This window comes from Aegilops tauschii, chromosome 1 (genome assembly GCF_002575655.3).
Source record: "Aegilops tauschii subsp. strangulata cultivar AL8/78 chromosome 1, Aet v6.0, whole genome shotgun sequence".
NCBI lineage: Eukaryota > Viridiplantae > Streptophyta > Magnoliopsida > Poales > Poaceae > Aegilops > Aegilops tauschii.
The window spans coordinates 290533173-290677351 of record NC_053035.3 but is presented as its reverse complement, the minus strand read 5'-3'; the positions used below and the strand labels follow the sequence as shown (position 1 = coordinate 290677351).

At 46.0% G+C, this 144179-nt stretch overlaps 3 protein-coding genes and 1 pseudogene across 3 annotated transcripts; 3 read left to right on the top strand and 1 right to left on the bottom strand.

The window, feature by feature from the left end:
* Nucleotides 1-27541: 27541 nt before the first annotated feature.
* Nucleotides 27542-74903, top strand: LOC141039331 (uncharacterized; annotated as a pseudogene).
* Nucleotides 74904-77405: 2502 nt separating this feature from the next.
* On the top strand, nt 77406-83333 carry LOC109749273 (homeobox-leucine zipper protein ROC3). The gene is made up of 11 exons (XM_020308239.4): nt 77406-77586; nt 77799-78046; nt 78156-78442; nt 78535-78841; nt 78976-79533; nt 79635-79742; nt 79839-80069; nt 80198-80372; nt 80853-81121; nt 81241-81336; nt 82227-83333. The coding sequence occupies exons 2-11, from the start codon at nt 77873-77875 to the stop codon at nt 82671-82673; spliced, it is 2652 nt and encodes an 883-aa protein (XP_020163828.1). The 5' UTR covers nt 77406-77586; nt 77799-77872; the 3' UTR covers nt 82674-83333.
* A 3141-nt stretch (nt 83334-86474) lies between these two features.
* On the top strand, nt 86475-87521 carry LOC141029500 (uncharacterized). The gene is made up of 3 exons (XM_073506147.1): nt 86475-86758; nt 86852-86969; nt 87060-87521. The coding sequence occupies exons 1-3, from the start codon at nt 86475-86477 to the stop codon at nt 87519-87521; spliced, it is 864 nt and encodes a 287-aa protein (XP_073362248.1).
* Nucleotides 87522-90217: 2696 nt separating this feature from the next.
* On the bottom strand, nt 90218-117997 carry LOC120976615 (uncharacterized). Its single transcript, XM_045232151.2, has 3 exons — nt 117923-117997; nt 92189-92819; nt 90218-91205 (listed from the first exon to the last, which is right to left on the bottom strand). Exons 1-3 carry the CDS (start codon nt 117995-117997, stop codon nt 90643-90645), a joined length of 1269 nt encoding a protein of 422 aa, XP_045088086.1. The 3' UTR covers nt 90218-90642.
* Nucleotides 117998-144179: the final 26182 nt, after the last annotated feature.

The window sequence follows — 144179 nt, the reverse complement described above, 5'->3', positions numbered from 1 at the left end:
TTCATTGAGAGTTCCACTGTGCCGTCGACGAAAGGTTCGATGGCCCCTTCGATCGTTGATAGTGACGCTGTCCAAGGTGAAACCTTCCTCCCCGGAAAGATCTTCGTATTCGGCGGCTTCGTACTGTGGGCCAACTCGCTTGGCCATCGGGAGCAGATCGATAGCTATGCCCCTGGCCACCAGGTCAGATTTGGAAGCTTGAACTATGTTGCGGACTTTCGTGGAGACTTGATCTTCAATGGATTTGAGACCGCGGCGATCGCTCCCCTTCGCTTCGATGAACATAACTTAAATCAGTCATCAGACCATATTCAGGAGATGGTCCCTGTAACTGCTACGGCCTTAGATCCGGAGCAGATCGCGCCATCCGAAGCCACAGAATCCGCGGCGTTGGAGCTGCACACAGACTCAACACCTTGCAATATCTGCGTCAACGGAATTCCGGACTCGTTTCCGACTATAAGTTCCAAACCACGCATGCCTGCGGAAGCAGAGCTGGATCGGTTATCGATCTTCGAGTTCAGCGCCGCAGATATCTTCCAACACTCGGCCTTGGGCAATGTGCTAAATTCATTAAAGAGCCTGTCCTTGGCGGGGGACTCACAACCGAACTATGTCCGGTTCGAACTGGAGGCTGATGATGGAGAATTTCGCTTCCCACCCACCACCCACTTCATAGGCACTGTCGAGGACTTAACCGACATGCTTGATTATGGCTCCGAAGACATCGACGGTATAGACAACGATGGTGACAAGGAGCAAGGCCAAGACCCGCCATTCACTGGACGTGGGACGGCCACCTCTTCGTACGACGTGTACATGGTTGATACACCTAAAAAAGCTAGCGATGATGACAAAGAAGATCCAGTTGAGAATAAACCTCCTGAGACACAGTCCAAGTGCCGGCACCCTAAACGCCGCTCTAAGTCACATCGCTCAAAAGGCAGCAACGCTGGCACCGGAGAAAATAGTACTCTGGAAGATGTCAAAGACAATGAAGACCCTGTTGGAGCAAGATCCGAACAAGAGGAACAAGAAAACGGGCAAGCCAACCCCGATGAACAGGCCCTGCCCAGCAACAATTCGGAGGACGACAACTACCTTCCGCTCTTCGAAGATGAGGTAAGCCTCGGCGACGAAGACTTCATCGTACCCGAAGAACCCCTCGAGCAGGAGCGCTTCAAGCGCATGCTAATAGCTACTGCAAGGAGGCTGAAAAAGAAGCAGCAACAGCTTCAAGCTGACCAAGACCTGCTCAACGATAGATGGACTGAAGTCCTGGCCGCCGAAGAATACGGCCTTAGTGGCCCAGCCAAAAGCCACCTGAAGCATAGATTGCTACCTCAGTTCGATGACGAGGCGCTGGAGCCCGTACCATCATCACACAATGCAGCAGGTCATCGACAACTCGGTCCGGATAAAGAGGCAACTCAAGCCGAACCCCAAACCGCCCCACCTTGTTGTAAAGGCAAGACTAACACAGCTCGTGGTTGTACAAACGACCTTTGACGGGACTTGGACAGTAGAGCAGGACACGCAAGATCGATCTACGGACCGCGAGGGCATGCCTCGACACGTGACGATGGCTACCTATTCGGACGTGACAAACCTAGCCACGCCCGGGCCGAAAAATGCAAATGGAATCCTTCGGAGTTACGTCGCAGCATGGCCCAACATAGAGGTGCCGCACACCCTCTTTGCTTCACTTATGAAGTAATGGATCACGAATTCCCCGAAGGAGTCAAACTCGTCAATATTGAATCATACGACGGAACAACCGATCCCGCGGTATGGATAGAAGATTTTATCCTCCACATCCATATGGCCCGTGGAGACGACCTCCATGCCATTAAATACCTCCCACTAAAGCTAAAAGGGCCATCTCGGCACTGGTTAAACAGCCTGCCTGAAAATTCCATAGGCAGCTGGGAGGACTTGGAAGAAGCCTTCCTTGACAACTTCCAAGGGACATATGTCCGGCCACCGGATGCCGATGACCTAAGTCACATTGTCCAGTAGCCCGGAGAGTCAGCCAGGAAGCTCTGGACTCGGTTCTTAGTCAAAAAGAACCAAATCGTCGATTGTCCGGACGCGGAAGCCCTTGCGGCCTTCAGACACAGCATCCGGGATGAATAGCTTGCACGCCACCTCGGTCAAGAAGGACCTAAATCCATGACAGCCCTTACTGCTCTAATGACCCGCTTCTGCGTGGAAGAAGACAGCTGGCTCGCTCGTAGAAGCAATAGCGCCAGCGACCCGGGCACTTCCGAAATCCGAGACGGCAACGGCAAGCCACGACGAAGCAAATACAACAGTCGCAATGATAATGAAAGATCACGCGACACAGCGGTCAAAGCCGGATTCAGCAATCCCAAGCCCGGTCAACGGAAGAAGCCATTCAATACAAACTGAGACGAACCATCCAACCTAGACAGGATATTGGACCGACCCTACCAGATTCACGGCCACCCCGATAAACCAGCTAATCATACCAACAGAAACTGCTGGGTCTTTAAGTAGGCCGGCAAGCTCAACACCGAACATAAGGGAAGGAGGCCGCCAGGCGACAGGGACGACGGAGAGGTTCACCAATGAAATACCGGGGGTCAGAAGCAATTTCCACCAGAGGATCGACTACTCCTAGAGCAGAAATAGCAGTCTGGCTTCCGCCGCCCACCTCGTATACCTTCAAAATTTGTACCACGTATACATCACTACGCACTCAAGATACAATGGGCATTGGCGGAAGCACACTACGGACAAAGTCTCCAAGCATTCCCGTAACATTTTTTATCTATTTTATTTTTATTTTTTTCCTTCACTATCTCTTAAAAACAGGTGACGAACAGGACAAACATCTAAAACTGACTCTATCGGAGTTCGGATTCGTACACTCACGTAAGGGGCTACTTCCATCAAGGATTCCCCTTGCCGAGGACAGGCGGCGCAGACGTGCGATAGGAGGTCCAAAATAACTTTTTGTAGACCGCACTCTTTATTTCGAGCCTGTACTATGCCTCTTCCTCCGCCTCCGACCCCGAGCATGTCAAATATCCGGGGTTGTGGTCTTTTTATATATAAAGTAATCATTGCATATCACTCAGGTCCCAGTAAACAGTATCCGAATTAATCATCTGTGTTGTTTCGCCAATGAATATGGCTCCCATGGTTGTTTCACAGATATACCTTGGCATAACCTGCCAGGGGCTTAGTATGGGAACAAATGAGTTGCCAACAAAAGTCCGAACAGCTCTATAGCGTACTTCGGCGTCGCAAGTTTGGCCTTATATGCATCAGCTCCGAATCATTGTCTTGGGTCAATAGTTGGGTTGCCCGGCTCCTGTGCTTGCTACCCTATGTTCCGCTCCATCGGCTAGGGTAGTAAAGGGAGAACTACTGTGATTGTGCTTCCGGTTCATCTGGTCAAGTACCTCAGTAGAGAAAGCCGAAAACTGACTGTCATGATGCGGCGAGAGCTGGTCAACCACTTGATGACTTATTGGAATCTTTAGTGATTCTCCGTGTCACACGAGGGATCTTTTTCAGATCAAATATGTAAAGCATCGTATTATAATACACCGCGTACATACCAGGGGCTATGTCGTAGTCCCACCATAAAACTCCTATGGCTAAGTGAAAGTGTTAACGCCCTATAGTCCGATTGCCTGGTTCGCCGCATTATCACCTCCTTCATGGACCAAGACGTTTGATAAAGAGTGATTAAATGCTTTTCCGAACACCCCCGTACTTCCTACGAGGGGGCTGAAGCCGACGACTGGAAAACTTTCAGATTATATTACAACGGCCGCACAGGAGGAATAGAAGCTTTAGAGCAAAACATAAAAATAGATTAACTATAAAGTTGTCTTTTACAATTCTCATACACCTCACTCGAACATTATGTCTTTCGAGCACTGACCCTCTATCAAGCGGGATGCCTCTAGGACGTCTTCAAAATAATGCTCCGGTTCAGGACGGTCCTTGCCCTTGGGTGGACTCTTCGCCGCAACATCGATGGCCTTCAACTTCCCCCAGAATGTCTTGACTCGGGCAAAAGCCATCCGTGCACCCTCAATGCACGCCGACTGCTTCACAACGTCGATACACGGCACCGCGTCAACAAGCCTTTGCACCAAACCGAAGTAGCTATCCGGAACAGGCTCAGTTGGCCACAGCCGGATTATGACGTTCTTCATGGCAGCGCCGGATATCCTATGAAGCTCGGCCCATTGGGACATCTGTTCATTCAGCAACATAGGGCGCTTTGCTGCGCCAAACTGTGACCAGAAAAGCTTCTCCGTTGCGTACCCATCTCGCGCTTGGTAATACTGCGCCGCATCGGCAGAACTCTTCGGCAAGTATAAAAACTCATCCGAAGAACTCCACACTCGGTTAAGCTGAGCATAGTTCGGATCGCCGAACTTAGTTTGTAGCAAAAAGGGCTTACCAGCCGCAATCTCCCCAGCTTGCCAGATCTCCTCACGGGCTGCTCTCGATTCCGACCACGCTTCTCTCGCCTCTTGTAAGGCCTTGTCCAGTTCAGCCGTTTTGGCTTCATTCTCCTTCTCCAGAAATTCACAGCGGCTAATAGCATTTTTCAGTTCAAGCGCCATCGTGGATACTTTCTCCTCGTCATAGCGCCGTGCAGCTTGTTCGGCTTTTAACTCAGCCGATGCCTTTTCGGCAGCAGCATTGCTACACCGGGCCTACTCCTTGGCCCGGGCCAGCTCCGCTCGAAGAACTTCAATGGCGGCAGCACCATCTACAGCCATGGATATTCCAGCATATAAATTTCAGCATCATGCTTATACCACAAAAATGTAGGGGGATTGCCCCGAATACATACCTTGCGACTCGTCAAGATGCATATTGATTAACGCAAGATCGTCCCCTACCACATCAAGCTTCCGCTGCAGCTCGGCAATATCCATAGTTTGGGAAGTAGCTAAGGGGGAATCAGCCTGTGTTCAAGTTCATCAGGTTAGTCCTTGAATAATTTCGATCCTCCGTTCGCTTCCCAGTGGAAGCCAACCCGAGTCTCAGGGGCTACTACCTATACATAGGTGCATCTTTGCAAATAAAACATAGCTGAAAACATTATGTCGCAAACCTCGAAGCCTTTTAACAGGCTCATGAAGGCTTCATTTAATCCGCTCTTCGCGGACAAAATCTTCTCAACCACTGTACCCATCAAGGTACGCCGTTCCCCCGAGACAGACGCGTTTCGCGACATGTCCCGCAATATGTCCAGAGCGGCTGGGTCTCTGGAAGCCGCTCTAGGAGCACAGTCGTCCTTTGAAGGAATTCGCTCACTTGTCTCCGGAATCATCGTCGGCTGCAAGCCAGACAGTCCGGGGCCTTTATTGGTGGCCCCAGAATCCCGGACGGTCGGAGGTCCACCTTCGGGTACCGCCTCTTTCATCCCCTGCACAGCTTGTTGAGCAAGAAAAACCCTCTGCGATGACACTTCAGAGTCGTCCACCTTATTGGGCGAGGAGGTCAGGGGAGGCGTCTCGCTTTCCATCATCTTTGGGAGGAGACCTCCCGAAGAAGAGGATTGCCCAGAAAAACTCTATGCTGGCCTGTAAAAATGCACGGACACGTTACGTATTTCTTCGGTAATGGGAAAGGAGCGGGACGCAATCAAAGTACCCCGGATTCACTTACGGTTTGGTCGAGGGCTTGTCCCCATGTTGGAGCTGTTCAACGGCGTCGCTTTCCAAACCCAAGCCGCTCGACGATGGCATCTTGCCCCTCTTGGGAGACCGCCCCTCCCAACCTTTGGAGGCGGCCCTTTTCCTCCTGCTCGAAGAAGGGATACTGGCTCCTCTTTCGCCTCTGTCTTCAGGCGAGGAATGGTCGATTTCTCCGGACTCAGTACCCGACTTACCTCCGGAACAAAGGTCATCTCGGGTCTTTTCACTCTCCTCTTTGCCCTCCCTTGTTGGCGCCTGGTATGGTGTCGAGGCCAGCATCCTTGTTAATACAGGATTAGCTGATTCTTCGGGAAGGGGAGCCGGACACCTAATCCGTTCCACTTTCTTTATCCAGCCCTGAAAAAGGATGATTCGGCCAGTGTCTTACCACTGGGTATCTAATTATGAGGTGTTCAGCGAACGGGTACTTAGCGGGGTGTTCGGATGGTTACAGTCTAGGCCGATATCTTCTGTGGTGTCCGGCCATTGCTTTCGTTTCCCGAAAAATAATCTCCACATTCCTTCGTGCGTAGTGCCGAAGAAGTGCTGAAGAGTCCGTGGCCCTTCTGGATTGAACTCCCACATGCGGAGAGACCGTTGCTGGCACGGCAGGGTCCGGCGGACTAGCATTACTTGAGCAACGTTGACGATAGTGATGTCCCTCTCAATGAGGCTTCGGATGCGACTTTGCAGAGCCTGCACCTCGTTCGTTGGTCCCCAGTCCAACCCCTTATTAATCCACGATGCAAGCTGAATTGGGGGGCTAGATCGGAATGTTGGCGCAGCTGCCCTCTTGGAGCCACGGGCCTCGGTGATGTAGAACCACCCCTGCTGCCATAAATCGGAAGATTTGGCAAAGGATCCTTTCAGCCAAACAGCGCTAGCAAGCTTGCTCACTGTGGCACCACCGCACTCTGCCTGCTCCCCCTCTATCACTTGCGGCTTCACATCGAAGTTCTTGAGCCACAAGCCGAAGTGCGGAGGAGTTCGGAGGAAGGCTTCGCACGTGACGATAAACGCCGAGATAAAAGCCGAAGTGCGGAGGAGTCCGGGGCCAGATCGTGAAAATCTAGCCCATAATAGAACATGAGCCCTCGGACGAAGGGGTTAAGCGCAAACCCTAACCCGCGGAGGAAGTGGGACACAAACACGACCCTCTCGCCGGATCTGGGGGTGGGAATAACCTGCCCCTCGGCAGGAAGCCTATGAAGGATTTCTGCGGTCAGATACCTCGCCTCCTGAAGCATTGCAATATCTCCCTCCGTGACAGAGGAAGCCACCCACCGGCCTTGACGGCTGGATCCGGACATGATCGGAACTTGTGGCGATTGAAACCCGAGTGTTGGAACTCGGGGTAGCAAGGGTTGAGGGAGAAGCAAGCGTGAAAGAAAAAAGACGGGTTTGTGCCCCTATATAAAGACCGCGAATATCGAGCGTCTCCTCCTGGGCCTCAAAACTTGCCTATTCCCAAGGAGTTGTACCCAAGTGACGGTTTGGTTACCCACGTCCAGGTTAATAAGAATCCCTTAAAAGGGGATACACGATCTCCGCTTGGATAAGACGATTCCAATAAAACCACGTCTCAATGACGGGCTCGCCAACGGTTCGAAAATAATGACCGTGCAGGCGTGATGTCATATTACCCAAAAGGTTGTCAGCAGATTGGGTTCATGAAATATTATATCATCTGCAGTTGTGTTTACAAGTCCGGATACAATCATTACATCTAAAGACTATCTTGGAGTTCGGAAAGAAGGGAACCTGCCTTGCAATGCCGAAGACAATCTGCACGCCGGACTCCTCGTCATTGAAGCCAGGTTCAGGGGCTACTAAGGGAGTCCTGGACTGAGGGGTCCTTGGGCTTCCGTCCTATTATCAATGGGCCGGACTAGTGGTCTGTGAATACATGAAGGCCGAAGACTGTACCCGTGTCCGGATTGGACTCTCCTTGGCGTGGAAGGCAAGCTTGGCGACCAACTATGAAGATTCCTTCTTATGTAACCGACTCTATGTAACCCTAGATCCTCCCGGTGTCTATATAAACCGGAGGGTGTAGTCCGGAAAAGATATACTCATTACCATAGTCATACAGGCTAGACTTCTAGGGTTTAGCCATTACGATCTTGAGGTAGATCAACTCTTGTAATACTCATATTCATCAAGATCAATCAAGCAGGAAGTAGGGTATTACCTCCATAGAGAGGGCCCGAACCTGGGTAAACATTGTGTCCCCTATCTCCTGTTACCATCGACCTTAGACGCACAGTTCGGGACCCCCTACCCGAGATCCGCCGGTTTTGACACCGACACCCGCGCCTGGTCCTTCGGTGGCTAGGTCCTTCTCCACCTTAATGGCCACAAATTTCTGCTGCTTGGCCTCCTGCTGAGCTTTCGCCAGCTCGGCCTTGAGCACCTCAAGCTCTGTCACAGCAGCTGGCAAGAGAAACAACTCGGCGTCAACACTACAAATTCATACGCATTTTCAGAGTAAATTTGACAAACACGGCAACCACTTGTGCTCACCTTGAGGCATCTCGATATGCTTCTGCATCAGATCGAGGTCCTCCTCGGACCTCTTGAGCTTCCGGTTCATCTCCGCAATCTCCTCAGAGGCGGAGTTCGGAGCCGAGGTCGATGCCTGCAAACACACACTCCTTACTTAGTCCTCGCCCCCGATGTCAATCCTCTGGACAAATATTTTTTGAAGGCAAACCAGAGTCTTGAGGGCTACTTACTAAACACCACATGATGCTCTGCTTCGACCCCGAAGCTAGTTTATTAAAACTAGCTTTGGGCTCGGGGGCTATTGGCTGGCTATGCTCTATAAATACTACGATGTGACATAAGTAAAAAATGTCTTCGGACAAATGCACGTGTTTACGAATAATTCTAAGCGTGGAGGTTACTCTTAATGCAAATACAAAGAAGTATACCTCGAAGCTCTTCATGAGGCCCTTGAAGACCTCGTGCATCCTGTCCTCTGCGGACCGAAAGCCCTGCAGTGCCGCATCGATCAGCATGTTGTGCTCTCCCTTGATGGAGGAGCCCGCTAAGGCTAACTCCATCTCCTCAGTCCATCCCGCGGCAGCCCGCCCTGGGGTGGGATGTGGGGGCGGTAGAACCTCTGAATCCAACACCGAGGTGCTGGGAACAAAGGCCTCCAGCTGTGGTGTTGACGCCGGAGTCGGCCTCGGCTAGGCCGATGTCGGGCCCAGCCCTTCCTTGGCGACCCCGAGGACCTTGTCCCCTTGGCCCTGCTTGGTCGAGGTTCCAACCTCGGCCATGATTACCGGCACCTCGGCCCCTGTGGTGTTAACCAAGGGGGTCAGACCAGATGTTGCTTACCCCAGCCCCTCGAGAGCTGGAGGGGAAGCGGTAGGCTCGGGCGTCCCGCTGGCCATCGGTAATCCGCTTGAAGTGTCGCCGCTGAGGTGTACCTTTCGGCAGACTGGAGAAAATAACCTGTATCAGTCTTATCTTGATGAACATACTTTTTGAAGACCAAAAATGGTTGCGATGACATGCCTCCGGGGTGCCGGCTGTTGGGGAACGTAGTAATTTCAAAAAAATTCCTACGCACACGCAAGATCATGGTGATGCATAGCAACGAGAGGGGAGAGTGTCATCCACGTACCCTCGTAGACCGTAAGCAGAAGCGTTATGAGAACGCGGTTGATGTAGTCGTACGTCTTCACGATCCAACCGATCCAAGTACCGAATGCACGGCACCTCCGAGTTCAGCACACGTTCAGCTCGGTGACGTCCCACGAACTCCGATCCAGCAGAGCTTCGAGGGAGAGTTCCGTCAGCACGACGGCATAATGACGGTGACGATGATGCTACCGACGCAGGGCTTCGCCTAAGCACTGCTACGATATGACCGAGGTGGATTATGGTGGAGGGGGGCACCGCACACGGCTAAAAGATCAATGATCAATTGTTGTGTCTCCAAGGGGTGCCCCCCTCCCCGTATATAAAGGAGTGGAGGAGGGGGAGGGGGCCGACCTCCTATGGCGCGCCCCATGAGGAGTCCTACTCCCACCGGGAGTAGTACTCCCCCCTTCCAAGTAGGAGTAGGAGAGGGGAAGGAAGGGAGAGAAGGAGAGAAGGAAGGGAGAGAAGGAGAGAAGGAAAGTTCCGGTAACCCCCCAGTACTCTGGTATATGTCTGAAACCTCCCAAAACACTTCCGATGTCCGAACATAGTCGTCCAATATATCGATCTTTACGTCTCGACCATTTTGAGACTCCTCATCATGTCCATGATCATATCCGGGACTCGGAACTACCTTCGGTACATCAAAACACAAAAACTCATAATACCTATTGTCACCGAACGTTAAGCGTGCAGACCCTACGGGTTCGAGAACTATGCAGACATGACCGAGACACGTCTCCGGTCAATAACCAATAGTGGAACCTGGATGTTCATATTGACTCCTATGTATTCTACGAAGATCGGTCAAACCGCATAACAACATACATTGTTCCCTTTGTCATCGGTATGTTACTTGCCCGAGATTTGATCATCGGTATCTCAATACCTAGTTCAATCTCATTACCGGCAAGTCTCTTTACTCGTTCCGTAATGCATCATCCCGCAACTAACTCATTAGTTGCATTGCTTGCAAGGCTTATAGTGATGTGTATTACCGAGAGGGCCCAGAGATACCTCTCCGACAATCGGAGTGACAAATCCTAATCTCGATCTATGCCAACCCAACAAGTACCTTCGGAGACACCTGTAGAGCACCTTTATAATCACCCAGTTACATTGTGACGTTTGGTAGCACACAAAGTGTTCCTCCGGTATTCGGGAGTTGCATAATCTCATAGGCATAGGAACATATATAAGTCATGAGCAATAGCGATATACTAAACGATCAAATGCTAAGCTAACGGAATGGGTCAAGTCAATCACATCATTCTCTAATGATGTGATCCCGTTAATCAAATGAAAACTCATGTCTATGGCTAGGAAACTTAACCATCTTTGATTCAACGAGCTAGTCAAGTAGAGGCATACTAGTGACACTTAGTTTGTCTTTATATTCACACATGTACTAAGTTTCTGGTTAATACAATTCTAGCATGAATAATAAACATTTATCATGATATAAGGAAATATAAATAACAACTTTATTATTGCCTCTAGGTCATATTTCCTTCACCGGCTTCTCCCTCTCCATCTCGAGGAGGTTATCTTCTGGCCTTTCGGTCGCGCTTCTGCCTTGGCAACCTCAGACGCCTCCCTCTTCCCCTTAAGGGATGGGTTTCTTTCCTCCGTGTCCTCCTCCACACCATCCTCGTGGGTGGAGGAGGTGTGGGTCTCCTCGGATCGGCTGACCAAGGTCTCCCGTGCCCGAAGTCCCGCCTTGCCCCTTGGAGGTTTCGACCACTTGGGGATCACCACATGTAGCTCCTCAACTAACAGGGCCGTGAGCAGGGGGTTCTCTCCCCCTCGGGCAGCGGCGCCGGGCACAGCATTCGCTGCGCCTTGGAGATCCACTTTTGCAAATATAAGATCAGTTGATTAGCCGAAGTCCATAAGATTCAAAGAAACACAGAGTGTAAAACTGTGTATTGAGAGACTACCTCGGGGGCATCGTGGCTCGCTTCAAAGCCGATGTCCCGCCCTTCCGAAGGGAAATATTTCTCGGATGGCTTGAACAGCAGCATCCACATCCCAGCCAAGGTGGAGCGGAACAAGTGGTGCACGGGCACCGCATCCTCGGGCTTGTACGCCCACATTGGGGTGGCCCGAGATTGGAGTGGCATGACACGGCGGTGGAGCATGACGTTTACCACGTCCACCAGCTGGAGGTTCTTCTAGTTTGTCCAGAAGTTGATCTTCTCGGACAACGCCTTCACATCCTTTGGGTCCCCCCACTCCATACCCTTCTTCTTCCAGGACACAAGCTTCTCCAGAGGCCCAGCCGAAAACGTTGGGACCTCGGCCTGGCTAGCGGCGAGCGGCTAGATGATGTAAAACCACTCATGTCGCCACTCCTTGATGGTCTCCACGAAGGTGCCTTTGAACCAGCCCGCCTTCCGGTCCTTGCTGATCATCGCGCCCTCGCACTCGGCGAGCTCGGAGCCGCTGGACTTCGGCTTGATGCCAAAGATCTTCAGCCACAATCCGAAGTGCAGCTCGATGCGAACGAAGGCCTGATGCCTACTACACAACCTTCTTCTTGTAGACGTTGTTGGGCCTCCAAGTGCAGAGGTTTGTAGGACAGTAGCAAATTTCCCTCAAGTGGATGACCTAAGGTTTATCAATCCGTGGGAGGTGTAGGTTGAAGATGGTCTCTCCCAAACAACCCTGTAACCAAATAACAAAGAGTCTCTTGTGTCCCCAACACACCCAATACAATGGTAAATTGTATAGGTGCACTAGTTCGGCGAAGAGATGGTGATACAAGTGCAATATGGATGGTAGATATTTTGTAATCTAAAAATATAAAAACAGCAAGGTAACTAATGATAAAAGTGAGCACAAACAGTATTGCAATGCTAGGAAACAAGGCCTAGGGCTCATACTTTCACTAGTGCAAGTTCTCTCAACAATAATAACATAATTGGATCATATAACTATCCCTCAACATGCAACAAAGAGTCACTAATAACGGAGACCAAACGAAGAGATTATTGTAGGGTACGAAACCACCTCAAAGTTATTCTTTCGGATCGATCTATTCAATAGTTTGTAGTAAAATAACACGAAGCTATTCTTTCCGTTCAATCTATCATAGAGTTCATACTAGAATAACACCTTAAGACACAAATCAACCAAAACCCTAATGTCACCTAGATACTCGAATGTCACCTCAAGTATCCGTGGGTATGATTATACGATATGCATCACACAATCTTAGATTCATCTATTCAACCAACACAAAGAACTTCAAAGAGTGCCCCAAAGTTTCTACCGGAGAGTCAAGACGAAAACGTGTGCCAACCCCTATGCATAGGTTCATGGGCGGAACCCGCAAGTTGATCACCAAAACATACATCAAGTGGATCACGTGATATCCCATTGTCACCACAGATAAGCACGACAAGACATACATCAAGTGTTCTCAAATCCTTAAAGACTCAATCCGATAAGATAACTTCAAAGGGAAAACTCAATCCATTACAAGAGAGTAGAGGGGGAGAAACATCATAAGATCCAACTATAATAGCAAAGCTCGCGATACATCAAAATCGTATCACCTCAAGAACACGAGAGAGAGAGAGAGAGAGATATCAAACACATAGCTACTGGTACATACCCTCAGCCCCGAGGGTGAACTACTCCCTCCTCGTCATGGAGAGCGTCGGGATGATGAAGATGGCCACCGGTGAGGGATCCCCCCTCCGGCAGGGTGCCGGGACAGGGTCCCGATTGGTTTTTGGTGGCTACAGAGGCTTGCAGCGGCGGAACTCCCGATCTATTCTGCTTTCTGGAGGTTTTAGTATTTATAGGATTTTTTGGCGTAGGTCTCACGTCAGGGGGGTCTCCGGGTTGTCCACGAGGCAGGGGCCCACGCCCAGGGGGGTGGGCGCGCCCCCCACCCTCGTGGGCAGCCCGGGACTCTTCTGGCCCAACTCTTTTGCTCCGGGGTCTTCTTTTGGTCCATAAAATATCATCAAAAATTGGCACGTCAATTGGACTCCGTTTGGTATTCTTTTCTGTAAAACTCAAAACAAGGAAAAAAACAGAAACTGGCACTGGGCTCTAGGTTAATAGGTTAGTCCCAAAAATCATATAAAAGTGCATAGTAAAACCCATTAAACATCCAAGATGGATAATATAATAGCATGAATACTTCATAAATTATAGATACGTTGGAGACGTATCAGCATCCCCAAGCTTAATTCCTGCTCGTCCTCGAGTAGGTAAATGATAAAAGAAATAATTTATGAAGTGTGAATGTTAGCAGGTGCACAAGTTTGAGCAATGATAATTTCAATCACCTTTTCTAGCATCATCATATGTCATAAAAGTAGCTCAACTCATAGAACTTTTCATGATCAAGTAACAAACTATTCACATGTTAAAGTATAGATCATAAACTTTCTTGAAAACTAACAAACTATGTTCTCAGTCATCAAACAATTGCAATTCATCTTATTTTCAGGAAGGGTCTATGTAAGAGCTTTGTTTTAGCAAACTTCACATAGTCAACTATCATTTAGTCTTCCATGATTGCTACCACTCAAAGCATATTTTTAGAACAAATAGTATTCATCGAACACAGAGAAAGATAGGGGCTTAATGTTTCGCCTCCCAACCTTTTACCTCAAGGGCAATGTCAACAGTAATAATTCATGATCAAATATATTTGAATGGCCATGTATGCTTAGATCTTTCCATCACATGATGCTTGCCAACTAAACAGTAGGTTGGAATGAGAAGGAATACTACTGACTCTTGCATAAAAGTAAAGGATAGACCCTTCACAGAGGGAAGCAGGGATTTGCAGAGGTGCCAGAACTCGAAGCAAAAACAGAGATGAAAGTAATTTTGAGAGGTATGCTTTCATTGTCAACATAACGACCAAGAGTTCCCAATATCTTCCATACTACATACATTATAGGCAGTTCCCAAACAGAAAGGTAAATATTTTACTCCCCCTCCACCAACAATCATCAATCCATGGCTTGCCCGAAACAACAGGTGCCTCCAACTAACATCAATCCTGGGGGAGTTTTGTTTGCAATTATTTTTTATTTGATTTCGATCTTTTGATCATGGGACTGGGCATCCCAGTTAGCAGCCATTTTCTCATGAATGATGAGCGGAGTCCACTCATCGTGAGAATAACCCACCTAGCATGGAAGATACTGACAGCCCCTAGTCGCTACATGAGTGATTCGGGCATACAAAACAGATTTTTTTTGAAGGTTTAGAGTTTGGCACATGCAAATTTACTTGGAACGGCAGGTAAATACCGCATATAGGTAGGTATGGTGGACACTCGTGGAAGAAACTTGGTTCAAAGGATTAGGATGCACAAGCAGTATTCCCGCTTAGTACAGATATTTTGGCTAGCAAAGGATTCTAAAAAGCAAGCACCACATGTTAGAGGATCCATAACAATATAACTTCTATACAAATATACCCAAGCATAACTCATTATGTTGTCTTCCTTGTCCAACTTCAACCAATTTGCTCAGGTTTGAAAATAATTAATGGGGCTCACAATCATAGAAGATGTCCAAGATAGTATATTTATATGTGAAATCTCTCTTCCTTCAATATTCTTTCATGAATTGTTCAAGTGACCAATACAATGTTTGCTAGCCTTCAATAAATTTACCACCTCTACTTCTTATATGTAAAGTCATTACTCCCCATGGGATAAGCATATGGAACATATATAATTTCAGATTTATGATATTCAGTTCATTCAACCATTTACTCATAGGATATAAGTGAAGCACATGAGTAAATGACAAACTACTCTAAAAAGATATAAGTGAAGATCAATGAGTAGTTAAATAATTATGTGGCTATATGAAGACTCTCTCTCATTTAATAATTTCAGATCTTGGTATTTTATTCAAACAGCAAGCAAGGCTAAAGAAAATAAAATGACGCTCCAAGCAAAACACATATCATGTGGTGAATAAAAATATAGCTCCAAGTAAAGTTACCGATGAACGAAGACGAAAGAGGGGATGCCATCCGGGTCATCCCCAAGCTTAGGTGCTTGGTTATCCTTGAATATTACCTTGGGGTGCCTTGGGCACCCCCAAGCTTAGGCTCTTGCCACCCCTTATTCCATAGTCCATCGAATCTTTACCCAAAACTTGAAAACTTCACAACACAAAACTCAACAGAAAACTCGTAAGCTCCGTTAGTATAAGAAAATAAAACCACCACTTAGGTACTGTTGTGAACTTATTATTTATTAATATTGGTGTTAAACCTACTATATTCCAACTTATCTATGGTTCATACACTCCGATACTACTCATAGATTCATCAAAATAAGCAAACAACAGATAGAAAACAGAATCTGTCAAAAACAGAACAGTCTGTAATAATCTGTATCAAACGTATACTTCTGGAACTCCAAAAATTCTACCAAAATAGGAAGACCTAGATAATTTGTTTATTGATCTGCTGCAATTGGAATCAGTATTTTATCACGTTCTGGTAATTTTTAACAATTGTTTTCGTGAACAGAAAGTTTCTGGAATTTTCAGCAAGATCAAATAACTATCATCCAAGAAGACCCTATCGGTCTTACTTGGCACAAACACTAATTAACACATAAAACCACATCTAACCAGAGGATAGATAGATTATTTATTCCTAAACAGAACCAAAAATCAAGAAACTAAAATAAAATTGGGTTGCCTCCCAACAAGCGCTAACGTTTAACGCCCCTAGCTAGGCATGATGATTTCAATGATGCTCACATAAGACATAAGAATTGAAACATAAAGAGAGCATCATGAAGAATATGACTAGCACATTTAAGTCTAACCCACTTCCTATGCATAGGGGTTTTGTGAGCAAACAACTTATGGGAACAATAATCAACTAGCATAGGAAGGCAAAACAAGCATAACTTCAAAAATTTAAGCACATAGAGAGGAAACTTGATATTATTGCAACTCCTACAAGCATATATTCCTCCCTCATAATAATTTTCAGTAGCATCATGAATGAATTCAACAATATAACCAACACCTAAAGCATTCTTTTCATGATCTACATGCATAGAAAATTTACTACTCTCCACATAAGCAAAATTCTTCTCATTCGGGATAGTGGGAGTATCATAAGAGACTTGAATACTATAAATTGTTTCCACATTAAAAAAGTAATGTTCAGAAAAAGTGGAATCATAATCATGACAAGTTTTATAAATATAATCATCACTACTTTTTATAGCATAAGTTTCATCACAATAATCATCATAAGTAGCGACTTTGTTCTCATCATAATCGATTGAAACCTCTTCCAAGATAGTGGACTCATCACTAAATAAAGTCATGACCTCTCCAAATCCACTTTCATAAATATTATAAGATCCAACATCCTCCAAAATAGTGGGATCATTACTTCCTAAAGTTGACACTCTTCCAAACCCACTTTCATCAATATAATCATACATAGGTAGAAGGCATGCTATCGTCATAACAACTTTGCATATCAAAACTTGGGAGGCTAAAAATATCATCTTCATTAAACGTAGCATCCCCAAGCTTGGGACAAACATTAATTTCAGCAAATATATTCTCAAATGTGTCATCCCCATCAAACATAGCATCCCCAAGCTTGGGCCTTTTCATATCATAAGCATAATCACTCTCATTATTAATAGTATGGATAGCACCAATAGTATAGCAATTATCATCATCACAATGAGTAGTAGGAGCAACATCATTTGGGAGGGATACCTTTTTACCTTTGCTTCTCCGTTTTTTTCCTTTTTCTTCTTCACGTCATGTGCGGGTTTATCCCTCCTTTTTGAGATCCTTATTGATGAGATTGGTTGAATAGAAAGCTCCTCCTCGTTACCTGATTCATCATAAGAAATAATAGGAGGATATTGGGAAGTCTCTTCTCTTCATTTTCTATTTCTTTTCTTTTCTTTATGTAATTGGCAATATAAGGATTTTCAATGCAATTCACCGCACAATACATATAAATTTCTTCTAGATCAATATCGAGGAATTTCTCAAGGTTATATTCTGGAATAATCTTAGTTTGACGTTTCATTTCTTCATAACCCAAAAGTAAACTATGTTCATTATAATGTGCAAGGGAAATCAAGTCATAACAATTTTTGGACACAATTTGATCATGAAACAATTTGCATTTGATATTTAAATGACCATGTTCATTGCAAAGTTCACAAGTATGGCTAAGAAATTTTAAATTTTCAGCACTAACATTTAGCCTTTCTTGCAACAATTTAGTTTCTAAATGCTTATGCCTCTTGCAATATCTATCTTCCCTATTTGGTGTGTACTTGCAAACCCAATGCACTCGACAAAAATTGACATGTTTATAGGAGACATTTTCATCATAACTAGTGCAATCATCATTAGTACTATGGATATTCAAAGAGTTCATACTAACAACATTGTAATCATGCTCATCATTCAAAGATTTAGTGCCAAACATTTAATGCATTCTTCTTCTAACACTTTGGCACAATTTTCCTTTCCATCATACTCACGAAAGATATTAAAAAGATGAAGCGTATGAGGCAAACTCAATTCCATTTTTTTTGTAGTTTTATTTTATAGACTAAACTAGTAATAAAACAAGAAACTAAAAGACTCGACTGCAAGATCTAAAGATATACCTTCAAGCACTCACCTTCCCCGGCAACGGCGCCAGAAAAGAGCTTGATGTCTACTACGCAACCTTCTTCTTGTAGACGTTGTTGGGCCTCCAAGTGTCAATCTGTGGGAGGCGTAGGTTGAAGATGGTCTCTCTCAAACAACCCTGCAACCAAATAACAAAGAGTCTCTTGTGTCCCCAACACACCCAATACAATGGTAAATTGTATAGGTGCACTAGTTCGGCGAAGAGATGGTGATACAAGTGCAATATGGATGGTAGATATTTTGTAATCTGAAAATATAAAAATAGCAAGGTAACTAATGATAAAAGTGAGCACAAACGGTATTGCAATGCTAAGAAACAAGGCCTAGGGTTCATACTTTCACTAGTGCAAGTTCTCTCAACAATAATAACATAATTGGATCATATAACTATCCCTCAACATGCAACAAAGAGTCACTCCAAAGTCACTAATAACGGAGAACAAACGAAGAGATTATTGTAGGGTACGAAACCACCTCAAATTTATTATTTCGGATCGATCTATTCAAGAGTCTGTAGTAAAATAACACGAAGCTATTCTTTCCGTTCAATCTATCATAGAGTTCATACTAGAATAACACCTTAAGACACTTATCAACCAAAACCCTAATGTCACCTAGATACTCGAATGTCACCTCAAGTACCCGTGGGTATGATTATACGATATGCATCACACAATCTCAAATTCATCTATTCAACCAACACAAAGAACTTCAAAGAGTGCCCCAAAGTTTCTACCGGAGAGTCAAGACGAAAACGTGTGCCAACCCCTATGCATAGGTTCATGGCCGGAACCCACAAGTTGATCACCAAAACATACATCAAGTGGATCACGTGATATCCCATTGTCACCACAGATAAGCACGGCAAGACATACATCAAGTGTTCTCAAATCCTTAAAGACTCAATCCGATAAGATAACTTCAAAGGGAAAACTCAATCCATTACAAGAGAGTAGAGGGGGAGAAACATCATAAGATCCAACTATAATAGCAAAGCTCACGATACATCAAAATCGTATCACCTCAAGAACACGAGAGAGAGAGAGATCAAACCCATAGCTACTGGTACATACCCTCAACCCCGAGGGTGAACTACTCCCTCCCCGTCATGGAGAGTGCCGGGATGATGAAGATGGCCACCGGTGAGGGATCCCCCCCTCCGGCAGGGTGCCGGGACAGGGTCCCGATTGGTTTTTGGTGGCTACAGAGGCTTGCGGCGGCGGAACTCCCGATCTATTCTGCTTTCTGGAGGTTTTAGTATTTATAGGATTTTTGGCATAGCTCTCACGTCAGGGGGGTCTCTGGGTTGTCCACGAGGTAGGGGCCCATGCCCGGGGGGTGGGCGCGCCCTCACCCTCGTGGTCAGCCCGGGACTCTTCTGGCCCAACTCTTTTGCTCCGGGGTCTTCTTTTGGTCCATAAAAAATCGTCAAAAATTGGCACGTCAATTGGACTCTGTTTGGTATTCATTTTCTGTAAAACTCAAAAACAAGGAAAAAACAGAAACTGGCACTGGCTCTAGGTTAATAGGTTAGTCCCAAAAATATATAAAAGTGCATAGTAAAGACCATTAAACATACAAGATGGATAATATAATAGCATGAATACTTCATAAATTATAGATACGTTGGAGACGTATCAAGGCATCGCAAACCATGATGAAGGAGGCAAGGTGGAGAATGGAGTTTGGGGCTAGATAGTGGAAATCTAGCCCATAGTAAAACATGATCCGACGCACGAAAGGGTGCAGCGGGAAACCTAGACCTCTGATGAGGTGGGGGACGAAGACTACCCTCTCCCCGGGGTTGGGAGCGGGCACTTGCTGCTATGGATCTGGCATGCGGGTGTTGACCTCAGCGGGGATGTACCCTGTGCTGCGCAACTCTAGGATGGTGTCCTCCGTGACGAAGGAGCTAGCCCAGTGACCCTTGAGGTTGGCATCAGCCATGGCTAGGGGTCGAGGTGGAGGAGTGCTGCGGAAGCAAGAGGAATTCGGGAGGAGATCTGGGTGCTGGAGCTCGAGAGGCGGTAGGCAAGGAGGAATGGGAGCGTACCTTTCCCGTCGCTATCCTTTTGCTCTTATATATGCTGGCTAAAGGCCAAGAGCCCCTCCCGCTGCGCCTTTGAAATCACCACTACCTTTAAAAGATGTTGTTATGCGTATAGGGAGAAATTAAATCTTAATGATATCCCTTAAAAAATGGGCACGATCTCCGTTTTGATGGGACATGCCTATAAGAGGAGTGCCTCGGGCCGCGATTCGGGTGAGCAGTAACTGCCCACCCAGTCGTGGGTGGTGCCACTTTGGTAAAGTTGTCAGGATAGATGCACTATTCACACCTACGCGGCAGGTCTTCGAGGCTAAGTAACCTCGTGTCTTCGGATGCTGAGTAGGTTTGGCTAGGTCCTGTTCGGGAGACACCACCCCTCCGAGGGGTGGTCCATGGTGACCTTTAAAAGGAAGGTATCTCGAATCGCGAAAGAAGGGGAACTCGTCTGTCAAGCCAAGGACTTCAGATTCGAAGTTGTTTACGCCAAGGAGATCGTCCTGGGTATAGAAGAGCAGCTCAGGGGCTACTGACGGTGTCCTGGACTAAGGGGTGTTAATTGAGCGAGCCCATAGTCCTCGGGCTAGGCCTGTAGGCCTCTTTCTCCATTGGATGGACTTCGGAGGCTACACGCTTGCACGTGATCAAGACTGCATCTACGAAAGACTTGACGTATACTCCAAGACATCTCCTACCGCCTCCATGCATGCCCCTGGAAAACGACCATGTAACCCTGGATGCCCTACCTGGCGTGTATATAAGCCAAAGGGTTTAGCCCGTAGAGGGGATCCTAACACAATTACATTCGCCTAGCTAGCCCTAGAGTTAGATCTCTTCTTATGATCTCGAGGTAGATCAAGTTTGTACTCGGTACATCATCATCAATATAAACAAGAGCAGGACGTAGGGTTTTACCTCCATAGAGAGGGCCTGGACCTCGGTAAACATCGTCTCCTTTGTTCCTGTTACCATTGATCCGAGATCCACAGCTCTAGACCCCTACCCCGAGGTCTGCCGGTTTTACCACCGACAGAGAGGAATTAACCAAAGTGGATCGACCAACAATATTTAACAACCTCCCCAACCAACATCCCATTCCTTTTTCCATCTTAACCACTGAAGGATCCCAATCACTGTTTTCAATCTTTTCTCATCGATAGGGATACCCAAGTATTTCAAAGGCAGATCTCCTTTTGGTTAAGTAAAATTCTCCTCAAATAATTCAACTCTTTGTTTTTCTATCCCAATCCAATGACCTCACTTTTATGAAAAATAATTTTTACCCAGACATCAATTCGAAAAGACACAGAAGGAATTTCAGATTCCTAGCCTGCTCAAGATCATCTTGTAGTAAGAGTATTGTGTCATCTGCATATTGCAGAATTGCAATATCCCTTTTTTTTCTTGTGTGTTGCGAGACTAGTGATCAGACCCTGATCAACAGCCCTCCCCGCCAAAATTTATAGGGCATCTACTGCTAGGTCAAAGAGAGGGGGAGAAACGGGTCTCCTTGCCTTAATCCTTGGTGAGTCTTTAAGAAAGGCCCCACCTCCCCATTCACTTTAACACCTACACTCCCACTAGATATTATTTTCACGATCCAGTCATTCCATTTATCAGGGATTTTTTTTCATTTTCAAGGTTTGAAGCAGGAAAGGCCATTTGACCTTATCAAAGGATTTCTGAAAATCAATCTTAAAAAGAACCTTGTGTTTTTTCTTTGTGTACAATATTCAAGGTTTCATGTAAAACAAGCACCCTTTTCAAAATGTATCTCCCTTCCAAAAAGGTAGATTAAATGTTTTGAATTGCACCTTTGATCACATAGATTAACCTATTAACAAGAATCTTTGTGATGATTTTGAAGATAACATCCAAAAGACAGATAGGTCTGTACTTTTGAATTTTATCAGCATCACTGCCTTTTAGAATTAAAGTAATTATCCCGAAATTAATTTTGTATAGGTCTAAGACATTTTCATAGAAATCTTCAAGAAGAGCAAACAGATCAAACTTAACTGCATCCTAGAAGTGTTGATAAAATTCTATGTTAAATCTATTTGGGCCAGCCGCCTTATTGGATTCCATTCCAAAGATAATTTCCTTGAGTTCATCCATTGAGAATGGCCTAGTCAGAAAGTTTTGTTCCTCTTAGGGGAGAGTATCAACCCCATCACCATCCATTCTCAAATGACAACCTCAAGTTCCCCAAACAGATTTTCGTAAAATTCAGCGATACAAGTCTTAATGTTTTCCTGTCCTTCAATCACCCCTTCCTCTTGAACTAACCTAACAATTCTATTTCTTCTATGTCTACCATTTGCTTTAGCATGATAGTTTCTTGTGTTCAAGTCTCCATCATGTAACTCAAGCTCATGGGATGTTTGCCTCCATTTAGCTTCTTCCTCCCTTAGAATCTTCCTTAAACCAGCTTGATATTGTTCCTTAAGAGCCTTATCAACATAATCCAACATACCCTCTTCCTCCTTTTTATCTATATTATCCAAGTCTTCAATCAAATTTCTCTTATGCTTTCTGTACACAACCTCAATATTCCAGTTCCACCCCTTCAACACTCTCCTAATCTCTACTAATCTAGCATGCATCTAGTCCATTGTTGTCTCTCTAGTGAATCTCTTGCCCCACACCTTTCTAACTACATCATCTAGGTCTGCCCCTTGAAACCAACAGTTCTCAAATTTGAACATGTAAGGCATTTTGGGCTTCTCCCCAAAAGAAGTGTATAATGGTGTATGGTCAAAAAATTCTCTGGACAGTGTAGAAACCTGAACCAAAGGATATCTATCTTCCCAACATGGAGACAGCAACACCCCATCTAGTAGAGCATAAGTTGGGTCTTCATGATTATTTGACCAAGTATATTTTCTACCAACTAAAGGAAGTTCCATAATCTCCCCATATGCAATGATGGAGTTAAATAAAACACTTCATTGTTGTAGCCACCTGGTTTGTTTTTATCACTAGCTTTCCTGGTGAGATTAAAATATCTAGCTATCAACACAGGATCATGTGTATTGCTCAAGAGATGCACCAACTCTATCAGAAATTTTTGTTTACCTGAAGGTTGTGCATCCCCATATACAATCACCGGATTCCATTCAAAACCATCCAAAATATTTCTCACTTTAAGTTTAACATAATAATCCCCAAAACCCTCCCCTAACTTGGATAGAGAGTTTTTGTTTATACCAATCAAGATACCTCCAGATCTACCTCCGGGAGGCAAGGAAGTCCACCCAGAAAGGACAGTTCAGGGTCTGTAAAACTCTTCTTCATAGTCTCCTAAATGCCAACAAAATCCGAACTATTCTTATTAATTTGATCCCTAATGAATTTTCTTTTCTCCACATCACCCAAACCCCTACTATTATATACAAGACCCCTCAACATTTTGTAAACATAAAAGATACACCACCAAGTCCACTCCTCAAACTACCTTCCTCTTTCTCCTCTTCCTCAAGACTGTTTTCACAGGGTTTTAACTTCAACAACCTCAAAAGTAGGTCTGTTAGCTAGTCTAAAAGCCCCCTAAAATCAGCCCAGTCAACACTTGATGTTTCCTGTGTTTCACCTTCTCCCTCTTCCTCATCACTCTTATTCATTATTTCCATCAGAATAGAGTCCAAATCCTCAGGCTTTAGGATCTCTGGTTCAGACTTTTTGTTCATTTTTTCCTTTTACTAGCTAGAAATAATTCCAACCTAGCTTTCTCACTACTTTTTATCCAACCCATATTATGCTCAATCATGTCTAAAGAGATACCCAAGTCTACACCAAGTAGCCATGTCATCTGAATCAAACTAGCATTGTTAGTGTTAAGAACAGAAAGTGAAGTACTTGTGTTCATACCTTCATGTCCAGGCAGGTTTTTTGTTCTAGCTAAAGCCATAGCCTTGTCCAGCATTGGTATATCATCATTGTGTTTTGATGCAATTCTCCCACTGTATCTCTGGCCATCCACCTCATTTTCTTTGTGCCTTTGAATTCCTGCAACCTGAGTTTCTTGCACATCATCCAGAGAGATCCCCAGTTTCTATCCTAAGCTGATAGATTGGGAGCCATTCTCCTCTTTTTAAATGTCATCATCAGATAAATGTACTCTTTCTGCATCTACCACATTTTATCCAACATTCACCGAGGAAGAATCTGAAATTGTATTTTCCCCTTCTGTCACATCATTTCCTTTTGGCATTGAGCAAGATCCACTTCATTTTGAGCTCTGATTTAAGCCTCTCTCTGCTCCAGAGTCATTTTAGTTCTGGTACTAGCACAAATCTTATTTACCCCTGCATCACCCTCACTTGTCTTAGCTTTTTTTGGGTCTCTTACAAGATCCTCCTCCTCTTGGAAATCCATCCAATCTTCAAAACCTTGAGACAATCCATTCTCATATTTCATCCATCCTTCTTCCACATTACTCTCTAGGTAGTTCAAAGAAAATTATATATACCATCAACATTGGGGTAGTGAGCTTAGTCCACCTTGGTATTTTATTGTGATCTACTACAACTACTTTTATCCTTACCAGGAAGATTCCTTGAAGGTGACCATATCCACTTCTTGAGTCACCCCAGCATTGATCCCACCTCATGTAAACCATGGAAATTCTTGAGTGTCTTGGGAACAACTTTTGCTTTAACCCAAACCACATACATACTTCCCACTACCAGTGAGTCATCATTACAAATTTTGGCATTAACCATAATGGTTCCACCCTTCAAAGGCACCCAGTCATATATAGCAGCTTCATTTATCTTGGCCATAGAAGGATAGTTTACCAAAAAGGTTGTCTCAGTGACCTTCTTAGCTTTCAGTCCCATCTCCATGGGTATGTTTTGGCTAAGCACCTAACCAACTGTTCAACATCGAAGTTAACATCAGAACCTTCCCTACGTCTCACCAAAGCCACTGCATCATTGTTTTCACTTGACCCAAGATCTTTGACATGTCCAGAAATGAAACAGCCAAGCCCTTCACCTCCAAAACCCACCAGAGTGGCAACTAGTTTCTTCTGATGAAGCCAAGCACAGAAGTCTGCAATATGTGAATCCTTTGAGCAGATGACACACTTAAATTTAACCTCACATCCTTTTGAGCAATGACCTTTGACTCCACATTTGTGACAAACAATTTTCTCCAAGGGCGCAACTTTACCAGAAGAAGCACGTGAAATATTTCCATCCCCCGTAACACCCCCACATGCCGAGCTAGATTTAGTCTGATCTGATGCCTTACCAGCACCTACTCCCCCTTGATATCTAGTTTTCTTCGAATATGAGGATGCCACAACCCCTGACTGTTTGGACACCGTAGGATTGGAGCCAGTATTACCCCCTGCATTGGTGGCTAGCGTCGATACTGAGCATTGCCTCCACAGAAACACGCCTCAAAACCTTTGTCCTGATAGCTTTGATCTCTTGGACGATAGCAGTTGTTCTGGAAAATGTTGTTTCAGAAATTTCTGGGAGGGAGACGTGGCTGGAATTGTTGATTGTAGTTGTACTCACGATAAATCCTATCGACCCCTCTCCCTCTTCCCCCACCACCATACATTCTCTCCCCTCCACGATCAAATCCAAAGCGATCTCCCATCAGATTTTCTTCACCCACTGAGTTCGTCGAGACGGCTGGGCGGCGGCACCAGAGATGGGAAAGGTTCGAGCTCAAGGAAGGATTAGGGTTGGTGGTTTGTTTCTCCCCAACTACCCCACCCCCATCACTCATGTGCTCTCCCAGCCTCTCTCTAGCCCAGCCCAACTGCCGGCAAACACAAAACGGTCCACAGTACGAATGAAAATGAAAATTTCCCCTCTCAGCACAATATCATCCCCTGTATCCCCAATCTGCCTTGCCGGAGAACGAGCGGTAAGCGGCACACCGGTGAGCCTATAGGTTACTGGGGTATAAACTTTGCCATTTCTCCCTCTAGGTAGCCAGTTTGGCTCATCAGCATTGCCTACATCTATAGTTTTCCTCCTGAATTCTCCCGCAAAAAAAAAGTTTCCTCCTAAATTTCTGAAACCAATTACTACAACTACAAACTGAATTCTGACAATGAACAATGGGTGATACAGTCCTGCGACTTCCAGGCGAGTGTACGTACCTGAACTCTGGCAGAATTGGTGCATCTCATCTATCTGTGTCTCGATTACGCTTCAGGTTGCTAGCCAACAAGTCCAATTTCGATCTCCCCTGACTACGAGCATCCTTCTTCTTCTTCATCCTCTTAGCTTGCTGCAAAGCGTCCCCAAAAGTAGCAGGTTGAGGAGCAACAACAGCTATATCTTCCTCATCTTCTGAGCCCAACTCTTCTTCTTCCAGATCACACAATCTCCAAAAGCGTCCACCCATTGTGGAAGGCGGAGGATCTTCCGCGCCACCCCTCACGGGCGAGGCAGCCGACAAATCACTACATCTGCCCCCCTGCTCTGGTGCTCTCAGTCCATCGCCAGTTCCGACGAGAGGAAGGGCAGCAGATCCACTCGCTTCGGCGGCGATGGAACTCTGGTGGGCATCAAACCCACCACGCACTCCCACCTTGCACTGCGCTGCGAATCTTCCGATTTCGCCTCCTGCTTCGCCCAGGTTATAAATGCCACCGGCGGCGCGGATGGCAGCGGCTCCTGGCCCGCTCCGACTCCGTGTTGGAATAAGCCACGGCATGTGTGGTCGGGCTCGTCGGGCGCATCGGGTGCGCGCGGGATGGGCGGGACACACTTGTGCCGTCAGGCTCGTCGGGTTCGTCGGGCGTGTCGGTGGCGCGCGGGACGGGCGGGACGCATGGGACGCAGCGGCGACGTGGCGTAGGTGTGCGTGCGTGTGTGACGTGGTGGTGTGAGTTATTAGCTAGCTAGACGGGCATGCATGCATGTATTAGTTGTTGTTTAGTAGTTTGGCTGTTAGCAGCGGCGGCCGCGTCGTGCGTGAAGACCGAGCAGATCGCCTGATGTAGCTGGGCATGTTCGTGGGTGCGTAAGAAGCGTAGGTGTTGCGTTGCTGCTGGGCTACAAAACCAGCCGGTTTGTACATGTTTGAGGTGAGCTGGTATCGTGAGAAGAAAAGAACACACGCCGGGGCGTTGGTCACTAAAAGTGCTCCTTCTTCTACCTCCATCCATCCGTGTGAGAGAGCGGTTCTAACAATTGGTATACAGAGCTTCGGTTCGGGCGATCACCGGCGACCATGGCGCTCGTCCCACACGGCAGCGGTGCGGGCGGATCGGCGACGATGGCGATGCCGATGCTGACCGTGGACAACTACACAGTCTGGGCCATCAAGGCGCAGGCGATCCTCGACGTCTATACCGTATGGGAGGCGGTGGCGCCAGGCGACGCGGCGGTGAACGCCAAGAAGGACAAGATGGCACGCGCATTGCTCCTCGGTGCGTTGCCGGAGGATGTGCTGCTGCAGGTGTCGACAAAGCTCACCGCCAGGGAGGTATGGGACTCCCTGAAGGTGAGGTTCATCGGCGCCGATCGGGTCCGCGCGGCGAGGCTGCGGACGCTACGCGGTGAATTCGACCGGATGAAGATGGCGGACGGCGAGGAGCTCGACGTGTACGGCGGGAGGCTCGCGGCGATGGCGCGAGGTATGTCAACCTCGGGGAGACTGTAACACCCACGATGCGGCTATACCTCCCACGTGTCGAGGCACGACTTAGAGGCATAACCGCATTTTGGTTTTGTCGCAAGAAGGGTCGTCTTCACACAATCCCATGTAATGAACAAGAATGGGATAACGAGAGTTGGCTTACAATCGCCACTTCACACAATACATAAATTAAATCATACATCATCCAAATCCACACATAGACCGACTACGGTCAAATCCAAATGAAAATAAGATAACCCCAAATGCTAGATCCCCGATCGTACCAACTGGGCTCCACTACTGATCATCAGGAAAAGAAACATAGTAACCACCACGTTCCTCGTTGAACTCCCATTTGAGCTCGGTTGCGTCATCTGCACTGGCATCGTCGGCACCTGCAACTGTTTTGGTAGAATCTGTGTGTCACGAGGACTCAGCAATCTCACACCCACGAGATCAAGACTATTTATGCTTATAGGAAAGGATGGTGTAAAGGTGGAGCTGCAGCAGGCACTAAGTATATATGGTGGCTAACATACGCAAATGAGAGCGAGAAGAGAAGCAACGCAACGGTCGCGAAGCTAGAAATGATCAAGAAGTGATCCTGAAACTACTTACGTTCATGCATAAGTCAAACCGTGTTCACTTCCCGGACTCCGCCGAGAAGAGACCATCACGGCTACACACGCGGTTGATGTATTTTAATTAAGTCAAGTGTCAAGTTCTCTACAACCGAACATTAACAAATTCCCATCTGCCTCATAACCGCGGGCACGGCTTTCGAAAGATAATACCCTGCAGGGGTGTCCCAACTTAGTCCATTATAAGCTCTCACGGTCAACGAAGGATAAACCTTCTCCCAGGAAGACCCGATCAGTCTTGGAATCCCGGTTTACAAGACATTTCGACAATGGTAAAACAAGACCAGCAAAGCCGCCCGATGCGATGACAAATCCCGATAGGAGTTGCACATATCTCGTTCTCAGGGCACACCGGATAAGTCAAGCTACTAGTAAAACCAGGCCTCGAGTTTCCCCGAGGTGGCCCCGCAGGCTGCTCGGTTCGGACCAACACTCGAAGGAGCACTGGCCCGGGGGGGTCTAAAATAAAGATGACCCTCGGGCTCGCGAAAACCCAAGGGAAAAGGCTTAGGTGGCAAATGGTAAAACCAAGGTTGGGCCTTGCTGGAGGAGTTTTATTCAAGGCGAACTGTCAAGGGGGTCCAATAAATCACCCAACCGCGTAAGGAACGCAAACTCAAGGAACATAATACCCGGTATGACGGAAACTAGGGCGGCAAGAGTGGAACAAAACACCAGGCATAAGGGCGAGCCTTCCACCCTTTACCAAATATATAGATGCATTAATTAAATACGAGATATTGTGATATTCCAAAATATCCATGTTCCAACATGGAACCAACTTCAACTTCACCTGCAACTAGCAACGCTATAAGAAGGGCTGAGCAAAAGCGGTAACTTAGCCAAACAACGGTTTGCTAGGAAAAGATGGTTACAGGCTTGACATGGCAATATGGGAGGCATGATATAGAAAGTGGTAGGTAGCGCAGCAAAGCAATAGAACGAACAACTAGCAAAGCAAAGATAGAAGTGATTTCGAGGGTATGGTCATCTTGCCTGCAAGGTTCTCAGAGTTGTCGAAAGCTTGATCCTCGTAAGCGTACTCAACAGGTTCCTCGTTCATGAACTCGTCTCCCGGCTCTACCCACAGCAAGAACACAAGCGACGGAACCACAATCAATCACGGGAAATGCACAAGCAACATGATGCAAAACATGCATGATATGCGAGATGTGGTATGCGATGCGTATGCGTGCTCCGGAAGAAAAAGGATGAACAAGGCAGTAACTTGGAAAACCAAGTATGCCACTGGAAAGATGAGATGATTTCGGTCGAAATCGATATAAAGATCACCGGAAACGGATGCACGGTTTGCAAATGGCAAGCAAAACAAGAATGACACGAATCTGCGATTAACAGCATGATATCACTTCGAATACATCAAGTAACTATGCTACAGCACCCCAACATAGCAAAAAAGCATATGGCTGTAATCTACTGGAGATGCTTGACAAAAGATGAACACTGAGCTACGGCTAGATCACAAAATAACAGATTCAAACAACCATGGCAAAAGTGCAAAAAATATCAGGTTCACAGACTTGGTGAAATTACTGGACATGGCAGAAACAGCATCAGGTAGCAATGTTCAGAGCAAGAAAAACACATGCTACAGGAACCTAACATATCAAAACAACGCATGGACTAAATCTACTAAATTCATAGAATAAAAGTCCCTTACTGACCATGATCCAAAAAAGACCAGAAGATATGATGGCACCCATGTAAACATAGCAAGTTACGTTAACAGGTTTCAGACTTGGCAGAAAACAGAGCATGTCAGTAAACAGAATTATGAAGGCATCTTGGTGAACTTGATTCACTCATCACAAGGCAATGCATGACAAAACAAGCATACCTACAGCAATATGGAATGTTTATGAAGCTAACCATGGCAAGAGAAAGTTCATAGCATGAAAGGATCAACTACAACAACCTTTGCAAAAATGAATATCATGTTAACAATCTGCCAGGAATATTTTATAGCAAAAGTAGAGCAAGATTACGACATGCTATGGCACTCCATAATTGCAAACAGGGGAATGTATGGATAGAGAACAATTATATCTACAAAACATCCTTACTGAACATACTCAAAATAAACATGGATCTCACTGTAGCCACAAGGATATATAGCAACAAAATAACAGCAGTAACAGACTTGGTGAAAATCCTGTCCCTGAAAACAGAAACATCACGAAGCCTAGCTTGCATGCTTGTGCTAGTCACCATATAGATCACAAAAATACATGGCATACACCTCTGTAAATATGGCATGGCATATATCAAAACACATCTAGAGCTCATACTCATAAGATGCACACATTAAATGCAACAAAAATAACAAATCACCAAGTTCTGTTAACAGACAGCAGTAAACATCATATAGCACTCTTGCACCAGAGATTTGGGCATCAAGATGAACTCAAATGAGCATGTCACAATGGAACAAAATGAAGAGAATCTCCAGACGAATATTTCGATATATCATGCATGCAAAACGGAGCCGTATGTAAAGAGATATGATGCGATGAACATGAGCACATAATGCAATATATTTTCAGGACTTGGAGAATTTCGGGGGGGGGGGGGGGAGAAGTCAGCCGTTCGGTGGATCTGGATCTGGCGCGGCTCGGGCGCGCGGTCGCCGAGCTCGCCGGAGTTGGAGCCGGGGAAGGGCGGCGATGTACCGGAGAGGGAGGAGGAAGGCGCCGGCGGCGGGCGACGGGGAGGTGGGCGCGGGCATGCTCGGGCGCGGGGACGGAAGACGGCAGAGCGGCGGGGAGCACCGGCGATGGCGGCGGGGGAGCTCGCCGGCGGCGGAGATCCGGGGCGCGGGGGAGCCGTGGGAGGCGCTGGCGGGCGCGGGCGGCCGCGGGTGCGGGGACGCGGGCCGCGGGGGCCAGCAGACGGGCCCGGCGGGCTTCGGCGGCGGCGGCGGCGTACGGGCGCCACGTGGCGCGGCGTCTGTGGGCGAGGGCGGCGGCGCAGTTTGTCCGGCACGGACCGGACGTGTCCGGCGCGCGGAGGGAGCGGGGTTAGGGTTTGATCTGCGTGAAAATATCGGGGGGATCACCTATTTGTAGCTAGAGGGAGCTAGGAGACTCCAAATGGAGTGCGGTTTTCGCCCACACGATCGTGATCGAACGACCGAGAGCATGGAGGGGGCTTAGAAGGGTTATTGGGCTGTTTGGAGGGGGGTTTTGCTGCAACACACAAAAGGACTTTGCGGTTACCCGATTAACCGTTGGAGCACCAAACGACCTCCAAATGGAACGAAACTTGACAGGTGCTCTTCCGGTGTTATCCCAAGGCCACTTGGCAAGCCTCGGTCCATTCCGAGAATGTTTAACACCCGCTCACGAAAACAAACAAGAGGGGTGCGACGGTGCACGTGGGAGTGTCGGATTGCAAAACGGACAACGGGGAAAATGCTCGGACGCATAAGACGAACACGTATGCAAATGCAATGCACATGATGACATGATATGAGATACATGACATGAACAAAATGCAACACGAAAAACAAAAACCGACCACGGAGGGAATATCATAACACATAGCCGAAAATTGCAAGAGTTGGAGTTACAAATATGGAACGTTACATCCGGGGTGTTACAACACTCCACCACTACGAGAGGATCTCGTCCCGAGATCTAGGACTGAAAGAACTCCGGATATTCAGAACGGAGGTGGTCCTCGCGCTCCCAGGTGGCTTCTCGGTCGGAATGGTGTGACCACTTCACTTTCAGGAATTTGATTGACTTGTTGCGAGTCTTGCGCTCGGTTTCTTCAAGAATAGCAATGGGGTGCTCATGATAAGACAGATCTTCTTGGAGATCAATCTCTTTGAAGTTGATGGTGCGCTCAGGAGTCTTGAAGCACTTCCGAAGCTGTGACACGTGGAACACATCGTGCACGTTCGCGAAGTTGGAGGGAAGCTCAAGTTGATAGGCGAGGTCGCCTCTTTTGCCAATGATCTTGAAAGGACCCACGTATCTAGGGGCAAGCATCCCTTTGATACCGAAGCGACGAGTGCCTTTCATTGGAGAGACGCGGAGGTAGACATGGTCTCTGATCTCGAAAGCCAAATCACGGTGCTTGTTATCATAGTAACTCTTCTGGCGCGATTGCGCGGCTTTGAGATTTTCACGGATGACTCTACACATTTCTTCAGCCTCTGTGATTAAGTCATTGCCAAGAAGTTGGTGTTCACCAGTCTCTGACCAATTGAGAGGAGTACGGCACTTTCTGCCATAGAGAATCTCGAATGGAGCCTTGCCCGAACTCGCTTGGAAGCTGTTGTTGTAGGAGAACTCGGCATATGGGAGGCAATTTTCCCACTTCATCCCAAAGGAAATGACACAAGCCCTGAGCATATCTTCAAGAGTTTGATTGACTCGCTCGACTTGGCCACTAGGTTGAGGATGGAAAGCTGTGCTGAAGCGAATGTTGGTGCCCATGGCCTTCTGGAAGGAGTCCCGGAACTTAGAAGTGAAGATGCTTCCACAATCTGAAGATATCAATTGTGGAATGCCGTGCAAGGAGACAATCCTGGAGGTGTATAGCTCTGCCAACTGAGCCGCTGTGATAGATTCTTTGATTGGAAGGAAATGAGCCACTTTTATAAGCTTGTCAATGACAACGGAGATAGCATCATTTCCACGCTTGGACTTGGGAAATCCAGTCACGAAGTCCATTTCATTATGATCAAACTTCCATTCTGGAATAGCAAGAGGTTGGAGGAGACCAGCTGGTCGTTGGTGTTCTGCTTTCACTCTTCGACAGACATCACATTCATTCACGAATTGAGCGATTTCTCACTTCATTCGAGTCCACCAATACGACTGCTTGAGGTCATGGTACATCTTTGTACTTCCAGGATGAATGGAAAGAAGAGAATTGTGTGCCTCGTTCATAATGACTTTCCTTAGATCACCTTTAGGAACCACAATCCGGTCCTCGAAGAATAAAGTGTCTTTGTCATCAATGCGATAGCACTTGTATTTGGAAAGACCCTTGCCAATGCCACGTTTCACCTTCTTCACCATGGTATCCAGGAGTTGTGCCTCACAAATTTGATCTTCCAAAGTAGGAGAGACTATGAGGTTGGCAAGAAAGCCTTGAGGAACAACTTGGAGATTCAGCTTGTGGAAAGCTTCACAAAGGTCCGGTTGAAATGGCTTGAGAATTAGGCTGTTGCAATAAGCCTTCCTGCTCAAAGCATCTGCAATGACATTGGCCTTGCCTGGAGTATATTCAATACTCGGATTGTACTCTTGAATCATCTCGACCCATCGAGTCTGCCTGAGGTTGAAGTTTGGCTGAGTGAAGATGTACTTGAGACTCTTGTGATCGGTGAATATGTCCACTTTTCTTCCCAACAAGAGATGTCTCCATGTTATTAATGCATGGACAACTGCCGCCAACTCAAGATCGTGAGTGGGGTATTTCTTTTTGTTGGGCTTCAACTGACGAGAGGTATAGGCCACAACTTTCTTCTCTAACATTAACACAGCACCGAGACCTTGAAGAGAAGCATCACAGAAAACTTCGAATGGCTTGGATTCGTCAGGAGGAGTCAAGACAGGAGCTGTGACGAGTTTCTCTTTGAGAGTGTTGAAAGCAACGTCACACTCAGGAGACCAGACATACTTCACATGCTTCTGGAGGAGGTTGGAAAGAGGCTTTGCAATCTTAGAGAAACTCTCAACGAATCTTCGGCAATAGCTTGCAAGACCAAGGAAACTGCGGAGCTGCTTGACATTCTGAGGAGGTTCCCAATTCACAATTGCAGACACCTTCTCGGGATTAACAGCGATGCCCTTGGCAGAGATGATATGACCAAGGTATAGAACTTCATCGAGCCAAAACTCACATATTGAAAACTTCGCATAGAATTGATACTCTCTGAGCTTGTCGAGCACCAATCGCAAATGTTTGGCATGATCCTTCTTATTCTTGGAGAAGACCAAGATATCATCGAGATACACCAGGACGAATTCATTGGTATAGGGGTTGAAGATAAAATTCATCATCCGAGAGAATGTTGGAGGAGCATTGACAAGGCCGAAAGACATGACAGTATATTCATAAGAACCAAACCTTGTTCTGAATGCTGTCTTGGGAATATCTTCTTCACGAATGCGAATCTGATGATAACCCATACGAAGGTCAAGCTTGGAGAATACTTTAGCTCCTTTAAGTTGCTCGAATAGCTCATTGATGTTGGTAAGTGGATACTTGTTCTTGATTGTCTTCTTGTTCAATGGACGGTAGTCGACACAAAGTCGGTCCGTGCCATCCTTCTTTTGGACAAAAAGAACACCACAACCCCACAGAGATGAACTCGGTCTGATCAAACCCAGACGCTCTTGTTCATCGAGCTGTTTCTTCAATTCTTTCAGCTCCTTGGGTCCAAGCTTGTAAGGACGCTTGCAAACGGGTTCAGTGCCAGGCTTAAGGTCGATAAAGAACTCAACTAGCCGGAGAGGAGGCATACCCGGAAGCTCTTCTGGAAAGACATCTTGATACTCACAAACGACTGCAATTTGAGAAATAGCATCCAACTCGCCCTTCTCATTGAGAGAAAACAACCGAATGGTTTCATCACAAGCGGCATAGATGATAACATCCTCAAAAGAGTGTGTCAATTGAATTTCCCTGGCAGCACAATCAAGTTGAGCCTTGTGCTTAGAAAGCCAGTCCATCCCGAAAATTAGATCAATATCCGAGTCACCAAGAACAATTGGAGAAGACAGAAATTTATAGTTTCCCATCTTGATGGAAACATCCGGAACCACCAAACTAGAACTCAAACGTTTCCCCGGAGAAACGACATCCATGGGTTTACCCAGATGTGAACAAGTGAATTCATGCTTGGCAAAAAACGGTCTTGACATGAAGCAAAGCGAAGCAGCAGTATCAAATAAGACTTTTGCAGGAATATCATTAACTGAGAGATTACCCATTATCACATCAGTAGATTCCTCCGCTTGAGCTGCATTCATCATGTTCACCTTTGCAGACTTGGGGTTATGCTTGACCACTACATTGCTAGAATATCTCACAGGAGGAGGAGGCGGAAGACGCCTTTGGTTGAAACACTTGTTAGCATAGTGACCTTTTTGCTGACACTTGTTGCAAGTCACCTCTGAGAGTGGACGATGATAAGGAGCATTGGACTTTGGAGCTTGATTCTGAGACTTGTTCTGATAGCCAGGGTTGGATGAGTGGGAAGATCCATGGCCACCTTTGTTCTTCTGCTGGAAAGGCTGACGAAACGGAGGAGGAGGAGGCAACCAGAACTTCTGTTGCTTAGCAGCCACTAGTGAGGAAGAAGAAGACTGAACTGCGTCCCTGACTCTCTTCTTAGAAGCCTCACACTTGAGCTGAGCAGCCTCTTGTTTCAGTGCCATGTTGTACAAATCATCATACTTGGTCGGCTCAAAAAGCACAAGAGGTAATTGCAGATCATCTCTGAGGCCACCTCTGAATTGATAGATCATGCTCTTTTCATCAGGAACGTCTTGCTTAGCGAAGCGAGCGAGTTTCTGAAACTGAGTATTGTATTGATACACGGACATGCTGCCTTGCTTGAGATTGCGGAACTCCTCACGCTTACTCTCAACAACACCTTGTGGAATGTGGTGAGTTTTGAAGTCTCGGCGGAAATCATCCCAGGTAATCACACGACCTCCTCTGGAATCTTTGTATTGTTGATACCACTCGGCAGCTTGATCCTTGAGTTGAAAAGAAGCGAACTTGACAAAGTCCTCAGGCCTAACATTGCTACATTCAAAATGCTTGTTGATGTCCATGAGCCAATCATCGGCGTCTGTGGCCTCGGCACGGTAGCTGAAAGACTTGGGCTGATTTGCGAGGAACTGGTTGAGGGTAGCTGTAACGCCCACGATGCGGCTATATCTCCCACGTGTCGAGGCACGACTTAGAGGCATAACCGCATTGTGGTATTGTCGCAAGAAGGGTTATCTTCACACAATCCCATGTAATGAACAAGAATGGGATAACGAGAGTTGGCTTACAATCGCCACTTCACACGATACATAAATATAATTCATACATCATCCAAAATCCACACATGGACCGACTACGGTCAAATCCAAATGAAAATAAGATAACCCCAAATATTAGATCCCCGATCGTCCCAACAGAGCTCCACTACTGATCATCAGGAAAAGAAACATAGTAACGACCACGTTCCTCGTCGAACTCCCACTTGAGCTCGGTTGCGTCATCTGCACTGGCATCGTCGGCACCTGCAACTGTTTTGGTAGAATCTGTGAGTCACGAGGACTCAGCAATCTCACACCCGCGAGATCAAGACTATTTAAGCTTAATAGGAAAGGATGGTGTAAAGAGGTGGAGCTGCAGCAGGCACTAAGCATATATGGTGGCTAACATACGCAAGTGAGAGCGAGAAGAGAAGCAACGCAACGGTCGTGAAGCTAGAAATGATCAAGAAGTGATCCTGAAACTACTTACGTTCAAGCATAACTCAAACCGTGTTCACTTCCCGGACTGCGCCGAGAAGAGACCATCACGGCTACACACACGGTTGATGTATTTTATTTGGGTCAAGTGACAAGTTCTCTACAACCGGACATTAACAAATTCCCATCTGCCTCATAACCGCGGGCACGGCTTTTGAAAGATAATACCCTGCAGGGGTGTCCCAACTTAGCCCATTATAAGCTCTCACGGTCAACGAAGGATAAACCTTCTCCCAGGAAGACCCGATCAGTCTCGGAATCCCGGTTTACAAGACATTTCGACAATGGTAAATGTCGTGGAATTGTCACGGCAGATGTCCTCATGCAAGGACTTAGTCGTGGAGCCATCGCAGCTAGGAAGCTTAAAGGGGTTAAACGGGACAAAGGACATGAAGGTTATACTTGTTCGGCCCCTTACGGTGAAGGTAAAAGCCTACTCCAGTTGAGGTGGAATTACTTGGGGTTTCGATGACCAGGGAGCTAAACCGCTATGACTGGCTATCGATCTGATGTTCCTTGTCCTTAACCGCCGCCGGGTCGTCCCTTTATATAGAAAGGTTAACGCCCAGCGGTTCTCAGAGTCCCGGCCGGCTCATAAACTATGTCCGGCTTGGACTCTTAACTATTCTTGCCTTACACTACAAGTCATGCCACAACGGCGGTTTACCACTACGGGCCTTAAGTCACCTCTGGGCCTTAGACCTATTACTAAACCGCCATCCTTAACCTGTCCTTGGGCTTCTGAATGAAGAGATGTCGCAACGTAACCCGGCCCATCTTGGGCGGGTTACACCAGTAGCTATATCCTCAACATTAGGCCCCAGATTGATTTGAACCGGTTCATGTCAATCTTCAATACCTTAAGAAAAAATCTTCCGGCTTCTGTTTGCGCAAAGGTTATAACCCGCCATGACGTCATCTTCTGGATTCTTGGTAACCCGCCGTGACGTCATCCGCCATTAACGCACGTTCTGTCCAACGTATCTCAACGGATCCTTATCTTAATAACTATCCCGAAAATCGAGGCGCCTCTGCAGCTGGATAATCGTGTCTTCAGCCTCCTCGTTTCTCGCACCCACTCATCAGCCGTCCCTTATAAATAGGCCCGACCGGGTCCTCTCTCACTCTTCCCTTTCCATCGTCTACCTCCTCTCAACGCCCCAGAATCCGAGCTCCGCCGCCGCCGCGCCTCTCGTCTTCCTCAGCCTCGGCCGCTGCATCAACCTGAGCTGGTCGAGAGAACGGCGGCGACTCTCCGCAGTGAACCTGCAACCGTAAGTCTTCTTCTTCTCGAACGTCAGATCCGCATTAGGGTTCCGTGCTTTCTCCGTGTTCTTCGAAGTTCATCTCAGTTCCTTCATAGTTCTTCCACCGCGATTTCTTTTGATTCGAAAAACAGTACAGACCTCCTGCGGTAGTTGTTTCGCACCCATTTTCAACACTAGTAGACCCCTTTTACTTGCAAAAAGACCTCACTGGAGCTTATGAGCTTCTCTGGACCAGTTTTTAGGTCTAGGAAATTTTCTTTTCTGGACAACCGTTTGATCCAAAATAATCACTGCAATCTGTGAAACTTGTTTGTGCAACACTTAGGCAAAAATTGCATCTGTTAGCTATGGCGGCTCATATCTCCGGCTTTAAAAAAGGCAATGCTTCATGAATATTCCGGCTCATTCATAATAGATTCAAATAACTTAATTGCTCATGATATCCATAGCGGCTTAAATAATCTGACACAATTAGCCATATATCATTAGGCCCCTTCATAAGCCGCCACCTTAAATACTAAACTGAAACTTTCCTCCGGCTTAAATTTGAACCGGAAATTTTATTTTGTCATAGGCTTCCATCCTTCACAATGCCGCCCAAGTCTCCCAAGGTACCCATTACATGCAACTGGGTTAGATCTAACGTCACCGATAGCACCTTAGCTGACTTCGTGAAAACGGGTTACCTGCCCAAGAAAGAGGTCATGTCATATCGTGCTCCTGACCCGTCTGAAGAGAGACCTCAACCCAAGGACGGAGAGGTTGTCATATTTGCTGATCACATGAGCCGGGGCTTTGCTCCTCCCAGCTCAAAATTCTTCAGAGATGTTCTGCACTTTTTCGACATGCGACCTCAAGACATTGGACCCAATTCCGTGTCAAACATTTGTAACTTCCAAGTGTTCTGTGAGGTGTACCTTGGAGAAGAGCCCAGCTTGCTACTCTTTAGAGAGTTATTCTATCTGAACCGCCAAAATGAATGTGCCAATGGGCCCAGCCTGGAGCTCGGTGGAATCTCAATCCAACGACGGATAGATTGTCTCTTTCCTTATGCTGAGCCGCCAAGCCACCCGAAAGACTGGAACCAGACATGGTTCTACTGCCAAGACACTTCTCCGGCTGATGAGAATCCTCTCCCCGGCTTTCGCGCCCTGCGTCTGGAATCAAATCACCCCTTGCCAGATAAACTATCTCAAGCTGAACGTCAGCCACTTACCCCCACCATTAACAAGATCAGAGCTCTTCTGGGGAACTGCCTGAATGGCATTGATCTGGTCCGGGTCTGGATTGCCTGGCGGGTGATTCCTTTAAGCCGCCGCCCCGGCTTAATGTGCGATTATACGGGCCGGAAGGATGATCCTCTTCGGCACGGTCCCAACGACTTACCTAAGGACGTCATTGATGACATGACCAAGTCTCTTCTGAACGAGAGCCTGGCAGATTGCGAGAGAACAGGCTTAAGTCCTTTCTGCAAGGCTAACCCGGCCCCAGCGGTAAACTATTGACCTGAACACCTCACCTTCCATTTTAACGATTTCGTCTTAACTTCAAAAACCTTTGTTGTATTTTACAGGCTAATGATAAATTCTGGAAGGTCAAGTATGACCATGAAGCTGCCAAGAAAGCCAGAAAGGTTAAGAAAGCCGCAAGGAGAGCCGCTCCCCGTAAGAAGGGGAGTAAACCTAGCGCCTCGTGTTGCGGAACGTAGTAATTTCAAAAAAATTCCTACGCACATGCAAGATCATGGTGATGCATAGCAACGAGAGGGGAGAGTGTTGTCCACGTACCCTCGTAGACCGAAAGCGGAAGCGTTAACACAACGCGGTTGATGTAGTCGTACGTCTTCACGATCCGACCGATCAAGTACCGAACGCACGACACCTCCGAGTTCAGCACACGTTCAGCTCGATGACGTCCCTCGAACTCCGATCCAGCCGAGTGTTGAGGGAGAGTTTCGTCAGCACGACGGCGTGGTAACGATGATGATGTTCTACTGACGGAGGGCTTCGCCTAAGCTCCGCAACGATATTATCGAGGTGTAATATGATGGAGGGGGGCACCGTACACGGCTAAAAGATCGTTGATCAATTGTGTGTCTATGGGGTGCCCCCCTGCCCCCATATATAAAGGAGCAAGGGGGAGGCCGCCGGCCAAGGAGGAGGGTGCGCCAAGGGGGGAGTCCTACTCCCACCGGGAGTAGGACTCCTCCTTTCCTTGTTGGAATAGGAGAAGGGAAGGGAGAAGGAGAAAGAAGGAAGGGGGCACCCCCCCTCCCTAGTCCAATTCGGACTAGTCCATGGGGAGGGGTGCGGCCACCCTTTGGGGCCTTTCTCTCCTTTCCCGTCTGGCCCATTAAGGCCCAATACGAATTCCCGTAACTCTCCGGTACTCCGAAAAATACCCGAATCACTCGGAACCTTTCCGAAGTCCGAATATAGTCGTCCAACATATCAATCTTTACGTCTCGGCCATTTCGAGACTCCTCGTCATGTCTCCGATCTCATCCGGTACTCCGAACTCCTTCGGTACATCAAAACACATAAACTCATAATATAACCGCCATCGTAACGTTAAGCGTGCGGACCCTACGGGTTCGAGAACTATGTAGACATGACCGAGACACCTCTCCGGTCAATAACCAATAGCGGAACCTGGATGCTCATATTGGCTCCCACATATTCTACGAAGATCTTTATCGGTCAGACCGCATAACAACATACGTTGTTCCCTTTGTCATCGGTATGTTACTTGCCCGAGATTCGATCGTCGGTATCTCGATACCTAGTTCAATCTCGTTACCGGCAAGTCTCTTTACTCGTTCCGTAATACATCATCCCGCAACTAACTCATTAGTTACAATGCTTGCAAGGCTTATAGTGATGTGTATTACTGAGTGGGCCCAGAGATACCTCTCCGACAATCGAAGTGACAAATCCTAATCTCGAAATACGCCAACCCAACAAGTACCTTTGGAGACACCTATAGAGCACCTTTATAATCACCCAGTTACGTTGTGACGTTTGGTAGCACACAAAGTGTTCCTTCGGTAAACGGGAGTTGCATAATCTCATAGTCATAGGAACATGTATAAGTCATGAAGAAAGCAATAGCAACATACTAAACGATCGAGTGCTAAGCTAACGGAATGGGTCAAGTCAATCACAACATTCTCCTAATGATGTGATCCCGTTAATCAAATGACAACTCATGTCTATGGCTAGGAAACATAACCATCTTTGATCAACGAGCTAGTCAAGTAGAGGCATACTAGTGACACTGTGTTTGTCTATGTATTCACACATGTATCAAGTTTCCAGTTAATACAATTCTAGCATGAATAATAAACATTTATCATGATATAAGGAAATAAATAATAACTTTATTATTGCCTCTAGGGCATATTTCCTTCAGTCTCCCACTTGCACTAGAGTCAATAATCTAGTTCACATCGCCATGTGATTTAACAGCAATAGTTCGCATCACCATGTGATTAACACCCATAGTTCACATCGTCATGTGACCAACACCCAAAGGGTTTACTAGAGTCAGTAATCTAGTTCACATCGCTTATGTGACTTAACACCCAAAGAGTACTAAGGTGTGATCATGTTTTGCTTATGAGATAATTTTAGTCAACAGGTCTGTCACATTCAGATCCGTAAGTATTTTGCAAAAAATTTATGTCTACAATGCTCTGCACGGAGCTACTCTAGCTAATTGCTCCCACTTTCAATATGTATCTAGATCAAGACTTAGAGTCATCCAGATCTATGTCAAAACTTGCATCGACGTAACCCTTTACGACGAACCTTTTGTCACTTCCATAATCGAGAAACATATCCTTATTCCACTAAGGATAATTTTGACCGTTGTCCAGTGATCTACTCCTAGATCACTATTGTACTCCCTTGCCAAAATTAGTGTAGGGTATACAATAGATCTGGTACACAGCATGGCATACTTTATAGAACCTATGGCCGAGGCATAGGGAATGACTTTCATTCTCTTTCTGTCTTCTGTCGTGGTCGGGCTTTGAGTCTTACTCAATTTCACACCTTGTAACACAGGCAAGAAACTCTTTCTTTGACTGTTCCATTTTGAACTACTTCAAAATCTTATTAAGGTATGTACTCATTGAAAAAACTTATCAAGCGTCTTGATCTATCTCTATAGATCTTGACGCTCAATATGTAAGCAGCTTTACCGAGATCTTTCTTTGAAAAACTCCTTTCAAACACTCCTTTATGCTTTGCAGAATAATTCTACATTATTTCCGATCAACAATATGTCATTCACATATACTTATCAGAAATGTTGTAGTGCTCCCATTCACTTTCTTGTAAATACAGGCTTCACCGCAAGTCTGTATAAAACTATATGCTTTGATCAACTTATCAAAGCGTATATTCCAACTCCGAGATGCTTGCACTAGTCCATAGATGGATCGCTGGAGTTTGCATATTTTGTTAGCACCTTTAGGATTGACAAAACCTTCTGGTTGCATCATATACAACTCTTCTTTAATAAATCCATTAAGGAATGCAGTTTTGTTTATCCATTTGCCAGATTTCATAAAATGCGGCAATTGCTAACATGATTCGGACAGACTTAAGCATAGATACGAGTGAGAAACTCTCATCGTAGTCAACACCTTAAACTTGTCGAAAACCTTTTGCGACCATTCTAGCTTTGTAGATAGTAACACTACTATCAGCGTCTGTCTTCCTCTTGAAGATCCATTTAATCTCAATGGCTCGCCGATCATTGGGCAAGTCAATCAAAGTCCATACTTTGTTCTCATACATGGATCTCATCTCAGATTTCATGGCCTCAAGCCATTTTGCGGAATCTGGGCTCACCATCGCTTCTTCATAGTTCGTAGGTTCGTCATGGTCTAGTAACATAACCTCCGGAACAGGATTACCGTACCACTCTGGTGCGGATCTTACTCTGGTTGACCTACGAGGTTCAGTGATAACTTGATCTGAAGTTCCATGATCATCATCATTAACTTCCTCACTAATTGGTATAGGCGTCACAGAAACTGGTTTCTGCAATGAACTAATTTCCAATAAGGGAGCAGGTACAATTACCTCATCAAGTTCTACTTTCCTCCCACTCACTTCTTTCGAGAGAAACTCCTTCTCTAGAAAGGATCCATACTTAGCAAAGAATGTCTTGCCTTCGGATATATGATAGAAGGTGTACCCAACTGTCTCCTTTGGGTATCCTATGAAGACACATTTCTCCGATTTGGGTTTGAGCTTATCAGGATGAAACTTTTTCACATAAGCATCGCAACCCCAAACTTTAAGAAATGACAACTTTGGTTTCTTGCCAAACCACAGTTCATAAGATGTCGTCTCAACGGATTTAGATAGTACCCTATTTAACGTGAATGCAGCGGTCTCTAATGCATAACCCTAAAACGATAGTGGTAGATCGGTAAGAGACATCATATATCGCACCATATCTAATAAAGTACGGTTACGATGTTCGGACACACCATTACACCGTGGTGTTCCAGGTGGCGTGAGTAGTGAAACTATTTCACATTGTTTTAACTGAAGGCCAAACTCATAACTCAAATATTCTCCTCCACGATCAGATCGTAGAAATTTTATTTTCTTGTTACGATGATTTTCAACTTCACTCTGAAATTCTTTGAACTTTTTCAAATGTTTAAGACTTATGTTTCATTAAGTAGATATACCCATATCTGCTCAAATCATCTGTGAAGGTGAGAAAATAACGATATCCGCCACGAGCCTCAATATTCATCGGACCACATACATCTGTATGTATTATTTCCAACAAATCTGTTGCTCTCTCCATAGTTCCGGAGAACGGCGTTTTAGTCATCTTGCCCATGAGGCACGGTTCGCAAGCATCAAGTGATTCATAATCAAGTGATTCCAAAATCCCATCAGTATGGAGTTTCTGCATGTGCTTTACACCAATATGACCTAAACGGCAGTGCCACAAATAAGTTGCACTATCATTATTAACTTTGCATTTTTTTGGCTTCATTATTATGAATATGTGTATCACTACGATCGAGATCCAACAAACCATTTTATTGGGTGTATGACCATAGAAGGTTTTATTCATGTAAACAGAACAACAATTATTCTCTAAAATGAATAAATGTATTGCAACAAACATGATCAAATCATATTCATGCTCAACGCAAACACCAAATAACACTTATTTAGTTTCAACACTAATCCCGAAAGTATAGGGAGTGTGCGATGATGATCATATCAATCTTGGAACTACTTCCAACACACATCGTCACCTCGCCTTTTACTAGTCTCTGTTTATTCTGCAACTCCCGTTTCGAGTTACTACTCTTAGCAACTAAACCAGTATCAAATACCGAGGGGTTGCTATAAACAATAGTAAAGTACACATCAATAACATGTATATCCAATATACCTTTGTTCACTTTGCCATCCTTCTTATCCACCAAATAGTTGGGGTAGTTCCAGTGACCAGTCCCTTTGCAGTAGAAGCACTTAGTCTCAGGCTTAGGACCAGACTCAGGCTTCTTCACTTGAGCAGCAACTGGCTTGCCGTTCTTCTTGATGTTCCCCTTCTTCCCTTTGCCCTTTTCTTGAAACTAGTGGTCTCGTCAACCATCAACACTTGATGTTTTTCTTGATTTCTACCTTCGTCGATTTCAGCATCACGAAGAGCTCGGGAATTACTTTCGTCATCCCTTGCATACTATAGTTTATCACGAAGTTCTGCTAACTTCGTGATGGTGACTAGAGAATTCTGTCAATCACTATTTTATCTGGAAGATCAACTCCCACTTGATTCAAGCGATTGTAGTACCCAGACAATCTGACCACATGCTCACTGCTTGAGCTATTCTCCTCCATCTTTTAGCTATAGAACTTGTTGGAGACTTCATATCTCTCAACTCGGGTATTTGCTTGAAATATTAACTTCAACTCCTGAACATCTCATATGGTCCATGACGTTCAAAACGTCTTTGAAGTCCCGATTCTAAGCCGTTAAGCATGGTGCACTAAACTATCAAGTAGTCATCATATTGAGCTAGCCAAACGTTCATAACGTCTGCATCTGCTCCTGCAATAGGTCTGTCACCTAGCGGTGCATCAAGGACATAATTCTTCCGTGCAGCAATGAGGATAATCCTTAGATCACGGATCCAATCCGCATCTTTGCTACTAACATCTTTCAACATAATTTTTCTCTAGGAACATATCAAAAATAAACACAGGGAAGCAACAACGCGAGCTATTGATCTACAACATAATTTGCAAAATACTATCAGGACTAAGTTCATGATAAATTCAAGTTCAATTAATCATATTACTTAAGAACTCCCACTTAGATAGACATCCCTCTAATCCTCTAAGTGATCACGTGATCCATATCAACTATACCATGTCCGATCATCACGTGAGATGGAGTAGTTTCAATGGTGAACATCACTATGTTGATCATATCTACTATATGATTCACGCTCGACCTTTCGGTCTCCGTGTTCCGAGGCCATATCTGCATATGCTAGGCTCGTCAAGTTTAACCTGAGTATTCTGCGTGTGCAACTGTTTTGCACCCGTTGTATTTGAACGTAGAGCCTATCACACCCGATCATCACGTGGTGTCTCAGCACGAAGAACTTTCGCAACGGTGCATACTCAGGGAGAACACTTTATCTTGAAATTTTAGTGAGAGATCATCTTATAATGCTACCGTCAATCAAAGCAAGATAAGATGCATAAAAGATAAACATCACATGCAATCAATATAAGTGATATGATATGGCCATCATCATCTTGTGCTTGTGATCTCCATCTCCGAAGCACCGTCAAGATCACCATCGTCACCGGCGCGACACCTTGATCTCCATCGTAGCATCGTTGTCGTCTTGCCAACTATTGCTTTTACGACTATCGCTACCGCTTATTGATAAAGTAAAACAATTACATGGCGATTGCATTTCATACAATAAAGCGACAACCATATGGCTCCTGCCAATTGCCGATAACTCGGTTACAAAACATGACCATCTCATACAATAAAATATAGCATCATGTCTTGACCATATCACATCACAACATGCCCTGCAAAAACAAGTTAGACGTCCTCTACTTTGTTGTTGCAAGTTTTACGTGGCTGCTACGGGCTTAGCAAGAACCGTTCTTACCTACGCATCAAAACCACAACGATAGTTTGTCAAGTTGGTGCTGTTTTAACCTTCGCAAGGACCGGGCGTAGCCACACTCGGTTCAACTAAAGTGAGAGAGACAGAAACCCGCCAGTCACCTTTAAGCAACGAGTGCTCGCAACGGTGAAACTAGTCTCGCGTAAGTGTACGCGTAATGTCGGTCCGGGCCGCTTCATCTCACAATACCGCTAAACCAAAGTATGACATGCTGGTAAGCAGTATGACTTATATCGCCCACAACTCACTTGTGTTCTACTCGTGCATATAACATCAACGCATAAAACCAGGCTCGGATGCCACTGTTGGGGAACGTAGTAATTTCAAAAAAATTCCTACGCACACGCAAGATCATGGTGATGCATAGCAACGAGAGGGGAGAGTGTTGTCCACGTACCCTCGTAGACCGAAAGCGGAAGCGTTAACACAACGCGATTGATGTAGTCGTACGTCTTCACGATCCGACAGATCAAGTACCGAACGCACGGCACCTCCGAGTTCAGCACACGTTTAGCTCGATGACGTCCCTCGAACTCCGATCCAGCCGAGTGTTGAGGGAGAGTTTCGTCAGCACGACGGCGTGGTGACGATGATGATGTTCTACTGACGCAGGGCTTCGCCTAAGCTCCGCAACGATATTATCGAGGTGTAATATGGTGGAGGGGGGCATCGCACACGGCTAAAAGATCGTTGATCAATTGTGTGTCTATGCGGTGCCCCCCTGCCCCCGTATATAAAGGAGCAAGGGGGAGGCCGCCGGCCAAGGAGGAGGGCGCGCCAAGGGGGAAGTCCTACTCCCACCGGGAGTAGGACTCCTCCTTTCCTTGTTGGAATAGGAGAAGGGAAGGGAGAAGGAGAAAGAAGGAAGGGGGCGCCCCCCCTCCCTAGTCCAATTCGGACTAGTCCATGGGGAGGGGTGCGGCCACCCTTTGGGGCCTTTCTCTCCTTTCCCGTATGGCCCATTAAGGCCCAATACGAATTCCCGTAACTCTCTGGTACTCCGAAAAATACCCGAATCACTCGGAACCTTTCCGAAGTCCGAATATAGTCGTCCAATATATCGATCTTTACGTCTCGGCCATTTCAAGACTCCTCGTCATGTCCCCGATCTCATCCGGGACTCCAAACTCCTTCGGTACATCAAAACACATAAACTCATAATATAACCGTCATCATAATGTTAAGCGTGCGGACCTTACGGGTTCGAGAACTATGTAGACATGACCGAGACACCTCTCCGGTCAATAACCAATAGCGGAACCTGGATGCTCATATTGGCTCCCACATATTCTACGAAGATCTTTATCGGTCAGACCGCATAACAACATACGTTGTTCCGTTTGTCATCGGTATGTTACTTGCCCGAGATTCGATCGTCGGTATCTCGATACCTAGTTCAATCTCGTTACCGGCAAGTCTCTTTACTCGTTCCGTAATACATCATCCCGCAACTAACTCATTAGTTACAATGTTTGCAAGGCTTATAGTGATGTGTATTACTGAGTGGGCCCAGAGATACCTCTCCGACAATCGGAGTGACAAATCCTAATCTCGAAATACGCCAACCCAACAAGTACCTTTGGAGACACCTGTAGAGCACCTTTATAATCACCCAGTTACGTTGTGACGTTTGGTAGCACACAAAGTGTTCCTCCGGTAAACGGGAGTTGCATAATCTCATAGTCATAGGAACATGTATAAGTCATGAAGAAAGCAATAGCAACATACTAAACGATCGAGTGCTAAGCTAACGGAATGGGTCAAGTCAATCACAACATTCTCCTAATGATGTGATCCCGTTAATCAAATGACAACTCATGTCTATGGCTAGGAAACATAACCATCTTTGATTAACGAGCTAGTCAAGTAGAGGCATACTAGTGACACTGTGTTTGTCTATGTATTCACACATGTATCATGTTTCCAGTTAATACAATTCTAGCATGAATAATAAACATTTATCATGATATAAGGAAATAAATAATAACTTTATTATTGCCTCTAGGGCATATTTCCTTCACCTCGGACCTGCTTCACCTGGAAGACACCTCCGAGTCAGAGCTAGCCCTTGACTATTTAAGCTCCTTTCTTAACTATCTTATTGACATGCATTATCAGCAGGAGGACACCGGAGCGAGTCATGAAGCGATTGAAGAGGTAACTATAATTTCCTCCGACTCCGAGCCTTTGCCAAGACAGAAAGTCCGAAGAGTAACCCGGAAAGTAAGATTTTCACATCCTTTAGCTTATCAAGATCCTCAATTTCTTTTGAAGCGACAGATTTATGAGAGTCGGAGGCAGACCCGGACCAGCAAGGATGCAGTCCTCTCCTCCGGCTTACCCGAAGCATCAAGGAAGAGCCGGACTGAGGTTATCTCCGACTTATATCCTTTTCATCCTTTGGCGGGCGTCACTCGTCAACCACTCAATTCTTCTAATTCAAACTACCAGGGAACTTCACCTTCCTCCGGCGACTCAATGCAGTCTAGCTTGCCGGCTTTCAAAACCGCACCCGGGTAATGATGATCAGCTTATTTTGTGCTTATCTTACTCATGTTTTTGCACTAACCCTTTGACTTTCAGTGTACAAGTAAAGCCCAGCAAGAGGGCGAAGAAAAATAAGTCAGCCGAAGAGCCGGTCCTGACTGAACCTGATGCTTCTGCTCATGAGCCGCCGTCTGCACCAGCTCCTGAAACCGCCACTGCTCCATCTGATGAACAAGTTATGGAAGGTTCTGATAACCCGGAGATCCCCAGCCCGGCTCATCCAGATGATCCGGATGTTGTAATCACCCGGACCGAGTTTGTCGAACCGGGAAGACCCACCGTGTTGGCTAGATGCTCTGCCAAGGAAGAACTTCTAGAACGCCGCAGGGCCAGGCTGGACATCACTGATTATGCTAATCTGAGCATTGGAGATATTGTCTCTGGCTATATTAATCAAGTGCACAACAGCCGGGACCTGGAAATTGATATGGTGAAGCAAATACAGCAAAAGTCTGAGGTATGACTCTCTTGCTTACTCCATAGTTATCCTTACCATGCCAGCCCCCAAGTCTATTACTTATGATGAAATATGTTGTAGACTTAATACCGGCTTAGTAATCACTGCAAGAAAACCGGCTTATCTGGTAACACTCGAGGGCCGGTTTAAACAACATAGTTGAACCGGTCCTTACCTTGTTTTAATCAAGTAGTTGAGCAGCTTTACGCATTAGCTCCCAAGTGCCAAGTACCTTAGCCTGCAAAGTGCTTGGGACTTATTTTTATGAACCGACACTGTAAATAGAGCTCTTCAGCATACATTAGCCCCCAAGTGCCAAGTGTCTTTGCTTGCAAAGTGCTTGGGACTTAATGTTGCATTATAATCACCCTAACTGTAACCCGGAATTTGTACAGGCCGTCTGTAAGAAATTTGAATCGGAAATCTCTGATCTAAAGAACCGCCTGAAGACTCAGGAAAGTGAAACCCAAAAGGCCAACTCCAAATTTGAATTCAGTGTATCTGCACAAGAGAAACTGAAGAAAAAGTTTGAAGCCAAAAGAAAAGCCTGGGCGGATGAAAAAACTGCTTTGATCAGCCGGGCCGAACAAGCGGAGGCCACTCTTACTGAAAGAACCGCCGAGCTATCCGGCTTAAAACGCCATGTATCTCAGATGGTCTCCGCAATCTTTGGTAAGTTACTCTGTAAGTTTCTAGCTAGTTTACATCGTTCATTTCCCATAAGTATCTCAATTGCCATCAGCTCACCTGACTTTGTAATGCAGGTCCGAGGAGTTCCAATCTCAACCAGAACATGCTGACCAAACTGAAGGCGGTTTATACCTTGGTAGAGCAACTTTACACCGGGTCACAACGTGCCTTAGCCGTTGTGGCTCTGTCAAACGAAGTTCCCACTCATCTGGCGGATGTACTTAGGCGGCTTGCCGTGCTTCCTCAACGCTTCCAAGAGTTAAGACGTACTTCTGCAAGAGTCGGAGCCATAGCCGCTCTAAGCCGGGCCAAGGCGTTTCTACCGGAGCTAGACCCGGCCGACATCGCCCTTGGGTATCCTAGCTTGAAGGAAGATGGCAGTCCCTTTGACCAGAAGGACTTCGCCGCTTGCGTGAAGAGCGTACGCCCTGTGGCCACTTTGATTGGTAATGACACAGACCTTACCAAATATCAACCAGGCTATGACGCGGAGAATCAAAGGATCCCAACACCTCGTTATGAAGCAGTCAGCCTGATTCCTCCGACTCGTAAGCATACCTTCGCCCCTGAAGTTGACCCGGCCGGGTTAATTGATGATGAAGCTCAATTTGAAGCCTTGAATGGCATTGACTGGAAATCATCAACCTTCCAGGACATGGAAACAGCCAGAGGAGCGGAGAGGGATGAACCGGAAGCTTCAGCCCAACAGCACCTTTGATCTCTTAGGCGGCTCATGGTTATGTCTTCAAAAACAATGCCTCACCTTTTGGACTCGGGGAGTCATGTAATAGAGTAGGATAAGCACTTAATTTTGCCGTGCCATCGTGCACGTGTGTAGCGCTCAATACCGTTTAAGCCGCTCTTTTATATTCTTCCGGGTTATGTTTGATCCTCTGCTTTCCTTAAGTTTTTAAAGAGCTGTCTTTAATTGCCCTGCATAGAAAACAAATCACAAGTCCCTAGGCGGCTCACCGCATGGAGAATCATATATCGTACATATAACCCGGAATATGAATCAAAGTCATAATAAACCGGTTCTCAATTATATCTTTGAGATAACAATAACAGCATACCTGCGAGCCTTCAAGTATACTTCCGGTTTATGTAACCCGAATAATGAGATTAAGAACTCAACTCCGGTTCACCAGCACATATAATGCTTATTATGTGCTATCAACGTTATTAATCAAGGTTAAGCCGGTGGAATAAGAACCACCCTTGAACACCTTTGATATGATCAAAAGAACTTGTTTGCAACAAAGAGATCTCAAAATTTTAGAGGCCTCTGATTCGAATACGACCAGAGAACCGTCCCAAAGGGGTCAAGCTAAGATTCGAATGCGATCATATAGCCCCCAGTGGCTTTGGCGTTGCCGATCAAGAGGGTACCGACAGCTATGTTCTCTTTGGTTCGAATACGACCTATGTTTGAACAGGAAGCCCCCAAATGACCTTAAGAGTTGTTTAACGATGCTGATTCGAATACGATCCACGTCAGTTCCCGAAGGGGGTTGAGCTATGATTCAAATATGATCAAGAAACTCCCCAATGAGCTCGACAATATGCCAATCAAGTGGGTATCGACAGCTATGTTCTCTTTGGTTCGAATACGACCTATGTTTGAACAGGAAGCCCCCAAATGATCATATTTTTAACGGCTATATTCGAATACGATCATAAGCCGGATCAACCTCCAAGTGACCATGTGATATTACAATGAAAATAACAATGACACATTTACCTTTGGAGGGGAAAAAGGACAGAGGTCCTGCTTTATTATTTATCATAATATAAACATGGCTATAGAAATATGTACATTATGAGAGCTGGTGGCTCAAGTGTAATAAGGCCGAAGCTGAGCTATATTCCACGGCCGGCGGGTCTCCTCCTCCGACTTACGTGAATCTTTGTGCTCTCGGCCATCGATAAGGTAGTATGACCCGTTGTGCAAGTTCTTGCTGACCACAAAGGGCCCTTCCCAAGGTGGGGATAGCTTATGTGCATCTATTTGATCTTGGATGAGCCGGAGCACCAAGTCACCCTCCTGAAAGGTCCTGGACTTAACCCGGTGGCTGTGATAGCGGCGCAGGTCTTGTTGGTAAATCGCCGAGCGAGCTGCTGCTACGTCACGTTGTTCGTCCAACAAGTCAAGAGCATCTTGACGCGCCTGCTCATTATCCGCCTCGACATAAGCCGCCACTCGAGGCGAGTCATGACGGATGTCACTAGGGAGGACCGCCTCAGCACCGTAAACCATGAAGAAAGGCGTGTAACCCGTAGACCTGTTAGGAGTAGTATTGATGCTCCATAATACAGAAGGTAACTCCTCCACCCAACAACCCGGCGTCCGTTGCAAAGGGACCAAAAGCCAGGGCTTGATGCCCTTCAAGATTTCCTGATTGGCTCTCTCAGCTTGACCATTGGATTAAGGGTGAGCCACTGATGAAACATCAAGCCGAATATGCTCTCGTTGACAAAAATCCGCCATGGCGCCTTTAGATAGATTGGTACCATTGTCAGTTATAATGCTGTGTGGAAAACCAAAGCGAAATATCACCTTTTTCATGAACTGAACCGCCATGGCTGCGTCACACTTACTAACTGGCTCTGCCTCAACCCACTTTGTGAACTTGTCAACCGCCACCAAGAGGTGGGTCTTCTTATCTTTGGACCTTTTGAAAGGCCCAACCATATCAAGCCCCCAGACTGCAAACGGCCAAGTCATTGGAATCATCCTCAACTCTTGAGCCGGCACGTGAGCCCGTCTTGAGAACTTCTGACAACCGTCACATTTACTGACCAAGTCCTCTGCATCAGCATGAGCCGTCAGCCGATAAAAACCATGACGAAAAGCCTTGGCCACAAGGGATTTTGAGTCGGCATGATGGCCACAATCCCCCTCGTGAATCTCACGTAAAATTTCGTGACCTTCCTCAGAGGAAACACAACGCTGAAAAGCTCCAGTGACACTGCGATGATGCAGCTCGCCATTGACAATTATCATTGACTTAGACCGCCGGGTTATTTGTCTGGCCAAAGTTTCATCCTCAGGCAATTCTCCCCGGGTCATGTAAGCCAAGTATGGCACTGTCCAATCTGGGATAACGTGGAGAGCCGCCACCAACTGTGCTTCTGAGTCAGGAACAGCCAAGTCTTCCTCTGTAGGTAACTTGACAGAAGGGTTATGCAGAGTATCCAAGAAAGTATTAGGCGGCACCGACTTTCGCTGAGAGCCTAGCCGGCTTAATGCATCAGCCGCCTCGTTCTTTCTGCGATCAATGTGCTCTACTTGGTAACCCTGAAAATGTCCAGCAATGGCATCAACTTCGCGGCGATAAGCCGCCATGAGGGGGTCCTTGGAATCCCACTTGCCTGATACTTGTTGGGCCACCAAATCTGAGTCGCCAAAGCACCTTACCCGGCTTAAGCTCATCTCCTTAGCCATCCGAAGACCATGGAGCAAGGCCTCATACTCAGCTGCATTGTTAGTACGGGGAAACATCAACCGTAGTACATAACAAAACGTGTCACCTCGAGGGGAAGCTAACACAACTCCAGCCCCCGAGCCCTCCAATTGCCTGGACCCGTCGAAGTGAATAGTCCTGTATGTATTATCCGGCTTCTCTTCAGGCACCTGCAGCTCCGTCCAATCGTTGATGAAATCCACCAATGCTTGAGATTTGATAGCAGTGTGTGGCACATACTTTAGACCATGAGGCCCAAATTCTAAGGCCCACTTAGCAACTCTTCCTGTGGCTTCTCTGTTTTGAATGATATCTCCTAGGGGAGCAGAACTAACCACAGTGATAGGGTGGCCCTGGAAATAATGCTTAAGATTCCGGCTCGCCATGACACCCCATAAACGAGCTTCTGCCAATGTGGATTCCGTTGCTTGGACTCAATGAGTACTTCGCTGACGTAGTAAACCGGCCGCTGAACCGGATGTTCCTTACCCGCCTCCTTACGCTCCACCACCACAGCCACACTGACGGCTCGTGTGTTAGCGGCTACATACAATAGTAAGGGCTCCTTATCGACAGGAGGAGCAAGGACTGGCGGCTCAGCTAGCTGTCTTTTCAAATCCTCAAAAGCAGCATTAGCAGCATCATTCCATACAAAGTCATCTGTTTTCTTCATCATCTGATATAGTGGCATGGCCTTTTCGCCCAACCGGCTTATAAACCGACTCAAAGCAGCGATGCGACCCGCCAGACGCTGGACGTCATTTATGCACGCCGGCTTAGCCAGAGAGATGATTGCCTTGATCTTCTCCGGGTTAGGTTCAATGCCTATGTGAGAAACCAGAAAACCCAAGAGCTTGCCTGCAGGAACACCAAAAACACACTTGGCCGGATTAAGCATCATCTTGTAGACCCGGAGATTATCAAAGGTCTCTTTCAGATCATCTATCAAGGTTTCCTTCTCTCTAGATTTTACCACAATATCATCCACATAAGCATGAACGTTGCGCCCAATCTGATTATGGAGACAATTCTGCACGCACCGCTGGTAAGTCGCCTGTGCACTCTTGAGCCCAAAAGGCATGGACACATAACAGAAGGCTCCAAAGGGAGCGATGAACGCTGTCTTCTCTTGGTCCTTAACTGCCATTTTGATCTGATGGTATTCAGAGTAAGCATCCAAAAAACTTAAACGCTCACAACCCGCCGTAGCATCAATAATTTGATCAATACGGGGGAGAGCAAAAGGATCAGCCGGACAAGCCTTGTTTAAATCCGTATAATCCACACACATACGCCAGGTGCCGTTCTTCTTGAGCACGAGCACCGGGTTAGCTAACCATTCTGGATGAAAGACTTCAACGATGAACCCGGCCGCCAAGAGCCGGGCTACTTCCTCACCAATGGCTTTCCGCCTCTCCTCATTAAACCGCCGGAGGAATTGCCTGACTGGCTTAAATTTCGGATCAATATTGAGAGTGTGCTCAGCGAGTTCTCTTGGTACACCCGGCATGTCAGAAGGTTTCCATGCAAAGATGTCCCGGTTCTCACGGATGAACTCGATGAGCGCGCCTTCCTATTTAGGATCCAGATTGGCACTGATGCTGAACTGCTTAGATGAGTCACCTGGAACAAAGTCAACAAGTTTAGTCTCATTGGCCGACTTAAATTTCATTACCGGCTCATGCACCGTGGTTGGCTTTTTCAAAGACGTCATATCTGCCGGGTCAACATTATCCTTGTAAAACTTCAACTCCTCTGTCGCACAAACAGATTCAGCGTAAGCAGCGTCACCTTCCTCACACTCCAAGGCTATCTTTCGGCTGCCATGAACCGTAATGGCCCCATTGTGACCCGGCATCTTGAGCTGCAAATACACGTAACACGGTCGTGCCATGAACTTGGCGTAAGCCGGCCGCCCAAATAAAGCATGGTACGGGCTTCTTATTTTAATCACCTCAAAAGTCAGTTTTTCCGCCCTATAGTTGTACTCATCTCCAAAGGCTACTTCCAGCTCGATCTTACCGACTGGATACGCCGACTTACCGGGCACCACACCATGGAAAACAGTGTTGGACTGGCTGAGGTTTTTATCCGTCAACCCCATACGACGGAAGGTCTCATAATAGAGGATGTTGATGCTACTGCCTCCGTCCATGAGCACTTTAGTGAATTTATACCCCCCGACCTGAGGAGCCACCACCAAGGCCAGGTGACCCGGATTATCAACCCGGGGAGGGTGATCTTCCCTACTCCATACAATAGGCTTCTCAGACCATCTTAAATAGCATGGAACCGCCGGCTCAACAGCATTCACGGCCCTCTTATGAAGCTTCTGGTCTCGCTTGCACAGACTGGTAGTAAACACATGATACTGTCCACTATTGAGCTGCTTTGGATTGGTCTGGTATCCCCCCTGCTGCTGCTGCAGATTACCCTGGCCAGATTGTTGATTAAAACCTCCTTGATTACCTTGAAAATTCTGAGAATTGGAATTTGAGCCGCCGCCCGGGCCATGAAAGCCGCCGCCGCCTGAGCCGCCGCCCTGCCCATTGTTGCCATTAAAAGCGTTGGAATTTTTGAAGGCTTTCATGATTGCGCAGTCTTTCCATAGATGAGTGGCCGGCTTCTCCCTAGAGCCATGCCTTGGACAGGGCTCATTCAAAAATTGCTCAAGCGTCGGGCCTGACCCGCCGGATCGGGGAGGTGGTCTCCCCTTACGTAGGTGGTTGTTACCCTGCGCATTGGTGTTGGCCACAAACTCCATACTGCCATCAGCCTTACGTTTGTTACCTCCCTGGTTCGTCGAGTTATGCTGAGGGCCCTTGCCGTTGCCATTCTTCTTTCCCTTCCCTGTCCTTTCATCATCGGACACGGGATCCTTGGTACTATCAGAGTCGGCGTACTTGACCAGAGCCGCCATCAGCGTACCCATATCATTGCAATCGCGCTTGAGCCGCCCGAGCTTCATCTTCAGGGGCGCAAAACAACAATTTTGCTCCAACATTAAGACTACAGAGCCGGCATCCATCTTATCAGACGAATGTATTATCTCTTTGACCTGGCGTACCCAATGGGTTGTAGACTCGCCCTCTTGCTGCTTGCAGTTAGTCAAATCCACAATTGACATAGACTGCCTACATGTATCTTTGAAGTTTTGGATGAACCGGGCTTTTAGCTCTGCCCATGACCCGATAGAATTAGGCGGCAGTCCTTTCAACCAAGTGCGGGCAGTCCCATCCAACATCATGGTGAAGTATTTGGCCATTGCCGCTTCGCTGACCTCCAGCAACTCCATAGCCATCTCGTAGCTCTCGATCCATGCTCCGGGTTGTAAATCAGCCATGTAATTAGGTACCCTCCTAGGTCCTTTGAAATCCTTGGGCAGACGTTCATTACGGAGAGCCGGCACCAGACAAGGGACACCTCCGGTCCTCGTAGGTATGCCCGCCTCGATAGAAGCCATCGGATAAACCGGGAGGGGCTGGTAAGCTGTCAGCTGAGCCGCCTGCTCCGCCTCTTGTTGTGCTCTGTCTTGGTCTACCGCGTTAAAGGCTCCATTATGTGCCGGGCCGTGGCCAGCTGGCAAGTCACGGCGCCGGACGTTGCTTGAGCCGGTCGCTGAAACCATGTGTCTGCTATAACTTGGGCTTCGGCTTGGACGAGGGGTTGAATGAATCCTGTCCCGGCTATATGAATATGCCTCCTGTTGCACCAGAGCTGTCTGAAGAAGTTCTCTGACCCGGCGGGTTTTGACCGCCGTCGGAGAGTCGCCCTCGACTGGGAGAGCCGCCAGTCGCACCGCTGCAGCGATCATGTTTTCCAACGAGTTGGCATAATGACCCGGTGGTATCGGCACGTATTGAGGCGGGGTAGTTTTCACACGGGGAGGCCCCATCACTTGCGGCTGAACCGGTGTTCCAGCCCCAGGTGCCGTGATTTCTGGCGGGTTACTGGGCCCTGCACCAGGCGTGTTGAAGAGGTTTCGAGGATCGTAAACTGGAGGGAGTCGGGATTGAGCCTTCTGATGCCTCCTTCTCATGATCTCATTGGATGTGTTCTGATCCATCGTGAGCCGGAAAGACTGCGCCTGAATCAGCTGCGTCTGGGTGTCGAGAGCCGCCCGTTCTGCAGCCGTCCTGATCCCTTCCGCTGCTAGATCTTCCTTGGCTCGTGCTATATCCAGCTTTAACTGTGCCGCCTCCGCATCATGTTGAGCTTGATCCGCCGGGACGACCGTGGCGGTTAGCAGGGCAGTCATCTTATCCGTAAGATCCATCAGCACTTGAGCCGGCGAGTGCGCAGGGCCTCCTGCCCCAGCGGCGGAGTTTTGCACAGGTTGCGTGCCGGCCATGAAGATTCCAACCCGGCTTGGCGGCTCAAAAGGGTCCGGAATACTGTCGCCCTCGGAACACCCCCCGAGCCTGCCGTCTTGAAGTTGATACAATGAGTCCGTCTCACCCGTGGATGATTCATCAGAGCAGATGGCCGTCTCATCGCTAGATCCAGATCCTTCAGAGAGTCCTCCGTGGATGCATCCCATGAAAGCACGTTTCAAGGTGGGCGGAGTCCGGGCGGGTCTCGCACACTGAGCCGTCTCGATGAGGTCGGTGCTGATGTCCGGCTCAGGGCCCGGCTCACCGATCTTGCCAATGAACACGTGGATTCCGCCAAAGGGGCCCGGTACCCGTACTCGATTGAGCCGGCGTCGGGGCCCCAGCCTACGTCGTTGATGTAGAGCTTGCCGCGATGACTCTTGGTCATCCGGCCCACAGCGTATCCCTTGAGCCCTTCGAAGCTGCCCTTCAAGAACTCAAATCCACCGTGCGCTGGCCCCACGGTGGGCGCCAACTGTCGTGGAATTATCACGGAAGATGTCCTCATGCAAGGACTTAGTCGTGGAGCCATCGCAGCTAGGAAGCTTAAAGGGGTTAAACGGGACAAAGGACACGAAGGTTATACTGGTTCGGCCCCTTACGGTGAAGGTAAAAGCCTACTCCAGTTGAGGTGGAATTACATGGGGTTTCGATGACCAGGGAGCTAAACCGCTATGCCTGGCTATCGATCTGATGTTCCTTGTCCTGAACCGCCGCCGGGTCGTCCCTTTATATAGAAAGGTTAACGCCCAGCGGTTCTCAGAGTCCCGGCCGGCTCATAAACTGTGTCCGACTTGGACTCTTAACTATTCTTGCCTTACACTACAAGTCATGCCACAACAGCGGTTTACCACTACGGGCCTTAAGTCACCTCTGGGCCTTAGACCTATTACTAAACTGCCATCCTTAACTTGTCCTTGGGCTTCTGAATGAAGAGTTGTCGCAACGTAACCCGGCCCATCTTGGGCGGGTTACACCAGTAGCTATATCCTCAACAGTAAAACAAGACCAGCTAAGCCGCCCGAATGTGCCGACAAATCCCGATAGGAGCTGCACATATCTCGTTCTCAGGGCACACCGGATTGTCCAAGCTTCCGATAGGCGAGCCCAAGGTTGCCCCTGGTGGCCACCGGCGACTGACAGGTTGGACCAATACTCAGAGGAGCACTGGCCCGGGGGTTTAAATAAAGATGACCCTCGGGCTCGCGAAAACCCAAGGGAAAAAGGCTTAGGTGGCAAATGGTAAAACCAAAGTTGGGCCTTGCTGGAGGAGTTTTATTCAAGGCGAACTGTCAAGGGGGTCCCATAAATCACCCAACCACGTAAGGAACGCAAACTCAAGGAACATAATACCGGTATGACGGAAACTAGGGAGGCAAGAGTGGAACAAAACACCAGGCATAAGGCCGAGCCTTCCACCCTTTACCAAAATATATAGATGCATTAATTAAATAAGAGATATTGTGATATTCCAAAATATCCATGTTCCAACATGGAACCAACTTCAACTTCACCTGCAACTAGCAACGCTATAAGAAGGGCTGAGCAAAAGCGGTAACTTAGCCAAACAACGGTTTGCTAGGAAAGGATGGTTAGAGGCTTGACATGGAAAATATGGGAGGCATGATATAGCAAGTGGTAGGTAGCGCAGCATGGCAATAGAACGAACAACTAGCAAAGCAAAGATAGAAGTGATTTCGAGGGTATGGTCATCTTGCCTGCAAGGTTCCCAGAGTTGTCGAAAGCTTGATCCTCGTAAGCGTACTCAACAGGTTCCTCGTTCACGAACTCGTCTCCCGGCTCTACCCACAGCAAGAACACAAGCAATGGAACCACAATCAATCACGGAAAATGCACAAGTAACATGATGCAAAACATGTATGATATGCGAGATGTGGTATGCGATGCATATGCGTGCTCCGGAAGAAAAAAGGGTGAACAAGGCAGTAACTTGGCAAACCAAGTATGCCACTGGAAAGATGAGATGATTTCAGTCGAAATCGATATAAAGATCACCGGAAACGGATGCACGGTTTGCAAATGGCAAGCAAAACAAGAATGACACGATTCTGCGATTAACAGCATGATAGCACTTAGAATGCAACAAGTAAGTATGCTACAGCACCCCAACATAGCAACAAAGAATATGTCAGTAATCTACAGGAGATGCTTGACAAAAGATGAACACTGAGCTACGGCTAGATCACAAAATAACAGGTTCAAACAAGCATGGCAAAAGTGCAAAAGATATCAGGTTCACAGACACAGTGAAATTACTGGACATGGCATAAACAGCATCAGGTAGCAATGTTCAGAGCAAGAAAAACACATGCTACAGGAACTTAACATAGCAAAACAAGGCATGGCATAAATCTACTAAATGCATAGAACAAAAGTCCCTTACTGACCATAAGCCAAAAAGGATCAGAAGATATGATGGCAACCATGTAAACATAGCAAGTTTCGTTAACAGGTTTCAGACTTAGCAGAAAACAGAGCATGGCAGAAACAGTATTATGAAGGCATCTTTGTGAGCTTGATTCACTCAACACAACGCAATGCATGAAAAAACAAAATGCAAAACAAAAAACAAAAGCCGACCACGAAGGGAATATCATAACACATAGCCGAAAATGGCAAGAGTTGGAGTTACAAATATGGAAAGTTATATCCGGGGTGTTACAACACTCCACCACTACGAGAGGATCTCGTCCCGATATCTAGGACTGAAAGAACTCCGGATATTCGGAACGGAGGTGGTCCTCGCGTTCCCAGGTGGCTTCTCGGTCGGAATGGTGCGACCACTTCACTTTCAGGAATTTGATTGGCTTGTTGCGAGTCTTGCGCTCGGTTTCTTCGAGAATAGCAACGCGGTGCTCATGATAAGACAGATCTTCTTGGAGATCAATCTCTTCGAAGTTAATGGTGCGCTCAGGAGTCTTGAAGCACTTGCGAAGCTGTGACACGTGGAACACATCGTGCACGTTCGCGAAGTTGGAGGGAAGCTCAAGTTGATAGGCGAGGTCGCCTCTTTTGCCAATGATCTTGAAAGGACCCATGTATCTAGGGGCAAGCTTCTCTTTGATACCGAAGCGACGAGTGTCTTTCATTGGAGAGACGCGGAGGTAGACATGGTCTCCGATCTCGAAAGCCACATCACGGTGCTTACTATCATAGTAACTCTTCTGGCGCGATTGCGCGGCTTTGAGATTTTCACGGAGGACTTTACACATTTCTTCAGCCTTTGTGATTAAGTCATTGCCAAGAAGTTGGCGTTCACAAGTCTCTGACCAATTGAGAGGAGTATGGCACTTTCTGCCATAGAGAATCTCGAATGGGGCCTTGCCCGAACTCGCTTGGAAGCTGTTGTTGTAGGAGAATTTGGCATATGGAAGACAATCTTCCCATTTCATGCCAAAGGAAATGACACAAGCCCTGAGCATATCTTCAAGAATTTGATTGACTCGCTCGACTTGGCCACTAGTTTGAGGATGGAAAGCTGTGCTGAAGCGAATGATGGTGCCCATGGCCTTCTGGAAGGAGTGCCAGAACTTCGAAGTGAAGATGCTTCCATGATCTGAAGATATCAATTGTGGAATGCCGTGCAAGGAGACAATCCTGGAGGTGTATAGCTCTGCCAACTGAGCTGCTGTGATAGATTCTTTGATTGGAAGGAAATGAGCCACTTTAGTAAGCTTGTCGATGACAACGAAGATAGCATCATTTCCAAGCTTGGACTTTGGAAATCCAGTCACGAAGTCCATTTTGATATGATCAAACTTCCATTCTGGGATAGCAAGAGGTTGGAGGAGACCATCTGGTCGTTGGTGTTCTTCTTTCACCCTTCGACAGACATCACATTCGTTCACGAATTGAGCGATTTCTCGCTTCATTCGAGTCCACCAATACGACTGCTTGAGGTCATGGTACATCTTCGTACTTCTAGGGTGAATGGAAAGAAGAGAATTGTGCGCCTCGTTCATTATGACTTTCCTTAGATCACCTTTAGGAACCACAATCCGGTCCTCAAAGAACAAAGTGTCTCTGTCATCAATGCCATAGCACTTGTATTTGGAAAGACCCTTGTCGATACCATGTTTCAACTTCTTCACCATGGTATCCAGGAGTTGTGCCTCAAGAATTTGATCTTCCAAAGTAGGAGAGACTATGAGGTTGGCAAGAAAGCCTTGAGGAACAACTTGGAGATTCAGCTGGCGGAAAGCTTCACAAAGATCCGGTTGGAATGGCTTGAGAATTAAGCTGTTGCAATAAGCCTTCCTGATCAAAGCATCTGCAATGACATTGGCCTTGCCTGGAGTATATTCAATACTCGGATTGTACTCTTGAATCATTTCGACCCATCGAGTTTGCCTGAGGTTGAGGTTGGGCTGAGTGAAGATGTACTTGAGACTCTTGTGATCGGTGAATATGTCCACTTTTCTTCCCAACAAGAGATGTCTCCATGTTATTAATGCATGGACAACTGCCGCCAACTCAAGATCATGAGTGGGGTAGTTCTTTTCGTTGGGCTTCAATTGACGAGAGGTATAGGCCACAACTTTCTTCTCTTGCATTAACACAACACCGAGACCTTGAAGAGAAGCATCACAGAAAACTTCGAATGGTTTGGATTCGTCAGGAGGAGTTAAGACAGGAGCTGTGACGAGTTTCTCTTTGAGAGTGTTGAAAGCAACGTCACACTCAGGAGACCAGACATACTTCACATGCTTCTGGAGAAAGTTGGAAAGAGGCTTTGCAATCTTAGAAAAATTCTCAACGAATCTTCGGCAATAGCTTGCAAGACCAAGAAAACTGCGGAGCTGCTTGACATTCTGAGGAGGTTCCCAATTCACAATTGCAGACACCTTCTCGGGATTAACAGTGATGCCCTTGGCAGAGATGATATGACCCAGGTAAAGAACTTCATCGAGCCAAAACTCACATTTGGAAAACTTCGCATAAAATTGATACTCTCTGAGCTTGTCGAGCACCAATCGCAAATGTTTGGCATGATCCTTCTTATTCTTGGAGAAGACCAAGATATCATCGAGATACACCAGGACGAATTCATTGGTATAGGGGTTGAAGATGAAATTCATCATTCGAGAGAATGTTGGAGGAGCATTGACAAGGCCGAAAGACATGACAGTATATTCATAAGAACCAAAGCTTGTTCTGAATGCTGTCTTGGGAATATCCTCTTCACGAATGCGAATCTGATGATAACCCATACGAAGGTCAAGCTTGGAGAATACTTTAGCACCTTTAAGTTGCTCGAATAGCTCATTGATGTTGGGAAGTGGATACTTGTTCTTGATTGTCTTCTTGTTCAATGGATGGTAATCGACACAAAGTCGGTCCGTGCCATCCTTCTTCTGTACAAAAATAACACCACAACCCCATGGAGATGAACTCGGTCTGATCAAACCCAGACGCTCTTGTTCATCGAGTTGTTTCTTCAATTCCTTCAGCTCCTTGGGTCCAAGCTTGTATGGACGCTTGCAAACGGGTTCCGTGCCAGGCTCTAGATCGATAACGAACTCAACTGGCCGGTGAGGAGGCATACCCGGAAGCTCTTCTGGAAAGACATCTTGGTACTCACAAACGACTGGAATTTGAGAAATGGCATTCAACTCGCCCTTCTCATTGGGAGAAAACAACCGAATGGTTTCATCACGAGCGGCATAAATAATCACATCCTCACAAGAGTGTGTCAATTGAATTTCCATGGCAGCACAATCAAGTTGAGCCTTGTGCTTAGAAAGCCAGTCCATCCCGAGAATTAGATCAATATCCGAGTCACCAAGAACAATTGGAGAAGACAGAAATTTATAGTTTCCCATCTTGATGGAAACATCCGGAACCATGTAGCTTGCGTTCATGCATTTGCCCGGAGAGACAACTGCTAACGTTCTAGGCAATTCTTGGAAATGCAATTCATGCTTGGATGCAAATGGTCTTGAGATGAAACTAAGCGATGCACCAGTGTCAAAAAGAACTTTTGCAGGAAAATCATTAACTGAGAGATTACCCATTATCACATCAGTAGATTCCTCCGCTTGAGCTGCGTTCATCATGTTGACCTTTGCAAACTTGGGATTATGTTTGACCACTGCATTGCTGGAAGATATCACAGGAGGAGGAGGCGGAAGGCGCCTTTGGTTGAAGCACTTGTTAGCATAGTGACCTTTCTGCTGACACTTGTTGCAAGTCACCTCTGAGAGTGGACGTTGGTAAGGAGAATTCGACTTTGGAGCTTGATTCTGAGACTTGTTCTGATAGCCAGGGTTGGATGGGTGGGAAGATCCATGGCCACCTTTGATCTTCTACTGGAAAGGCTGACGAAACGGTGGAGGAGGAGGCAACCAGAACTTCTGTTGCTTAGCAGCCACTAGTGAGGAAGAAGAAGACCGAACTGCGTCCCTGACTCTCTTCTTAGAAGCCTCACACTTGAGCTGAGCAGCCTCTTGCTTCAGTGCCATATTGTAGAAATCATCATACTTGGTCGGCTCAAAAAGCACTAGAGGTAATTGCAGATCTTCTCTGAGGCCACCTCTGAATTGATAGATCATGCTCTTTTCATCAGGAACGTCTTGCTTAGCGAAGCGAGCGAGTTTCTGAAACTGAGTATTGTATTGATACACGGACATGCTGCCTTGCTTGAGATTGCGGAACTCCTCACGCTTGCTCTCAACAACACTTTGTGGAATGTGGTGAGCTTTGAAATCTCGACGGAAATCATCCCAGGTAATCACACGACCTCCTCTGGAATCTTTGTATTGTTGATACCACTCGGCAGCTTGATCCTTGAGTTGAAAAGAAGCGAACTTGACAAAATCCTCAGGCCTGACATTGCTACATTCAAAATGCTTGTGGATGTCCACAAGCCAATCATCGGCGTCTGTGGCCTCGGCACAGTAGCTGAAAGACTTGGGCTGATTTGCGAGGAACAGGTTGAGGGTAGCGAAGTGAGGCTGATTGTTGCCTTGGCCTTGATTTCCTTGATTGCCTTGCCCTTGGGTGCATTCTTGCAAGAGTTGCAAATCATCTAAGCATTGGCGTTGGTGGCTGCCATGATAGCTTGCCATGCCTCCGGAGGCGGAGGTGGTGGCGGAGGGTTCGCCTGACTCCCTTCATTGCGTTCCGGATTCTGACGCGTTGGCGGAGCCATCCTGAAGAGGGTGACATCCGTTAGCATCTTGATAGACAGATAGGCAAATTAAATCAACGGATAGAAATTGCAACATATAGTCTTCACAATAAACATTCGAACGAGGATGAACGAATGAATTCCATAGTAAATCATCACACTTCCATTAAGGTGAGAAGCCACTTGATAAGAGATTGATGAATAAAATAAAAAGTACGAGTGGAACAAATAAGTGGTAAGGATTACCCAATCACAAACCAAATATCTGCGGGAAGAAATGCTAAGAGCTACTTGAATCCCACCTATAAACTCCCAAAACTTTCTGGTTATGCAATCTGGTGTTGGGGATACAGGGGACACAAAATATATCACCCAAACTAGCAATCCCTAGATCCAGCTGTATCCATCCGTCAACACATAACCAAGAAACCTTCGGAAATCGTGTACCTCAACCTTCGAAAAGCATCCGTTATACGAGTTATGGCAATACTCCCGAACTCCCGCCCCAGTACTGGGTGGCGTCGAGGTGATCTGACCAACAACTGCATAAAATAGATTTTCGATGTCGGCGAAACTCAGGTATTCCAGAACTGCAACGATAAAATTGTGACGACAACACCTCGGAGCTCAACTCCCCGGGACACTGCCACAACCCCTAAATGTCAGGAGGCACCAAGAACAATGTTCTCGTCACAAAACCATCAGAACGATTCTAAGATACCCGCGTGATCCTAAAAAAAATTAGTGAAATTTGAGGAGAGAAGAGTCAAAACTTCTACGTCAGGAGGCCTCACCAGAGCGACGAAGGGGCTGAGGAGTAAAAAGAATCCTACTCTCCGATATATATAATCCTAAGACTCAAAACATTTTTGTTCTAGACTCAACAACGCCAGCAATTCGATCAAGTAGGGGGCTCCTAAGTCGGGGATGGCTCTGATTACCAACTTCTCACGCCCACGATGCGGCTATATCTCCCACGTGTCGAGGCACGACTTAGAGGCATAACCGCATTGTGGTTTTGTCGCAAGAAGGGTTATCTTCACACAATCCCATGTAATGAACAAGAATGGGATAACGAGAGTTGGCTTACAATCGCCACTTCACACAATACATAAATATAATTCATACATCATCCAAAATCCACACATAGACCGACTACGGTCAAATCCAAAAGAAAATAAGATAACCCCAAATGCTAGATCCCCGATCGTCCCAACTGGGCTCCACTACTGATCATCAGGAAAAGAAACATAGTAACGACCACGTTCCTCGTCGAACTCCCACTTGAGCTCGGTTGCGTCATCTGCACTGGCATCGTCGGCACCTGCAACTGTTTTGGTAGAATCTGTGAGTCACGAGGACTCAGCAATCTCACACCCGCGAGATCAAGCCTATTTAAGCTTAATAGGAAAGGATGGTGTAAAGAGGTGGAGCTGTAGCAGGCACTAAGCATATATGGTGGCTAACATACGCAAGTGAGAGCGAGAAGAGAAGCAACGCAACGGTCGCGAAGCTAGAAATGATCAAGAAGTGATCCTGAAACTACTTACATTCAAGCATAACTCAAACCGTGTTCACTTCCCGGACTCCGCCGAGAAGAGACCATCACGGCTACACACACGGTTGATGTATTTTATTTGGGTCAAGTGACAAGTTCTCTACAACCGGACATTAACAAATTCCCATCTGCCTCATAGCTGCGGGCACGGCTTTCGAAAGATAATACCCTGCAGGGGTGTCCCAACTTAGCCCATTATAAGCTCTCATGGTCAACGAAGGATAAACCTTCTCCCAGGAAGACCCGATCAGTCTCGGAATCCAGGTTTACAAGACATTTCGACAATGGTAAAACAAGACCAGCAAAGCCGCCCGAATGTGCCGACAAATCCTGATAGGAGCTGCACATATCTCGTTCTCAGGGCACATCGGATTGTCCAAGCTTCCGATAGGCGAGCCCAGGGTTGCCCCTGGTGGCCACCGGCGACTGACAGGTTGGACCAATACTCAGAGGAGCACTGGCCCGGGGGGTCTAAAATAAAGATGACCCTCGGGCTCGCGAAAACCCAAGGGAAAAAGGCTTAGGTGGCAAATGGTAAAACCAAAGTTGGGCCTTGCTGGAGGAGTTTTATTCAAGGCGAACTGTCAAGGGGGTCCCATAAATCACCCAACCGCGTAAGGAACGCAAACTCAAGGAACATAATACCGGTATGATGGAAACTAGGGAGGCAAGAGTGGAACAAAACACCAGGCATAAGGCCGAGCCTTCCACCCTTTACCAAAATATATAGATGCATTAATTAAATAAGAGATATTGTGATATTCCAAAATATCCATGTTCCAACATGGAACCAACTTCAACTTCACCTGCAACTAGCAACGCTATAAGAAGGGCTGAGCAAAAGCGGTAACTTAGCCAAACAACGGTTTGCTAGGAAAGGATGGTTAGAGGCTTGACATGGCAAATATGGGAGGCATGATATAGCAAGTGGTAGGTAGCGCAGCATGGCAATAGAACGAACAACTAGCAAAGCAAAGATAGAAGTGATTTCGAGGGTATGGTCATCTTGCCTGCAAGGTTCCCAGAGTTGTCGAAAGCTTGATCCTCGTAAGCGTACTCAACAGGTTCCTCGTTCACGAACTCGTCTCCCGGCTCTACCCACAGCAAGAACACAAGCAATGGAACCACAATCAATCACGGAAAATGCACAAGCAACATGATGCAAAACATGTATGATATGCGAGATGTGGTATGCGATGCATATGCGTGCTCCGGAAGAAAAAAGGGTGAACAAGGCAGTAACTTGGCAAACTAAGTATGCCACCGGAAAGATGAGATGATTTTGGTCGAAATCGATATAAAGATCACCGGAAACGGATGCACGGTTTGCAAATGGCAAGCAAAACAAGAATGACACGATTCTGCGATTAACAGCATGATAGCACTTAGAATGCAACAAGTAAGTATGCTACAGCACCCCAACATAGCAACAAATCAATGGCAGTAATCTACAGGAGATGTTTGACAAAATATGAACACTGAGCTACGGCTAGATCACACAATAACAGGTTCAAACAAGCATGGCAAAAGTGCAAAAGATATCAGGTTCACAGACTTGGTGAAATTACTGGACATGGCATAAACAGCATCAGGTAGCAATGTTCAGAGCAAGAAAAACACATGCTACAGGAACTTAACATAGCAAAACAAGGCATGGCATAAATCTACTAAATTCATAGAACAAAAGTCCCTTACTGACCATAAGCCAAAAAGGATCAGAAGATATAATGGCAACCATGTAAACATAGCAAGTTTCGTTAACAGGTTACAGACTTAGCAGAAAACAGAGCATGGCAGAAACAGTATTATGAAGGCATCTTTGTGAGCTTGATTCACTCAACACAATGCAATGCATGACAAAACAAAATGAAAAACGAAAAACAAAACCCGACCACGAAGGGAATATCATAACACATAGCCGAAAATGGCAAGAGTTGGAGTTACAAATATGGAAAGTTATATCCGGGGTGTTACAGTAGCGAAGTGAGGCTGATTGTTGCCTTGGCCTTGATTTTCTTGATTGCCTTGCCCTTGGCTGCGTTCTTGCAAGAGTTGCAAAATCAACTGAGCATTGGCGTTGGTGGCTGCCATGATAGCTTGCCATGCCTCCGGAGGCGGCGGTGGTGGCGGAGGGTTCGCCTGACTCCCTTCATTGCGTTCCGGATTCTGACGCGTTGGCAGAGCCATCCTGAAAAGGGTGACATCTGTTAGCATCTTGATAGACAAATAGACAAGTTGAATCAACGGATAGAAATTGCAACATATAGTCTTCACAATAAACATTCGAACGAGGATGAACGAATGAATTCCATAGTAAATCATCACACTTCCATTAAGGTGAGAAACCACTTGATAAGAGATTGATGAATAAAATAAAGAGGTACAACTGGAACAAATAAGTGATAAGGATTACCCAATCACAAACCAAATATCTGCGGGAAGAAATGCTAAGAGCTACTTGAATCCCACCTGTCGTGGAATTGTCACGGCAGATGTCCTCGTGCAAGGACTTAGTCGTGGAGCCATCACTGCTAGGAAGCTTAACGGGGTTAAACGGGACAAAGGACATGGAGATTATACTGGTTCGGCCCCTTACGTTGAAGGTAAAAACCTACGTCCAGTTGAGGTGGTATTACTTAGGGTTTCGATGACCAGGAGCTAAACTGCTCTGCTTGGCTATCGATCTGATCTTACTTGTCCTGAACCGCCGCCGGGTCGTCCCTTTATATAGAAAGGTTAACGCCCAGCGGCTCTCAGAATCCCGGCCGGCTCATAAAGTGTGTCCGGCTCGGATTCTTAACTATTCTTGCCTTACACTACAAGTCACGCCACAACGGCGGTTTACCACTACGGGCCTTAAGCCGGCTCTGGGCCTTAAACCTATTACTAAACCGCCATCCTTAACTTGTCCTTGGGCTTCTGGAACGAAGAGCTGTCGCAACATAACCCGGCCTATCTACGGCGGGTTACACCAGTAGCTATATCCTCAACACACCTATGAACTCCCGAAACTTTCTGGTTATGCAATCTGGTGTTGGGGATACAGGGGACATAAAATATATCACCCAAACTAGCAATCCCTAGATCCAGCTGTATCCATCCGTCAACACATAACCAAGAAACCTTCAGAAATCGTGTACCTCAACCTTCGAAAAGCATCTGTTATACGAGTTATGGCAATACTCTCGAAATCCCGCCCCAGTACTGGGTGGCGTCGAGGTGATCTCACCAACAACTGCATAAAAGAGATTTTCGATGTCGGCGAAACTCAGGTATTCCAGAACTGCAACGATAAAATTGTGACGACAACACCTCGGAGCTCAACTCCCCGGGACACTGCCACAACCCCTAAATGTCAGGAGGCACCAAGAACAATGTTCTCGTCACAAAACCATCGGAACGATTCCAAGATACCCGCGTGATCCTAAAAAAAATTTTAGTGAAATTTGAGGAGAGGAGAGTCAAAACTTCTACGTCGGGAAGGCCTCACCAGAGCGACGAAGGGACTGAGAAGTAAAAAGAATCCTACTCTCCGATATATATAATCCTAAGACTCAAAACATTTTTGTTCTAGACTCAACAACGCCAGCGATTCGATCAAGCAGGGGGCTCCTAAGTCGGGGATGGCTCTGATTACCAACTTGTAACGCCCACGATGCGGCTATATCTCCCACGTGTCGAGGCATGACTTAGAGGCATAACCGCATTGTGGTTTTGTCGCAAGAAGGGTCATCTTCACACAATCCCATGTAATGAACAAGAATGGGATAACGAGAGTTGGCTTACAATCGCCACTTCACACAATACATAAATTAAATCATACATCATCCAAATCCACACATAGACCGACTACGGTCAAATCCAAATGAAAATAAGATAACCCCAAATGCTAGATCCCCGATCGTCCCAACTGGGCTCCACTACTGATCATCAGGAAAAGAAACATAGTAACGACCACGTTCCTCGTCGAACTCCCACTTGAGCTCGGTTGCGTCATCTGCACTGGCATTGTCGGCACCTGCAACTGTTTTGATAGAATCTGTGAGTCACGAGGACTCAGCAATCTCACACCCGCGAGATCAAGACTATTTAAGCTTATAGGAAAGGATGGTGTAAAGGTGGAGCTGCAGCAGGCACTAAGTATATATGGTGGCTAACATACGCAAATGAGAGCGAGAAGAGAAGCAACGCAACGGTCGCGAAGCTAGAAATGATCAAGAAGTGATCCTGAAACTACTTACGTTCATGCATAAGTCAAACCGTGTTCACTTCCCGGACTCCGCCGAGAAGAGACCATCACGGCTACACACACGGTTGATGTATTTTAATTAACTCAAGTGTCAAGTTCTCTACAACCGGACATTAACAAATTCCCATCTTCCTCATAACCGCGGGCACGGCTTTCAAGTTCTCTACAACAGGACATTAACAAGCTCCTGCAGGGGTGTCCCAACTTAGCCCATTATAAGCTCTCACGGTCAACGAAGGATAAACCATCTCCCGGGAAGACCCGATCAGTCTCGGAATCCCGGTTTACAAGACGTTTCGACAATGGTAAAACAAGACCAGCAAAGCCGCCCGATGCACCGACAAATCCCGATAGGAGCTGCACATATCTCGTTCTCAGGGCACACCGGATAAGTCAAGCTACGAGTAAAACCAGGCCTCGAGTATCCCCGAGGTGGCCCCGCAGGCTGCTCGGTTCGGACCAACACTCGAAGGAGCACTGGCCCGGGGGGGTCTAAAATAAAGATGACCCTCGGGCTCGCGAAAACCCAAGGGAAAAGGCTTAGGTGGCAAATGGTAAAACCAAGGTTGGGCCTTGCTGGAGGAGTTTTATTCAAGGCGAACTGTCAAGGGGGTCCCATAAATTACCCAACCGCGTAAGGAACGCAAACTCAAGGAACATAATACCCGGTATGACGGAAACTAGGGCGGCAAGAGTGGAACAAAACACCAGGCATAAGGCCGAGCCTTCCACCCTTTACCAAATATATAGATGCATTAATTAAATACGAGATATTGTGATATTCCAAAATATCCATGTTCCAACATGGAACCAACTTCAACTTCACCTGCAACTAGCAACGCTATAAGAAGGGCTGAGCAAAAGCGGTAACTTAGCCAAACAACGGTTTGCTAGGAAAAGATGGTTAGAGGCTTGACATAGCAATATGGGAGGTATGATATAGCAAGTGGTAGGTAGCGCAGCAAAGCAATAGAACGAACAACTAGCAAAGCAAAGATAGAAGTGATTTCGAGGGTATGGTCATCTTGCCTGCAAGGTTCCCAGAGTTGTCGAAAGCTTGATCCTCGTGAGCGTACTCAACAGGTTCCTCGTTCACGAACTCGTCTCCCGACTCTACCCACAGCAAGAACACAAGCAATGGAACCACAATCAATCACGGGAAATGCACAAGCAACATGATGCAAAACATGCATGATATGCGAGATGTGGTATGCGATGCGTATGCGTGCTCCGGAAGAAAAAGGATGAACAAGGCAGTAACTTGGCAAACCAAGTATGCCACTGGAAAGATGAGATGATTTCGGTCGAAATCGATATAAAGATCACCGGAAACGGATGCACGGTTTGCAAATGGCAAGCAAAACAAGAATGACATGAATCTGTGATTAACAGCATGATAGCACTTCGAATACATCAAGTAACTATGCTACAGCACCCCAACATAGAAACAAAGCATATGGCAGTAATCTACAGGAGATGCTTGACAAAAGATGAACACTGAGCTACGGCTAGATCACAAAATAACAGATTCAAACAAGCATGGCAAAAGTGCAAAAGATATCAGGTTCACAGACTTAGTGAAATTACTGGACATGGCATAAACAGCATCAGGTAGCAATGTTCAGAGCAAGACAAACACATGCTATAGGAACCTAACATAGCAAAACAAGGCATGGTATGAATCTCCTAAATGCATAGAATAAAAGTCCCTTACTGACCATGATCCAAAAAGGACCAGAAGATATGATGGCACCCATGTAAACATAGCAAGTTTCGTTAACAGGTTTCAGACTTAGCAGAAAACAGAGCATGGCAGTAAACAGAATTATGAAGGCATCTTGGTGAGCTTGATTCACTCATCACAAGGCAATGCATGACAAAACAAGCATACCTACAGCAATATGGAATGTTTATGAAGCTAACCATGGCAAGAGAAAGTTCATATCATGAAAGGATCAACTACAACAACCTTTGCAAAAATGAATATCATGTTAACAATCTGCCAGGAATATTTTATAGCAAAAGTAGAGCAAGATTACGACATGCTATGGCACTCCATAATTGCAAACAGGGGCATGGATGGATAGAGCACAACTATATCTACAAAACATCCTTACTGAACATACTCAAAATAAGCATGGATCTCACTGTAGCCACAAGGATATATAGAAACAAAATAATAGCAGTAACAGACATGGTGAAAATCCTAAGTCCCTGAAAACAGAAACATCACGAAGCCTAGCTTGCATGCTTGTGCTAGTCACTACATAGATCACAAAAATACATGGCATACACCTATGTAAATATGGCATGGCATAGATCAAAACACATGTAGAGCTCATACTCATAAGATGCACACATTAAATGCAACAAAAATAACAAATCACCAAGTTCTGTTAACAGTCAGCAGTAAACATCATATAACACTCTTGCACCAGAGATTTGGGCATCAATATGAACTCAAATGAGCATGGCACAATGGAACAAAATGAAGAGCATCTCGAGACAAACATTTTGATATATCATGCATGCAAAACGGGGCAGTATGTAATAAGATATGATGCGATGAATATGAGCATATAATGCAATATATTTTCAGGACTTGGAGAATTTCGGGGGGGGGGGGGGAGAAGTCAACCGTTCGGTGGATCTGGATCTGGCGCGGCTCGGGCGCGCGGTCGCCGAGCTCGCCGGAGTTGGAGCCGGGGAAGGGCGGCGAGGTACCGGAGAGGGGGGAGGAAGGCGTCGGCGGCAGGCGGCGACCCGGGCGACGGGGAGGTGGGCGCGGGCGCGGGCGTGCTCGGGCGCGGGGGCGGAGGACGGCGGAGCGGCGGGGAGCGCTGGCGATGGCGGCGCGGGAGCTCGCTGGCGGCGGAGATCCGGGGCGTGGGGGAGCCGCGGGAGGCGCTGGCGGGCGCGGGCGGCCGCGGGTGCGGGGACGCGGGCCGAGGGGGCCGGCGGACGGGCCCGGCGGGCTTCGGCGGCGGCGTACGGGCGCCACGTGGCGCGGCGTGAGTGGGCGAGGGCGGCAGCTTAGTTTGTCCGGCGCGGACCGGACGTGTCCGGCGCGCGGAGGGAGGCGGGGTTAGGGTTTGATCTGCGCGAAAATATCGGGGGATCACCTATTTGTAGCTAGAGGGAGCTAGGAGACTCCAAATGGAGTGCGATTTTCGCCCACACGATCGTGATCGAATGACCGAGAGCATGGAGGGGGCTTAGAAGGGTTATTGGGCTGTTTGGAGGAGGGTTTTGCTGCAACACATAAAAGGACTTTGCGGTTACCCGATTAACCGTTGGAGCACCAAACGACCTCCAAATGGAACGAAACTTGATAGGTGGTCTACCGGTGTTATCCCAAGGCCACTTGGCAAGCCTCGGTCCATTCCGAAAACGTTTAACACCCGCTCATGAAAAGAAACAAGAGGGGTGCGCCGGTGCACGTGGGAGTGCCGGATTGCAAAACGGACAACGGGGAAAATGCTCGGACGCATAAGACGAACACGTATGCAAATGCAATGCACATGATGACATGATATGAGATACATGACATGAACAAAATACAAAACGAAAAACAAAACCCGACCACGAAGGGAATATCATAACACATAGCCGAAAATGGCAAGAGTTGGAGTTACAAATATGGAAAGTTACATCCAGGGTGTTACAGAGACGCTGGGCGACGCGGCGCTCGTCAAGAAGCTGCTAGATACGGTGCCAGATCGGCTCTCCCCCGTCGTCGCCGGCATCGAGCAGTTCCACGACGTGACAACGATGGCGTTCGACGAAGCGCTCAGGCGGCTGCGTGCGTTCGACGAGCGGGTTCGGCGCCGTGGACAAGACGGCGGCGAGCGCGGGGGTGAGCAGCTGCTCATGATGGCGGCGCAGTGGGCAGCACAGGAGCGTCGACACGGTGGTGCTCGGGACGACGATGACGGGCGCAGCGTGGCGTCGGGGAGCGGCGGCAACAGGCGCAGGCGCTGCTACAAGTGCGGGGAGCACGGGCACTTCCGACGCGAGTGCCCGCAGCTGCGGAAAGGACCGGCGGCGGAGCAGGCTCTCTTGGCTGGTGCCAACATCGACGACGACGGACTCCTCTAGGCCGTGGCTTAGGGGGTGTGTGTTGGAATAAGCCACGGCATGTGTGGTCGGGCTCGTCGGGCGCGTCGGGTGCGCGCGGGACACACTTGTGCCGTCAGGCTCGTCGGGTTCGTCGGGCGTGTCGGTGGCGCACGGGACGCAGCGGCGACGTGGCGTAGGTGTGCGTGCGTGTGTGACGTGGTGGTGTGAGTTATTAGCTAGCTAGACGGGCATGCATGCATGTATTAGTTGCTGTTTAGTAGTTTGGCTGTTAGCAGCGGCAGCCGCGTCGTGCGCGAAGACCGAGTGGATCCTTGCATGTAGCTGGGCATGTTCGTGGGTGCGTAAAAAGCGTAGGCGTTGCTGCTGGGCTACAAAGCCAGCCGGTTTGTACGTGTTTGAGGTGAGCTGGTATCGTGAGAAGAAAAGAACACACGCCGGGGCGTTAGTCACTAAAAGTCCTCCTTCTTCTACCTCCATCCATCCGTGTGAGAGAGCGGTTCTAACACTCCGTGCCCTCGAAGTAAATCCTCCGAGCAAAATTCCTCAGCTCTCGATCCGCCTAATTCCTGCAAACTTCGACATACCTTTCCCATCTGGACCGCGAGATCGGATCCACCTCCATGTCTTTCTTTGCATCCTTCCACTCCCTCATGCACTGCGTCCATGACATGGCGTGTCACGGATCCTCTCCGCCCTATGTCTACATCTCCTCGCCCTTGTGGCCTCCAACATCTCCGGCGATGCGGATCCAAACGGGCGCAGCATATGGGGAAACACGTGATATATAAGGAAGGGGCATCCGAGGCAGCTCCACATCTTGCCGTGGTTGCGTCGGCTGCGGCGCTCCCGTAGATCCACGCCGGTGAGGCATGGCGGTGGTTAGGTGGGTCGTGGGTGGGGGCGGTTGCTGCTGCGGCGGCTATGGAGTGTAGGCGGAGGTGAGTCGCGGGAGCAGAAGCGAACATGAGGTGTAAATTATTTAATGGCGTGCTTGTACATACATATATTACATCGGAGATGCCCTTATAATGCAGCTCAATGAAGGAAACTGCATCCGCGTGTGTGTATTATGTCCGAAGCTAATTAGCCAGGTTACCGGAGAAAGTAAGAAGGGAAAGTTGAGCTGTGCGTGGTAGTTAAGTTGGATGAACCGGAGGCAGCGGCAGTTGATGTCCAAGCTAGGCAAGCTAGGGCAGAATCACATGGTGGTAGTAAATGTGTTTTGCAGTTCAATAATGGGTGAATGTGTGTACGTACTCCACAACAGGGCAACAGAGGCCAAGGTCTAGCTATTTCCAGTGTCACTGTGTGCCAACATTGCCGGCATTCATTGGAGATCAGCTTGTCCTGCACTCCCACGATACTCCCAGCCATACATCTCCCCCGCTGCGCCACTCCTCGCAGTCTCCCATGCATGATATATCGATCGATCGATCGATGGAATTCCTTCTCAATCTTCATCTTGCACGCTTGCTTGCTCTCCTCTCGTGGGCATGCAGCATTGGAAGATCGAACCAGTTCGCCGCATTTTATACACGCCAAAAGAAAATGTGTTATCTATAGCTAGTCTATATATAGACTATATTAGAGAACTAAAGAAACGAGACCAAACCGTCTCTCGGCGATACGCGTGCATGAGGAAGAAGAAGAACTGTGTAAGCATACGGCGATCCGGACAGATCGCACGGTCGAGAGAAGATCGCGGCGATCGCCGAGCAGCAGCAGCGCCCGGGCGGTACGCCGGCCAGCATTAACTGCGACGAGAACGCATGCAAAAACCTTTTTTGCTCGCCACCCGCGCGTACGCGTACGTTACCGCGCGCAGCAGTAACGTACGACGACCACGGCGGGCCGGGCATGCACGCAGCACAGCAGGAGTACGCGAACACGACACATGGGCGCCATGCCCGAGGCCCGCCGTAACGCGGCAGTCGCCCATGGACGGATCCGCCGTCATCGGACGGACCGGAGGGCGGCCCTAGAAGCGGGGAGGAGACGTGTTGACCTCTCTCTCCGTCAGAAAGACGACGAGGAGAGCGCGGCGGGTCGGCCCGTCCGTTACCGTGCTCAGGCGAGGCGGTGGGACGGAAAGATGGGCGGGTTCACGGCGCCGGCCCGGCCCGCGCGCGCGCTCGCCCGTCCGTTACTGTGCGCAGTTAAGGCGGGCATTTACTCCTCGCCCCCCGCTGTAATCCCGCCCGTAATTACCCGCATTAATTCCCCTATATTCGGCTTTCCTTTTTCCATTTTTTCACGCCTCCGGCTCTGCTGGCCCGCGGGGCCCGCACCGGCGTGGGAATCGTTTCGCTGGTCACTCACGTCACGGGCGTCTCCCCGAGGCACGCCCTGGCGCAGGGCCGCCGCCACGTGGGGCCCGGTGCACGCGGTTTCAACGGTGGGGCTGAGCTGTCAGTGACACTGCCAGCTGGCCCGCCCCCGTCACTGCGTTTGTTCTTTGCTATTAGGTCAAAGCGAGAGGGGGCGTGGAGTCGTAGCGGACAGTGTGCCCTCCCCTCCCACCTCCGCTCCGCTCACTCCTCTCCTCTCCTGCTGCGTCGCGAGAATAAAGGCGAGCGAGGGAGGAGGGATCGAGCCGAGTTCGTCTTCCCCGTCTCCGTCGACCTCCGAGCTCGAGGGACTGCCGGGGCCGGGCTGGGGAGGGGAGACAGGCGCTCAGGCGAGGCACAGAACAACCGACAGGGTATTTACTCCCGCCATTTACTTCTCCTTGTCCCTCGCCCCTCCGCTTTCACCCACCCATCTCCTCCTCCTCTTCCTCCTCCAAATCTTTCCCTTTACTACTCCCCCCGCTAAATCTTCTTCCCCCTCCGCCCTGTACCACCGCCCTCTCCCTCTCTACCATGCTTCGTCCTCACCTTGGTTTTTACTCCATCTTACGGTGAACCACTGCAGGTCGCTGCAGCCAGGTGCTCCTCCTTCCTTCTCCTTGGTCGGTCGGTCGGTCGAGGAGTTAAGGAAGAAGAACCATGTTTGGGGACTGCCAGGTTCTCTCGTCCATGGCGGCCATGGCCGCGGGCAGCTCCTCCGCCGATGCGCTCTTCGCCTCGCCGCTCATGCCCAACCCGGGCGCGCTCGCCGGCTTCATGTCTAACTCTTCCGCCATGCCCTTTCATCACCACTTCTCCACCAACTTGATACCCGTAAGTGCTTCGCCTTCGTCTTCATCTTGTCTGTTGCATATTAGCATATACATGCATATGAGGAAAATTAATAAATGTGTTTCTTTTTGCTGCTGGGTTGTTTTTTCAGAAAGAGGAGGGCGTTATGGGTGGGCTTCACATGGCCAAGGACGAGGAGTTGGACCTAGACATGGAGATGGAGCTCAGCGGCGGCTCCGGCAGCGGCCACCTGGACGGTCTGCTCAGCTTCGCCGACGTCGACGACGACAGAGACCAGAAGCCACAGCACAGCGAGCCGGACGGTGCCGGCGCCGGCCACCACCCCTCCTCTTCGGCGGCCGCGGCGGCGTCCAACGGCAACGGCAAGAAGAAGCGCTACCATCGCCACACCGCGCACCAGATCCAGCAGATGGAGGCGTAAGAAATAAGAACCAAACCCGATCTTAATGACGAAAATCTTCCTGAATTAGTAATCTGACCGATGCGCGCGTATGGATGCTTTCATGCAGGCTGTTCAAGGAGTGCCCGCACCCGGACGACAAGCAGCGGCTGAAGCTGAGTCAGGAGCTGGGGCTGAAGCCCCGGCAGGTCAAGTTCTGGTTCCAGAACCGGCGCACGCAGATGAAGGCGCAGCAGGACCGCGCCGACAACGTCATCCTCCGCGCCGAGAACGAGTCCCTCAAGACAGACAACTACCGCCTCCAGGCCGCCATCCGCAACGTCGTCTGCCCTAGCTGCGGCCACGCCGCCGTCATTGGTGACATGTCCTACGAGGAGCAGAACCTCCGCATCGAGAACGCACGCCTCAAAGACGAGGTGCGTACGTTCTTGCCACTTGCTTAAACCCTAGCTAATTAATGCCTGCTAGTGTTACTGTAATGTACTGCATCAAGTTGTTCTTCACACGGGCTAATGGTGTACGTCTTTTGCGCGTCGGATGGTTGCTGCAGCTAGACCGCTTGGCGTGCATCGCCAGCAGGTACGGTGGCGGGCGCCAGCCTGGCATGTCGTCGGCTTCAGCGTTGAGCTGCATGTCGGCGCCGCCGCCGGTGCTCATGCCGCCCCTGGACCTCGACATGAACGTATACTCCCGGCACTTCGCCGAGCAGCAGCACGGCGCCATGGACCTCATGGCCTTGCCGCAGCAGATGGCCGCCGGCGGGCACGGCGTCGCGGCGACGGCGTCATACTTGCAGGGCCCAATGACGCCCGTCGTCGTCCAGGAGCAGGACAAACAGCTGGTGATGGAGCTCGCATCAACGGCCGCCGACCACCTCAGCAAGATGTGCCGCACCAGCGAGCCGCTCTGGGCGCGCCGCCGCGGCGCCGGTCCCTCGTCCGGCGAGGTCATGGACGCCGAGGAGCATGTGCGGATGCTCAGCTGGCCCATCGACTCCGGGAAGCAGCAACAGGCTGACGTCGCCCACGCGGCGAAGACTGAAGGGACGCGCGACAGTGCCGTCGTCATCATGAACAGCATCACATTGGTCGATGCCTTCCTCGACGCGGTGAGTACAGTTCATCAACTTCCATCTTGATCAAATTACTTCATTTTCTTCCATTGCCCACGTACGTCAGATAACTTGAGATCACCCGCTCATGCGTGCAGAACAAGTGGATGGAGCTGTTCCCTTCGATCGTGTGCAAGGCAAGGACCATTCAGGTCATACACCATGGCGCTGCTTCTGGCCATCTCAGCAGTGGATCTCTCATCTTGGTAACCACCCCATTTACTACCACATCGGTTAATCCTAGATGCATGCATCGATCGATGTCGTAGTTGATTTGTTTGCTGATGAACGTGCGCATGCAGATGCAAGCGGAGATGCAGTTCCTGTCTCCTCTAGTGCCGGCGCGGGAGGTGGTCTTCTTCCGGTACTGCGTGCACAACGCCGACGAAGGCACCTGGTCCATCGTCGACTTCCCAGCCGACGGCTTCCAGGAGGAGCTTCTGCAGCAGCAGCAGCAGACCAGCTCGCTGGTCCGGTGCCGCCGCCGGCCCTCCGGCTGCATCATCCAGGACGCCCCCAATGGCTATTCCAGGGTACGCACCGCCACCCCCAAGGCCCAATGCATGCATCATGCATGTGTGACGTGGCATGCCACATCGCGATGCATGTGTGACGTGGCATGGCATGCATGGACTGAGCTCTGACACGTGGATTGACGCAGGTGGTGTGGGTGGAGCACATGGAGGTGGTGGGGGAGGAGAAGCCCCTGCAGCCGGTTTTCAAGGACCACGTCGCCGGCGGCGCCGCGTTCGGGGCCACCAGGTGGGTCTCCGTCCTCCAGCGCCAGTGCGAGCGCCTTGCCAGCGAGCTCGCCCGCAGCATCGCCGACCAAGGAGGTAAGGACCGCCCTGCACCGCGTCGATCGCATCGCACGGCATGCCTTCTTCTCTTTGCTGCTTACATTTCATCTGAATGATGCTCATCCTGCTTGTGAATTCCGATGCTGAATCTAGATTATTACCTAAACCGATCGATCTCGCCATTTATCTCTATGCTTGTTCTGTACCGTAGTTGTTCTTGCCTGCTCGCCTGTCAATTGTTCGACATTATGCCTCAGAGGGCCAATGCTTAGTTGCTTCTTTAAAACATGTCCTTTTGTCAGTCATCATCGTATTATTGGGAAGGAAGATCGTACCAATATATGTGTACATGCTCGTTTACTTGTTTATACTCGAGTGCTGCAATTTCAATCATTCTCTTGGGATCTTCTACACTGGTTGTACTTACCACTTTTATCATTTCTGTGCTGGGTTTTATCGATATTTATCCATCTTCACAAGAGCTTAGTCGTATTGATTTCTATATCCCAATCCCAGTTATCCGCACCCCTGAGGCGAGGACAAATATGATGAAGCTGTCTCAGAGGATGATCACCGCCTTCTGTGCTAACATAAGTGCATCTGGGAGCCAGTCTTGGACGGCACTATCTGATTCTACAGACGACACTGTCAGGATTACAACAAGGAAGAATACTGAGCCGGGGCAGCCCAGCGGTGTCATCCTCACTGCGGTCTCCACAAGCTGGCTTCCTTTCAGCCATCAACAGGTGTTTGAACTTCTTGCAGACGAGCAACAGCGCTGTCAGGTACCAACGATCTATATTATCTTCTCAAATATTGTTATCATTGTTAGTTTTTGTTACCTTCTTTCTTCTAAAATTTTCTTTACTTTATCAGTTTTGTGATGCGTGTCATGCTTTTGCAGCTTGAGATTTTGTCAAACGGGGGCTCACTTCATGAGGTGGCACATATTGCAAATGGATCACACCCAAGGAATTGCATTTCTCTTCTTCGCATAAATGTAAGTACTCTTTCCGGTCGTCACAAGTTCTGAATGCTGGAGTTCCTTTGTACTTGAATAAAAAGCTGTGTACACCAAGAGGCCACAAAAGCTCTTTCGGGCACACTCAATAATATAACTCTTTCTTTGGTAACTAGAACTTCACGTGTACTTAGTATCTATGCCGAACATGTATAATCACAATTTGTCACTTCCTAAATCTTACTGACCATGTAGAGGAAAATATATAATGTTTTAATGAGCAAAATTGCCAAAAATTTAGCAAGAGTTTTTCAATAGCTCATTGCTACTGAATTACTGCAGTAACAGCTATTTATTTTGATAGTGCTTCTAGTAACTTACTGTTTACTACCAATACCAACATTTTGATAGTGGTTCAAATAACTTACTGTTTCCTACCAATACCAAGGACAATAAATTAACACTGGCTGCTTAAGGTACCACATTAAATGATATGTGTGTGGTGTAGGCTCAGGCTGGTCACATGCACCACTGTAATTTGCTACAAAAGCTTTTAGATTCGTTTATGTGCTGCCATTACGTTCACAATTCGTCTAATTTGCTATAAGAGCTTTTAGATGCAAAGAAAATACTCAATTTTAGAAATACATGTTGCGTCTTGTACACATTATATGTCTAGTGAGTTCTAAATCAGTCTCGATGTACTGCCTTTCCATGTTTACAATCTGATTGAGATATCTTAGTGACATCTCTGTGGTCGGTAGATATGGAACTATGGAAGCACATGCATGCTAGAGAAGTAGAGAATTACTTCCTTCTTTGTACTCCTTGTAAGATCAACTAAGTTTAGATTACCAGTTTACAGTTAATAACATGCTGACATCTCGGTAAATGTTGAGAGCTGACATTTCTGCAACTTTCTATCACAGTCTGCAAGCAACTCATCACAGAATGTGGAGCTCCTGCTGCAGGAGAGCAGCATCCACCCTGATGGTGGAAGCCTGGTGGTGTTTGCAACCGTGGATGTGGATGCCATCCAGGTCACAATGAGCGGGGAAGATCCTTCCTACATCCCTCTACTCCCCATGGGCTTCGCCATCTTCCCAGCCACCAGCCCTTCACCTGGAGCCACTAGCTCAGACACCACCAGCAACGGCGAAACTAGTCCTGGCAATGCAGATGAGCCCGCCACCGGCTGCCTCCTCACCGTCGGCATGCAGGTGCTGGCCAGCGCCGTGCCTTCAGCCAAGCTCAACCTCTCAAGCGTCACCGCAATCAACAGCCACATCTGCAACACCATTCACCAGATTACAACAGCACTCAAGGGTGCCGGAGGTGGCCGGACTGAGCCGGCGCCTGCAGGTTCCGACCAGTAGCAAGAGATGCTGGGTGGGAGTGGAGGGGAGCACACGCCGCAGACCGAAGTACAATTATTTTGCCACCTGCTGACACCTCAAGTATCCCTATTAGCAGCTCAGGTGCAAGGAAGGATTTGACAAGAGCCCAAGACTAACAACAAAACCCCTCTCTTCCCGCCATGCTCCTCTCAAAATGGCAAAAATACCCTCGAGTAAACCACTGGGGGCATTTTGATCATTTTGGGAAGGAAGGCAACGTGATCCATCTCCAGCCAGAAAGGGTCTTGTCAAGCTCTCACTTGCACCAACCAACACCAACAGAATCAGCCCAGGGCATTTTGGTCATGCGGTTCTTGCTGCTACTCTCCCTCTCCCCCCTGCTCAGAAAGTCAAAGACTGTGAAGGTATCTTCTTTTGATTTTGTAATAATGAGAGTACTTAATTAGTTTGAGCGTGCGATCCGTCGTAGACTTTGTTCCAAGACTTGTTAAAGCAGACTGTAATGCGAAAGGGAAGATGAAGGTGAGAGAGGAGGAGTCAAGAGCGAACCATTCGTGATCCTTCCCACTAGCAACGGAAGGGTCTCTTGGTTCGGGAATTGACTTGTTTCCTCTCTCTGCCTTGTCTGTAAAACATTTGGATCATGTTTTGTTATTACTGTGTTATTGGTACTTCTTACATTGCAATCTGCGGATCTCTTATCTCTCCTCTGGTTGTTGAATGGTAGTGAATGCGGATGCTGGCTTTTGTTTTTTGCGTGAGCCTAATCTGCGCCAGGCTTTGAATGCCTGCCCTTCTGTTGCATTGGATCCATTGTCTTCATTGGTGGCCTCAGCCTCGGCCTCCTCCTTGGCTCGAATTTGTTCTGACAACCTACAACTGTGGTGGAGGACCAATTTCATTTTTGAGCTGTGAGGCAGTGCTGTGCCGAGATGCTTGGCTTTTCAAGCTTCTGCCTATTTATCCCTTCCCCTGTGCTGTACTACCGCTACACAGGGAGATGCTGTGTGTGGTTGTTGGGTGGGGAGATGCCTCACATAAATACCACCATGCTGTTGCTATGAAGAGGAAAGGCTCTTCTTCCTTACCTGCATAGTGCATGCTACCATAGATCTCCAAGTCTAGTATCTATCTATACCACCCCTGCCTGTAGTGGATTTGTTTGATGCTTTGACTTGTGTGTGTGTGTGTGTGTATGCAAATGTAGCTGCATGCATGCTTGCTCCTCTAGCTGGATCAGGCGGGGGGCCCTCTATCTTCAGATGGTTTTGGCGTACTGACAGTGACCGCACCAAAGGTTGGAGGTGTCCTTGCATGCATGTTTTAATCATCTTGTCTTTAATTAAAGGCATTCTACTGAGGGCAACTCCAACGTGGATCACCAAACCGCCCCCAAAAATCCCGACTAAACGGTCTTTGTCATTCATCGGCGGTCACCAAAAATGTCCGGACCTGTCCGAATGCCTGAAATCCAAAAAAAGGAACTATTTGAGATTTGTGGGCGTTCAGACCTTTGTACGTTGGACTCAGACACTCCCGCACATCCATAAAGCCCACTCGGAGTCCTCCTCCCTCCCACTTTGTCCCTCCCTATGTATCCTCCCTCGACGACCGACACCCCCGCTGTACCACCCCGGCCACCACCTTGGCCTTTCTGGAACTCCACTGCTCAACCTAGGCACCTTCCTTCCTTCGACTACGTCGTTGTTCCACCCCAGACCTGGCCGCAACCCAGGTATTCTTTGCTACCTACCGACACCTTCCATGGTAGACACCACACCCGAAAAGTGTCCAGTCAAATGCCATTCCCAAATTCTTTGACGTTCTCATTGTTTCTTTAAAGCAAACACGATGGATTCATACGAGTAGTACTTCTATAACAATTTCACTGAGTCATCTTAATCGGATGAGGAGGTGGAATATGAGGATGAAACGGCGATGATGAGGGCGGTTCTTGCAGACGCGATGTCTGTGGAAGAGCATGTTCTCAACACCTCAACCACACGGTTCAACAAAGGGTCGTCGAGTGTTGAATCGGAATAGGGCACGTGGGCATTTGATGTTAGTCGGTGACTACTTTCGCCTCCGATGCACTATTCAAGCCCTATGTCCGCCATCGATTTCGGATATGGCGACAAGTATTTGTTGCATCTACCATGGTGTCCGGGCCAATCATGATTACTTCATCCAGAAGAAGGGTCCCATTAGAACCATTGAGTTCTTTGGTTACCAGAAGTGCACGACTACAATGAAGATGCTTGCCTGTGGCACGACCGCTGATTCGTGGGATGAGTATCTGTCAATGTCTGAAAGCACATGTCTCGAAGCGATGGTCAAATTTGCTACTGCAGTGGTGAAGGCGTTTGGACCGGAGTACTTGAGAGAACCCACTCACGCATATGCAACAAGGCTCATGGCAACTGGAGAAGCAAGAGAGTTTACAAGTATGCTCGGATCCCTGAATTGCATGCACTGGAAATCAAAGAACTGCCCTTATGCTCAACAAGGGCAATAGCAAGGTCATCGCAAAAAGCCCACCATCATTCTTGAAGCAGTTGCATCACATGACCTCTAGTTTTGACACTTTTATTTGGCATGCTGAAGTGGTCTCCGTTGTTTGCAAGGTTGTGTGCGGGCCAAGCTCCTAAGTGCAACTATACCATCATTGGTCATAACTACAATGTGGTATACTATCTTTGATGGTAACTATCCTTCAAAATATGTCATTTTGCCCCAAAACAAGAATTGGCTAGAAACAGTGTGGAGAGAGCATTTGGAGTGCTCCAAGCCTGTTTTGCAGCTCTTCGCGGGCTTGTTAAACTATGGGATGCAGAAACATTGTGGGAGGTGATAACAACGTGTGTAATCATGCACAACATGATTGTGGAGGATGAGGATGATGGAGTTTGCCATGGTCTAGATGTTTAAAATATGGGTGATCCTATCCAGCTTCAAGAGCAAAATCGACATTGACAAACTCATGAGCAGCTGCAAAATGATGTGGTTTAGCATCTTTGGAAGTTTCTGGAAAACTAGAACATGTGTGTGACTAAGATGAATTCAAACTTGAAATATTTTATTTCCATACTTTTGTTTGTATTGTAATATTTTTATCTGAATTATAGTTGCATTATAATATTTATCTTTCAATTGCATAAGAATTGTGCTATTTATCTTTGATTGTTTTGAATAGTCCGGGTATAGAAAAAACTGGGAGCGGACATTTGGGGTGTGTTTGGTTGCTCGCATCGAGCTCAACCAGGCCCGCGCGGGAAGGGAGAGGCCTGTTTGGTTGCCTGGTTTTCCTGTTGGGCCTGCATCGCACGCTTCTCAAAGCAGCCCAGAGCCTGGCTCGCTGGAAACGCTCGGATCGGCAGTTTCTCGCGAGCCAGGCTGAGTGCGGCGCGAGGTCGCACGGGCGGGAGCGAGGCGAGGGCGAGGGGGATGGCGGGAGATGGAAATCTGGCGCGCCGTCCCGACACCAAATTAGCCTCACCCCCCCCCCCTTTCACTCGCTCACCCATAGCCACTGCCCCCTTTCTTCCCTACTGCCTCACCATCGGCGGCGGCTGCGATTTCAGATCTGTGCTATAGGCGGCGGCGGCGTTTGCGGCGGATCTGATGCTCCCCTTGCTGTTGGCCACCGTCTGGTCGACCTAGTCTGTGCCATGGCTCCCCCTACGCCGTCCTCGTCTCCGATGCCGGTAAGCAGCACCCCCTCCCCCCTTTGTTAGCTCAGTGGTTAGGCCGTTAAGCTAGGTGTAGAATCGATTTCCCACTGAACGAACCGTCGATGTCGACTAGGTTATGGACGCACGGATGAGGCTGATAATCCAGGCAGCAGCACTGATTAGTGTGATTCAGGCATGGGGCATGTTCATGCACCAGAGAGTTGTTCGTCGTGCTGGGAGACCTTTGATCCGCTATGGTCCATTGTTTCCCCGGGAACAGGAGAGGATCCAAAATTTGAACTACATCTACAACTGCAATGACGTCGAGGCTCTGTGGATGCTTAGAATGAAAAGAGCGGCATTTGCCGGGCTTGTCGAGACCTTCAGGAGCAGGGGGCTGTTACAAGATAGCATCAACACCAGTGTCGAAGAGTAAGTGGCCATGTTCCTCTATGTTGTTGGCCATAACCAGAGGTTCATGGTCATTCACAACACGTTCAGGAGATCAATGGAGACCATTTCTAGGTACTTCAAGCAAGTGCTTTTTGCTATTGGGGAGCTTAGAGGAGAGGTGATCAGGATACCATCTGGTCAGACTCCACCCAAGATTCGCGGAAGCCCAAGATGGTATCCATACTTCAAGGTGAGCATTGACAATATACACTTTTCATGGCTTGATATGCTTGTATTGTTCAAGTTGAGCACTAACACAGGCTTGTGATGCCATTTTCAGGATTGCATTGGGGCAATAGATGGTACTCATGTCACTGCCAGAGTTTCTAGGTCACAGTCTGCAGCATACAGGGGAAGGAAGCACTACACAAGCCAGAATGTGCTTGCTGCTGTTGACTTTGATCTGAAGTTCACATATGTGCTGGCTGGCTGGGAGGGGTCAGCGCATGATACTAACATTCTCACTGACAGCATGAGTCGACCTGATGGGATCAACATCCCCGACGGCAAGTTCTACCTTGGAGATGCTGGCTATGCATGTCGGCCGGGTATTCTTCCACCCTTCAGGAAAACAAGGTACCATCTCAACGAGTTCTCTGGTAGGAACTATCCTAGGACTGCACAGGAGCTGTTTAATCTCAGACACTCCAGCCTTAGAGTAACTGTTGAGAGGGCATTTGGAGCTCTGAAGAATAGGTTTAAGATCCTGGATCAGAAGCCATTCCACCCATACTCCACTTAGGTTAAGCTAGTTCTTGCTTGTTGCATTCTGCATAACTGGATCCTCCAGTGGGGCTTTGATGAACACGTGCCTGGGGAGGAAGATGTCGAGCCTGACGATGTTGTTAGCTCTGGGCATGGTGTGGAGGCATTTGACAATGACGCTTGGAAGAACAAAAGGTTGGAGTGGGGCAGAGGCGATGTGGCTTAACAGAGGTCAATGCAGGATTTGAAGATGGAAGAAGAACAAGAAGCAGCAGCAGCAGCAGAAGCAGAAGCAGAAGAAGAGGAGAGGAAGAGGAAGATCTGGTAGCAGCAACACCGATGAACTATCCCTTATTTAGCCAATGGCTCTTAATAATTTGAATTGTCATTTGATACTAGTTAGGATGAACTGTCATTTGTTTAAGTAGATGGCGCTACATGTTCAGATTCGGTGTGGTAAGCTCACCACTAGTTTGAAGTGGTGACAACACCTTATGCAGGTTACAACCAAACACCATGTTATATGTGCACCTAATGCAATGCGGGCAATCAAACGCCGGGTCGAAAATGGTTGTCTCATGCAACTAGGGGCATGCAGGCAACCAAACTATATGCATCGGGTGTTTTTTAGCCTGCATCCTCTCAAACCGGCTCAATAGAGTCAGGCTCGCCGGGCCAGGCTGGATCGGCAATGTAACCAAACACGCCTTTGGTGCCTGCCCTTGGATGGCCTATGCTCCTATTCGTGCCACATTTGGTGATGTACTTTTTCCGGTAATCCGCGTTGGAGTTGCCCTAAGCCTACGTGTGTTGCTATGTGACGTGCCGCTGAGGGATATATCTTGTGGTGGTGTGTTGTGTGTCAGCAGTGTCAAGCTTGAGAAGCAGCAGCCCTTACGACGGGGGTGTTGATCTATCGCCTCGTGTGCCCTACATATGTATGTTGGCTAGTGACCTGTCTCTGTTGACTCAATGGAGGTCCTGTGCCTGGGGCAGTGTGGTGATATACATGGACCATGATGCGTCAGGTCAGGCTTTGCATTGCATGTCACTCATGCCATTGCAACTTGCCATCGCTCTGCTCTGCTCCCTGGCATTGGCTCTGATTCCTGCTTAGTGCTTACCATACAGGCAGCTTGCCCGGAGAAATGTGAGACCAGCAATCATATAGTATGAAAAGAGAGAAGAAGCTACTAATATTGATTCCTGAAAGAAACAAGCCAGTAATCTTGAGTGGGAGAATAGAAAAAAGACCCCCGCATCGCTCGTACCGGCGACTCGGGGGAACCTAGTCCCGCAGGCCACCGGGCCTCCCGTCCAGCACCTCTCCCTCGCCGTTGTTGAGGGTCTTTGCCGAGCGAAGCCCAGGCAGTGCCGGCGGCAGCGGGGCCTTCCATGGGCGCGGCTCCTCTCCCTCTCTGGCGGTGGCGCGACTCTGATCTAGCGGCGGCGTGGCTCCAATCTGGTGGCGGCGAACCTCCGATTTGATGGTGGCGGCGCTGCTCATTGACGGGTGTGGTGAGGTGCCTCGTTCGGTGGTGTGCCCCGGCTTGCAGCGATGGCTTGGGTTGTCGATCCCTCCGATCTGATCTGGGTGGGTTGGTCGAAGTCGGCCAAAGTTGTGGTCGGTCGTGCGCCTCGCCGGTTGATGCGGCATGGGGTTCTGGTCGGCAGGCTTCAGTCCACGGATGCTTGCAGGCACGCGGCGGCGGGCTGGATCTGGGCGGCGTGTGGGCCTGCTGCCATGAAAATAATGGTGGATGTCCTCGTGCTCTTTTCGCATCATCGCGAAGTCCTACATGATCTGTCCTCCTTGATTTGGTCATCGACGTGTTCCGGAACTTCTGCCGGAGATCCTGCCCAAAATATCTGGATCAGATAGTATTCGGTCGTGCACGCCATATCAGCCTATGAGGTTCCATGACGACGTGGCGCGAAGCTCTATTGTTTGTTGACACCATAGGACATGTCAGCTTCTCGATTTCTATGCCGTAGGCAGCTGTGGAGAAGGTCATGGTGGCTGAGATCGAAGGGTCAGTTAGATGGACGGAGCCTTCGAGGCGATGGAGTCAGCCGGGTGTTTGATAACTCTTAGGAGCAGCAGTGTCAAGTGGGGGCGGCAGCATTGGAGGAATTCATTTTTGGTGGTACTCCTCGAGTACCGAGCCGTGACTTTCAAGGTGAAAACGTAAGGCCTGGCCTTCATTGGTTGTGCTGGCAATTGCCTTGCTTAAGGAATTGTTTTGAGAGCTCGGACTTCTTCAGGGTGAAAACCTAAGATTTTGGATCGAGCAACGATGGTGCTTGTGCACTGTTTCCTTCTTGGGGGCGTTGTTTTTGAAGACCTTTTATGTTTTTCGAGTGTTGCATTTGGATGTGGTTTGTGTGCGGCTACTGAGATAAGTCGATCGCTGTGGCGGGACCTTTGTTTTTTCCTTTCTTTTTTATTTTTTTCTTTAGCTGTGTGCATCCTGGATGTCATTACGACATTTTGTAAGTGCAGAGGCTGAGTGTAATTGGCATCTGCGTGATATTAATATATTACCCTTTAAAAAAAAGTAATCTTGAGTGTTGATATGCCATGTTTTGTTATGACATGATAAAGAAAGAAGCCAGGTACTCAAGTTCAGAGCTGCCTCTTTCATTCTCTCATCTTCTGAAGTAAGTGATATAGCACCAGGAGATCGAAGACTATCAATCAAATTACAAACCAGCTGGTATACTGCGTACAAATCCAGTCAAGAACAGTTGTTCAGAAGAGCCATGGAATTCTGGGGAGCTTTACATGGGTGTTTCTTTCTAACAGTTTTACAGATTTTCTTTCTGACAGTTTGGAACCAAAACTTGTTGATGCTAACCTACTGTATCCCTATCAGCAAACTGATGCCAGACGCATCAGCCTCTCAAGTCTCAACCTACGAATCAACAGACGCCATCGTCCCGTCGACGACATTCTGCGTCTCCTGGTTTAGCTCCCCTGTTGCCAATCGAACTCCTCCATTGTTCTGCTCTGCCAAGACCCCGTACCCAAAATCTTCAGATATGGGGATTATGTCGTCAGATCGTCGTCCGGTTTGTAGGTTACCCCTCGATCTCTTTCTTTCTCAGTGTGCTGCGGACAAGGGGGGATATGGTCATGGTGTGGCTCGCTCCTGCTCCTAGTATGCCCAACGACCTTGCGGTGACATGCAATGGTCAAGCAGGAACGGGTTGGACTCTGCGCATCCCCGACGCCACGGCGCGTAGCGTCCGAGGGGCGTGTCGTCGTCGAACTCTACCGGCAGCATGCTCCGGCCGCTTGGGGAGCCTTCGCCGGCCTCGAGCTGCAGCGTGCTCTGGCTCGGGAAGCCGTCGCTCGCCTCCGGCTGCGGCGAGCTCTGGCTTATTAGGAAGCCCTCGGCGGCCTCCAGCTCCAGCGTGCTCTTACTCGGGAAACCCTGGCCGTGGACGGACTCCAGCTGCAGCGTGCTCTGACACAGGAAGCACTGGCCGGCCTCCAGCTGCAGCGTGCTCTGACACAGGCAGCACTGGCCGGCCTCTAGCTCCAGCGTCCTCTGGATCGTGAAGCCGCCCTCGCTCGCCTCTAGCTGCGGCGAGCTCTGGCTTGGGAAGCCTTCGCCGGCCTCTAGCTGCAGTGTGCTCCGGCTCAGGAAGCTCTCTGTCACCTTGGAGTCCGCCTCGAATGTCGCCCTCGGATCGCTGTCCCTCATCTCCAGATTGGCTGGATTTTGACCAATCTTGTCAGAAATGTAGATTGTGTTGCAACCGCAATGCTCAAATAAAAGATTAGTGAAGTGTTAAACAGATTGAGATTGAACTGAAAAGGAAAGAAACCAAGTCTAATTAACCAATTTTCCATCTAGATTCAGCGAACCACTTGAACTTTCACCATGTCCAACGAGACAAACTTAAACAGCTACTGTACTTCCATTTGCTGATAGTACAATGTAGTACTATTCAGTTTCTTAGTTGGATTGTGGACATGTTTCACTTCATTGTCAGAAATTTGAAATTTGCTTTTATCTAAAAAAGAAATTTGAAATTTGTGTTTCTACAGCATTCTTACTGATCAAACAGGAGATTACTGAAGAATCAAACATAACCATTGTGGCATTGTGCCAACATAAGCAAATATGTGTACCAACATAACCCAATTTTCCGTCTAGATTTCGTTGAACCATTTCGAAATTTTTGCCACGCCCAATCCTGTAAAACAGCTACTGCATCTGCATTTGCATTTGCGGACACAAGGAATCCAATTTCTTGTCAGGGACAGCTAACTAAACGTGCCTAGATATGAACAGTTAGCTATCAGAGATGGGCGTTTCTACATCGTTCCCATTAAAGTTTACAGATACAGAAACCTTCCAGGCTCTGAAACCAAACAAGATGGGGGATTAACCAACCCCACTTTCCGTCCAGATTCAGTCACCAACTGTCGACTCAACTAGAGGTATCTAGTCCCACGAAAATTTACAGATACAGCAACCTTCCATGCTGTGAACATAACAGGATAGGTGGGATTAACGAAGCCAACTTTCCCGTCCAGATTCAGTAACCAACGGTCAACTCAACTAGAGGCATCTACTAGTCCTGAATCCAAAGAAAGGCGGTGGAGGGATTAACCTAGCCTAAATGCCTGTCCAGATTCAGTAGTGAGCAATCAGTTGGCGCACTCGATCGCACCGGGAGGAAGATGCTTACCGTCGAGACGGTCGTGCGGCCATGCGAAGTAGCCCCAGTCCCACCTCTCGAAGTCGTACTTGGGGCGCTGCAGCCTCACCAGCGGCTCTCGCACGGCGGCGGCGAACCCAAGCTCCGGGCCCCTGCATTTCGAGTCGCGAACCAAACACCAAGAATCAATTAACCCGGTCCGAAACAGAGACACGTCGAGCAAGAAAGCGAGCAATCCTTGAATGAACAGAGCAGGGCAGGGAGGTGCAACAATGGCGGGCGGCGATCGGGAGAACGGAGGCGAGCTCAGCAAGCATCGGCGCGCGGAAGAAACAGAGCAAGATGGAGAGAAACGTTGGAGGACGGAACCAAGAAGGAGGAAAGAATCGAGAGAAGGCTGACTGGCCTGGGAAGGGCGACGCCCGTGTCCATCTCGATCTCCGCCCTGAAGCGGCCGCCGCCGTTCCTGTGCTCCCCCCTCCTGGATGACGGTGACCACGCCATCGCCGGGGACATGCTGCCACCGCTGGACCTCGCCAGCGCCGGCGACATGATGCCACCGCTGCTCATCTCTCCGGATGGCGCTCTCCCTCTCTCTCTCTCTCTCTCGTGCGTGGTGGGCTCTCTCCTGGAGTCGTGCGTGGGCGCTGGGGCAGATATACTATAGGAGCAGTTAGAGGAAGAGAGGGGAGGTGTTCGAGGATAGAAGAAGAAGAAAGGGCAGAGGAAGGCAGGGGCGGGAGTTTGTTAGTTGCGGCCGGCCGTTACGCTTGGACCCCCTCCCTTCGCCTCTACGGGCCCCTCCTTGTGGCCCACCCTGCGCCCGTCCCGTCTCGTATGCATCATATGTAAGCCAAATTTAGCTAAAAAAATGTAAGCCAGTTTTGCGTCATTTCTTTATCTTTATCTTTATCTTTATCTTTACCTAATAATAATAAAGCAAATTGGGCTTCTTTCGTCCGTCATGGCATTTTTTAAAAAAGTCCCTCTATTTCAGAGAATTCAACCCGCAGTCCTGTTTTAAGTTAAAACGAAACGTTATTTTCGTGTTTTATACAAAAGTCCCTGTCTTTTCTTGAAATCAACCCGCCGTCTGGATTTAAGTCACACCCGAATCGTTATTTTACATTTTTCGAAACCCCCCGATATTTTAGGTAATTCATCCGCGGTTTATATTTAAGTCAAATAAATGTTTTTTTAAAATCATCCATATCTTTTAAACCGTAACTCCGATTTGAACATGTTATATATGAAATTTGATTAGAAAAATATGTAGAATATGAATGTGAGATTATTTTTACCTGTTAAGTATTTTTAAATATTATTTGGAATATATTTGAGTCAAACAAATGATTTTCTAAATTATCTGTATCTTTTAAACCATAACTTCGATTTTAACATATTATATATGAAATTTTATTAGAAAAATGTGTGGAATCTAAATATGATGTTAATTTTACCTGTTAAATATTTTAAATATATTGTTATGGAAGCAAACTTATAATTTATAGCGCAAGATTCTTTTTTTCATACCGGCGACGATCCCGATTGCAAATAAACACCCCACTATAACCATATACGGAAAAGAAAACATCGATAACTACACATGGATACCTCTGAAAAATGTCGCGGGGGAAAACAACATATTTCTCATCACGAGAGTGAGAGAAAGCGAGTGAGAGAGAGGGAGAGAGAGAGGGAGAGGGAGGAGAGAGGGAGAGAGAGACGCCTTAGGATTAACCATATTCAACACACGTTTTTTGTTGTTTTGTGTGAACACCGAGGCCATCGCCAGCGAGAGTGAGAAGGAGGATAAGCGGCAACACAAATATGATACCTCGCAAAAATAAAGGAGATGGACCTATTGTGCTCTTGAGTGATGGTTGTTGAGTTAAGAGCGTGTGTTATGTTTTCTCTCCCGTTGCAACGCACGGGCTATTTTGCTAGTTTTAATAAAAAAGGTAGGACATTCTCTACCTTATGCACTCAAAACGGGTAAAATGCCTGAATGACCCAGGTCATTTACATGAAGGTGATGTTAGCGCTGCACAGCGTATGCAGCAGGCCACCACCAAACCTACATATCAAGTTCAACAGAGGGAGGAAAGAAAGGGATCTATGAAACTATGTGGAGGTTATTACATTAGCCCATGATCGAAGTGTTACTCTGCTCGTTTCTTCTGGAGCGCGCGTACTCCATAGTGTAAGCAGTGCAGCGATCTCACCGAAGACACGTCCATGCCGCCAGGATTATCCCTTGAAAACTTGCGTGTTCCGAACGTTCCAGAGAATGACGACACATGCCGCAAAGAGAAGATGCCAGAACTTTCCACATAGCTCTCGGCTGCTCTAAGCTGAAGAAATCCTGTACTGCTGTCGAGGAGATAGCCAGCTCCTTCAGCCCAACCTTGGTCCACACCGTTTCTGCTAGCTTGCGTCGGAGTAGAGCATGGTTCATGGTTTCTACTGTTGGGCATAGGTCACAGCCATTGTGCGTTACAACTTTTACCCAATGTTTTCGTAGCATGTTATCCCTTGTGTTCTGTCTGTCTCGAATGCAAACCACAGACATACACGGTGTTTTTCGGTATGATCGTGTCCCATATAAATGGTGCCAAAGGACAAGTTCTTCCCCTGAAGCTGAGAAGCTTGTAGAAGTATGTTGTCGATAGTTTCCTGTCCTCAGTAATAGGTAGCCTGGTATCTGACTTGCTCACTTGTAGTTGTACATTCCCTAAAAAACCATTGAGTTCTTCCAGTTCTTGAGATGCCAGAAGAGATAGATTCCGGTATAGCTATAGTATGTAGTTACCATCGCTGTATTGGGAGGCGATTGTGCAGAATTTGGATGTGGAGAAGGTGAACAGCGTTGGGAAGGCGAATATAAGTCGACCACAATCCAGCCACAAGTCAAACCAGAAGGATATAGCACATCGGTCTCCTAGCTTGCACTTAGTGGCCTCCAAAATCAATTGTAGGGAGGATTGGAGGCACCGCCAAGTAGCCGTATCCCCACTGTGCACCATCCATGAGATCTTCCTCTGACTGTAGCTGAATGCAAACCAAATGTAACACAGACTGTTATTATGCCCTAAAAATTTACGTGCAGTGTGTGTGCCCTTGCTGCTCAAGTTCTACTGGCAGTTTTGTGCCCCGAAGTACTTCTCCCGCAGTAACAAAAGTCTCGGCAGATCTTTTGCCCTTGTTCATGTATTTCTCCCGGCAGTTAATTGTCCCCAATTAAGGGTTGGTGTAGTGTACAAATAAGAAGTATGAGATTAAGCCAAACCAACTAAATGATAACCAATTTTGAGACTTTGCTTCAGAGGACGCAAGTATGCATTTGGACACTTTTACCGAGTTTTGTGACATGACTCGTGTAACAGCCCAGGAGTAGCCCACCTTAACCCTCCTAAATATTTTTTGACTATTATATTGATTGTGCATCATACGCATCTTATAATTATCATCTTGCATAATTAATTAATTAACTTGACTATCCCATTTCGCCATATCTTTAAATGGGGAATGATTAAACCCCCTCCCCCTTTCGATCTTCTAGTCAAAACCCGCCCTCAAACCTTGGACACACTATTTTTGTGACATTTGGGAGGTACCCTCGTAATTTTAGCACAAGCCTAGCCAACAATCATAGATCAAACCCCATTTATTCTGTATATGGAGATATTTTCTAAATAAATATCAAACAAAGTCCGAACAGGTTGAAATATTTTATGTGGGTTTCTAGAAAGTTCAAGTCAATCGGACTTTGTTTGATGCTCCAATGGTTAAATATGGAGGCACTATAGTCGATATTTGATTAAATCATTTTACTAATAAAATTTGTCTAATGGTTGCTCACTTCCCTCTTTTCTCTAAGCCCAACCCACCTAAACCCCTTAAATTCTAGCTCACCTAGCCCAAACAACCCCTGCCTATGTAATGTAGGTCAATCTACTTAGACATGTACTTGCACTTACAATTATAATCAAGCCATTTAAATGCAACCTCTTGGCATGATTAGTTTTGTGCATATGCCTAGTTCTTGCTTGCTTCATGTTATTCGGTTCGAATTGTCAATAATTATTTGTTCTTCCTTGTTCTAACTGAATTCATGTTCTGTTACTTAGTGCACTTGCACTTACAAATCTTCTCTAGATCATGGCAATGCAACTTTTTTGCACACTTGCATATGCCTGGTTCATGCTAAAACTATGTCATCATTGGTTCATGTTCCTGCCGTCGACTGAACATCTCCTTTGCTTTGTTCTCTCGTCTAGCCTTGGGCCAACCTTTTCTTCTTTTGCATCTCATACAATCCTAGCTAAAGATGAAGGGGAATCTTCTGTTTTAGTCGTTGTAAGGATTTTTGTGTAGAAATGTTTTGCTAATTTGTAGGCAGACCTCATCCCGGATTAATCATACTCATGTACTCCCAAACAAGGAAAAAAGTACAAAAATATTTCCCTCGTCTAATACCTTCACTATTTCTATCAGAGCATCCCAGCAGGTCCCTTATTGAAGGAAATATGCCCTAGAGGCAATAATAAAGTTGTTATTTATATTTCCTTATATCATGATAAATGTTTATTATTCATGCTAGAATTGTATTAACCGGAAACTTAGTACATGTGTGAATACATAGACAAACAGAGTGTCCCTAGTATGCCTCTACTTGACTAGCTCGTTAATCAAAGATGGTTAAGTTTCCTAGCCATAGACATGTGTTGTCATTTGATGAACGGGATCACATCATTGGAGAATGATGTGATGGACAAGACCCATCCGTTAGCTTAGGACTATGATTGCTTTCTTCATGACTTATACATGTTCCTATGACTATGAGATTATGCAACTCCCAAATACCGGAGGAACACTTAGTGTGCTATCAAACGTCACAACGTAACTGAGTGATTATAAAGATGCTCTACAGGTGTCTCCGATGGTGTTTGTTGAGTTGGCATAGATCGATATTAGGATTTGTCACTCCGTGTTTCGGAGAGGTATCTCTGGGCCCTCTCGGTAATGCACATCACTATAAGTCTTGCGAGCAATGTAACTAATGAGTTAGTTGCGGGATGATGCATTACGGAACGAGTAAAGAGACTTGCTGGTAACGATATTGAACTAGGTTTGATGATACCGGCGATCGAATCTCGGGCGAGTAACATATCGATGACAAAGGGAACAACGTATGTTTTTATGCGGTTTGACCGATAAAGATCTTCGTAGAATATGTAGGAGCCAATATGAGCATCCAGGTTCTGCTATTGGTTATTGACCGGAGATGTGTCTCGGTCATGTCTACATAGTTCTCGAACCCGTAGTGTCTGCACGCTTAACGTTCGATGATGATTTGTATTATGAGTTATGTGATTTGATGTACCAAAGTTTGTTCGGAGTCACGGATGATATCACGGACATGACGAGGAGTCTCAAAATGGTGGAGACATAAATATTAATATATTGGAAGGCTACATTCGGACACCGGAATGGTTCGGGTCGTTTCGGATAAGTTTCAGAGTACCGGGGGTTACCGGAACCCCCTCCGGGAAGTTATTGGGCCTCATGGGCCTTAGTGGAGAAGAGAGAGGGCCGGCCAGGAGGTGGCGCACGCCCCCCTTGCCCCAATCCGAATTGGACAAGGGGAGGGGGCGGCGCCCCCCTCCTTCCTTCTCTCCTCCTCCTCCTTCCCCCCTTCTCCCACTTGGAATAGGAAAGGGGGGGGGCGAATCCTACTAGGTTTGGAGTACTAGTAGGACTCCCCCATGGCGCGCCTCCCCCCTTGGCCGGCCTCCTCCTCCCCCTCCTTTATATACGTGGGGAGGGAGGCACCCTAGGACACACAAGTTGATCTTTTAGCCGTGTGTGATGCCCCCCTCCACAGTTACACACCTCGGTCATATCGTCGTAGTGCTTAGGCGAAGCCCTATGCCGGTAACTTCATCATCACCGTTGCCACGCCATCGTGCTGACAAAACTCTCCTTCGGGCTCAACTGGATCAAGAGTACGAGGGACGTCATCGAGCTGAACGTGTGCTGAACATGGAGGTGACGTACGTTCGGTGCTAGGATCAGTCGGATCGTGAAGACGTACGACTACATCAATCTCGTTGATATAACACTTCCGCTTTTGGTCTACGAGGGTATGTGGACACACTCTCCCCGCTCGTTGCTATGCTTCTCCTAGATAGATCTTGCGTGATTGTAGGATTTTTTTTTGAAATTACTGCATTCCCCAACAGTGGCATCCGAGCTAGGTCTATGCGTAGATGTTATATGCATGAGTAGAACACAAAGAGTGGGGGCGACAATAGTCATACTGCTTACCAGCATGTCATACTTTGATTCGGCGGTATTGTTGGATGAAGCGGCCCAGACCGACATTACATGACCGTGTTCATGAGACTGGTTCTACCGACGTGCTTCGCACATAGGTGGCTAGTGGGTGTCTCTTTCTCCAACTTTAGTTGAATCGAGCTTGACTACGCCCGGTCCTTGTTGAAGGTTAAAACAGCCCACTTGACGAAAAATTGTTGTGGTTTTGATGCGTAGGTAAGAACAGTTCTTGCTAGAAGCCCGTAGCAGCCACGTAAAACTTCCAACAACAAAGTAGAGGACGTCTAACTTGTTTTTGCAGGGCTTGCTGTGATGTGATATGGTCAAGACGTGATGATATATAGATTGTTTTATGAGATGATCATATTTTGTAAAAGTTATCGGCAACTGGCAGGAGCCATATGGTTGTCGCTTTATTGTATGAAATGCAATCGCCATGTAATTGCTTTACTTTATCACTAAGCGGTAGCGATAATCGTAGAAGCAATAGTTGGCGAGACGACAACGATGCTACGTTGGAGATCAAGGTGTCAAGCTGGTGACGATGGTGATCATGACGGTGCTTTGGAGATGGAGATCAAAGGCACAAGATGATGATGGCCATATCATATCACTTATATTGATTGCATGTGATGTTTATCCTTTATGCATCTTATTTTGCTTAGTACGGCGGTAGCATTATAAGATGATCTCTCACTAAATTTCAAGGTACAAGTGTTCTCCCTGAGTATGCACCGTTGCTACAGTTCGCCGTGCCGAGACACCACGTGATGATCGGGTGTGATAAGCTCTACGTTCACATACAACGGGTGCAAGCCAGTTTTGCACACGCAGAATACTTGGGTTAAACTTGACGAGCCTAACATATGCAGATATGGCCTCGGAACACTGAGACCGAAAGGTCGAGCGTGAATCATATAGTAGATATGATCAACATAGTTATGTTCACCATTGAAAGCTACTCCATCTCACGTGATGATCGGACATGGTTTAGTTGATATGGATCATGTGATCATTTAGATGACTAGAGAGATGTCTATCTAAGTGGGAGTTCTTAAGTAATATGATTAATTGAACTTTAATTTATCATGAACTTAGTACCTGATAGTATTTTGCATGTCTATGTTGTTGTAGATCAATGGCCCGTGCTACTGTTCCTTTGAATTTTAATGCGTTCCTAGAGAAAGCTAAGTTGAAAGATGATGGTAGCAACTACACGGACTGGGTCCGTAACTTGAGGGTTATCCTCATTGCTGCACAGAAGAATTACGTCCTGGAAGCACCGCTAGGTGCAAGACCCGCTGCAGGAGCAACTCCGGACGTTATGAACGTCTGGCAGAGCAAAGCTGATGACTAATCGACAGTTCAGTGTGCCAGGCTTTACGGCCTAGAACCGGGACTTCAACGACGTTTTGAATGTCATGGAGCATATGAGATGTTCCAGGAATTGAAGTTAATATTTCAAGCAAATGCCCGGATTGAGAGATATGACGTCTCCAATAAGTTCTACAACTGCAAGATGGAGGAGAATAGTTCTGTCAGTGAGCATATACTCAGAATGTCTGGGTACCACAACCACTTGAATCAACTGGGAGTTAATCTTCCTGATGATAGTGTCATTGACAGAGTTCTTCAATCACTGCCACCAAGCTACAAAAGCTTCGTGACGAACTATAATATGCAAGGGCTGGAAAAGACTATTCCCGAGCTCTTCGCGATGCTAAAGGATGCGGAGGTAGAAATCAAGAAAGAGCATCAAGTGTTGATGGTCAACAAGACCACTAGTTTCAAGAAAAAAGGTAAAGGGAAGAGGGGAACTTCAAGAAGAACGGCAAGCAATTGCTGCTCAACTGAAGAAGCCCAAGTCCGGACCTAAGCCTGAGACTGAGTGCTTCTACTGCAAAGGGACTGGTCACTGGAAGCGGAACTGCCCCAAGTATTTGGCGGATAAGAAGGATGGCAAAGTGAAAGGTATATTTGATATACATGTTATTGATGTGTACCTTACTAATGCTCGTAGTAGCGCCCGGGTATTTGATACTGGTTCTGTTGCTCATATTTGCAACTCGAAATAGGGGCTACGGATTAAGTGAAGATTGGCTAAGGACGAGGTGACGATGCGCGTGGGAAATGGTTCCAAAGTCGATGTGATCGCCGTCGGCATGCTACCTCTACATCTACCTTCGGGATTAGTTTTAGACCTAAATAATTGTTATTTGGTGCCAGCATTAAGCATGAACGTTATATTGTAGGAGATATGCCCTAGAGGCAATAATAAATGATATTATTTATCTCCGAGTTCATAATTATGTTTATGTTCCATGCTATAACTGCTATGGTTCTCGAGTCTGTAATAACCACGAGGCTCGGAGGAAGACTCATATGCACGTGTGGAATAATAAACGGTAAAATATATTCCTAGTCTGGCCTCTAAGACTAGCTCAAGTGTTGCATGATGGTTATGTTTTCCTGATCATGGGCATGTCTATGTCAGCAACCTTGAGGTCACAATGTTAAGAGAACATTTGTGTTGAATCGACCCGGCATGATGTTATGCTAAGAGATTCATTCGTCACAAGTTAATGGTACATAACACAGAGATGGTTAACGTTTGCATGATTCCTTAGACCATGAGAGTATCGAGTTTCTTCATGCTTGCTTCATGAAATTTGGGGTTTGTTAAACGTCATCCGTAAATGGGTGGCTATTACGGCGGCTTACGAGTTCATGGAAAAGTGTGTCAAGTAACTTGATAGATCAAGATTGGGATTTGCTCCTCCGACAATGGAGAGATATTCTCGGGCCCTCTCGGTATTACGGTATCCATCATCGTCTGGCCTGACACAGTGTGATTTGATCACTGGGATGCCGGAACACGGAAACGAGAAAAGAGAACAATACCGGTAATGAGGTAACTAGCATAGTGGACAAGTTGTTGATCCACGGGAATGCCAACATGTCTCACCTCGGGTATTTGTAACATATTGCGAAGCAACAGGAATAGCACACGGCAACTGGAGGTTCACTCGAATATTTATTCGTGTGGGTATAGGGGTCAATATGGGTGTCCACGGCTCCGATGTTGATCATTGATCGGAAAGGGTTCCGGGTCATGTCTATACTTCACCGAACCTATAGGGTCACACGCTTAAGGGTCATCTATCTGCTGAATACTAGACAGGGAGTCTGAGAGAAAATCACCAAAAAAGTTTCGGACACCGAAAAGTTTCGGACAGCGGAATCGTACCGCAGAGAGAGGTCATCGGATAAGTTTCGATGATACCGAAAAGTTGTTTCGGGATACACCATTAAGTCAAATTGGTTTCTGATATATTCTTGGAGGATGCCAGAATCATTCTGGAAGCTTTTTGGAATTTTCTGAGATAAAAACCGGAAATGTTCCGGAGCTGCCGGAGCCAATTCAGATGCGTTTCGCAGATGAAAATCACTAAAACCGGAATTGTTTCGGAACGCGTTGAAAATCATTTTAGTGGGTACTGGAAATATTCTTAGCCCACATAAATATTTTCAGTTCGATCAGACGCTGAAAAATGTCGTCGTGAATAGTGAAAATCAGCTTTATGGTTACTTTATGGAAAGCCACCTTTTGGGGCTTTGCTCCAAAAGATCTTGGGGATGACATGGATGGATAGGAGCCATTTTTTGGGCCCCTCATGGGGGTGTGGCCGACCACATGGGGTATCCCCCCTTGGGGACCCTCTTGTTCCTTGGTTTCACTCCTAGGTCCTTGTGGAAGGACTTCATTCATGTGCATTTTGGGTTTTTTGTGAAACTACCCTACCCCCTTGGGATTTCCTATAAATAGAGGTGGAGGGGCAGCCCTCCACACTCATCCCTTGCTCTCATACACATGCCATGCATTATCTGGCTTCTTCTCTCCCTCCCACGAAAAGAGTTTCGTAGAGCCGTAAGGCTGTCTGGGTTCCGGCAGGAACTAGTTCTGGACGGCGAAGCCCTGCCGGATAGATGACACCGTATGTGTGAAACTCTGTAGAGAGATCATAGTTTCGGTCTTAGTTCGTGAGTGCCTCCCGAAGGGCTGTCCGTGTGACCGTCTGAGTTTCGAAGGTCCTCCCAAAGGGCTGTCCGAGTGACCGTTCGAGTTTCGAAGGTCCTCACGAAGGGCTGTCCGCGACACCGTCCGGGGGGCTGTTCGACCGCCTCCCGGAGGGCTGTCTGAGGAGCAGATGAGGGTATACATCCTCGCGGTTGGGAGGTTGTAAATCCTAGCTGCGGGGATCTGCACCGCCAATCGTCATCGACTCTACTTCCCGCTGCGCTACGAGTCGGTAACGAAAAAGATCAAACCATGTATGCAGTCTCCATAGTGGTCCTGGGCTGGTGCGTAGGTTGGAAATTTTTTGTTTTCTGCCGCGTTCCCCTACAGTGGCATCAAGAGCCGTGCTATGCGTAGATGCAGGTTTCGATCTAGAATACATGGAGATGTATGGGTATTGCATAATATAATTAGGTAGTAGATGAGATCTATTGCTGAAAATTATTTATGCGGGTGACAGATGAAATCTGTTACCCGAGGTTCTTGTTGCTTCCCTAGAATTTGCGTTTGCTCAATCTCGAGACAGCATGGTGGAATTTGACAAAGTTCTGGCAATCCGTGATCCTGATTGATCATGGAAGTGCTATCAGTTCTTTGGGTTCTGCCGTAGTCAAAAGAAAGATGAAATTCGCAGATGAAAGGGCATTGCAGATATGATCTGCACGGGGGTCATACGTATGACGAAGTTTAGTATGGGGCTCGAGATTTAATTATCTCGTGTTTCATACACCCCGAGATGTTAATCTAGCAACTTGAATAATCATACTTGATGATAAAATGTTGGTAGCTGCGGTTTAAGTCAAAACCTTAGAAGCCACGTAAAATAAATTTTGCATAAACCGATTAGAGGCGTCTAACTTGGTTTTGCAGGATGTGCATGTGATGTGGTATAGCAGTGCTCATACTAATTCGATTATGTATGAGATGACTATATGATGTAATTTGATTAGCATGACCTGCGTGTCATGATTCGGCATGATGGCTGGAGCCATATGATTGCACTTTAATGACCTGCGTGTCAACCTTGTTGTAATGCATTATTTTGTTAGCTATAGAGATAGCAATATTATCTGGTGCATCGACAAGGTGGTGGCAATCTTCGCGAAGGTGAACACTGACGCGAATGCCGAAGACGAAGAAATGAAAGACTTCTCCGTCAGAAAGGGCTATACCATATCATGCTATTATGAATTGACTGAGATGTTTATCCCTTATGATGCACCCTTCTTGATTGCACGGTAGTCGCTTTTTATTAGGGTGATCTCTCACTTAAAATATCAAAGTAGTTAGTGTTCACCCAAGTGTAGCACCGTCTGAAATTCATATCTTTTCGGGGTGCGCCATGTACACATGAGCACGAACGAATCGAGAGGAATGAGGCGGGTGAGGTCAGACCTCGCAGCAAGATCACTTGGTTGTCTTTGACGTTCAGGCAGGAGAGTCCTGAGCTCGGAACACGCCCATCAAAAGATGAACAAGAATCACATAGAGATGTGATCGGCAAGTTGGCCTACCGATTGAAATTCGTGTCATCAGTGATGAACCCGTCAATGGCATCGAATAGAAATATGGATCTTGAATCACTCTAAATCAATTATGAGAGATATTGATTTGAGTGGGAGCGCACTGTTGAATTAACATGTTTAATTCTCAGTGCAATTAATTATGAACACTGTTTAAGTGTTTCTTGCATAATAGTTGTAGAATAATGGCTTGCATTTCCACCTTCCCTATTAAAAATTGAATAGCTGTTAAATATCTGGTTAAAACTTTACGATTGGTAACGTAATATGAGGATTGTCCTCAAAAGTGCCGAGAAGGACTTTGTCCTATCGCATGCTTTCCGTATCCTCCCGCTAATGCTATGGATCATGTGACTCTCGTCCTTCGATCCAAAAGCTAGAATTCTGTTACGGTCAAGTGGAATATGTTTGCTTCCATGAAACCCAAACTTCGAAAGTTGGGATAGTTATATGATATTCATGGAACTGAAAATTATTTTCAGATACAAACAAAGCAATGTTTGTTTGCAAGTGTTAGTAAAAGTGTTTACTATGCATTTGACTGTTGGGAAAGGGATCCAGAAGAACGCCTGTCATATAATGAAAGGTGAATAAAACAACAACTTAAAGAGAAAGGAAGTGTCCAAAGGGTGTTAGTATGACTTACACGCCTAGGAAGTCCGGGGCTAATGCCACTCTTAAGTTGGGTGCTTCTTCTGAGAGTAGGAGAAATACTAAAAGTTAAACTGCTAGAAGTATAAAGGCAAAAGGAAAGAAGACTGGAATATCCAGCTCATGTATGAATGTCATACAAGTTTTTGATGTATAGAAGGCTGGTCAAAGATATAGTTCTTGCGAATTATGGTTAAACATGTTAATCACTAATTCTTGGGTATTGTGAGTTCATCACAAAAATGCCCGCTCGATTGCATTCTGTTGAAACTCGATGTAAGAACTACTATGGCCTGAAAGACTAGCTAGAAATGAGGTTAAGGTATACACAGGGAACATGGTAAATGTTACTATACCTTCCATCGGTGTATTGCCGTCTGTATTTATTTTCATAATTCATTTAGAGTTTTACAAACTCTATCCCATTGCATAAGGTATCTTGCAAGAAGGTTGTTCATAAGAGAACTTTTTATGTTCGATGTTATGAATAACACAAGGGCCATACTTTCATTATGAATGAGATGTATGTTATGAATATTGATAATAATACAATACCTCTGGGTTACTTTCATAATCCATTTTAGAGTTTCATACACTCTAGCCCATTGCACAATGTTTGTTGCAAAAGAGTTGTTCATAAAAACAACAATTGTTGTTAAGTATTATGAATAACATAAGGGCCATACTTCCATCATCGATGGGACGTATGCTATGAATATTGAGGGTAATATGATACATCCATAACACTGACGCTAAATGTCGCAAGACTAAAATAATACCACACAAGTGTGGCACTACATTTGGTCACATTGGAGAAACCCGCATGGAAAATTCCATTATGATGGATTTTGAAGTCTTTTTGATTTTGAATCATCTGACACTTGCAACTTTCCTCCAAAAAGTGAAGTGACTAAAATACCGTTCACAGGCCATAAGGAACGAACAACAAACTTATTAGTGATCATACATTTGATGTGTGTAGTCCGATAAGTGTTGTTAGTGGTGGATTTATTTATCTTCAGAAATGACTCAAGTAGATATATGGATATTTACTTGATGAGACGTAAGTCTGGATCTTTTGAAATCATTCGAAAGGTTCTCAAAAATGAAGTAGAAGTTATTGTAACAAGAAAATTATGTTTCTGCAATTTGATTGCACAAAGGAATATTTGAGTTACATGTTTAGCGAATGTCTGATGAGTTGTGAAAGGGGTTTCATAAACTTGCACCTCCCGGAACACCACTGCAAGTGGAAAGTCCGTGGAGATGTAATCAAACCATTTATGACATGGTAAGGTCAAAGATGACATAAATAAATTTGCCATTATCCTTTTAAAGTGATGCTTTAGAGACTGCGGCTTTTACCCTGAAAAGAGCTACATCGGGTCTGTTGAAATGAAGCCATGGTATGGTACGCCCAACCATGTTATATCTTTTCTTAACATTTGGAATATGGGGCTTGTGTAAAAGGTTACAAACCTATTCCAAATCAGACAAGTGCTACTTTGTAGGTTATACCAAAATGTTGGGTATTCCTCCCTCACTATACCGAGGCAAATAGTTTTGCCGCGAAACGGTGTGCTTTTAAAGAGAATGGTTCTTTCAAAAAGGTGAGTGGGAGAATAGTGCAACTCGACGAGATAAACAGTATCTACGTCATCAGATCAAAGGAAAGAGACCTTGGAAGTGATTCCAGAGTTTCCTACTGCGACTGATACGGAAGTCTCTACAATAAAATGTATGAACTTCGGTCGAACTTGCAGCTGGACCACGTAGGCAAGGCTCGTGCAAACCTCTCAGGTGCGCAAACGAGATATTGTTGTTAGACAACATTATACCTATGATACACAAGGAAGCGTTGATGGGCCCTGACTCCGGAATTGGCTAAATGCCAATACAACCCGAGTTAGTTTCCATATAAGTGATTCAAGATTAAAACCTTGATACACCTTTCGGAAGACTTAGAGTCTAACGAATATTTATGGAACTTAAAACTGATACGGATAAAATGTTTTATCCATAAAGCTCGACTTGTTGAAATAACAAGTTCAAGAGTTGACTACGATGAGGTTGTTTTCATCGTAGCGATGCTTAAAGTCGGTTCGGGTTGAACTAGCAATTAATACATATTTCAATCATGAGATATGAAACATGGATGATAAAAGGATTTCCATCTGATGGAAATGAAAGCTAGGACTTGTATATGATACAGTCCAAAGTAATTTGTCGATCCAGAGGATGCTAGTAGGTATGCAAACTTCAGAGTTCCAGCAATGGACAGAAGAGAGAAAAATGGAGTTGGAATCTTTGTGTTTTGATGAAATGGTCAAGGGGGTTTTGACTTCATCAATGGGTAACGAAGATACTTGTAATCGAAGAAAGTAAGTGGGAGCGTAATAATATTTCTAAAAACCTTATGTGCTTGGCACATTGGTAATTGGAAATAAATTTCTTGACACGAATTAGGACTTCATTTGAAAATAGTTTTTCCATGAAGTGCTTAGGCTAAATAGCCTCAATATTAGGCATGATGATCTATGGAGATAGATTTACCTTATGGGGCTAAGCAATGAATACATATTGACAAGATGCTAAAACCTTTTAGCATTTAAAACGCCAAGGAGTGATTCTTGCCAAAGTCACATGGAAAGAGTTTTTGCAAGACTCGGTGTCCCAAAACACTGATGAGTAAAATACATGATGTAGATTCCACACACTTTTGTGTTTGGATTAATCATGTATTCCATGGTATGTAAAACAACCAGATATGTCCGATACTCCCAAGGTGTTGCGAGTATGGATACCAAAGTGATCAAATTACTGATCATGGGACAACAGTGAAAGATGTCACAGAGTACTAGAGTAAGTACTGATGACATGGTTTTCTCGCAAGCAGAGATCATGAAGAGTTCGTTGTAAAATGTTACATCGATAGAGTCTTCATCTTTTCTCCATGCGATTTTCGATTTAAATTAAGGGTTTTGTGTAACACACAATGTGGTGGCACAGTTAGTTGGAATTTGTTCAAACTAGTTACTGTGGCGAATTCTATAACAAGGGCTAAGTATGTTGACGCTTTAGAAGCGACAAAGAAGATGTTGAATCATATAGTTCATTCATGAACTTAGTATAGTTCCAAGATGGCTTTTGACAATGGGACACTACTGCAGGTAGTTGCTCCATAACTCAGTCCGAGGAATCCAGGTTCGACCTGTGATTCACATACATACAAAGCCAAGTCCACACAAAATATGAATTTTGTGAAAACGTGAAAACGCGAGGACATGCAAAGATACACACGGAACTGAAGTCGTCAGATCCGTTGGACATCAGGCTATACCACAAGCGAAGCATATTTACACCGGTGTGCCACAGGTGTGAAGTGCATTAGCATAAGCTAGATTATTGACTCTAGTGCAAGTGGGAGTCTGTAGGAGATATGACCTAGAGGCAATAATAAATGATATTATTTATCTCCGAGTTCATAATTATGTTTATGTTCCATGCTATAACTGCTATGGTTCTCGAGTCTGTAATAACCACGAGGCTCGGAGGAAGACTCATATGCACGTGTGGAATAATAAACAGTAAAATGTATTTCTATTCTGGCCTCTAAGACTAGCTCAAGTGTTGCATGATGGTTATGTTTTCCTGATCATGGGCATGTCTATGTCAGCAACCTTGAGGGCACAATGTTAAGAGAACATTTGTGTTGAATCGACCCGGCATGATGTTATGCTAAGAGATTCATTCGTCACAAGTTAATGGTACATAACACAGAGATGGTTAACGTTTGCATGATTCCTTAGACCATGAGAGTATCGAGTTTCTTCATGCTTGCTTCATGAACTTTGGGGTTTGTTAAACGTCATCCGTAAATGGGTGGCTATTACGGCGGCTTACGGGTTCATGGAAAAGTGTGTCAAGTAACTTGATAGCTCAAGATTGGGATTTGCTCCTCCGACGATGGAGAGATATTCTCGGGCCCTCTCGGTATTACGGTATCCATCATCGTCTGGCCAGACACAGTGTGATTTGATCACTGGGATGCCGGAACACGGAAACGAGAAAAGAGAACAATACCGGTAACGAGGTAACTAGCATAGTGGACAAGTTGTTGATCCACGGGAATGCCAACATGTCTCACCTCGGGTATTTGTAACATATCGCGAAGCAACAGGAATAGCACACGGAAACTGGAGGTTCACTCGAATATTTATTCGTGTGGGTATAGGGGTCAATATGGGTGTCCACGGCTCCGATGTTGATCATTGATCGGAAGGGGTTCCGGGTCATGTCTATACTTCACCGAACCTATAGGGTCACACGCTTAAGGGTCATCTATCTGCTGAATACTAGACAGGGAGTCTGAGAGAAAATCACCAAAAAAGTTTCGGACACCGAAAAGTTTCGGACAGCGGAATCGTACCGCAGAGAGAGGTCATCGGATAAGTTTCGATGATACCGAAAAGTTGTTTCGGGATACACCATTAAGTCAAATTGGTTTCGGCACATGCCTGATAATTCTTGGAGGATGCCAGAATCATTCTGGAAGCTTTTTGGAATTTTCTGAGATAAAAACCGGAAATGTTCCGGAGCTGCCGGAGCCACTTCAGATGCGTTTCGCAGATGAAAATCACTAAAACCGGAATTGTTTCGGAACGCGTTGAAAATCATTTTAGTGGGTACTAGAAATGTTCTTCGCCCACATAAATATTTTCAGTTCGATCAGACGCTGAAAAATGTCGTCGTGAATAGTGAAAATCAGCTTTATGGTTACTTTATGGAAAGCCACCTTTTGGGGCTTTGCTCCAAAAGATCTTGGGGATGACATGGATGGATAGGAGCCATTTTTTGGGCCCCTCATGGGGGTGTGGCCGGCCACATGGGGTATCCCCCCTTGGGGACCCTCTTGTTCCTTGGTTTCACTCCTAGGTCCTTGTGGAAGGACTTCATTCATGTGCATTTTGGGTTTTTTGTGAAACTACCCTACCCCCTTGGGATTTCCTATAAATAGAGGTGGAGGGGCAGCCCTCCACACTCATCCCTTGCTCTCATACACATGCCATGCATTATCTGGCTTCTTCTCTCCCTCCCACGAAAAGAGTTTCGTAGAGCCGTAAGGCTGTCTGGGTTCCGGCAGGAACTAGTTCTGGACGGCGAAGCCCTGCCGGATAGATGACACCGTATGTGTGCAATTCTGTAGAGAGATCGTAGTTTCGGTCTTAGTTTGTGAGTGCCTCCCGAAGGGCTGTCCGTGTGACCGTCCGAGTTTCGAAGGTCCTCCCGAAGGGCTGTCCGAGTGACCGTTCGAGTTTCGAAGGTCCTCACGAAGGGCTGTCCGCGACACCGTCCGGGGGGGCTGTTCGACCGCCTCCCGGAGGGCTGTCTGAGGAGCAGATGAGGGTATACATCCTCGCGGTTGGGAGGTTGTAAATCCTAGCTGCGGGGATCTGCACCGCCGATCGTCATCGACTCTACTTCCCGCTGCGCTACGAGTCGGTAACGAAAAAGATCAAACCATGTATGCAGTCTCCATAGTGGTCCTGGGCTGGTGCGTAGGTCGGAAATTTTTTGTTTTCTGCTGCGTTCCCCTACATATATCTGGATCTTGTTTGATGCGAGACGGTTATTCATTTAAATCAGGGAATAATGGTTGTTCTATTTATATGAGTAATATCTTTTATGCTCATGCACCCTTGATGAGTGGTCTATTTTTACTAAATCTCTATAGAAGTGAAACACATATTCATAGTATTGAAGCCAAAAGATATAAGTTTAATAATGCTAGTGCAACTTATTTGTGGCACTGCCGTTTAGGTCATATTGGTGTAAAGCGCATGAAGAAACTCCATGCTGATGGGCTTTTGGAATCACTTGATGCTTGCGAACCATGCCTCATGGGCAAGATGACTAAGACTCCGTTCTCCGGAACAATGGAGCGAGCAACATACTTGTTGGAAATAATACATACCGATGTATGCGGTCCGACGAGTGTTGAGGCTCGCGGGGGGTATCGTTATTTTCTGACCTTCACAGATGATTTAAGCAGATATGGGTATATCTACTTGATGAAACATAAGTCTGAAACATTTGAAAAGTTCAAAGAATTTCAGAGTGAAGTGGAAAATCATCGTAACAAGAAAATAAAGTTTCTACGATCTGATCGTGGAGGTGAATATTTGAGTTACGAGTTTGGCCTTCATTTGAAACAATGTGGAATAGTTTCGCAACTCACGCCATCTGGAACACCACAGCGTAATGGTGGGTCTGAACATCATAACCGCACTTTATTAGATATGGTGCGATATATGATGTCTCTTACTGATTTACCGCTATCATTTTGGGGTTATGCTTTAGAGACGGGTGCATTCACGTTAAATAGGGCACCATCTAAATCCATTGAGACAACACCTTATGAACTATGGTTTGGCAAGAAACCCAAGTTGTCTTTTCTTAAAGTTTGGGGCTGCGATGCTTATGTGAAATAGCTTCAACCTGATAAGCTCGAACCCAAATCGGAGAAATGTGTGTTCATAGGATACCCAAAGGAGACTGTTGGGTACACCTTCTATCACAGATCCGAAGGCAAAATATTCGTTGCTAAGAATGGATCCTTTCTAGAGAAGGAGTTTCTCTCGAAAGAAGTGAGTGGGAGGAAAGTAGAACTTGATGAGGTAATTTTACCTGCTCCCGAATTGGAACGTAGTTCATCACAGAAATCAGTTCCAGTGATTCCTACACCAATTAGTGAGGAAGCTAATGATAGTGATCATGAAACTTCAGATCAAGTTACTACCGAACCTCGTAGGTCAACCAGAGTAAGTTCCGCACCAGAGTGGTACGGTAATCCTGTTCTGGAGGTCATGTTACTTGACCATGACGAACCTACGAACTATGAGGAAGCGATGATGAGCCCAGATTCCGTGAAATGGCTTGAAGCCATGAAGTCTGAGATGGGATCCATGTATGAGAACAAAGTATGGACTTTGGTTGACTTGCCCGATGATTGGCAAGCCATAGAGATTAAATGGATCTTCAAGAAGAAGACTGACGCTGACGGTAATGTTACCGTCTACAAAGCTCGACTTGTTGCGAAAGGTTTTTGACAAGTTCAAGGAGTTGACTACGATGAGACTTTCTCACCCGTAGCGATGCTTAAGTCTGTCCAAATCATGTTAGCAATTGCCGCATTTTATGATTATGAAATTTGGCAAATGGATGTCAAAACTACATTCCTGAATGGATTTCTGGAAGAAGAGTTGTATATGACGCAACCAGAAGGTTTTATCGATCCAAAGGATGCTAACAAAGTGTGCAAGCTCCAACGATCCATCTATGGACTGGTGCAAGCCTCTCAGAGTTGGAATAAACGTTTTGATAGTGTGATCAAAACATATGGTTTTATACAGACTTTTGGAGGAGCCTGTGATCCGTCTCCAACGTATCTACTTTTTCTCACACTTTTCCTCTTGTTTTGGACTCTATTTTGCATGATTTGAATGAAACTAACCCCGGACTGATGCTGTTTTCAGCAGAACTACCATGGTGTTGTTTTTGTGCAGAAATAAAAGTTCTCAGAATAAAGTGAAACTTTGCAAGGATTTTTTATGGAATAAATGAAGATTTTTCGAGCCAACAACCACTGGAGAGGGCCCCCTGGGTGGGCACAACCCACCAGGGCGCGCCCCCCTCTCCTAGCGCGCTCAGGTGGGTTGTACCCACCTGGTGACCCCGCTGACGACCCCCCCTGATACTATAAATCTACATTATTCCAGAAAAATCAGGGAGAAATTATTATCGCGTTTCACAAGATGGAGCCGCCGCCAAGCCCTGTTCTTCCTCGGGAGGGCGGATCTGGAGTCCATTCGGGGCTCCGGAGAGGGGGATCCTTGTTCTTCGTCATCACCAACCAATCTCCATCGCCAATTCCATGATGCTCCCCACCGGGAGTGAGTAATTCCTTCGTTGGCTCGCTGGTCGGTGAGGAGTTGGATGAGATTCATCATGTAATCGAGTTAGTTTGTTAGGCTCTGATCCCTAGTATCCACTATGTTCTTAGATTGATGTTGCTATGACTTTGCTATGCTTAATGCTTATCACTTTGGGCCCGGGTGCCATGATTTCAGATTTGAACCGTTTATGAATTCATCATTATATCCATGTGTTAGATCCTATCGTGCAAGTTATAGTCACCTACTACGTGTTATGATCCGACAACCCTGGAGTGACAACAACCGGGCCCACTCTCGGTGATGACCGTAGTTTGAGGAGTTCATGTATTCACTATGTGTTAATGCTTTGTTCCAGTTCTCTACTAAAAGGAGGCCTTAATATCCCTTAGTTTCCAATATGGACCCCGCTGCCACGGGAGGGTAGGACAGAAGATGTCATGCAAGTTCTTTTAATAAAGCACGTATGACTATTTACGGAATACATGCCTACATTATATCGATGAACTGGAGCTAGTGCCGTATCGCCCTAGGTTATAACTGTCACATGATGAATATCATCCAACAAGTCACCGATCCAATGCCTACGAATTTATTTATATTGATCTTGCTAAGTTACTACTGCTATTGTCACTATTACACTTGCTACGAATTACTGCTATCATTGTTACTGTTACCGTTGCTGCTGCTACTACTATCAAAACTATCAAACTACTGTGCTACTGATCAGTTTGCTACAGATAATTAATCTCCAGGTGTGGTTGAATTGACAACTCAGCTGCTAATACCTTCAAATATCCTTTGGCTCCCCTTGAGTCGAATCTACAAATTTGGGTTGAATACTTTACCCTCGAAAACTGTTGCGATCCCCTATACTTGTGGGTTATCAAGACCTTTTTTGGCGCCGTTGGCGGGGAGCATAGCTATATTTGTTGAGTCACTTGGGATTATTATAAATTTATCACTATGAAGAATCTGAAAGATCCAAAGACTAAGATTTATCCCTCTAAGACGAGGGGAGGTATGGAACCGCCATCCAGTTCTGCTTTAGATTCACCTTCTGTTATGAGTAAACTTGCAACACCACCACATGCTATCAATTCTAAGATGTCACAAGTTATTGATGGTTCTACTTCTACTATGAATGAAGCTTATGATGATGCTAGTACCTTGCTTGATAATGATGATGTGCCACTTGGTGAATTTCTTGATGATAAAATTGCTAGAGTAATACAACATGATGTTGTTGAATCTGATGATGAGCTTGAAACTGAAACTCTTGAAACACCTGCTAGAACTAGCCTTGCTAGATATGAATTTCCTAAGGTACCGGAAGGTTATGTTATGAGCGAAGAAACAACTAGAGAAATTCTTGCTTGCAATGATAGAGATGATCTAGAAAAATTATTATGCAAGTATAAGGAAAAATCTCTGAATGCTAGAATTAAATGTGAACCTAAGTTTGCTACTTCACCTATATTTATTGATGATAAGATTATGAATTCTTTGTCGACCCAGAGTTAATTACTTTGGTTGAATCTGATCCTTTCCATGGTTATGAAACTGAAACTGTTGTGGCACATCTTACTAAGTTGAATGATATAGCCACCCTTTTTACTCATGATGAGAAAACTAGCTACTACTTTATTCTCAGATTATTCCCTTTCTCATTAAAGGGTGATGCTAAAGCTTGGTACAATACTCTTACTCCTGGTTGTGTGCGTAGTCCCCATGATATGATTTATTACTTCTCTGAAAAATATTTTCCTGCTCATAAGAAACAAGCTGCCTAACAGGAAATATTTAACTTTGTGCAAACTAAAGAAGAGAGTCTCCCACAAGCTTGGGGGAGGCTTTGCCAGCTACTTAATGCTTTGATTGATCATCCTCTTAAGATAAATGAAATACTTGATATCTTCTATAATGGACTAACCGATGCTTCTAGGGACTTCCTAGATAGTTGTGCTGGTTGTGTTTTCAGGGAACGAACTATTGCTCAAGCTGAAGAATTGTTGAATAAGATATTGAAAAATTATGATGATTGGACTCTTCCTGAACCACCGCCTAAACCCACTCCAAAGAAGAGGGGCATATTATATCTCAGTCCTGAAGATATGCAAGAGGCAAAGAAATCTATGAAGGAAAAAGGTATTAAAGCCGAGGATGTTAAAATTTTACCTCCTGTTGAAGAATACATGGGCTTAATACACCACCACTGCCTAAGGTGGTAGAGGTAAATTCTCTTATGAAATTTAATGAAAATGATAATCCTCACAATATGCATCCTAGTCAATGCCTTTATGAGTTTGAAAACTACATTAGAAAACAAGATCACTTCAATGCAAATGTTATGAAACAATTGAAATATAATTCTGATATGATTGCTGCTTGAGTGACTTGTTATTTAGAATCTCAAATGATGTTAGGGGTGTTGGAAAACTTGTTTCGATGGTTCAAACTCAGTTAGAACAAGTTGCTAAATCTCAAAGAGAATTGCTTGATGAAATGAATCATAATATGGATTACTTTGCTGTTAGAGTTGCAACTAGAGGAGGTAAAATGACTCAGGAACCTCTTTATCCTGAGGGACACCCAAAAAGAATTGAACCAGATTCACAAAGAGCTAATGCTAATGCACCTAGTCCTTCTAGAAAGAAAAAGAAAAAGAAAAATGATAGGACTTTGCATGCTTCTAGTGAACCTGAAATAGAAAAACCTCCTGATAATGAAAATGAAACTTCTATCTCTGATGTTGAAACTCAATCTGGTAATGAACATCCCCCTAGTGATAATGAAAAAGATAAAGATGATGTTCATGAGGATGCTCAACCAAATGATAAAGAACCAGATAATGATGTTGAAATAGAACCACCTGTTGATCTTGATAACCCACAACCCAAAAATAAAAGATATGATAAAAGAGACTTCATTGCTAGAAAACACGGTAAAGAAAGAGAACCGTGGGTTCAAAAACCTACGCCTTTTCCACCCAAGTCAACTAAAAAGAATGATGATGAAGAATTCGAACGCTTTGCTGAAATGGTGAGGCCAGTCTTTTTGCGTACTCGCTTGACTGATATCTTGAAAATGCCTCCTTATGCAAAGTATATGAAAGACATCATCACTAACAAGAGAAAAATACCGGAAGCTGAAATGTCCACTATGCTTGCTAATTATACTTTCAAAGATGGAGTACCTAAAAAACTTGGAGATCCGGGTATACCAACTATACCTTGCTCTATCAAAAAGATTTATGTGAAAACTGCTTTGTGTGATTTAGGAGCTGGTGTTAGTGTTATTATGCCTTTGTCTTTATATAAAAGACTTGACTTGAATAAACTCACACCTACTGAAATATCTTTGCAAATGGCTGATAAATCAACTTCCATACCTATCGGTATTTGTGAGGATGTGCCCGTTGTTGTTGCTAATGTTACTATTTTGACTGACTTTGTTATACTTCAGATGCCCGAGGACGACAACATGTCGATTATCCTTGGTAGACCCTTCTTGAATACTGCAGGGGCTGTTATTGATTGCAATAAAAGCAAGGTCATTTTTCATATTAATGGTAATGAGCATACGGTGCACTTTCCGAAGAAACAATTCCAAGTGAATGGTATTAATGTTATTGAAAAATCTCCGACAATCACTATTGGAAGTTTTCAAATACCTCTACCTACTGTCAAAAGAAATATGAAATGCTTATAGTTGGGGAGATGCATATCCCCATTGAGGTAACTTAGTGATTTACGAAAGTTCTTCGGTTTCATGCTAATCGAAAGTGGTTGTTAATAAGACTTGATCAACCTTATTAATGAATCATTTTTGAGCGGTATGAAGTTGATGAATTTAGTAAGCACTACCTTCTGTCCTACCCTTTTGTTTTCTGTTTTTATTAGTTAAATAAAGTAAAATGTCATGTTTAGTCTGTTTTCTGAATTTCCCGTGCAATAAAAAAAGACCCAAAAATAAAAGTTCTCAGAATGCTCTGAAAATTTATACGATTTTTTTCTGATTATTTAAGAATTTTTGGTGCAAATATGTAACGCCCGGGTAACTAAGCTACAGTAATCCCACGCTAATGGTGCCATGTTACCTCCGTTACTGTTGCTAATCTACCGTTAGATCAAAACCGGTCCAAGATTCAAATTCAAAGTTTGGTAAATAATAAAAGTTTTCAAACACTAAAATAAAAATGTTCGGTTTGCACTAAATATTGCATGTGTAAATATGGTGTAGTAAACACATTTTTATAAAATGCCTAAATAATTTAAATTGAAATAAAACAGAAAAGAAAATAAATAAAAGAAAAAAATACAAAAGAGAAAACCAAAAGACCAAAAAAAAAGAAAGAAGAGAAACCCCCTGGGCTTCGGCCCAGCTGACCACAGGCCCAACTGGGCCAAGCCACCAGCCCACACGGCCCACCCCGCACCCCATAACCTCCCCCACTTCCCCCCACTCACCCACCGACACTCCCCCCTCGAAAATATCTCCCCCCTCTCCCCCGATTGGATCGGGATCGAGAGGAGGAGGCCGCCGGTCGTCGCCGTCGCCCGAGGACCGCCCCGCCGTCGTCGAATGGCCTCACTGGAGCGCTCCCCCGCCGGCCTGCTTCTCCTCTCCGCCGACGTCCCCGTCATCCACCTCACGCCCCGCCGCCCCATTCCCTACCGGCCCCGTGAGCAAGCGCCGATCCTCCTCTCTTCCTCCCCCGCACCTCGTGCCCCCCTGCTGTCGTCCTACCGCGCGCCCGCCCACGCGGGGCCGCGCCTGCTGCCGCTCGCGGCTCCGGCCGGCCCGTGCTGGCCTCACCCCGCCTCGTCTGCGAGCGCGCCCGCTGTGGCCGCAGCCGGCCATCGCCGACCCCGCGCTGCACTGTCATGGCCTTGCGCACCCCGGTCCTACCCTCTCCCTCGCCCCTGGTCGCGCCAGCGACCGCGCTCACCGCACCCCCGACCTCCTCTCCCTCCTACGACGCGTCCGGGCCGCGCCCCGCGACCACCGCCTGCGCCCGCCAGGCTCATCGCGCCTGCTGCAGGCCGAGCCCCGATGCTGCTTCGCTCGACGCAGCCGCCTCTGTAGCCCGCCTCAGGCCACACCTTTGCCGCCCCTGGACTCGCTGCGGTGCGAGCTCCCCAGCATGCCCGCCTGCGCCTCTCGACGCCTCGCCTCACCTCCCCTCCCTATGGGCCGCTCCGGCCAGCCCCGCCACTACCTCCACCACCGCGCCGCCCGCGGCCCTCCGCCGTCCCTCCTGGCCGGCATCGTGGGCGCCGGCGGCCTCGTCCATGGCCTCGCCCGAGCAGCCTCCGGGTTCGCCTCGCGCCAGGCGCCCCTGCGCCTGTTAGCCCGCACGCCCGCAAGCCCGTGCACCCCGCTTAGGCCCCTGGGGCCTATGACATATGGGCCCCGCCCAGAGAACGTAAAAAAACTAGAATTAAAAGAATTAGAAAAAATATTAATAATAAAAATAAATTTAATTAATTAATTAATTAAGTTAATTAATCCTATTTAATTAATCTAATTAACCTGTTAGTTTAAATAAACAGTAATTAGTTTAACCTAAACCCTAATTAACCTAACAATGTATGACAGGTGGGTCCCACTGGGCCCACACGTCAGTTTGACCGGTCAACACCTCTGTTGACTGCTGACGTCATGCTGACGTCAGCAAACACTGTTCTGGATAATGTTGTATTAAATTAAATAAATGCTAAAATTAATTTAAATCTTTTAAAATTCATATAAATAAACCATAGCTCGGATGAAAATACTTTATACATGAAAGTTGCTCAGAACGACGAGACGAATCCAGATACGCAGCCCGTTCGTCCGCCACACATCCCTAACATATCGAACTCGCAACTTTCCCCCTCCGTTTCATCTGTCCAAAAATGCGAAACATCGGGACTACTTTCCCGGATGTTCCCCCCTTTGCCGGTATCACCTACTGCCGCGTTAGGGCACACCTAACACCGCTCATTGTCATGTCACGCATCGTCATGCTTATGTTTGCATTGTATTTACTGTTTCTTCCCCCTCTTCTCTCCGGTAGACTACGAGACCGACGCTGCTGCTGCCCAGTTCAACTACGGAGTTGACGACCCCTCCTACTTGCCAGAGCAACCAGGCAAGCCCCCCTTGATCACCAGATATCGCCTATTCTTCTCTATACTGCTTGCATTAGAGTAGTGTAGCATGTTACTGCTTTCCGGTAATCCTATCCTGATGCATAGCCTGTCCTTGCTACTACTGTTGTTACCTTTACCTGCAATCCTACATGCTTAGTATAGGATGCTAGTTTTCCATCAGTGGCCCTACATTCCTGTCCGTCTGCTGTGCTATACTATCGGGCCGTGATCACTTGGGCGGTGATCACGGGTATATGCTTATATCTCTAAACATGACACCTGTGGTGACTAAAGTCGGGTCGGCTCGTAGGAGTACCCGCAAGTGGATCTTTGTGGCTGAGCGACAGGGTAGGTTGAGACCACCTAGGCGAGAGGTGGGCCTGGCCCTGGACGGCGACCGCGGTTACTTCAAAATAACACGCTTAACGAGTTCTTGGTATTTGATCAGAGTCTGGCCATTTGGTCTATACGCACTAACCAACTACGCGGGAACAGTTATGGGCACTCGACGTCGTGGTATCAGCCGAAGCCTTCGTGACGTCAGCGACCGAGCGGCGCACGCCGGATTGGACCGGAACGCCACTAGGCTAGGTCTGCTTCCGGCCGCGTACGCAACGTGTAGGTGTGCAATGGGCGATGGGCCCAGACCCCTGCGCACATAGGATTTAGACCGGCGTGCTGACCTCTCTGTTGTGCCTAGGTGGGGCTGCGACGTGTTGATCTTACGAGGCCGGGCATGACCCAGGAAAGTGTGTCCGGCCAAATGGGATCGAGCGTGTTGGGTTATGTGGTGCACCCCTGCAGGGAAGTTTATCTATTCGAATAGCCGTGTCCGTCGGTAAAAGGACGACCCGGAGTTGTACCTTGACCTTATGACAACTAGAACCGGATACTTAATAAAACACACCCTTCCAAGTGCCAGATATAACCCGGTGATCGCTCTCTAACAGGGCGGCGAGCAGGGGATCGCCGGATAGGATTATGCTATGCGATGCTACTTGGTGAACTTACCATCTACTCTCTTCTACATGCTGCAAGGTGGAGGTGGCCAGAAGCGTAGTCTTCGACAGGATTAGCTATCCCCCTCTTATTCTGGCATTCTGCAGTTCAGTCCACCGATATGACCCTTTACACATATACCCATGCATATGTAGTGTAGCTCCTTGCTTGCGAGTACTTTGGATGAGTACTCACGGTTGCTTTTCTCCCTCTTTTCCACTTTCTATACCTGGTTGTCGCAACCAGATGCTGGAGTCCATGAGCTAGAGACCCCGAGGATGATTCTACGTGGAGTTCGGCTTCGAGGAGTAGTTAGGAGGTCCCAGGCAGGAGGCCTTGCCTTTTCGATCGTTGCTACTTTTGTGCTAGCCTTCTTAAGGCAAACTTGTTTAACTTATGTCTGTACTCAGATATTGTTGCTTCCGCTGACTCGTTTATGATCGAGCACTTGTATTCGAGCCCTCGAGGCCCCTGGCTTGTATTATGATGCTTGTATGACTTATTTATGTTGTAGAGTTGTGTTGTGATATCTTCCCGTGAGTCCCTGATCTTGATCGTACACATTTGCGTGCATGATTAGTGTACGGTCGAATTGGGGGCGTCACAAAATAATACCAGAGGGAGGTGCACCAGGTGGGCACAACCCAGCTGGGCGCGCCAGGACCCCCAGGCGCGCCCTGGTGGGTTGTGGTCCCCATGTGGGCCCCCTCACTTATCTCTTTAGCCCACATCATCACTTACCTCCAGAAAAAAATCCCCATTGCTCTCTCTCCCGTGTTCTTGAGCTCAAACCCGCGGATTTCGATCTCTTTGCTCGAAGCTCCGTTTCCGAAACTGTTTCGGGGGATCGTTGCTTGGTATGTGACTCCACCGTTTGTCCAATTATTTTTGTTTTAGTGGTTTATACTTTGAATAAATAGCTACTCTTGGTGCTGCCGTAGATGAGCTTGCATGTTGAATTCTTAGTGTTCTAAGTAATTTGAATGCTTGCTATGGCCTCTATGTATCCCTATGAGTAGTTGCTATCAGTTTTGTGAAGTTTTGTTGAGAAACTTTTGTGAACTAAAAATTCAGATTTTTTGCTCATAGGAAAAATTGTACGCGGACATTATGAGCTTGTTTGGAAGGAGTTCTTCGAGGAGAAGATCCTCGGGGGCATCTTCCAGTGACAATTCCGCCCGCCGGTCTTATGTTGAACCAAGTAAAAGTTCCACGCGAAGTGCCACTACCAAAAGATGCTTCTGGCCTTGCGATGAGTATATGATGCGAGTGGGCATTAAGGAGGAATTTGAGCAATATGTTCACAATGCCGGTCTCGGTTCCTACCTCTCAGATAAGTGTGAACAACACCATCTTCTCACTAAATCATTTGTCAAAGGATTTACATATTTTCCATGTGAGTCTAGGGCGTCGTTTATGCTTTATGATAATCCCTACACTATATCACTAGAGAACTTTGCTTACCACTGCAAGATCCCGTTTTGGGGTTCGCTCGATGAGCCACCAAAGGCTGAGTATGAGTCTTTCTTGGCTAGCCTTTGTTAGGGTGAAAATAGGGGAGTGAGACAAGGAAGAATAAAGAGCATTCACTTTCCCGCAATTCAGTATTTTGCATTATTTAACGGGAAATGCATAGTAGGCAAGCAAGACTGTAGCATACTTTGTGCGCCAGACTTGAGCCTCATTCACACCGCTCTCACTGGTGAAAGGAATTATAACCTTGGAGCGATTGTTGCACGTAGACTTCAGCATAACGCTAACAGTGGCTGGTTCTATGGTGGAATTTACGCCACGCGTTTAGCGCGAGGGCTGGGTGTTTCACCTTTACCCTTTGATCCCATCCTACCCACGCAGTATTTAGACTTCGACACCTTAAAAGAGCATAAGATTCTCAAGGGAAGGGTTGATAACTTTACTTATAATCTGTTGTTTAACCAATCACATGTTGTGGACACATATTTGCCTGCGCCAGCTCTTTTTGACTATAACAGCAAGAGAAGACATTTTGTTCTTGAGAGTGAGGCCCGAGCTCACAACGCAGCGGTGTTGGCGGCATGGCGTGATGAGGCCTCCGCACCGAGAGCCTCCATGAGCTACCACGCCGACTACTACCCTCCAGGCTACTGATTGACTGCCAAGCTAGGCCAAACGCCTAAGCTTGGGGGAGTACGTGTTTCTCACCGACATTATATTCATGTTCACTCATATCATTCTGTTTGTCGGTGTTCACACTTTTTCGTTGTATCATCCATGCTTAGATTTATTTTCTTGCTTTCTTCTTGTGTGTTTGAAAAACTTTAGAAAAAACCAAAAAAATAGTTGTAGTAATTTGTTTTCCATGCATGCTTAGTAGTAGTATTAAAAAGAAAACCCCAAAAAGATTTCCTTGTTCTTCTTTTGCTTGTTGGGAGCTTTCCCGTGTAAATAGTTTTTCTCGTTTTTTGCTTTTCCCTTTTATTTGCTTGATCAAGAAAACAAAAACTCCAAAAATATTTCAGTGTGTTTCTCTGAATTTATTTTCTTTTTATTAGAGTCTTACCGAGGAGAAGACCACTATGAAAATGTTGAGTGACTCTCATATGAATAACTGTTGAACTAATAAGAGCACATTTTACCTTGTCTTCTCCTATTAAATAAAATGCTTTGCAGATTCCAGCTTAGTCCATGGCACTCTTGCACTATTATTATTTTCATATCATTCGGTCGTGCAAGTGAAAGGCAATAATGACGACATTCGATGAACTGGCCGTGGCAAAGAGAAACTGGTATGAACTCGACTTGTTCTGTTTGTGTAAATATGTTTAACCTAGTATCCATGCTTCAGCCCATTATGATTAAACATGTTTGCAATAACAAGTAGAGATTATAGTTTCTCATGCCATGCATAAGTAGCTGGGAGCGAATAATGATTTATCTTGGATATCAACATAGAGCTAAAATGATTGTGATGTAGTATGCTGATATGGTATCCTCCTCTGAATGTTCGAGTGGCTTGACTTGGTACATCTTCATGCATGTAGTTGAATCAAAACCAACATAGCCTCTATAATATTTATGTTCATGGTGTTCATATCCTACTCATGCTAGTGTCCAATGTTACTTATGCATAATGCCTAGTTATGATCGTTGTTGCTCTCTAGCTGGCCGCTTCTCAATCTTAATTTCTAGCCTTCGCCTGTACTAAGTGGGAACTCTGCTTGTACATCAAAAACCTTAAACCAAAAGTTATCCCAGATGAGTCCACCATACCTACCTACATATAGTATTACCCTGCCGTCCTAAGTAAATTTCCATGTGCCACCTCTAAAAACTTCTAAAAATTATCCTTTTTGTGTGCCTGGATCGTTTATGGAACGACAGGAGGTGGTCGATATCTTCCATGCTAAGCGGGTTATTCTCAGGTCGAGTGTTTATTCACTCGCCATCGCACGAGAAAATGGGCGGTAATAGGGATTCCCAGTCCCGAACTCAAAAATGCAAATAATTAAACAAAACTCCCAAGGGACTGATGTTGGTATGGACGGCACCCGTTGTTTCGGATAAGTGCTACCTCTTGAGCACTGCATTGGTTTTCCCTTGAAGAGGAAAGGGTGATGCAGCAAAGTAGCGTAAGTATTTCCCTCAGTTTTTGAGAACCAAGGTATCAATCCAGTAGGAGGCTACGCGCGAGTCCCTCGCACCTACACAAACAAATAAATCCCCGCAACCAACGCGATAAGGGGTTGTCAATCCCTACACGGTCACTTACGAGAGTGAGATCTGATAGATATGATAGGATAATATTTTTAATATTTTTTATGATAAAGATGCAAAGTAAAAGAAAGTAAAATAAAAGGCAACGGAAATAGCTTGTTGATGGGAGATTAATATGGTGGAAAATAGACCCGGGGGCCATAGGTTTCACTAGTGGCTTCTCTCAAGAGCATAAGTATTTTACGGTGGGTGAACAAATTACTGTTGAGCAATTGACAGAATTGAGCATAGTTATGAGAATATCTAGGTATGATCATGTATATAGGCATCACGTCCGAGACAAGTAGACCGACTCCTGCCTGCATCTACTACTATTACTCCACACATCGACCGCTATCCAGCATGCATCTAGAGTATTAAGTTCATAAGAACAGAGTAACGCTTTAAGCAAGATGACATGATGTAGAGGGATAAATTCATGCAATATGATAAAAACCCCATCTTGTTATCCTCGATGGCAACAATACAATGCGTGCCTTGCTGCCCCTACTGTCACTGGGAAAGGACACCGCAAGATTGAACCCAAAGCTAAGCACTTCTCCCATTGCAAGAAAGATCAATCTAGTAGGCCAAACCAAACTGATAATTCGAAGAGACTTACAAAGATAACCAATCATACATAAAAGAATTCAGAAGATTCAAATATTGTTCATAGATAAACTTGATCATAAACCCACAATTCATCGGTCTCAACAAACACACCGCAAAAGAAGATTACATCGAATAGATCTCCACAAGAGAGGGGGAGAACATTGTATTGAGATCCAAAAAGAGAAAAGAAGCCATCTAGCTAATAACTATGGACCCGAAGGTCTGAGGTAAACTACTCACACTTCATCGGAGAGGCTATGGTGTTGAGTACAAGCCTTGCGTGATCGATGCCCCCTCCGGCGGAGCTCCGGAACAGGCCCCAAGATGGGATCTCATGGGTACAGAAGGTTGCGGCGGTGGAATTAGGTTTTTGGCTCCGTGTCTGATCGTTTGGGGGTACATAGGTATATATAGGAGTAAGGAGTACGTCGATGGAGCAACATGGGGCCCACGAGGGTGGAGGGCGTGCCTGGGGGGGGGGGGGTAGGCGCGCCCCCTACCTCGTGGCTTCTGGTGGCTTTCTTGACGTAGGGTCCAAGTCCTCTGGATCATGTTCGTTCCGAAAATCACGTTCCCGAAGGTTTCATTCCGTTTGGACTCCGTTTGATATTCTTTTTCTGCGAAACTCTGAAATAGGCAAAAAAACAGCAATTCTGGGCTGGGCCTCCGGTTAATAGGTTAGTCCCAAAAATAATATAAAAGTGATTATAAAGCCCAATAATGTCCAAAATAGAAGATAATATAGCATGGAGCAATCAAAAATTATAGATACGTTGGAGACGTATCAAGCATCCCCAAGCTTAATTCCTGCTCGTCCTCGAGTAGGTAAATGATAAAAACAGAATTTTTGATGTGGAATGCTACTTGGCATAATTTCAATGTAATTATTCTTAATTCTGGTATGAATATTCAGATCCGAAAGATTCAAGATAAAAGTTCAATATCGACATAAAAGTAATAATACTTCAAGCATACTAACTAAGCAATTATGTCCTCTCAAAATAACATGGCCAAAGAAAGTTCATCCCTACAAAATCATATAGTTTAGTCATGCTCCATTTTCGTCACACAAGAATGCTCTCATCATGCACAACCCCGATGACAAGCCAAGCAATTGTTTCATACTTTAGTAATCTCAAACTTTTTCAACCTTCACGCAATACATGAGCGTGAGCCATGGATATAGCACTATGGGTGGAATAGAATATGATGATGGGGGTTATGTGGAGAAGATAAAAAGGGGAAAGTCTCACATCAACGAGGCTAATCAATGAGCTATGGAGATGCCCATCGATTGATGTTAATGCGAGGAGTAGGGATTGCCATGCAACGGATGCACTAGAGCTATAAATATATGAAAGCTCAACAAAAGAAACTAAGTGGGTGTGCATCCAACTTGCTTGCTCACGAAGACCTAGGGCACTTGAGGAGGCCCTTTGTTGGAATATACAAGCCAAGTTCTATAATGAAAAATTCCCACTAGTATATGAAAGTGACAAAACAAGAGACTCTCTATCATGAAGATTATGGTGCTACTTTGAAGCACAAGTGTGGTAAAAGGATAGTAACATTGTCCCTTCTCTCTTTTTCTCTCATTTTTTTGGGCCTTCTCTTTTTTATGGCCTTTATCTCTTTTTTTTATATTCCTCACTTGGGACAATGCTCTAGAAAATGATGATCATCACACTTCTATTTATTTACAACTCAATGATTACAACTCGATAGTAGAACAAAGTATGACTCTATATGAATGCCTCCGGCGGTGTACCGGGATATGCAATGAACCAAGAGTGAAATGTATGAAAGAATTATGAACGGTGGCTTTGCCACAAATACTATGTCAACTACATGATCATGCAAAGCAATATGACAATGATGAACGTGTCATGATAAACGGAACGGTGGAAAGTTGCATGGCAATATATCTCGGAATGGCTATGGAAATGCCATAATAGGTAGGTATGGTGGCTGTTTTGAGGAAGATATAAGGAGGTTTATGTGTGAAAGAGCGTATCATATCACGGGGTTTGGATGCACCGGCGAAGTTTGCACCAACTCTCAATGTGAGAAAGGGCAATGCACGGTACCGAAGAGGCTAGCAATGATGGAAAGGTGAGAGTGCGTATAATCCATGGACTCAACATTAGTCATAAAGAACTCACATACTTATTGAAAAAATCTACAAGTCATCAAAAACCAAGCACTACGCGCATGCTCCTAGGGGGATAGATTGGTAGGAAAAGACCATCGCTCGTCCCCGACCGCCACTCATAAGGAGGACAATCAAAGAACACCTCATGTTTCAAATTTGTTACATAACGTTTACCATACGTGCATGCTACGGGACTTGCAAACTTCAACACAAGTATTTCTCAAATTCACAACTACTCAACTAGCACGACTTTAATATCACTACCTCCATGTCTCAAAACAATCATCAAGCATCAAACTTCTCTTAGTATTCAACACACTCATAAGAAAGTTTTTACTAATCTTGAATACCTAGCATATTAGGGTTATTTAAGAAAATTAACATGCTATTTAAGACTCTCAAAATAATCTAAGTGAAGCATGAGAGATCAATAGTTTCTATAAAACAAATCCACCACCGTGCTCTAAAAGATATAAGTGAAGTACTAGAGCAAAAACTATATAACTCAAAAGATATAAGTGAAGCACATAGAGTATTCTAATAATTTCCGAATCATGTGTGTGTGTAACAAAAGTTGTGTGCAGCAAGGATGATTGTGGTAAACTAAAAAGCAAAGACTCAAATCATACAAGACGGTCCAAGCAAAACACATATCATGTGGCGAATAAAAATATAGCTCCAAGTAAAGTTACCGATGGAAGTAGACGAAACAGGGGATGCCTTCCGGGGCATCCCCAAGCTTTGGATTTTAGGTGTCCTTATATTATCTTGGGTGTGCCATGGGCATCCCAAAGCTTAGGCTCTTGCCACTCCTTGTTCCATAATCCATCAATCTTTCACCCAAAACATGAAAACTTCACAACACAAAACTCAGCAGAAAATCTCGTGAGCTCCGTTAGCGAAAGAAAACAAAAGACCACTTCAAGGTACTGTAATGAACTCATTCTTTATTTATATTGGTGTTAAACCTACTGTATTCCAACTTCTCTATGGTTTATAAACTATTTTACTAACCATAGATTCATCAAAATAAGCAACAACACACGAAAAACAGAATCTGTCAAAAACAGAACAGTCTGTAGTAATCTGTAACTAACGCAAACTTCTGGAACTCCAAAAAATCAGCCAAAATAGGACTACCTAGAAAATTTGTTTATTGATCAGCAGCAATTGGAATCAATATTTTATCACGTTCTGGTGATTTTTAACAATTATTTTCATGAACAGAAAGTTTCTGGAAATTTCTGCAAGATCAAATAACTATCATCCAAGAAGATCCTATAGGTTTAACTTGGCACAAACACTAATTAAAACACAAAAACACATCTAACCAGAGGCTAGAACAAATATTTATTCCTAAACAGAAGAAAAAAGCAATAACAATAAAAAAATTAAAATTGGGTTGCCTCTCAACAAGCGCTATCGTTTAACGCCCCTAGCTAGGCATACAAGCAAGGATAGATCTAGGTATTGCCATCTTTGGTAGGCAATCCATAAGTGGATCTCATAATAGATTCATAAGGTAATTTAACTTTCTTTCTAGGGAAGTGTTCCATGCCTTTCTTTAATGGAAATTGGAATCTAATATTCCCTTCCTTCATATCAATAATTGCACCAATCGTTCTAAGGAAAGGTCTACCAAGAATAATAGGACATGAAGGATTGCAATCTATATCAAGAACAATAAAATCTACGGGCACATAGTTCCTATTTGCAACAATAAGAACATCATTAATTCTTCCCATAGGTTTCTTAATAGTGGAATCCGCAAGGTGCAAGTTTAAAGAGCAATCATCAAAATCACGGAAACCTAGCAAATCGCACAAAGTTTTTGGAATCGTGGAAACACTAGCACCCAAATCACACAAAGCATAGCATTCATGATCTTTAATCTTAATTTTAATAGTAGGTTCCCACTCATCATAGAGTTTTCTAGGAATAGAAACTTCCAACTCAAGTTTTTCTTCATAAGATTGCATCAAAGCGTCAACGATATGTTTGTTAAAGGCTTTATTTTGCCTATAAGCATGAGGAGAATTTAGCACGGATTGCAACAAGGAAATACAATCTATCAAAGAGCAATTATCATAATTAAATTCCTTGAAATCCAAAATAGTGGGTTCATTAATATCTAATGTTTTGATTTCTTCAATCCCACTTTTGTCAATTTTAGCATCAAGATCTAAAAACTCCGAATTTTTGGAACGCCTTCTAGGTAAAGGTGGATCAAATTCAGTCCCATCATTATCAAGATTCATATTGCAAAACAAAGATTTAATAGGGGACACGTCAATAACTTTTAGATCTTCATCTTTATTTTCATAGAAATTTGAAGAACACGCTTTCATAAAGCAATCTTTCTTAGCACGCATCCTAGCGGTTCTTTCTTTGCACTCATCAATGGAAATTCTCATGGCTTTGAGAGACTCATTGATATCATGCTTAGGAGGAATAGATCTAAGTTTTAAAGAATCAACATCAAGAGAAATTCTATCAACGTTCCTAGCCAATTCATCAACTTTAAGCAATTTTGCTTCAAGCAAAGCATTGAAATTCTTTTGCGAATTCATAAATTCTTTAACACTAGTATCAAATTCATAGGGAATATTATTAAAATTTCCATAAGAATTGTTGTAGGAATTACCATAATTATTAGAGGAATTACTAGGATAAGGCCTAGGATTAAAGTTTCCTCTATACGCGTTGTTACCAAAATTATTCCTACCAACAAAATTCACATCCATAGATTCATTATTATTTTCAATCAAAGTGGACAAAGGCATATCATTAGGATCAGAAGAAACACTCTTAGTGGCAAATAATTTCATCAGTTCATCCATCTTTCCACTCAAAACATTAATTTCTTCTATCGCATGCACTTTTTTATTAGTAGATCTTTCAGTGTGCCATTGAGAATAATTAACCATAATATTATCTAGGAGTTTAGTAGCTTCTCCTAAAGTGATTTCCATAAAAGTGCCTCCCACGGCCGAATCTAAAAGATTTCTAGAAGCAAAATTCAATCCGGCATAAAAATTTTGTATAATCATCCACAAATTCAAACCATGCGTGGGGCAATTACGTATCATTAATTTCATCCTCTCCCAAGCTTGTGCAACATGTTCATGATCAAGTTGCTTAAAATTCATAATATCGTTTCTAAGATAGATGATCTTAGCGGGAGGAAAGTACTTAGAGATAAAGGCATCTTTGCACTTATTCCAAGAATCAATACTATTTTTAGGCAAAGACAAAAACCAAGCTTTAGCACGATCTCTAAGCGAAAAAGGAAATAGCTTCAATTTAACAATATCATTATCAAAATCTTTCTTCTTTTGCATATCACACAAATCAACGAAGCTATTTAGATGAGTAGCGGCATCTTCACTAGGAAGGCCGGCGAATTGATCTTTCATGACAAGATTCAACAAAGCAGCATTGATTTCACAAGATTCAGTATCGGTAAGAGGAGCAATCGGAGTGCTAAGGAAATCATTATTGTTGGTATTGGTAAAGTCACATAATTTGGTATTATCTTGAGCCATCGTGACAAACAAGCAATCCAACACACGAGCAAACAAGAAGCAAGCGAAAAAGAGGCGAACGAAAAAGAGAGGGCGAATAAAACGGCAAGGGTGAAGTGGGGGAGAGGAAAACGAGAGGCAAATGGTAAATAATGTAATGCGGGAGATAAGGGTTTGTGATGGGTACTTGGTATGTTGACTTTTGCGTAGAACTCCTCGGCAAAGGCGCCAGAAATGGCTCGTTGTCGGGAGTTCAAATCTTGACTTGACTTTGCGTAAGCCTCCCCGGCAACGGCGCCAAAAATCCTTCTTGCTACCTCTTGAGCACTGCGTTGGTTTTCCCTTGAAGAGGAAAGGGTGATGCAGCAAAGTAGCGTAAGTATTTCACTTAGTTTTTGAGAACCAGGTATCAATCCAGTAGGAGGCTACGCGCGAGTCCCTCGCACCTACACAAACAAATAAATCCTCGCAACCAACGCGATAATGGGTTGTCAATCCCTACACGGTCACTTACGAGAGTGAGATCTGATAGATAGGATAGGATAATATTTTTGGTATTTTTTATGATAAAGATGCAAAGTAAAATAAAAGGCAACGGAAATAGCTTGTTGATGGGAGATTAATATGATGGAAAATAGACCCGGGGCCATAGGTTTCACTAGTGGCTTCTCTCAAGAGCATAAGTATTTTACGGTGGGTGAACAAATTACTGTTGAGCAATTGACAAAATTGAGCATAGTTATGAGAATATCTAGGTATGATCATGTATAAAGGCATCACGCCCGAGACAAGTAGACCGACTCCTGCCTGCATCTACTACTATTACTCCAGACATCGACCGCTATCCAGCATGCATCTAGAGTATTAAGTTCATAAGAACAGAGTAACGCTTTAAGCAAGATGACATGATGTAGAGGGATAAATTCATGCAATATGATAAAAACCCCATCTTGTTATCCTCGATGGCAACAATACAATGCGTGCCTTGCTGCCCCTACTGTCACTGGGAAAGGACACCGGAAGATTGAACCCAAAGCTAAGCACTTCTCCCATTGCAAGAAAGATCAATCTAGTAGGCCAAACCAAACTGATAATTCGAAGAGACTTGCAAAGATAACCAATCATACATAAAAGAATTCATAAGATTCAAATATTGTTCATAGATAAACTTGATCATAAACCCACAATTCATCGGTCTCAACAAACACACCGCAAAAGAATATTACATCGAATAGATCTCCACAAGAGAGGGGAAGAACATTGTATTGAGATCCAAAAAGAGAGAAGAAGCCATCTAGCTAATAACTATGGACCCGAAGGTCTGAGGTAAACTACTCACACTTCATCGGAGAGGCTATGGTGTTGATGTAGAAGCCCTCTGTGATCGATGCCCCCTCCGGTGGAGCTCCAGAATGGGCCCCAAGATGGGATCTCACGGGTATAGAAGGTTGCGGCGGTGGAATTAGGTTTTTGGCTCCGTATCTGATCGTTTGGGGGTACGTAGGTATATATAGGAGGAAGGAGTACGTCGGTGGAGCAACATGGGGCCCACGAGGGTGGAGGGCGCCCCTGGGGGGGGAGGTAGGTGTGCCCCCCTACCTCGTGGCTTCCTGGTGGATTTCTTGACGTAGGGTCCAAGTCCTCTGGATCATGTTCATTCCGAAAATCACGTTCCCGAAGGTTTCATTCCGTTTGGACTCGGTTTGATATTCTTTTTCTGCGAAACTCTAAAAGAGGCAAAAAACAGCAATTCTGGGCTGGGCCTCCGGTTAATAGGTTAGTCCCAAAAATTATATAAAAGTGAATAGTAAAGCCCAATAATGTCCAAAACAGAAGATAATATAACATGGAGCAATCAAAAATTATAGATACTTTGGAGACGTATCAATAAGCCGTGGAGTGTGATTGATGGTGGAGGGGGAGTAAACCTTTACTTTTATCGCTTGGGAACCGCCACTAGCGTGCTTAGCGTGGAAGATGTTGATAACTGATGGTCGTGAAGTGAATAAGAAGGGTGCATGTCTCAAAATATTATTTATCTTTTTTAAAAAATTGAGCTCTGGCACCTCTGCAAATCACTGCTTCCCTCTGCGAAGGGCCTTTCTATTTACTTTTATGTTGTGTCACCACCTTCTAAAAACAAGCGCCAGAAACTGAGTAGAGCACAACGTTCATGATTTATGCATTGTGTATAGCTAATGTTGGGTGCATCATGAGTTCATGACTGGATCTTTTCTACCATGAATTACAATGTTTAGTCGCTGCTTGAACTTTGGAGGTGCTCTGCATTTATGTTTCACGGTCTCAGAAAGGGCTAGCGAGATACCACTATTGTCATGTTATATCATGATTGTTTTGACAAGGTGTTACTGTTTGAGATATCTTATTATTGCTCGCTAGCTGATTATCTCATTGATATGAGTTAATATAATCTTTACGAGTTATTATTGACATGGTTAGTTATAATGCTGGCTGAAAACCTGGGTGCTGTTTATGCTTATTTATGCAAACAAGAAAAGAGTTCGTAAAAGTTTTTCTTTCTCACTTTCGATTTATCAACTGAATTGCTTGAGGACAAGCAAAGGTTTAAGCTTGGGGGAGTTGATACATCTCCAACGTATCTACTTTTTCTCACGCTTTTCCGCTTGTTTTGGACTCTAATTTGCATGATTTGAATGAAACTATCCCCGGACTGACGCTGTTTTCAGCAGAACTACCATGGTGTTGTTTTTGTGCAGAAATAAAAGTTCTCGGAATAAAGTGAAACTTTGCAAGGAGTTTTTATGGAATAAATGAAGATTTTTGGAGCCAACAACCACCAGAGAGGGGCCCCTGAGTGGGCACAACACACCAGGGCGGGCCCCCCTCTCCTGGCGCGCCCAGGTGGGTTGTACCCACCTGGTGACCCCGCTGACGACCCCCCTGATACTATAAATTACAATTATTCCAGAAAAAACCCAGGGAGAAAGAGTTATCGCATTTCACGAGATGGGGCCGCCGCCAGGCCCTGTTCTTCCTCGGGAGGGCAGATCTGGAGTCCGTTGGGGCTCCGGAGAGTGGGATCTTCGTTCTTCGTCATCACCAACCAATCTCCATCGCCAATTCCATGATGCTCCCCACCGGGAGTGAGTAATTCCTTCGTAGGCTCGCTGGTCGGTGAGGAGTTGGATGAGATTCATCATGTAATCGAGTTAGTTTTGTTAGGGCCTGATCCCTAGTATCCACTATGTTCTTAGATTGATGTTGCTATGACTTTGCTATGCTTAATGCTTGTCACTTTGGGCCCGGGTGCCATGAATTCGGATCTGAACCGTTTATGAATTCATCATTATATCCATGTGTTAGATCCGATCTTGCAAGTTATAGTCACCTACGTGTTATGATCCGACAACCCCGGAGTGACAACAACCGGGCCCACTCTCGGTGATGACCGTAGTTTGAGGAGTTCATGTATTCACTATGTGTCAATGCTTTGTTTCGGTTCTCTATTAAAAGGAGGCCTTAATATCCCTTAGTTTCCAATATGGACCCCGCTGCCACGAGAGGGTAGGACAAAAGATGCCATGCAAGTTCTTTTAATAAAGCACGTATGACTATTTACGGAATACATGCCTACATTATATCGATGAACTGGAGCTAGTGCCGTATCGCCCTAGGTTATAACTGTCACATGATGAATATCATCCAACAAGTCACCGATCCAATGCCTACGAATTTATTTATATTGATCTTGCTAAGTTACTACTGCTATTGTCACTGTTACACTTGCTACGAATTACTGCTATCACTGTTACTGTTACCGTTGCTGCTGCTACTACTATCAAAACTATCAAACTACTATGCTACTGATCAGTTTGCTGCAGATAATTAATCTCCAGGTGTGGTTGAATTGACAACTTAGCTGCTAATACCTTCAAATATTCTTTGGCTCCCCTTGTGTCGAATCTGTAAATTTGGGTTGAATACTTTACCCTCGAAAACTGTTGCGATCCCCTATACTTGTGGGTTATCAGCCTGTATTTACAAGAAAGTGGGAGCTCTGTAGCATTTCTAATATTATATGTGGATGACATATTGTTGATCAGAAATGATATAGAATTTCTTGATAGCATAAAGGGATACTTGAATAAAAGTTTTCCTATGAAAGACCTCGATGAAGCTGCTTACATATTCGGCATCAAGATCTATAGTGATAGATCAAGGCGCTTAATTGGACTTTCACAAAGCACATACCTTGATAAGATTTTGAAGAAGTTCAAAATGGATCTGTCAAAGAAAGGGTTCTTGCCAGTGTTACAAGGTGTGAAGTTGAGTGAGACTCAATGCCCGACCACTGCAGAAGATAGAGAGAAAATGAAAGTCATTCCCTATGCTTCAGCCATAGGTTCTATCATGTATGCAATGCTGTGTACCAGACCTGATGTGTGCCTTGCTATGAGTATAGTAGGGAGGTACCAAAGTAATCCAGGAGTGGATCACTGGACAGCGGTCAAGAACATCCTGAAATACCTGAAAAGGACTAAGGATATGTTTCTCGTTTATGGAGGTGACAAAGAGCTCGTCGTAAATGGTTACGTCGATGCAAGCTTTGACACTGATCCGGATGACTCAAAGTCACAAACCGGATACGTGTTTATATTGAACGGTGGAGCTGTTAGTTGGTGCAGTTCTAAGCAAAGCGTCATGGCAGGATCTATGTGTGAAGCAGCAAATGAATGAGTCTGGATGAAGGAGTTCATATCCGATCTAGGTGTCATACCTAGTGCATCGGGTCCAATGAAAATCTTTTGTGACAATACTGGAACAATAGCCTTGGCGAAGGAATCCAGATTTCACAAGAGAACCAAGCACATCAAGAGACGCTTCAATTCCATCCGTCATCAAGTGTCGGAAGGGGACATAGAAATTTGCAAGATACATACGGATCTGAATATTGCAGACCCGTTGACTAAGCCTCTCTCGCGAGCAAAACATGATCAGCACCAAGACTCCATGGGTGTTAGAATCATTACTATGTAATCTAGATTATTAACTCTATTGCAACTGGGAGACTGAAGGAAATATGCCCTAGAGGCAATAATTAAGTTGTTATTTATATTTCCTTATACCATGATAAATGTTTATTATTCATGCTAGAATTGTATTAACCGGAAACTTAGTACATGTGTGAATACATAGACAAACAGAGTGTCCCTAGTATGCCCCTACTTGACTAGCTCGTTAATCAAAGATGGTTAAGTTTCCTATCCATAGACATGTGTTGTCATTTGATGAACGGGATCACATCATTGGGGAATGATGTGATGGACAAGACCCATCCGTTAGCTTAGCACTATGATCATTTAGTTTATTGCTATTGCTTTCTTCATGACTTATACATGTTCCTATGACTATGAGATTATGCAACTCCCGAATACCGGAGGAACACTTAGTGTGCTATCAAACGTCACAACATAACTGGGTGATTATAAAGATGCTCTACAGGTGTCTCCGATGGTGTTTGTTGAGTTGGCATAGATCGAGATTAGGATTTGTCACTCCGTGTTTCGGAGAGGTATATCTGGGCCCTCTCGGTAATGCACATCACTATAAGTCTTGCAAGCAATGTAACTAATGAGTTAGTTGCGGGATGATGCATTATAGAACGAGTAAAGAGACTTGCCGGTAACAAGATTGAACTAGGTATGATGATACCCACGATCGAATCTCGAGCAAGTAACATACCGATGACAAAGGGAACAACGTATGTTGTTATGCGGTTTGACCGATAAAGATCTTCATAGAATATGTAGGACCCAATATGAGCATCCAGGTTCCGCTATTGGTTATTGACCAGAGATGTGTCTCAGTCATGTCTACATAGTTCTCGAACCCGTAGGGTCCGCACGCTTAACGTTCGATGACGATTTTTATTATGAGATATGTGATTTGATGTACCAAAGTTTTTTCGGAGTGCCGGATGAGATCACGGACATGACAGGAGTCTCGAAATGGTCGAGACATAAAGATTCATATATTGGAAGGCTACATTCGGACATCGAAATGGTTCGGGTCGTTTCGGATAAGTTTCGGAGTACCGGGGGTTACCGGAACCCCCTCCGGGAAGTTATTGGGTCTCATGGGCCTTAGTGGAGAAGAGAGGGCCGGCCAGGAGGTGGCGCGCCCCCCCTTGCCCCAATCCGAATTGGACAAGGGGAGGGGGTGGCACCCCCTCCTTCCTTCTCTCCTCCTCCTCCTTCCCCCTTTCTTCCACTTTGAATAGGAAAGGGGGGGCGAATCCTACTAGGTTTGGAGTCCTAGTAGGACTCCCCCCATGGCGCGCCTCCCCCTTGGGCGGCCTCCTCCCCCCTCCTTTATATACGTGGGGAGGGGGGCACCCTAGGACACACAAGTTGATCTTTTAGTCATGTGCGGTGCCCCCTCCATAGTTACACACCTCGGTCATATCGTCGTAGTGCTTAGGCGAAGCCCTGCGCCGGTAACTTCATCATCACCGTCGCCACGCCATCATGCTGATGAAACTCTTTTTCAGCCTCAACTGGATCAAGAGTATGAGGGACGTCATCGAGCTAAACGTGTGCTGAACACGGAGGTGCCGTACATTCGGTGCTAGGATCGGTCGGATCGTGAAGACGTACGACTACATCAACCGTGTTGATATAATGCTTCCGCTTTCGGTCTACGAGGGTACGTGGACACACTCTCCCCGCTCGTTCCTATGCTTCTCCTAGATAGATCTTGCGTGATTGTAGGATTTTTTTTGAAATTACTGTGTTCCCCAACACTTATTACCAAAAGAAATCACATATATGAGAATTTGGTGCGTGCACGCACACGCACACACACACAAAAGCGTTCCAGCAGCTCCGAAGGTGCTATCAAACATCACAACGTAACTGGGTGATTATAAAGATGCTCTACAGGTGTCTCCGAAGGTGTTTGTTGGGTTGGCATAGATCAAGATTAGGATTTGTCACTCCGTGTATCGGAGAGGTATATCTCGGCCCTCTTGGTAATGCACATCACTATAAGCCTTGCAAGCAATGTGACTAATGACTTAGTTGTGGTATGATGCATTATTGAACAAGTAAAGATACTTGCCAGTAACGAGATTGAACTAGGTATGAGGATACCGACGATCGAATCTCGGGGATGTAAAATACCGATGACAAAGGGAACAACGTATGTTGTTATGCGGTTTGACCGATAAAGATCTTCGTAGAATATGTAGGAGCCAATATGAGCATCCAGGTTCCGCTGTTGGTTATGGACCGGAGATGTGTCTCGGTCATGTCTACATAGTTCTCGAACCCGTAGGGTCCGCACGCATAACGTTCGATGACGATTTGTATTATGAGTTATGTGATCTGATGACCGAAGATTGTTCGGAGTACCAGATGAGATCACGGACATGATGAGGAGTCTCAAAATGGTCGAGACATAAAGAATGATATATTGGATGATGTTATTCGGACACCGCATGAGTTCCGAGAGGTACCAAGTAACTATCGGAGTGTCGGAGGGTTATCGGAACCCCCCGGGGGAACTAATGGGCCTTCATGGGCCTTAGTGGAGAGGGAGGAGGGCCGAAAGGGGCTGGCTGCGCCCCCTGGCAGTCCTAATTGGACTAGGGGAAGGGGGCGGCGCCCCCCTTTCCTACTCCCTCTCCCTCTCCTTCCTTTCCCCTCTCTTCCTTGTAGAGGAATCCTACTAGGACTAGGAAGTCCTAGTAGGACTCCCTCTCTTGGCGCGCCCTACAGGGGCCGGCCGGCCTCCCCCTTTCCTCCTTTATATATGGCGGCAGGGGGGCACCCTAGAACACACAAGATCAATTGTCTTAGCCGTGTGCGGTGCCCCCCTCCACAGTTTAACACCTTGGTCATATTGTCGTAGTGCTTAGGCGAAGCCTTGCGCCGGTAACTTCATCATCACCGTCGCCACGTCGTCGTGCCGACGAAACTCTCTCTCGTCCTCAACTGGATCAAGAGCTCGAGGGACATCATCGTGCTGAACGTGTGCAGAACACAAAGGTGTTGTACGTTCGGTACTTGGATCGGTTGGATCATGAAGACGTTCGACTACATCAACCGCGTTACTAAACGCTTCCGCTTTCGGTCTACGAGGGTACGTGGACACACTCTCCCCGCTCGTTGCTATGCTTCTCCTAGATAGATCTTACGTGATCGTAGGTAAAATTTTGAATTACTACGTTCCCCTACAGTAGCATCCGAGCCAGGTCTATGCGTAGATGTTATATGCACGAGTAGAACACAATGAATTGTGGGCGATAATAGTCATACTTCTTACCACCAACATCTTACTTTGATTCGGCGGTATTGTTGGATGAAGCGGCCCGGACCGACATTACATGACCGCGTTCATGAGACTGGTTCTACCGACGTGCTTCACACACAGGTGGCTAGCGGGTTTTAGTTTCTCCAACTTTAGTTGAATCGAGTTTGACTACGGCCGGTCCTTGTTGAAGGTTAAAACAGCACAACTGACGAAAAATCATTGTGGTTTTGATGCGTAGGTAAACGGTTCTTGCTAAAAAGCCTGTAGCAGCCACGTAAAACTTGCAACAACAAAGTAGAGGACGTCTAACTTGTTTTTGCAGGGCATGTTGTGATGTGATATGGTCAAGACGTGATGAGATATAAATTGTTGTATGAGATGATCATGTTTTGTAAACGTTATCGGCAACTCGCGGGAGCCTTATGGTTGTCGCTTTATTTTATGAAATGCAATCGCCATGTAATTGCTTTACTTTATCACTAAGCGGTAGCGATAGTCGTAGAAGCAATAGTTGGTGAGACGACAACGATGCTACGATGGAGATCAAGGTGTCGAGCCGGTGACGATGGAGATCATGACCGTGCTTTGGAGATGGAGATCAAAGGCACAAGATGATGATGGCCATATCATGTCACATATTTTGATTGCATGTGATGTTTATCTTTTATGCATGTTATTTTGCTTAGTACGGCGGTAGCATTATAAGATGATCCCTCACTGAATTTCAAGGTATAAGTGTTCTCCCTGAGTATGCACCATTTCCATAGTTCGTCGTGCCGGGACACCACGTGATGATCGGGTGTGATAAGCTCTACGTTCACATACAATGGGTGCAAGCCATTTTTGCACGCGCAGAATACTCGGGTTAAACTTGACGAGCCTAGCATATGCAGATATGGCCTCGAAACACTGATACCGAAAGGTCGAACGTGAATCATATAGTAGATATGATCAACATAGAGATGTTCACCATTGAAAACTACTCCATCTCATGTGATGATCGGACATGGTTTAGTTGATATGGATCACGTGATCATTTAGATGACTAGAGGGATGTCTATCTAGGTGGGAGTTCTTAAGTAATATGATTAATTGAACTTAAATTTATCATGAACTTAGTACCTGATAGTTTTTGCATGTCTATGTTGTTGTAGATCAATGGCCCGTGCTACCGTTCCCTTGAATTTTAATGCGTTCCTAGAGAAAGCTAAGTTGAAAGATGATGCTAGCAATTACACGGACTGGGTCCGTAACTTGAGATCATCATTGCTGCACAGAAGAATTACGTCCTGGAAGCACCGCTTGGTGTACCACCTGCGCCAGCAACTGCAAACATTATGAATGCCTGGCAGTCACAAGTTGATGACTACTTAATAGTTCAGTGTGCCATGCTTTACGGCTTAGAATCGGGACTTCAAAGACGTTTTGAACATCATGGAGCATATGTGATGTTCCAGGAGTTGAAGTTAATATTCAAGCAAATGCCCGAGTTGAGAGATATGAAGTCTCCAACAAGTCCTATAGCTGCAAAATGGAGGAGAATAGTTCTGTCAGTGAACACATACTCAGAATGTCTGGGTAGCATAACCACTTGACTCAGCTGGGAGTTAATCTTCTTGATGATAGTGTCATTGACAGAGTTCTTCAATCACTGCCACCAAGCTATAAAGTCTTCGTGATGAACTATAATATGCAAGGGGTGGAAAAGACAATTCTCGAGCTCTTCGCAATGCTAAAGGCCGCGGAGGTAGAAATCAAGAAGGAGCATCAAGTGTTGATGGTTAACAAGACCAATAGTTTCAAGAAAAAGGGCAAAGGGAAGAAGGGGAACTTCAAGAAGAATAGCAAGCAAGTTGCTACTCCCGGGAAGAAGCCCAAGTCTGGACCTAAGCTTGAAACTGAGTGCTTCTACTGCAAAGGGACTGGTCACTGGAAGCGGAACAACCCCAAGTATTTGGCGGATAAGAAGGATGGCGAAGTGAAAGGTATATTTGATATACATGTTATTGATGTGTACCCTACTAATACTCGTAGTAGCGATTGTGTATTTGATACTGGTTCTGTTGCTCATATTTGCAACTCGAAACAGGGGCTACGGATTAAACGAAGATTGGCTAAGGACGAGGTGACGATGAGCATGGGAAATGGTTCCAAAGTCGATGTGATCGCCGTTGGCACGCTACCTCTACATCTACCGTCGGGATTAGTTTTAGACCTAAATAATTTTTAATTGGTGCCAGCGTTGAGCATGAACATTATATCTGGATCTTGTTTGATGGAGACGGTTTCTCATTTAAATCAGAGAATAATGGTTGTTTTATTTATATGAGTAATATCTTTTATGGTCATGCACCCTTGATGAGTGGTCTATTTTTGTTGAATCTTGATTGTAGTGATACACATATTCATAATATTGAAGCCCAAAGATGCAAAGTTAATAATGATAGTGCAACTTATTTGTGGCACTGCCGTTTAGGTCATATTGGTGTAATGCGCATGAAGAAACTCCATGCTTATGGGCTTTTGGAATCACTTGATACTTGCGAACCATGCCTTATGGGCAAGATGACTAAAACTCCGTTCTTCGGAACAATGGAGCGAGCAACTGACTTATTGGAAATAATACATACTGATGTATACGGTCCAATGAGTGTTGAGGCTCGCGGCGGGTATCGTTATTTTCTGACCTTCACAGATGATTTGAGAAGATATGGGTATATCTACTTGATGAAACATAAGTCTGAAACATTTGAAAAGTTCAAAGAATTTCAGAGTGAAGTGGAAAATCATCGTAACAAGAAAATAAAGTTTCTACGATCTGATCATGGAGGAGAATATTTGAGTTATGAGTTTGGTCTTCATTTGAAACAATGTGGAATAGTTTCGCAACTCACGCCACCTGGAACACCACAGTGTAATGGTGTGTCCGAACGTCGTAACCGTACTTTATTAGATATGGTGTGATCTATGATGTCTCTTACTGATTTACCACTATCGTTTTGGGGTTATGCTTTAGAGACGGCTGCATTCACGTTAAATAGGGCACCATCTAAATCCGTTGAGACGACACCATATGAACTGTGGTTTGGCAAGAAACCTAAGCCATCATTTCTTAAAGTTTGGGGCTCATGCTTATGTGAAAAAGCTTCAACCTGATAAGCTCGAACCCAAATCGGAGAAATGTGTCTTCATAGGATACCCAAAGGAGACTATTGGGTACACCTTCTATCACAGATCCGAAGGCAAGATATTCGTTGCTAAGAATGGATCCTTTCTAGAGAAGGAGTTTCTCCCAAAAGAGGTGAGTGGGAGGAAAGTTGAACTTGATGAGGTAATTGTACCTTCTCCCGAATTGGAAAGTAGTTCATCACAGAAATCAGTTCCAGTGATTCCTACACCAATTAGTGAGGATGTTAATGATGATGATCATGAAACTTCAGATCAAGTTACTACTGAACCTCGTAGGTCAACCAGAGTATGATCCGCACCAGAGTGGTACGGTAATCCTATTCTGGATGTCATGTTACTAGACCATGACGAACCTACAAACTATGAGGAAGCGATGATGAGCCCAGATTCCGCAAAATGGCTTGAGACCATGAAATCTGAGATGGGATCCATGTATGAGAACAAAGCGTGGACTTTGGTTGACTTGCCCGATGATCGGCAAGCCATAGAGAATAAATGGATCTTCAAGAAGAAGACTGACGCTGACGGTAATGTTACTGTCTACAAAGCTCGACTTGTTGCGAAAGGTTTTCGACAAGTTCAAGGAGTTGACTACGATGAGACCTTCTCACCCGTAGCGATGCTTAAGTCTGTCCGAATCATGTTAGCAATTGCCGCCTTTTATGATTACGAAATATGGCAAATGGATGTCAAAATTGCATTCCTTAATGGATATCTTAAAGAAGGGTTGTATATGATGCAACCAGAAGGTTTTGTCGATCCTAAAGGTGCTAACAAAGTGTGCAAGCTCCAGCGATCCATTTATGGACTGGTGCAAGCCTCTGAGAGTTGGAATATACGCTTTGATAGTGTGATCAAAGCATATGGTTTTAAACAGACTTTTGGAGAAGCCTGTATTTACAAGAAAGTGAGTGGGACCTCTGTAGCATTTCTAATATTATATGTGGATGACATATTGTTGATTGGAAATGATACATAATTTCTGGATAGCATAAAAGGATACTTGAATAATAATTTTTCAATGAAAGACTTCGGTGAAGCTGCTTATATATTGGGCATCAAGTGTTGGAAATATGCCCTAGAGGCAATAATAAATGGTTATTATTATATTTCCTTGTTCATGATAATTGTCTATTATTCATGCTATAATTGTGTTATCCGGAAATCGTAATACATGTGTGAATACATAGACCACAACGTGTCCCTAGTAAGCCTCTAGTTTACTAGCTCGTTGATCAACAGATAGTCATGGTTTCCTGACTATGGACATTGGATGTCGTTGATAACGGGATCACATCATTAGGAGAATGATGTGATGGACAAGATCCAATCCTAAGCATAGCACAAAAGATCGTGTAGTTCATTTGCTAGAGCTTTTCCAATGTCAAGTATCTTTTCCTTAGACCATGAGATCGGGTAACTCCCGGATGCCGTAGGAGTGCTTTGGGTGTACCAAACGTCACAACGTAACTGGGTGACTATAAAGGTACACTACGGGTATCTCTGAAAGTGTCTGTTGGGTTGACACGGATCGAGACTGGGATTTGTCACTCCGTATGACGGAGAGGTATCTCTAGGCCCACTCGGTAATGCATCATCATAATGAGCTCAATGTGACTAATTTGTTAGCCACGGGATCATGCATTACGGTACGAGTAAAGTGACTTGCCGGTAACGAGATTGAACGAGGTATTGGGATACCGACGATCGAATCTCGGGCAAGTAACGTATCGATTGACAAAGGGAATTGAATACGGGATTGATTGAATCCTCGACATCGTGGTTCATCCAATGAGATCATCGTGGAACATGTGGGAGCCAACATGGGTATCCAGATCCCGCTGTTGGTTATTGACCGGAGAGGCGTCTCGTTCATGTCTGCATGTCTCCTGAACCCGTAGGGTCTACACACTTAAGGTTCGGTGACGCTAGGGTTGTAGAGATATTAGTATGCGGAAACCCGAAAGTTGTTCGGAGTGCCGGATGAGATCCCGGACGTCACGAGGAGTTCCGGAATGGTCCGGAGGTGAAGAATTATATATAGGAAGTCCAGTTTCGGCCACCGGGAAAGTTTCGGGGGTTATCGGTATTGTACCGGGACCGCCGGAAGGGTCCCGAGGGTCCACCGGGTGGGGCCACCTATCCCGGAGGGCCCCATGGGATGAGGTGGGAAGGGAACCAGCCCTTAGTGGGCTGGGGCGCCCCCCTTCGGCCTCCCCCTGCGCCTAGGGTTGGAAACCCTAGGGGTGGGGGGCGCCCCACTTGCATTGGGGGGCAAGCCACCCCCTTGGCCGCCGCCCCCCCTCAGATGGGATCTCCAGGGTGCCCAGCGCCCCCCCAGGACCCCTATAAATAGTGGGGGGAGGGAGGGCAGCAACACCACAGCCCCTGGAGCCTCCCTCTCCCCCTGCAACACCTCTCTCTCCCGCTTGTGCTTGGCGAAGCCCTGCCGGGATCCCCGCTACTTCCACCACCACGCCGTCGTGCTGCTGGATCTCCATCAACCTCTCCTTCCCCCTTGCTGGATCAAGAAGGTGGAGACGTCGCTGCTCCGTACGTGTGTTGAACGCGGAGGTGCCGTCCGTTCGGCACTCGGTCATCGGTGATTTGGATCACGGCGAGTACGACTCCATCAACCCCGTTCACTTGGACGCTTCCGCTCGTGATCTACAAGGGTATGTAGATGCACTCCTTTCCCCTCGTTGCTAGTATACTCCATAGATGGATCTTGGTGATGCATAGAAAATTTTAAAGTTCTGCTACGATCCCCAACATCAAGATCTATAGAGATAGATCAAGACGCTTAATTGGACTTTCACAAAGCACATACCTTGATAA

Excerpts from the sequence above, each read along its gene's own strand:
- LOC109749273 (XM_020308239.4), top strand. The coding sequence starts at position 77,873 with ATGTTTGGGGACTGCCAGGTTCTCTCGTCCATGGCGGCCATGGCCGCG. Across the intron at positions 79,534-79,634 it reads TCGATGCCTTCCTCGACGCG|AACAAGTGGATGGAGCTGTT; the intron begins GTGAGTACAGTT and ends TCATGCGTGCAG. Across the intron at positions 79,743-79,838 it reads GCAGTGGATCTCTCATCTTG|ATGCAAGCGGAGATGCAGTT; the intron begins GTAACCACCCCA and ends GTGCGCATGCAG.
- LOC141029500 (XM_073506147.1), top strand. The coding sequence starts at position 86,475 with ATGAGGCTGATAATCCAGGCAGCAGCACTGATTAGTGTGATTCAGGCA. Across the intron at positions 86,759-86,851 it reads ATCAACACCAGTGTCGAAGA|GTACTTCAAGCAAGTGCTTT; the intron begins GTAAGTGGCCAT and ends GACCATTTCTAG. Across the intron at positions 86,970-87,059 it reads GATGGTATCCATACTTCAAG|GATTGCATTGGGGCAATAGA; the intron begins GTGAGCATTGAC and ends TGCCATTTTCAG.
- LOC120976615 (XM_045232151.2), bottom strand. The coding sequence starts at position 117,997 with ATGGACGAGGCCGCCGGCGCCCACGATGCCGGCCAGGAGGGACGGCGG. Across the intron at positions 92,820-117,922 it reads CGGGCGGCGCGGTGGTGGAG|TATATCTGCCCCAGCGCCCA; the intron begins GTAGTGGCGGGG and ends CTGCTCCTATAG. Across the intron at positions 91,206-92,188 it reads GCCGCACGACCGTCTCGACG|CCAATCTGGAGATGAGGGAC; the intron begins GTAAGCATCTTC and ends GTCAAAATCCAG.